The 144,179-nt window shown below is 47.3% G+C and overlaps 2 protein-coding genes and 1 long non-coding RNA gene across 6 annotated transcripts; 1 reads left to right on the top strand and 2 right to left on the bottom strand.

Moving 5' to 3' along the window:
• Positions 1–55,886: 55,886 nt before the first annotated feature.
• Positions 55,887–114,506, bottom strand: LOC119845066. 2 transcript variants are annotated; one of them, XR_006276865.1, is made up of 4 exons: positions 114,297–114,506; positions 107,296–107,420; positions 56,622–56,912; positions 55,887–56,469 (listed from the first exon to the last, which is right to left on the bottom strand). It is a non-coding gene; the product is annotated as an uncharacterized LOC119845066 (long non-coding RNA). The 2 variants fall into 2 exon arrangements; XR_006276866.1 differs by lacking the exon at positions 114,297–114,506 and adding an exon at positions 111,717–111,760.
• RPS19BP1 (ribosomal protein S19 binding protein 1) lies at positions 114,384–126,515 on the top strand. 3 transcript variants are annotated; one of them, XM_043501929.1, is made up of 5 exons: positions 114,384–114,463; positions 114,581–114,658; positions 114,751–114,876; positions 115,407–115,504; positions 119,322–122,935. In XM_043501929.1, the coding sequence occupies exons 2-5, from the start codon at positions 114,607–114,609 to the stop codon at positions 119,460–119,462; spliced, it is 417 nt and encodes a 138-aa protein (XP_043357864.1). In that variant the 5' UTR covers positions 114,384–114,463; positions 114,581–114,606; the 3' UTR covers positions 119,463–122,935. The 3 variants fall into 3 exon arrangements, with proteins under 3 accessions (XP_043357864.1, XP_043357859.1, XP_038240072.1); XM_043501924.1 differs by having other exon boundaries at positions 114,385–114,463; positions 114,581–114,669; positions 114,747–114,876; XM_038384144.2 differs by lacking the exon at positions 114,384–114,463 and having other exon boundaries at positions 114,486–114,658; positions 119,322–126,515.
• Positions 126,516–136,142: 9,627 nt separating this feature from the next.
• On the bottom strand, positions 136,143–140,783 carry ATF4 (activating transcription factor 4). Its single transcript, XM_038382646.2, has 3 exons — positions 140,632–140,783; positions 139,108–139,419; positions 136,143–137,076 (listed from the first exon to the last, which is right to left on the bottom strand). Exons 2-3 carry the CDS (start codon positions 139,322–139,324, stop codon positions 136,229–136,231), a joined length of 1,065 nt encoding a protein of 354 aa, XP_038238574.1. The 5' UTR covers positions 139,325–139,419; positions 140,632–140,783; the 3' UTR covers positions 136,143–136,228.
• Between the last annotated feature and the right edge of the window lie 3,396 nt (positions 140,784–144,179).

Here is a 144,179-nt window from a genome sequence, read left to right as displayed (position 1 = left end):
TTATTGAAACATCCTGTATTTCTAATTTAGACTGAACCACTGAAGACCAAAAATAATACCTTGTCAGAAACAGCCAGTTCTCATTATATTTGCATCCTTCATTTCCAAACCAAAAATGAGCATCTAGGTCCCTTTTCTGGTCTCAATTAAGCCAACTGGAACTCTGCCAGGCGGCATCAGTGGGACCAGAATTTGGCCCCAGGACTTTTGTCTGAGCTGAACAAATAAAACTGGAGAGGATCACCCAACATTAGTAGAAGACCAAGTGTCATTGGGTTCCCATAACTTCAGGTAACTGAGTTGGTTTCAAGGCATGAACAACATTAGAAGAAAAATGCAGAAACAGATGCTTCTCCTTTAAAAAAAAAAAAAAAGTACTTGTGGCACCTTAGAGACTAACAAATTTATTTGAGCATATGCTTTCATGAGCTACAGCTCACTTCATCGGATACCTTCCACTCTATACGGCTAAATTTATTGCCTTGCATAATGACAGGTTCAGAGTAGCAGCCGTGTTAGTCTGTATTCGCAAAAAGAAAAGGAGTACTTGTGGCACCTTAGAGACTAACACATTTATTTGAGCATAAGCTTTCGTGAGCTACAGCTCACTTGATCTGATGAGCTGTAGCTCACGAAAGCTTATGCTCAAATAAATGTGTTAGTCTCTAAGGTGCCACAAGTACTCCTTTTCTTTTTGCGAAAACAGACTAAACACAGCTGCTACTCTGAAACTTCTCCTTTAAAGTCAAGCAGCAAGTGTTATTAGGATAAAGTTGAGTAAAGTTGTAGGTATAACTATTCACCAAGGAGAACATAAAATTAGAAGGAAGGTGCCAAGAACAGGCAATGTGCCTTGGACTGAAGGCAAAAAACATCTTTATGTAATAGGATCCAGTGTGTCTAGCACTGTAAACTGCAAGGAAAATTTGAAATATACACAAAACTGAAACATTTCCAATTTCCTTTTCAGTTTTACAAGCCCTGAACATGCTGGAACTCCTCTCTCTGCCACAGTGAAGAGTAGAGGGGATTGAGGTGGAGGAAAGGCAGCCACAGAAAAAACTGGGGGGGAAAAGAGTGCTAAAGAAAGCCCGTCACACCTCAAATGTCTAAGGAGCAATGGTGTGGGCGCACATCCAAATATCACTTCATCAACAGCACCATCACCTGCTGACAGGTTGCCCTAGAGAAACTCCCAACCTAAGGCTATAAAATGTACGCCTCTATCCAGGGAGCTGAAGGAGTATCACTGTTAGCTCTCAGTAACAGCAGTACAGCCAGCCACCGGAGAGCAAGACTACAACAAACTGATAAAGACATTCAGTAATGGGCAGCAGTGTACGTAACCCACACACACATGCTAAATCAGTCTAATACTTACTTAGCTCAGCTCTCTGAGCTCAGCTATCTGAGCAATGGAGACGTACATACATAGATTAATCTAACATCTAGTATGAGACATTGATTGGAAGGGCGGGGAGCTCACCATAAGAGAAAAAGAAATGGTGCCACCAAAATGGAACATTAATGAATCATCCCTCAAACATACACTCTCGCCGTGAAGAACTCAGGCTCCCAGAGGAGTGATTTACATCTGATCATTCCGTATTATTGTGCATCCCCAAAGCCAGGAGCCACTTTGCCACACTGTGGGATGGAGGTCAGTTCATCAATACTATGAGGCCCAATCAGCAAGCGTACCAATGCTCCTCTCCATGGCAGGGACTAGGGTCTCAGCGGATCACAGCAGCTTTTCAAAACAGATTGGTTTTATTAATAGTCATCCTGGCTTCATGTACCCAGAGCTCCCCAAAACATTGTTCAGACTGTACATTCTGGCTGCTCTGTACCCCCTGGGTGAAGCAAAGCAGCCACAAACCCAGCTTAGCTGGCCAATTAGCCAGATCTATGCTACTGTGTGTCACTGAAGTGCCACACACTATTCAGAGCATGGCAATAAGAGACCCCTTCCAGTTCCCTGACCTCCTACAAATCTTTCTGCCCCTGGACAGTGTTTCTCACACCCCTCTGTCATAGAATCATAGAATACCAGGATTGGAAGGGACCTCAGGAGGTCATCTAGTCCAACCCCCTGCTCAAAGCAGGACCAATCCCCAAATAAATTATCCCAGCCACGGCTTTGTCAAGCCTGACCTTAAAAACTTCTAAGGAAGGAGATTCCACCACCTCCCTAGGTAACGCATTCCAGTGCTTCACCACCCTCCTAGTGAAAAAGTTTTTCCTAATATCCAACCTAAACCTCCCCCACTGCAACTTGAGACCATTACTCCTCGTTCTGTCATCTGCTACCACTGAGAACAGTCTAGATCCACCCTCTTTGGAACCCCCTTTCAGGTAATTCTTCTCTTCCGCAGACTAAACAATCCCAGTTCCCTCAGCCTCTCCTCATAAGTCATGTGTTCCAGTCCCCTAATCATTTTTGTTGCCTTCTGCTGGATGTTTTCCAATTTTTTCACATCCTTCTTGTAGTGTGGGGCCCAAAACTGGACACAGTACTCCAGATGAGGCCTCACCAATGTCGAATAGAGGGGAATGATCACGTCCCTTGATCTGCTGGCAATGCTAGCCATTCAGTCCCTAGTCTGTAGTGGTGCACGGGATTCTTCCGTCCTAAGTGCAGGACTCTGCAATTGTCCTTGTTGTACCTCATCAGATTTCTTTTGGCCCAATCCTCTAATTTGTCTAGGGCCCTCTGTATCCTATCCCTACCCTCCAGTGTATCTACCTCTCCTCCCAGTTTAGTGTCATCTGCAAACTTGCTGAGGATGCAATCCACGCCATCCTCCAGATCATTAATGAAGATATTGAACAAAACCGGCCCCAGGACCGACCCTTGGGGCACTCCACTTGATACCGGCTGCCAACTAGACATGGAGCCATTGATCACTACCCGTTGAGCCCGACAATCTAGCCAGCTTTCTATCTACCTTATAGTCCATTCATCCAGCCCATACTACTATAACTTGCTGGCAAGAATACTGTGGGAGACCGTGTCAAAAGCTTTGCTAAAGTCAAGGAATAACATGTCCACCGCTTTCCCCTCAACCACAGAGCCAGTTATCTCGTCATAGAAGGCAATTAGATTAGTCAGGCATGACTTGCCCTTGGTGAATCCATGCTGACGGTTCCTGATCACTTTCCTCTCCTCTAAGTGCTTCAGAATTGATTCCTTGAGGACCTACTCCATGATTTTTTCAGGGACTCAGGTGAGGCTGACAGGCCTCTAGTTCCCCAGATCCTCCTCCTTCCCTTTTTTAAAGACGGGCACTACATTAGCCTTTTTCCAGTAATCTGGGACCTCCCCCAATCGCCATGAGTTTTCAAAGATAATGGCCAATGGCTTTGCAATCACATCCGCCAGCTCCTTTAGCACTCTCGGATGCAGTGCATCCAGCCTCATGGACTTGTACTCGTCCACCTTTTCTAAATAGTCCTGAACCACTTCTTTCTCCACAGAGGGCTGGTCACCTGCTCCCCATGCTGTGCTGCTCAGTGCAGTAGTCTGGGAGCTGACCTTTTTCGTGAAGACAGAGGCAAAAAAAGCATTGAGTACATTAGCTTTTTCCGCATCCTCTGTCACTAGGTTGCCTCCCTCATTCAGTAAGGAGCCCACACTTTCCTTGACTTTCTTCAGGTATGTTAGCAACAAGAAGAAACCCTTTTTGTTACTCTTAACATCTCTTGCTAGCTGCAATTCCAGGTGTGATTTGGCCTTCCTGATTTCACTCCTGCATGCCTGAGCAATATTTTTATACTCTTCCCTGGTCATTTGTCCAATCTTCCACTTCTTGTAAGCTTCTTTTTTGTGTTTAAGATCAGCAAGGATTTCACTATAAAGCCAAGCTGGTTGCCTGCCATATTTACTATTCTTTCTACACATTGGGATGGTTTGTCCCTATAACCTTATATAACCTATAACAATAAGGATTCTTTAAAATACAGCCAGCTCTCCTGGACTCCTTTTTCTCTTATGCTAGGGGGGAATCTCAGTAGGACAGAAAATGAAGCAGAGCATGTCCATCTCACCTTCTTCCCATGCCATGATGCTCAAGTGGCGGGGGATGGGGGAAGAAGGCAACTTTAACCATGATTCCAGGGGCTACTTAGGTACCTGAAAACTCTAGGGTTTTTTCAGATAATGTAGAAATTAGCTGAGAGGAGCACTGTATCTAGTTCCTATATAAAGAAAGAAAAGTAAATAAATATTAGACCCACTCAGCTCTAAGACCAACATCTTCTGACATCTTGTGTCAATTCACTTAAGAGACACTGATTAGGTTTAAAATTTAATTCTTACATTGTTACTAACACTTGAATACAATAAGTGAAACAATTGTAGAAAAATCTACATTACTTCCTATCACTTTTTTGCAATTCAACAAGCTTGGAATAGATCATTTAATTTTTGGAAACATCCTACTAGGGCAGGGCCCCATGAGTTTATACTGCGCCTGCCTGGGGCTCTTCAAAATGTTACCCCGCTACAAATAAGAGACTAGAAACTGTCTTTAAACAGGAGTGAAACTGAAACTTTCAAGTCACTTTTACAGTATTGTCAACCCCAAATGTTGAAAAATCATGATTCAGGCTCACCAAAAATCATGAGATTATTTTTACAAATTGCATGATTTTAAAGCCAATGGATTTGGTGTTCTTTTTATTCATCTTCTGCTTTTTGAGCCTTTACAGTGTACTGGGGTCACCTTTTGAAGCTTTCTCCACAGCCACAAGGGCTAGAAACTTCATTTTTAAGAATGCAGGCTGAAATCATCACATGTTCACTTGACTTCAGGAGCTGGGGCTTTAAGAAAAACAATAATTATCATGAGACTCATGACAAAATCATGAGAGTTGTTAACATTGCTTTCACTTCTGTTTAAAGGCTAGGTACTTTCCAGAAGGCTTTTAAACATAACACTACAGTGACTGAGTTGCAGTTCTCACTGGAGAATATTTAAAACCAAACACCAAGAAAATTACAGATTTCAAAGTTGAGAAAAGAATTGACACTTCTGAGGTATTTCAGGGCCACTGCAGGTATCAAAGGCAAATAAACAGGCACAAAAGCTCTGGGCAGCTCTTCCTCTTGAAAAAAAGTTGGAAGATCAAATCTTCTAGTCCTTAATCCAGTAAAACTTCTATCGCCATCAGCATCTCCACTCACAGATATTAACATGTGCTCAATAACTATTCACTTCATACTTAAATATGTGAACCATCTTATATGCATTGGCTCAGGGACTATATTTTCTGGCATATTCTGAACAGTGCTGAGCACACAGATGGTGCCCAGTGAATAATACAAATCATGACAATAACTGTCAACTTTATGGACTCTTTGGATGCAATTTCTGTTTTGGAGTTGGCCTGAATACATCTGAAACCCTAGGAATTTGAGGCATAAACACATCTGATACTCATATGACACTTTCTCCTTCCTTCCTTTTCTCAAGTTCAGAACAAAAAATTACAAAACAAAATGGTTTTCAGTAAAATGTAAAATTGAACAGCAACCATTGCTCTATAACCCAGTCTGGGGCAGAACCCACCGCCCCTTGGGGATTAAGTGATCCCCTCTCATCTGACTCTCATTCTCTCTCTTTCTTCATCCTTCCTGATCCTTTGAGCTGCTTTTCATGCTATCAAACATGACATCCTTCCCAAGCGTTTGGGACTGTTTGTTGGAGTCTCAGAGAACTGGCTTTCTTGGCTTTGCTCCCTCTATCAGAGCTCTCTTTTTTTGCAGCACACAGCAGAGAAAGAGGCTGGTTCAGTGGATAGGGAGCTAGCCCTGAGAAACCTGGGTTCTACTCCCCCCAGGGACTTCCTGTATGACCTCAGGCCAGTGCCTTCGGCACAGAGATTCAAAGGTTTTTAGGCACCCAAAGATTTAGCTAGGCATTTATTGGCATTTACAAAACACTTAACCTTCTAGGCATTTCTGAAAATCCCACCAGGTGGCTAAATATCTTTGAAAATCTGGCCTTTACTCTGTGTGTGCCTCAGTGCCCCCTCTGTACAGTGGGGATAACAGCACTTCTCTACCTCACCAACAGGCTGTGAGAAGAAATAGACATTGTGAGGTGCTCAGATACAATAGTGATGGGGCCACAAAAGACAGGTAAAGTGGGAACTTTTCGATTCCACTGCTATCCCTTCCCTGGGGTTTGGCCCCTTCTTTTCATCTATGCTCCTCACATCTCCCTCTTTTCTGAATGTAACCTTGGCTCAGAGGGTTTTGCTGTATTTCTTCTGAGTCCCCTGCATTCTCTCTTCAAACACCCCCACCTCCTGAAGAGCAATTTCTGTTTTACAAAAAGAAAAGGAGTACTTGTGGCACCTTAGAGACTAACAAATTTATTAGAGCATAAGCTTTCGTGAGCTACAGCTCACTTCATCGGATGCATTCTGTTTTACAGGCTCATTAACGACTTCCAAATCCTTGATTTAATTACCAGCCCTTTCTTACCTTAATCACTCTGCCTCTGTTTGTAAACAAAATACTGACTCCCTGCCCCAGGGGCACAAGCTGGGAGCAGCCCCCCTCCTCAGAACTTAACTGCAGCACAGTATGTGTGTGGAATGTAAGAGTGCCACCTGCGAGCACACCTTCCTTACGAAACTCAGGGAGGGTGCCCCCCTAAATGCCACCTCTGTCAAATGGCAGCTGGGTCTGTGTTAGAACCCATTCCTGCATGTTTATCTAAGCACCAGCCCCAGTGCCTGCACAGAGATCATCCCCAAATGACATGAGTGTGGCATAATTACAGCCAGTATCACAGATTAAGAAAAGGAGTACTTGTGGCACTTTAGAGACTAACAAATTTATTTGAGCATAAGCTTTCGTGAGCTACAGCTCACAAGCTTATGCTCAGATAAATTTGTTAGTCTCTAAAGTGCCACAAGTACTCCTTTTCTTTTTGCGAATACAGACTAACACGGCTGCTACTCTGAAACCTATCACAGATTAGTGATGGAAAAGGCCAATTAGGTGAGGTCACATCTCATCCCACCAACCTCTGGCCAATGCAGATTTTTTATTTTATAGTGTACTCTCCACTGTTTTGTCCAGTCCACCTTTAATAGACTCTCAAGTGGAGGCATCCACCCCTTGAGAGACTATTCCACAGACCCATAGACCCCACCTTAAGGAAATGTTTCAGCCTACATTTGCTCCTTGGTTAATTTCATCTCACACTATTTGGGGTCACATTGAACAATCCCCATCCCTCCCTGGTATTTACACCTTTCGGGTACTGGAGAATGGTTATCATATCCCTTTTCATCATCATTTAGCCAAGATACACATTTCATTATTTTAATCTCTCTAGTCCCTTAATCATTTTGGTTCCCCTTCTATGAATTCCTGCCAAGACTTGTTGACATCTTTCTGTGATGCTGTTATGTTGCACTGTATGAATCATATTGTCATTTCACAAATTTTCCTTCTTACCTTCCTGGCTGTACTTCTGCTTTCATTGATGGGTGCAGGGAAGGTGAAGAATGTTCACCGGTGATGTTTTCCTCCTTATTCTTAGTTATCCCTTTATCTTGTAATGTTGCATTATTGTTATTGCTCTTTTAGTGCTTGCAAGGGAGCCACAGATATAGTGTTGGTTAGAGGCAGACCTAGGCTCTGCAAACTTCCCCCACATAGCTGTGATGATTCAAATCACTTCAGATCAGCAGCACCATTCCACCACCTGTTTCATTCCCGGAATCTCCAAGCAGCTCTGCGAATGCTCCTCAATCCCCACCAGTATCACTCGTTGGAGACCCATGCATTGCTCTGCCCATCCCCCTCAGACCTGCCTTTAGAACCTCCACTATTCTAATCTTCACCCCAGGATTTCCAATCCATTTAATTCTTGCAGCATTTATTTTAGTGCAGTCTTGGTAACTAACTATGGCCCTAGGGTGACCAGATGTCCCAATTTTATAGGGACAGTCCCGAAATTTGGGGCTCTCTCTTATATAGGCACCTATTACCCTCCACCCCCATCCCTATTTTTCATATTTGCTATCTGGTCACCCTATATGGCCCTGGAAAATCAACTAATAGGTCCTAAAACCATAAACTGCAGTAGGTCTAAGAGAAACAGGCATAAAACACATAATAAACCAGTAACTTGGTGAAAAAGAAGTTGGTGAGGGAAGGAACTTTTAGAAGAAAATAACAGCAACAACAGCAATGACCCAATTCCCTTTCTTAGTTATGATTTGACAACCAAAGTGAGAAGAACTAAGCAGCACCATATACTCAATGGAGAGAGGTTAATTCAAAAGCAGTTCTCTTTCAAGCACCAGATACTAGAAGAGCCTGGACTTGTGACTAGATGAGAAACTCTTGACCTCAATGAGTCTGAGGTATTTTGAGAGTTAAAAGAAAACACTGAGAATGCCATGAACGATTGGAATTCACTAGCTCTGGAACACATCAGAGCAGAGATTACTCTTGAGATAGTCCTAAACCTAGGAGTTGGCTCAAGGAGTTGAGCCACTAACATATTAGAGACAATACAGTTAAACTCAACATCTTTGTGGGAGGGAATGTACCAGAATCTAAAGACAAAAGTTCATCAGTTTAAACCACAGGTGGGCAAACTTTTTGGCCCGAGGGCCACATCTGGGAATTGAAATTGTATGGCGGGCTATGAATGCTCACAAAATTGGGGTTGGGGTGCAGAAGGGGGTGAGGGTTCTGGTTGGGGGTGCAGGCTCCAGGGTGGGGCCAGAAATGATGAATTCAGGGTGTGGAAGGGAACACCAGGCTAGAGTGGGAGAGTGGGGTACAGGGATTGGGGGGCGAGGGCTCCATCTGTGGGCTCTGGGGTGGGGGTGGGGCTGGGGATGAGAGATTTGGGGTGCAGAAGGGTGCTCCGGACTGGGATCGAGGGGTTTGGAGGGCAGAAGTGGGATCAGGGCTGGGATGGGGATTGGGGCATGAAAGGCTCAGGGGTGCAGGCTCACAGGGGTGCTTATCTCAAGCGGCTCCCAGAAGCTGCAGCATGTCCCTTCTCTGGCTCCTACACGGAGGCATGGCCAGGCGGCTCTGCACACTACCCCATCCGCAGGAACTGCCCCTGCAGCTCCCATTGGAGCGGGCCCACTGGAGTGCATAGGAGCCAGAGCAGAGCCATGCTGCGTCTTCTGGAGCTGTGTGGTGTGGATCCCGACCCTGCACCCTGGCTGGAGTGCCAGAGCAGGGCAAGCCCCAGACTATGCTCGCCAGTGGGAGCTTGAGGGCCATGGTATAAACCAGGGGTGGGCAAACTCTTAGATTCAGCAGAGCATATAAGAGAAAGAGGGGGCCTACATGCCCCTAAACAAACAATAAAAGACATAACGTGGATAATGGCAATGTCCATGAAGGTACCCTTCAAAAAGTGGAAATTCAACCCAACTGATGCCAAGGGAAAGGAGCAAATGCTACAGCAGGTAAAATGTAATATGAAAATCAGGAGGGCTAAGAGGAAATATAAAGAGAAAATAGCCAATAAAAATTCTTTAAGAATACTAGAAGTAGAAAGTCTGCGAGAGAGAGAGAGAGAGAGAGTGTCAATGGGAGCAATCAAGGAGGATAAGGACATTGCAGGGACGCTACAGAAATTCTTTTATGTCAGTCTTCCTGCATGATGATGGAAAGACACCCAATAGCACTGAGACATAGCAACTGCCATGTTTTATCTGCTAAGATTTGTCCTGCATGCTATTTTTTCAGAATACAGAGATATTGCGGCCCTTATAACTTCTGAAGAAACTGCATGGCATGGAGCTCTTTTGTACCATGAAAGCTAAACTGACATCCTTAACTAATTCTTATGCTATTTGTGATTCTGTTACAAAAATGATGGAACAACGTGTGACTTTCTGGCTGTTCAAATACTACTGCTGGAATTTTCAAGGGGGGGAGCTGCATTGAAAATTCTGGCCTAGATTACTCTGAAGCCCTCACGCCTAATGAAGAACACTACTTCATTGTAAGAGTATTGTTTTGTCTTCTAATGTGATGCAACTTTTGCTTTTTTTTATTTCTATTTCCTTATTTCAATTAACTTATGCTCATAGCTTTCACATTTTTCCTGCATATATACATCAGACGTTCTCCTTAAATCCAATAAAACTTCTCAATTCAACATGAGTTTGTGTTGTTGCTGACAAGCCACATTCTACTGATGTCAGACAGACAGACAAGTCAGTACAAGAAGCTACAGACTGGTGACCCAGGATCCATTGCTCTATGAACCATTTCAAATACACTCTAAGTTCTCCCAAAAAATCTTCTGACCTTCCACCTGCAGCTCTCAAATGAGTTAACAGGAAGAACAGACAATTCCATCCCCTTAGCATGAGAAAAGATCAAGAGTGGTTTGAGAGTATATTTGTGAATGCTGGGGTGAGAAACATTGCACACAAAAAGAATGTCACAAAAGCAAGAGCAAGATGCACTATTCATCACCTGTAAGCAGAGTGTCAGTTTGTGAATTATGCTGAAATAAAGCTGTGTTGGTTTGGGTTTCAGTACATTAAACACATCCAGTGACTTTTGCTATAAGAGCAAAGAGTTTTGTCTAGCTAGGGACTAATTTAAAATACTCTTAATTTTAACAATTACTAAATGTTTGGAGATCATACTTATTTATCTGTAATTAAACACAATTTGATAAGCCTTTGTTCACAATCGCACTGGGTTAGAGAGAAGAGAGGTTCACGGGGAATCCAATCCCCAATGGTGCCGCAAGAGAAGGACAGTCAACATTTGCACTATCACCCTTTGCTAGAAGAGGGAGGTTTTACTTTCATCCAGGGCTGAGAGGACTGCAGCTGGCAGAGGCTGTCGTGGGATGCACCTCGGAATGTCTACACTGGAGCCGGAGGTATAATTTCTGTCTCAGGTAGACATACCATGCTTGGTCCGATCAAGTGTAGCTGCAGCAGCATGAGCAGTGGGAGGGGATAGCAGCCAAGCAGGATCCTGTCTGAGATCCTAGATACATACTTGGGTGGTTGGCCTCTTCTATTTGTAGCATGCTAGCTTGATCAGAACTAGTGAGCGTACATGCCCCTGAGCTCCAAATTACATCCCCAGCAGCAACGGAGACATACCCTAAGTAAGCACATCCTCTGGGTGACCTGGCCACAGCCCCTCCGAGGTCAGCACCACCCACTTTCACAGTTGCATCAACTTGCCTAAGGTCTCCTGGTGGGTGACATACTACTGCAGGCATGTTCTAGGTGGGCTTTCTACCACCACAGGTTTACACTAGAGTCTGCACTGGCATAGCATTTTGGTGAACCTAACCCAAAATTGATTCCCAGACTAGAGCTCCAGAGAGCTTTGCCTCCAGCAGACAGGGCAGGTTAGGGTTAGGAGAAAAATTCCTTCAGTTACGATTACTTCATTGTATTACAGTCGCACCTAAAGGCGTCAAACCTAGATCAGGATCCCATTGTGCTGGGAATTGGACAAACATAGTGGGGAGAATGTCCCTGCTCCTTATGATCTAAACAGACAAGACACAGGTTGGGAGGAAAGGAAGCAGACAGGGGCAGTGATGCTCTGTGTGGAAGAACAGCGAGCAAGAAAGAAAATGTACAAAAGGAAAGGAGAGGCCCTATCCCAGCAGTAGGAAGGGAGAGTGAAGGCCTGAGACACCCAAAGTTTATGACAGTAAAATGGATGCTATGCATTAGGAGGAGGGAAGGGTAAAGGAAAGAGATGAGGGAAATAAAGTAGGCAAAGAGAATTCACAGCAGTCGAAGAAATCTATCTTTCATGTTTGGCATAATTGGATTATCCCCACATCAGCCTCCCTCTCCACCCCACCCAGTCCCACTAAAAGCAGCTGGTAGTCTCTGGTGAGGAGAAAACAAGAGGCAAGAAGACTGACTGAGGGCTTATCTACACTGGCACTTTACAGCACTGAAACTTTCTCGCTCAGGAGTGTGAAAAAACACCCCCCAAGCACTGAGAGTTTCAGTGCTGTAAAGTGCTAGTGTAGACTGTGCCCCCAGCGCTGGGACCTGTGTGCCCCTCGTGGAGGTAGTGTTTTTTTTTTTGTTTGTTTGTTTGTTTGTTTTTAAGAGCACAGGGAGAGCTCTCTCCCAGCGCTGGTGCTGCGACTACACAAGCTACGTTAAAGCACTGCCCTGGCAGCACTTTAACATTGCCAGTGAAGACATGCCCTTAGACCTGATCTACATTAGAAAATTAGGTCGGCAGGGGTCTGAAAAATCCATGCCTCTGAGTGGCCTAGTTAAGCCAACTTAAATCCCTGTGTAGATAGCCCTAGGTCAATGGAAGAATTCTTCCATCAACCTACCACCTCTCAGGAAGATGAAGTACCTATGCTGACAGGAGAACCCCTCCCATCGGCATAGGTAGCGTCTACATTTAACCACTGCAGTGGTGTAGCTGTACTGCTGTAGAGTTTTACATGTAGACAAGCCCTGAGAGACAGGGTGATTAGAGCCACTTTCCCCCCCCCCCAGATGTCAAAATACATCGGTTCTATTTCCTTTTCATTCTGCACCTCACTGCTGCTGAGACACCATTTTGATGGAGCATCTTAAGTATTACATGTAGCCTATTGACTCATGGCCCCCCTTACGCACACTCCCATGCCCTGCTGGCACATCAACAGATACATGCCCCTTCCTGCGGAAAGCGCTGCACCTGCTGAGCCTTGTTATGCAGCAGTCAGAGAAATCTCACCTGCCTGGCTCACTTTGTTGGCACATGGCAGATGCCCTGGAGTGATGGGTAGACTCATTTGCTTAAGCAAGCATGGAAATAGACAGCCCGTCATTTGTTGTACTGTCAGATGTGCAGGGAGGAAGAGAAGCTTGAGAGGAGAGTGGAGATTCAGGCTTGGAGAGAGGCAGGAAACGGTGTCAACAAAGATGGCACCTCACAGTCAGTCGCAGGAAGGCCAGGTAACGGGTTGCCCACCCAGCCCCTTTCATAGGCACCGACTCCATGGGTGCTCCGGGGCTGGAGCACCCACAGGGAAAAATTGGTTCAGCTCAGACAAAAGTCCTGGGGCCAAATTCTGGTCCCACTGATGCCGCCTGGGTTAATTCCTGGCTTAATTGAGACCAGGGGAAAGGGACCTAGATACTCATTTTTGGTTTGGAAATGAAGGCTGCAAATATAATGAGAACTGGCTGTTTATGACAAGGTATTATTTCTGGTGCAGTTAAGCTCCCCTCCCTGCTCCCCCTCCCCACCCCACTTCACCTCCGCCTCCTCCCCTGAGCACGCCGCATCCCTGCTTCTCCTCTCAGCGCTTGCTGCTGCAAAACAGCTGTTTCACGGCGAAACAAGCTCCAGGGGGGAGGAGCGGGAATATGGCGCGCTCAGGAGAGGAGGTAGGGAAGAGGCAGGGCCAGGGCAGGGATTTGGGGAAGGGCTTAGAATAGGGGTGGGGGGGGCGGAGTTGGGGCGGGCACTTTGGGGAAGGGGTTGGAATGGGGTCAGGGCAGGGATGGGAGGGGGCGGGGTAGGGGTGAAGTCAGGGTGGGGCAGGGGGCAGAAGGGGGTCGAGCACCCACCGGCACTAGCAGAAGTTCATGCCTCAGGCCCCTTTGCCAGCATAACAACACTTATTAGCACCACTTAGTGCTCTGCAAGGCTGTTGACAGCTGGTGATACACACCGGGGTTTTGCTGACAGCAAAAATGTAACACTGTTATACTGCACCGGGTGGGAATCCCACTGGACAAGTCTCTCCACTGCCCCTTTCCTCCTCCTCGATTTCCAATGTACCAACCTTCTCTCATGCTATTTCCTTTCTCTCTCATTTCCTCTATCCCTCACCCCTCTCTCTCCCCAATGGAGAAATCCTGCCCTGGAAGAAGTGGGAACAATCCTCAAGATTGAATTTCTCCCCCTTCCTCTATTTCATCTCCATTCTCTCCCTCCCATCTTTTCTTTCTCCAGTCCCTGTCTCCCTTTTGTTCTGCCTCTTCTTAATCGACTCTCTTCCTCCCCTTTCTCTATGTCCATACTTTCCTCTATGAAGTCCCCCCCCTTTTTTTTAAAAAAAAAAGAAAATGAGGCCTGATGTCTGGATTAATAGGTCTCATTGCTCACACTTGTTAATTCATTTGGGTGATAGTATCAGGCAGGATTTGAACCCCAGGCTCCTTAGGTGAAAGGCTATTGGGCTAATTTAAATGCTCTCACCTTTTAGGGAAGAAAGGGGAAGTTATTCCAAGTCAACTCCTGTTCAAATCAATGGGAGTCTTTCCACTGCCTGTAATGGAAGTGGGATGGGGCCTGTGGATGCCCCTGGTTTGCTTTCTTGTAACCAAATAAGTGAAACAAGACCTCACTTGGAACAAGTGGAGACTCAGCTCATCCTCTTCAGAGAATTAGGGTTGCATTACATGACCCTGGAAGGCTCCTGACTTTAAAGGGATTGCACTGCTGCAAGCAGTGGGAGAATTTAACCCACCCCCCTTTATCTCAATCTTCCTCCTCTGTTCTCGCCCTCATTTGTTATTACTCTCCCCTCTGGTCTCCTAGTGCATCTCCTCTCTCTCCTCATCTACTTTCCTTATTGGGAAGGGGCTAGGGGGAGGGGATTGTAAAGGGAGAGAGGAGATTGTAGCTAGGGAGTGAGCAATAGCTAGATGGGCACCCTGTGGCAATGCTGATGGAGTTGCTCTGGTGTAGTGCTCGGTGGTGATTCATTCTGGGCATGCAGGAACTCCTTAGTCACACAGAGAGCTACATCCACAGAGAAATGGTGGAAAGGTGGGGGAGTGAGACAGAGCCAAGACTGGAGCAGTGGCACGAGCAGGCCTTAGGAGAAAGTGGCCATGAGGTCAAAGAGGTCTGATGGAGTGAGTCCAGGGAGTTTAGAAAACAAAGAGACCAGTTTTTTAGGGAATTGGGAGCTGAGTCAGAAGCCAGTAAAGATGTCCAAGGAGAGGGGGATCAGAGTGCCAGTCATGGTGACAGATGGGAAGGACACTGAGAAAGCCAGAGAAGTGAGCATCATGAGAGGCAAGTTTAAGATCTCATTTTATTTCTCTCCCTCATTTCTAGTCTCTCTAGTCCCTTTGCCCGCCCAACATCTCACAATTCAGTAGCTTTGGAAATTTTCCGTTACTATCCTGTTATCTTCCCTTTTCTAGATCATTGACGAAGATGTTAAAGAAGGCCAGACGAACCACTGGCCCAGTTTTGCTTCCATTGAAACCTGTGGGAGTTATGCCTTTAATTTCAACAGGAGCAGAATCAGCCCCTATCTTTCACAAAGTTATGTTCCTTCTCCCTCTTTCCGCCCATTTTTATCTAAGCTGAAGCTGTGGTGGATAGAGAAACCCTCCTACAACAGCACCTCGAGGAAGGGCACACATACGTTAGGTGAGGTACCCTTGCTACCCAACCTGTGGAGTACTGGAGAGTGAGCCATGCAGACATCCAGACTGCGTGGGGGCATGTGCCATCGGAGGCAAGCCACAGCAGGGAATGGAGTGGGTTCATTCTGCTTTGTTTTTAATCTCCTCTCCATTCTTCTTTGCCTGAATGGGATTACAGAAGCGACAAGGGAGCTCATTGCCAGACACACACTCTGGCAAGGCATCAGGTTTTAAAGACACACCAACTCAGAGCAGTGCTAATATGCTGTCTCTTCTTATTACATGGACTCAGTTCCTGCTCCTCAGCTCTCTCCATATCCCGCTCTAGTTACCACCATCTCTGGCAGTCCTGTTTAACATGCTGCGATTCTCCCTCCAATGGAGAGAGATGCATCTGAGCTGGGAGCTTCCATGCAGCATTGACCCCACCAGTGACTCCAGCAGTGTGAGCTTCCTCACAACAGTGCCCTGACAGTGCAAGCAGCAGCCCCTACCTAAGCATAAAGTGCTAGTGGAATTAATATGCCAATTCACTACCAAAGGAGAAGGAAGATGAGCTACTCCGCTTTATACCCTCTTCCTGATAGTCTCATAGAATCATAGGGCTGGAAGGTACCTTGAGAAGTCACCAAGGCCAGCCTCCCTGCACTGAGACAGGACCAAGGAAACCCAGACCATCCCTGGCAGGCATTCATCCAGCCTGTTTTTAAAAACCTTCAGTGACAGGGATTCCATAACCTCCCTTGGAAGCCTGTTGCAGAGCTTAACTATCCTAACAGTTAGATATTAGGGAAACCTTTCTAACCTAAATTGCCCTTGCTGAAGATTAAGCCCATTCCATCTTGTACTATTTGCAGTGAACTTGGAGAACATTTGAGCCCCTGTCCTCTTTATAACAGCCCTTGACATATTTGAAGACATATCAGGTCCCTCCTCAAGCTGTCTTTTCTCAAGACTTAAACATGCCCAGTTTTTTTAACCCTTCCTCCTAGGTCAGGTTTTCTAAACCTTTTATCACTTTTGTTGCTCTCCTCTGGACCCTCTCCAGTTTGTCCACATCTTTCCTGAAGTGTGGTGCCCAGAACTGGATACAGTACTCCACTGAGGTTTCACCAGCACTGACTAAAGCAGGACAATTACCTCCTGTGTCTTACATACAACACTCCTGTTAATGCACCTAGTAAAGCACTCACCATAGGGGTGCCTCCTTGAGGCTAGGTCTGGGAATTAGCTCTCCCCATATCTGGTGCCCCCTTCTGTCGGTTGCTTGTGCTGTGGCCCCTCTCCTTCTTCATGACCCAGGGTGTTCTCTCTTTATGACTCAGCCCTCCGGCTAGGTAACTATGCAGTGTACCCCACTTCTGGGATAACAAAGTCCCACCGCACAAGCTATCTGTGTGCAGTCGCAGGCAGTCTTCCGTTCCAAATCCTGGTCCTGTGCCACTTTGCCACTGGGGGAATGCAGGCCCACCTGCGACTCCTGGTTCCAGCCCAGGGACCCTGTGACTACCAAACCGGCTCCACTCAGTCTCAGACCCTGTTACTGTTTCCCTGAACTCCTTCCTACCCCACTTCTCTATCTTCTTGCCCATCTCTGGTTTACCATTGGAGATTCTGCTGCCCATGGCTTCTTCAACTTTCTAAGCCTCTTCTAAGACTCTCTAGTCCAGGGCAGAACCCTGGGGTTTACTCTCCTGCTGAATCTCCTCCTTATCGCTGGCCAACTCCCTTTCCCTCTAGGGAGGGACTGCAAACCTCCTCCCTGAAGCCCTTTTCTGCTCTTGCTCCTGGCCTTATAATGCTATCCCATTATCCCAAGCTCCTCCCCAAACTGGGCTTCATCTGCCATAAAGAACTATCAATCCCTGGTTCCCCTCCAGGTGCAGCATCTCAGATTAATTGAACCCCCCGGCACACATTAACTCACTTAGGGCTGATGTGGGGTGGACACCCCAGCATAATACCCCAGAATATTAGCTTTTTTTCCCACAACTGCATGAAATTGTTGACTCATTTAATTTGTGAAACATTATAATCCCCAGATCCTTTTTAGCAATACTACTGCCTAGCCAGTTACTCCCCATTTTGCAATTTTACATTTGATTTTTACTTCCTAAGTGAAGTACTTTGTACTTGTCTTTTTTCTATGCCATGTTGAATTCAACCAATTCTCCAATTTGTCAAGGGCGTTCTGAATTTGAATTTGCAAATTTTATAAGTGTATTCTCCATTCCAATAGCCAAATCATTAATGAAAATATTGACTAGTACTGGATCCAGGACTGACCCCTGTGGGACTCCACTAGATATGCTGTCAATGTTCCTTCCCTACTCTGAACTCTAGGGTACAGATGAGGAGACCTGCATGAAAACTTCCTAAGCTTACTTTTACCAGATTAGGTTAAAACTTCCAAGGTACAGACTATTTTATCTTTTGCCCTTGGACTTTCACTGCCACCAACAAACATCTAACCAGGTTTATTATTGGGAAAGAGTCATTTGGAAACTTCTTTTCCCCCAAAATCCTCACCAAAACCTTGAACCCCACTTCCTGGGGAAGGTTTGATAAAAATCCTCATCAATTTGCATAGGTGACCACAGACCCAAACCCTTGGATCTTAAGAACAATGAAAAAGCTTTCAGTTTCTTAAAAAAAGAATTTTAATAGAAGAAAAAGTAAAAAAGAATCACCTCTATAAAATCAGGATGGTAAATAAAACTTACAGGATAATGAGATTCAAAACATAGAGAATCCCTCTAGGCAAAACCTTAAGTTACAAAAAGACACAAAAACAGGAATATCCATTCCATTCAGCACAACTTATTTTCTCAGCCATTTAAAGAAATCATAATCTAACGCATATCTAGCTAGATTACTTACTAAGTTCTAAGACTCCATTCCTGTTCTGTCCCAGGCAAAAGCATCACCCAGACAGATCCAGACCCTTTGTTTCTCCCCTCCTCCAGCCTTGAAAGTATCTTGTCTCCTCATTGGTCATTTTGGTCAGGTGCCAGTGAGGTTAACCTAGCTTTTTAACCCTTTACAGATGAAAGGGCTTTTCATCTGGCCAGGTGGGATTTTAAAGGTGTTTACCCTTCCCTTTATATTTATGACACACACCCCAAATCACAGATAGGGTGAAACGCTGGCTGGGATTTCTTCCTGGAGATCTCGGAGAAAACAGAGTTATAAGACACATACACCTCTAAATATATTACCAAGTATATAAAGACTAACAATATTTTCCACATCTCAAGGACAATTTTAACCAGTTGATTCTGGGAAAAACTTTCACGGGAGAGTACATCAGCCACTTTGTTAGAAGCTCCTGAGATGTATTGGATGTCAAAATCAAAATCTTGGAGAGCTAAACTCCACCAAATAAGTTTTTTGTTATTTCTAGTGACGGTATGAAGCCACCGTAGCACAGCATGGTCGGTTTGCAAGTGCAAACGCCATCCCCAACATATGGACGTAGCTTTTCCAGAGCGTAGACAATGACATAACATTCTTTTTCAGTGACTGACCAGTTGCTTTCCCTCTCAGACAGTTTTTTGCTGAGAAACACTACAGGGTGGAATTCTTGATCCGGTCCTTCCTGCATTAAAACTGCTCCAACACCACGCTCGGACACATCTGTAGTTACTAGGAACGGTTTGTCAAAGTCTGGGGCCCTTACTACAGGGTCAGACATGAGTGTCGCTTTAAGCTGGTTAAAGGCCTTCTGACACTGTTCGGTCCACTGAACGGCATTTGGCCGTTTCTTTTTGGTTAGGTCTGTCAGTGGGGCGGCGATTTGGCTGTATTGCGGTACAAATAGTCTGCAATAACCGGCCAAGCCTAAGAAGGATTGAACCTGTTTCTTTGACTTTGGGACAGGCCACTTTTGGATAGCATCTACTTTGGCCTGTAGGGGGTTGACAGGCCCTTGATCCACCTGGTGTCCAAGGTAAGTCACTCTGTTTAGGCCTATTTGACACTTCTTAGCCTTAACAGTTAGTCCTGCCTCCCTTATGCGTTTGAAGACTTTTTGTAGATGTTCCAGGTGTTCTGCCCAGGAAACCGAAAATATGGCCACATCGTCAAGGTAGGCGACTGCATATTCCCCTAATCCCGCTAGGAGACCATCTACAAGTCTTTGGAAGGTGGCGGGTGCATTCCGCAGCCCGAAAGGGAGTACGTTAAATTCATACAGCCCGACATGTGTGGTGAAGGCTGACCTTTCCTTGGCGGATTCATCTAGCGGTACCTGCCAGTACCCCTTGGTTAAGTCCAAGGTAGAGATGAACTGGCCCGTCCCAGTTTCTCTAATAGTTCATCTGTGTGTGGCATTGGATAGTTGTCTGGGTGAGTTACAGCATTTAGCTTACGGTAGTTCATGCAAAAACCTATCTCCCCATCTAGTTTGGGAACTAGAACCACTGGAGATGCCCATGCATTGCTAGAGGGGTGGATTACACCCATCTGTAACATATCCTGGATCTCCCGTTCTATAGCAGTTTTAACTTCAGGAGACACCCGGTAAGGTTGGACTTTAATTGGGTGAGCATTACTTGTGTCAATGGAGTAGTATGCCCGTTCAGTCAGTCCTGGGGTGGCTGAGAACGTCGGCGCGTAGCTAGTGCACAGCCTGGATCTGCTGTCGCTGCATACGCCCAAGGGTCATGGAGAGGTTCACCTCTTCCACGCCACCAGCACCTTTCCCTTCATAGTAGACACCTTCAGGCCACTCAGCGTCATCTCCTCCCTGGGCTGTAAACTGACAAACCCTTTAATTCTCTGGAATAAAGGGCTTAGAGAATTAATATGGTACACCTTAGGCTTTCAGTTGGAGGTGGGGAATGCTATGAGATAATTAACAGCTCCCAGGCGCTCCTGGACCGTGAATGGCCCTTCCCACAATGCTTCCATTTTATAGGCCTGGAGCACCTTTAAGACCATGACCTGGTCCCCTACTCTGAAGGAACGCTCTCTGGCATGTTTATCATACCAGGCTTTTTGTTCTTTTTGAGCATCCTGTAGGTTTTCTTTAGCAAGGGCTAGAGAGGTTCAGAGGGTGTTTTGTAGGTTGGTTACAAAGTCCAGAATGTTAGTTCCTGGAGAAGGTGTAAATCCCTCCCATTGCTGCTTCACAAACTGTAATGGCCCCTTAACCTCATGGCCATATACAAGTTCAAATGGTGAAAACCCCAAACTGGGATGCGGTACAGCTCTGTAGGCAAAGAGCAACTGCTGCAACACTAGGTCCCAATCACTGAAGTGCTCATTTACAAATTTACGTATCATGGCCCCCAAAGTTCCATTAAACGTCTCCACCATGCCATTTGTTTGATGGTGGTAAGGAGTGGCAACCAAGTGATTTACCCCATGAGCTTCCCAAAGGCTTTCTATAGTTCCTGCCAGGAAATTAGTTCCTGCATCTGTGAGGATGTCGGAGGGCCAACCTACCCTGGCAAAAATGTCTGCTAGTGCCTGGCACACACTTTTAGCCCTGGTGTTGCTTACTGCTTCCGGCCATCGGGTGGCAAAATCCATGAAAGTCAGTATGTACTGCTTTCCTCTGGGTGTCTTTCGGAAAAGGACCTAGAATATCCACAGCTACTCGCTGAAATGGAACTTCAATGATGGGGAGTGGCTGGAGAGGGGCTTTGACCTGATCTTGGGGTTTTCCCACTTTTTGGCATACCTCACAAGACTGGACATAGGTAGAAACATCCTTTCCCATTCCCTCCCAGTGGAATGACTTCCCCAACCGGTCTTTGGTCCTGTTCACCCCAGCATGGCCACTAGGATGATCGTGGGCTAAGCTCAAGAGCTTGACCCAGTACTTAGCTGGAACTACCAACTGTCTCTGAGGATGCCAGTCTTCCTGGTGTCCACCAGAAAGAGTTTCCTTGTATAAAAGTCCTCTTTCTACAACAAACCGGGATCGATTAGAAGAGCTGAGAGGCGTTGGGTTCCTCCGTGCTGCCGTCTAAGCTCTCTGGAGGCTTTCATCTGCTTCCTGTTCGGTCTGGAACTGTTCCCTTGATGCTGGAGACATCAGTTCCTCATTGGATTGTGGACCTATGCTTGGTCCCTCTGGAAGTGATGTAGGGGATGGGCTGTTTCCGTTGACTGTGAACTGCTCTCTACTGGTGCACTATGTTGGGGTTCAGGCTCCAGCTGAGCCTCTTGTGTAGGGTTATCGGTTGCTGCCAGTTCAGGTTTAGTGGGGCCCTTTGGTGTTGGGGTTGCAAGTACTGGATTCAGTGCGGGCAATGGGTCTGGTGCTGGTTGTTCCGCCGATTCTGGTTCTGGGACTGGATCCACTACTGCTTTTGCAGACATTGGCCTGGGTCCGGGTCCATCACCTCTGACCGGGTCCTGGCAGAAGTTTCTGGAACAGAGCTAGGCATGACAGCTTGTTTAGCCTGGCTGCGGGTGACCATTCCCACCCTCTTGGCTCGCTTCACATGATTGGCCAAGTCTTCCCCCAACAGCATGGGGATGGGATAATCATCATAGACTGCAAAAGTCCACGTTCCTGACCAGCCCTTGTACTGGACAGGCAACTTGGCTGTAGGCAAATTGAAAGAGTTTGACTTGAAGGGTTAAATCATCACTTGGATCTCTGGGTTGATTAAATTGGTGTCCATAAGGAAGCATGGATAGCAGACACTTGTGCTCCGGTGTCCCTCCATGCGGTGACCTTCTTCCCGTCCACACTCACAGTTTCCCTCTGCTCTGAGGGTATCTGGGAGGTATCTGGGCCTGAAGACCTCTGGGGTGATTCCGGTGCAATGAACTGTAATCTGTTGGAGTCTTGGGGCAGTTGGCCTTTACATGCCCTGGCTCATTACATTTAAAACATCATCCAGCTGACGGGTCACTGGGGTGAGGTGGGTTGCTGGAGAATGGTGTGGCAGGATGACAAGGTGCCTGGAGGGTTCCTTTGGGGGTAGGTGGGGCCTTGGGCTGCCCCCGGTAGTAGGGGGTGGTCTGAGGTTGTCCCTTCTGGCATCCGCTCCAACTGTGACCAGTTTTTTTCTTTTCTGCCACCTCCACCCATTTGGCTCCAATCTCCCCCAAATCGATTACAGTTTTGGGCTTCCCATCTAGGATGTATCTTTCTATTTCCCCAGGAACCCCTCTAAGAACTGTTCCATTTGCATAAGGAAGGGCAAATCTGCTGGAGATTTAACACTTGCTCCTGATATCCAGGCATCCCAGTGTTTCACAATGTGGTAGTCATGTCGGGTAAATGACATGTCTGGTTTCCACCTTAGGGCTCTGAACCGCCGACAGGAATGCTCGGGGGTTAGCCCCATTCTGACTCTCGCCTTGGTTTTAAACAGTTCATACTGGTTCATTTGTTCCTCGGGCATTTCAGCTGCCACCTCAGCTAAGAGTCTACTGAGCTATGGCCTCAGCTCTACCATGTATTGGTCTGTAGAGATGCTGTACCCAAAGCAGGCCCTTTTGAAGTTTTCTAAGAAGGCCTCAGGATCATCGCCTGCCTTGTAGGTGGGGAACTTTCTGGGATGGGAAGTGGTACCTGGAGAAGGATTGCTAGGGTTTGTTGGTATATTCTGCTGAGCCTTTGCCTTCTCCTCCATTTCTTTGGCCCTTGCCTCCATTTCCCTCCTGTGGGCAGCCTCCATTTCTTTTTCCCTGGCTGCATGTGCATCCATCTCCAGCCGCATGAGTTCTGACCATCTTTCATATTCCTTTTGTTTTTCCTCAGCCTCAAATCTGGCTAATTCCAGCTTTTGTTGAACCGTGGAGTCTGTCATCCTAACCTTTCTGTTTTTAATTAACTTTACACCCAAGAGTTAGAAAGAAAAAAAAAAAACCTTGGCTTGTAAAATTTTGCTGTGCTGTCTGGATAGCTATGTTCTCTGATAGTGATTGTAAGCCTACAGAGAAATCCTTTTAAAAAAAAAAAAAAAAAAAAAAAAAAAAAAAAATGACACCTTTGTCTCCAGGCAAATAGGCAGAAAACCCCTCTAGTTGCTCTTAGGAGAAGAAAAAAAAAAAAAAAAAAAAAGCAAAAATCTTCAGGTCTGTGAAGACTTGTGAATTTCCCTGCAAGAGGTTAACTACCCTGCCTTTAGGTAGAGAAAACTCCAGCTCACAAAAGGTAATTCCCTTTTGTCTCTGCTCTGGCCCCAAAGCAGAGAAAAAAACTCCAACTGCTTCCAGTTGGAAACCTGCTTTCCAGCAGCCCAAAGGAAAAAAAAATCCCTTTTAAAATCTGTCTTTCTGGTTCAAAAAATCTCAAATTGATCTCAAAATGATTTCAAGTTAATCCCACCACTCTGCCACCATATCAAGGTTCCTTCCCCATTCTGAACTCTAGGGTACAGATGAGGGGACCTGCATGAAAACCTCCTAAGCTTACTTTTATCAGCTTAGGTTAAAACTTCCCCAAGGTACAAACTATTTTACCTTTTGCCCTTGGACTTTCACTGCCACCAACAAACATCTAACTGGGTTTATTATTGGGAAAGAGTCATTTGGAAACGTCTTTCCCACCAAAACCTTGCACCCCCCCTTCCTGGGGAAGGTTTGATAAAAATCCTCACCAATTTGCATAGGTTACCACAGACCCAAACCCTTGGATCTTAAGAACAATGAAAAAAGCATTCAGTTTCTTACAAGAAGAATTTTAATAGAAGAAAAAGTAAAAAAGAATCACCTCTATAAAATCAGGATGGCAAATACCTTACAGGGTAAACAGATTCAAAACATAGAGAATCCCTCTAGGCAAAACCTTAAGTTACCAAAAGACAGGAATATCCATTCCATTCAGCACAGCTTATTTTCTCAGCCATTTAAAGAAATCATAATCCAACGCATATCTAGCTAGATTACTTACTAAATTCTAAGACTCCATTCCTGTTCTGTCCCAGGCAAAAGCATCACCCAGACAGATCCAGACCCTTTGTTTCTCCCCCCCCTCCAGCTTTGAAAGTATCTTGTCTCCTCATTGGTCATTTTGGTCAGGTGCCAGCGAGTTTAATCTAGCTTCTTAACCCTTTACAGGTGAAAGGGCTTTTCCTCTGGGCAGGAGGGATTTTAAAGGTGTTTACCCTTCCCTTTATATTTATGACATATGTCTTCCCAGTTTGAGAGTGAACCATTGATAACTACTCTGGGTACAGTCTTTCAACCAGTTGTGCACCTACTTATAGTAATTTCATCTAGACCACATTTCCCTAGTTTGTTGATGAAAATGTTGAGTGGCACTGTGCCAAAAGTCTTACTGAAATCAAGATATATCATATCTACCGCTTCACCCCATCCACTTGGTCAGTAACCCTGCCAGAGAAGGACATTAGGCTAGTTTGGCGTGATTTGTTCTTGACAAATCCATGCTCGCTATTTCTCATTAACCCTATTTTTTCCAGGTGCTTACAAACTGGATTGTTTAATAATTTGTTCCAGTATCTTTCCATGTACCGAAGTTAGGCTGACTGGTCTATAATTCCCCGGTCCTCTTTTTTAAAGGCAGATGCTATGTTTACTCATCTCTAGTGCTCTGGGACCTCACCCATCTCCATGAGTGCAGGCATATTGAATGCAGAGAAAAGGCATGACTCACCAGCTGCTCCCCCTTCAGGTATATAATACTAGAGGGGAGGAAAAGGAGGATACATACCCATTGGGGATTGGAAAATCGATCTGGATAGAGTACAAATTGAGCCAAACTAAAACAAACCCAAATTGCAGGACATTCTTTAAATGCCTGATTCCAAAGCAGAAGTGTCAAAACACCATGATAAAAGGCTGTTCTCATGGTATTTCTGGCCTAATTGAAATCAAGAGGTACCAGAAATCTTGCAAGAAAATATTTGTTTTCTCTTATGAGATTTGTAACTCAGTTTGACAGACCCAAGAGGTTTGACAAAACATAAAGAACCAGGCTGAGATTAATCAGCATAGGTTTGTTGAAGTTAATGGACCTATGTGGATTGACATCAGCTGAGGAGCTGGCTCAAGCTTTTGAGAACTTACCTAAACTGAACCTCCCAATCTTTTGAAGTTCAACCCATCACTGATTGCCAGTCAGACAATCCTGGATAGCAAAATAATTCCTGTTGCGTGTTCTTCCCACCACCTCCTGCATCTGTGAAAATGGAGCACTCCAATCATTAAACTAGTAAGTCAGTTCTTAGCCAAATTGGCCAAGGTCTCCAGCACCTGCCTTCAGCAATGTAGATGTTACTTTTACACTGACTTGCCTCTCTTGTCCCTTGGTGGCTGACTAGCTAAGTCAAGTCACTATGCATTTGGTAATACCTCAGCAGAGTTATGACAATGTAACCATTTCACTGGCTACAACACTTCGTCCCTGGCCTTGCAATTTCACCTTTGGATTACAGCACTATTGAGGCCTGGTCATCTGCTAAACTCCCACTGATTTCAGTGGTAGTGGTGGATGCCCAACCATCTCTCTCAATCAGGCTACTCGAGTCTTTTAGCGGATCATCCTGCCATTTGTGTGTAGCTGACACAAAATGCAGCAGCATGTTTAAATTTCCTCCATTCTTGTAATGATCATGTGACACCCTCCTTTTTAGACTTCTTGCACTGATTACCCATTAGCTTTAGCACCTGGTTTAAATTACTACTTGTATTTAAAGTTCTTCACTCTACATAGGAATTTCCATACCAGGTAAAACCAGCGTTCCATCTAATCCAAGGAAAGTCTCTGACAGAAAGTAGTGCTATATACTTCAGAGGGAAGGTGCAGTGAACCCCCTTGTGGACAATTACAGATTAACATGCCTACAGGGCAAGTTTTCGCCTACCCTCATCAATTAGTGGTTGGCTTATGTCCTGAAGTAGGAGTGTTTATACACAAGGATTGTTGAGTTTTTTCCTGTCTAATATAATTGTAGGTGTTTCCATTAGCCATATAACCATCTCATCCTGTTTTGTATCTAAGTTCTTGGCCTCAAAGATATCTTGGTGGCAGTGAATTCCAAATTAACTGTGTGCTAAGAAAGTAAGTGTTTCCGTTTTGTCTGTTTTAAATGTGTTGCCTTTCACATGGATTGAATGTCCCTTATTCTTTTATTAAGAGAGAAGGTAAATTGGAGCAACCTACCTATCTTTTCTCTACCATCCATTATTTTCTTTACTTCTGTCATGTCCCCTCTTATTAATTCTTCTCTAAACTAAACAGTCCCCATTTTTTCAATCTCACATATAAATTTTCCCCAGTCTCTGTTCATTTTTGTCACTCATATCTGAGCTCCCTCTATTCCTGGTGTACCTTTTCTGAAATGGGGAGGATCAGAACTAAGAGCAGACCATTGATTTAAATAACAGCAAAATATTTGCTTTATTATTCTCCATCCCATTCTTTATGGACATTTTGCCTGCTTTTTTGACCACCGCTGCATACTGAGCAGAGGTTTTCATTGAGCTGTCCATAGTGATGTCCAGCTCCATTATACTTGTCCATTTTAATCTCAGTTCGATTTATGCTGGGGGTGTGCCCCCAAGTGGGACTTGTGATCTAGAAATGATGATCTGATTCGGATGCCTTTGAGGCCCATGTGCATTTCCAAATATAGGGCAGTATCCCCGGTGCTCTTAGACTCTCCAATACAATAATACAGTGATGTGAGCAATAGAAAAGCCTACACATAAAATAAATACATTTAGCTACTATTTGGTAGAAAGACCCACTAGTTCAAAGTAATTCATTCAAGGGGCCAAATTAATCCTTGGTGTAACTCCACTGAAGTCAACTAGTTACACCTAGCATGAATTTGGCCTAAGACTTTTTCCAGTCATTTTTAATTGTGCATTTTATTCTTGTTCTCCATCTTCCTATAAAGTTCCCTGATACTCGTGAAAGGCTTTCAATACATCAACCAATAGTAATCAAATCACTGGGGGTCCGAATTACCAATGTCTGTAACCACAGTGAGAAATGGTGGCGCCCTAAAGAAATTTCAAAGGTGTGACATTAATCTGTTAGTCCCACTTGAGGGGCACTCAAATGGATTGAGTAGTCAGGGGAAGTTACAATTGATGGCTACCACACATACACACAACCCTGTCTGCCCTTTACGATGAGCAAAGGGGTGGGACCACACATGTCCCTGGGGACAAACATAAACCAATCAACTGCCCATTTCACTGGCTCCATGTTGCATCAGATATCTCATCCCACACTCCCCTTTAATCCTGGCTAATTTTGTAAAACAACAACAAGATACCTTGGCACCATCTGCTTATCTCACCACGCTACGAAGGACAAGCCTGGCACAGTGCTCCATCCTTTTGCCCCCTAGGAAATGCTGCCAATAGAACTGTCTGAATGGCAGCATGCGCCAGCTCTTGCACAGCACTATCACATATTGACACAGCAAGACACGCACACTCGATGCCATGAGGCCTGAAATAAATCCAGGGCCAGCGAACTGCCCTTTGACTTAGAGACTCTTGGCCCCACCCCCTTGGCGGAGGGATAGGTAAGCGGTTTGAGCATTGGCCTGCTAAACCCAGGGTATAGAGTTCAATCCTTGAGGGGGCCATTTAGGGATCTAGAGCAAAAATTGGGGATTGGTCCTGTTTTGAGCAGGGGTTGGACTAGATGACCTCCTGAGGGCCCTTCCAACCCTGATATTCTATGACCCATGGGGAAAAACAAACAATCATGGACCATCTCATGAATTTGGGGCTGGGAAGATTCCCAACCAACACCACGCAGGGAAACTGTGACAATCACCTTCTGTAATTACAGTTTCTGAAATATCTGGTATTTATCTCCACTGCATTCGTTACAGCAAAGGGGAGATATTTGCATGGAGACAGAGTTCTCACCTGCTCTGCGTGCTGCTTCCATTCCCCTGATGTCACAAACAAAGTGGATGGAAGTTGCTTTCTCTGAATGGTCTATTTCAGCCACCTCATTATATTAGACAGAGGCAAAGCCAAGAAAGAAAGAACCCAGCAAAGGGCCGTGGAAATGATTGCAATCACCAAGGTGTCAGGAAGCACAAAGCCTCCGTAAGAGAGGACTGAAGCCGAAGACCATTTCATTCTCTGGAAAGGAAAAAAGAGTAAGAGGCGGCAGCATGGACACACATGAAATAACGGCTGCTATTGGGAAGGAGAACTCCGCTTCCTTTCTCTTTGCATCATGCCCAGGGCTCCCCCTGGTGTAATGAAGGCCTGGGGAGTCAAAGAGGGTGAGAAAAGGACTGGAGCACTAACCCATTTGGAAGCCAGTCATGCACTCATTTGAGGACACAGACCTCCAGCTCCACAGCCCAGTTCCCAGCTCCAGCAGTCAGGCGATGCACTCAGAGTTCTTAAAGGCTGGGGAGAAAGGAATCCTGCCCCCACTCCTACCTGTGGAACAGCAGCAGAGCCGCTCTAGCTACCCTAAGCTAGCGTTGGAGAGGGAGTAGCTATGAGCTGCCACATCCCTCTCTGAGGGGACTTGTCAGTAGGGCATGTAGACCCACTGGCTAGGCCTCCATATCTCTACTGCAGAACAGAAAAAAAAATCCCATGGAGCTGGGATGCAGGGAGCACAGTTCCTCAGGGTGAGTTTCCCACATCCTGTCCCTTCCCTACACAGCAGAATTGTACACGTTCTACTGCAGGCAGGGTCCCTATGCACTCAGAAAAATAGGGCACGGGCTATTTGCTTGCTGTGGCCTACTGGCATAGCACTCCCCACCCGTGGTCCAGAGTCATGTCTCAGCCCCAGGTGGAGAATCCCCAGGGTGATACCGCAGAAAATTGAACAGTGTGCTGAACCCGATTTTATTTTTTGGTAAAATCATCCATATGGAAGAAAATATACAATTTCTCCAGACATCTGCTGCGCGATCCAGAAAATGCATTATTAGAGGCATGCTGCAAAGTGTGAAATAGATTTCAGAAGTTAGAAAGCGACTGGATATTTAAAGGATGGGCAACCCATCACAGTACGTTGGAAATACATGTTAATAAATAAACAGCTCCTCATAGACTTTGCAAAGGGTTACCATTAAATTTTGTACCTGTGAAAAGTCCTGGCTCATGAACCCCTGCTGAAGGAAGTACTTTTATAGGTGCCATTTATTAATTATTATTATTGTTGTTGTTTGTGTGGCTCTGGGCCCCAGTGTGCGAGGCTCTGTCTGTGTGGTTTTATTTTTTATATATATATATAAATAAATAAATAAATGGCAAGACCACTGCCACAAAAGAGCTTTTAATTAGGGATATCAAGCAATTAAAAAAATTAACTGTGATTAATCACACGATTTAAAAATTAATCTCGATTAATTGTGCTGTTAAACAATACAATTTATTTAAATATTTTTGGATTTTTCTACATTTTGAAATATATTGATTTCAATTACAACATAGAATACACAGTGTACAGTGCTCACTTAAATTTATTTTTATTACAAATATTTCAACTGTAAAAAAGAAATTTTTCAATTCACTTAAGTACTGTAATGCAATCTCTTTATCATGAAAGTTGAACTTACAAATGCAGAATTATGTACCAAAAAATAAACTACTCAAAAATAAAACAATGTAAAACTTTAGAGCCTACAAGTCCACTCAGTCCTACTTCAGCCAATCACTCAGACAACCAAGTTTTTTACATGTGCAGGAGATAATGCTCCCTGCTTCTTGTTTATAATGTCACCTGAAAGTGAGGCATTCACGTGGCACTATCGTAGCTGGCGTCGCAAGATGTTTATGTGCCAGATGTGCTAAAGATTCAGATGTCCCTTCATGCTTCAACCACCATTCCAGAGGACATGCATCCATGCTGATGACTGGTTCTGCTCGATAACAATCCAAAGCAGAGTGGACCGACACACGTTCATTTTCATCGAGTAAGATACCACCAGCAGAAGGTTGATTTTCTTTTTTGGTGGTTCAGGTTCTGTAGCTTCTGCATCAGAGTGTTGCTCTGTTAAGACTTCTGAAAATGTGCTCCACACCTCATCCCTCTCAGATTTTGGAAGGCACTTCAGATTCTTAAATCTTGGGTCAAGTGCTGTAGCTATTTTTAGAAATCTCACATTGATACCTTCTTTGTGTTTTGTCAAATCTGCTGTGAAAAGTGTTCTTAAAACAAACATGTACTGAGTCATCATCCAAGATTGCTATAACATGATATATAAGGCAGAATGCAGGTAAAACAGAGCAGGAAACATACAATTCTCCCCCAAGGAGTTCAGTCACAAGTTTACTTAACGCATTATTTTTTTAAATGAGCGCCATGAGCATAGAAGCATGTCCTCTGGAATGGTGGCCAAAGCATGAAGGGGCATATGAATGTTTAGCACATCTGGCACGTAAATACCCTGCAATGCCAGCTACAAAAGTGCTATGCGAACACCTGTTCTCACTTTCAGGTGACATTGTAAATAAGAAGCAGGCAGCATTGTCCCATAAATGTAAACAAACTTGTTTGTCTTAGCAATTGGCTGAACAAGAAGTAGGACTGAGTGGACTTGTAATCTCTAAAGTTTTACATTGTTTTATTTTTGAGTGCAGTTATGTACCAAAACAAAACAAAACAAAAATCTACATTTGTAAGTTACACTTTCACTATAAAAAAAGATTGCACTACAGTACTTGTATGCAGTGATGAGCTACCAAAATCTTAACAGCTTCCCTCCTCACCCCATGAAGAGGTCGTTGCCCACCCCCGCCCCCCGGGACTCCTGCCCCACCCAACCCCCACGTTCCTTGACACCCCCCCAGGACCCCTGCCCCATCCACCCCCCTCCCCTGTCTCCTGACTGCCCCCAGAACCGGGCAGAAGGGTCTTGTGGGCCACCATAGTGGGTGCCCATCCCTAAGAGCCAGAGGGACCTGCCGGGGGGTGAGGTGGGGAGTCCCGGCGGTGCTTACCTGGGGCAGCTCCCAGGAAGCGTCCAGCAAGTCCCTCTGACTCCTAGGGGCGGGGTAGCATAGCTAGGGGGCAGCAGGGGAAGCGGCCGCTCCCCCCACTGATCACATCAAAAGTGGTGCCTTAGGTGTCGACTCCATGGGTGCTCTGGGGCTGGAGCACCCACGGGGAAAATTTGGTGGGTGCAAAGCACCCACTGGCAGCTCCCCACCCCGCCCCCGCCCCTGAACACACTGCCTTGCCCTGCTTCTCAGCACCCCCTGCAAATCAGCTGTTCGGCGGGGAGCCTGGGAGGGCTGAGAAGCAGGCAGCGGCTTTGCACTCAGGCCGAGGTTGGCGGAGGTGAGCTGGGGCGGGGAGCAGTTCCCCTGCACCCCCCCGGGTTACCTGCTGCGGTGCGGGCAGCCCTCCTCGCGCCCCCCCCCGCCCCAGCTCACCTCTGCCTCCCTGGGCCTGAGTGCAAAGCCGCCGCCTGCTTCTCAGCCCACCCCGGCTTCCCGCATGATCAGCTGATTCATGGGAAGTCTCAGGGGGCGGAGAAGCAGAGGTGGGCGGTACATTCAGGGGAGAAGGCGGTGGTGAGCTGGGGCTGGGGCGGGGAGCTGCCGGTGGGTGCTCTGCACTGACCAAATTTTCCCCTTGGGTGCACCAGGGCTGGAGCACCCATGGAGTCGGCATCTAAGGCGCCACTTTTGGCCGGTTAAATTTAGAAGCCCTTTTAGAACCGGTTGTCCCTCGCGGAACCACCGGTTCTAAAAGGGCTTCTAAATTTAACAATCGGTTCTAGCAAACTGGTGCAAACCTGCTCCAGCTCACCACTGCTTGTATGAGGTGAATTGAAAAATACTATTTCTTTTGTTTATCATTTTTAGAGTGCAAATATTTGTAATCAAAAATAATAATATAAAGTGAGCACTGTGCACTTTATATTCTGTGTTGTAATATAAATCAATAGATTTCGAAATGTAGAAAAACATCCAAAATATTTAATAAATTTCAATTGGTATTCTACTGTTTAACATTGCGATTAATCATGATTAATTTTTTTTAGTTAATCGCATAAATTAACTGCAATTAATCGACAGCCCTACTTTTAATCTAATGATAAGATGAGAGACAACAGGAGGATACAACTAACAGAGGAAATACAAGGTACAGAAAAGGTTTGCATGGCCAGCGGCACTGCAAGCTTCTTGCATGTTGCCCTCTGTCAATGTGCATAGGCCTCCAAAGAGACAACACCTACGAGTCAGAGGGGAGTTTAGTCTCTAAGACCCATTCAGACCAGGTCCCTTCTGCTAAGAATATAACAGTCCAACTCTTGCCAATCCCCAGTCTCCCCCAGCTCCAGAGCTCCTTGCTCAGCCAGTCCCAGTCTCACCCTGATCCAGGTCCCCTTGCCTAGCCAGCCTCAGTCTCCCCCATCTCCCAGTCCCTGTCTCCTTTCTCAGCCAGTCTCAGTCTCCCACACAACTCTCAATTCCAGTTTCTCTCTCTGCTCCCTGACCAGTCTCCAGTGCCAGTCCCTCCCTCCCAGCCTCTTCCTCCCAATCTACTCCCGCATACAACCCATCCTTCATGATGCCTGGGCCCAATAAAGCAGTTACTGAGAGTTCAGGAGAGAAGGCTTTCTTGCTCTCTGTTCTGGTGCCCAGCCCTGGCCTGGCCCGGCCCAGACATGCAATTGCATGGAAAGTTCAGCTCAGCCCCCACAGAAGCCCCCACTAGAGCACTCCATGCAAACAGAAACTTCAGGGAATTTAGCAGCTAAAATCTGAAGACGACTCAACTGAGCATGTGCAAATTGAGATATTTCAACAGCTTATAACTTGATCATATTGGGGCAGAATTTCGCAGAGATGGCAAAAGGCCTGTCCCTGACACAAAGGCCACGCCCCTGCAAAATTTTACATCTCTGCTCCAAAGCATGGGGATGCTAAAGCTTTTCAAATAAAAAGTCACCATAACTTTTAACATGGGAGAAACATATTTTCCCTTGCTTTGTTCTAATAAACGGCTGAGCCATTTTGGCTGAAATTTTCCCAAGAAATTAAGTCCGAGACAGACACCAAGCCTGGAAACTTTCAGCCCAAATGGTTAAAGTTTGGCACAGTTATAAGCAATTGAAAAAAGGGTCTTATAATTGGCAGTGTCAGGCAAGCTTAACAACAGGCAGTGCTATCAGCCTCTCCTACAATATCATGAAAATGAGATAGTGTTATGCCATTTTTTTAATATATATTGATTTATTAACCTGGGGGATTTCACCACAGATCCCACTGGTTAATATGTGGTCTTATGACCACTTGTCGCTATGTACCACTGCCCTCACAAGAAGGAAAAAGTACATATCAGGAGATCAACAGTGTATGGTGGGGAGAGAGAAGACTTGTGCAATGCTGGAAAAACACTAGAGCCAGGAGCAGAGAAGAGTGTGAGTGAGTGGAATAAAATGCAAAGGGACAGGGGGAATGAAAGACCACAATGACTGTTCCTATTGGATAGAGTGAGCCGTACAGTTTGTGCCCCTGCCTTAGCTAAATGCATGCCCATCTTCAGAGACGGCTCAAGAGCCCAACCTATTCCCTGGAAAGGTCACTCCTGCTGCCAGGAAAGACGACACTGGAACCTTCCCCACAGCAGGTAAAAAGGGCACACTTCGGGGGAGAAATATCCTGTTACATTAATCAGATGAGTAGCAATTGGCTCTGAAGACTATGGCAAGCAAAATAAATCACCTTGAAGTAAAAAAGAGCATCCTTCACTCTGAAACAGTGCATTCAGCCTTCGGCTTTGGGCAACATGCAGTATGACAATGGCTTCTTCCTGTAGGCAATATTTTACTGCTGTTCTTGTAGCTAGTACAAATTATACGCACACAAGCAAAGTAAAACCTTGCTGATGGCCGGGAGACCTACTGAGAGTGAATTCATGTTGCAAATAAGTAAACAAAGACAATCAAATTAGAAAAAAGGATAATACACAGCACAATATACTTTGTACATTTATTTAACAAGTGTGGTTTGGCTTTAATTATTGATAACAATGCTTCCTAACAGACTGGTAAATGATAGTTGTATTCATCCGAGATCTTGTCACAGCACTTGAGTATTAAATTATTTCCTACGAAGCAGGGTGTGGGGTGCAGGGAAGATGAGCGCACGCGTGCGTGCAAGAGAGACTATCACGGACAGTGGAGATTAGTGAAGAGTGCAGTATGAGGTTGTAGGGTATTCACACACAAGAGGCAGGAAGGAGGAGAGAAATTTTGGATCTTAGAGTTTGCAGGGACTTTAGAGTCTCTCAAAAAGAAAAAGGAGTACTTGTGGCACCTTAGAGACTAACAAATTTATTTGAGCATAAGCTTTCATGAGCTACAGCTCACTTCATCGGATGCATTTGGTGGAAAATACAGTGAGGAGATTTATATACACACACAGAGAACATGAAACAATGGGTTTTATCGTACACACTGTAAGGAGAGTGATCACTTAAGATGAGCCATCACCCCAGCCCCATGTTATTTCTCCCCCCCACCTCACCTCCCACCGTTCCTCAGATGTTCTTGTTAACTGCTGGAAATGGCCTACCTTGCTTGTCACCATGAAAGGTTTTCCTCCTTCCCCCTCCCCTCCCCCCCCCCGCTGCTGGTGATGGCTCATCTTAAGTGATCACTCTCCTTACAGTGTGTATGATAAAACCCATTGTTTCATGTTCTCTGTGTGTGTATATAAATCTCCCCACTGTATTTTCCACCAAATGCATCCGATGAAGTGAGCTGTAGCTCACGAAAGCTTATGCTCAAATAAATTTGTTAGTCTCTAAGGTGCCACAAGTACTCCTTTTCTTTTTGTGAATACAGACTAACACGGCTGCTATTCTGAAATAGAGTCTCTCAGTATTGGATTTTTAAAAAAAGAAAACTATTTCCCCACCCCGAAATATTGAACTCCCCTGCCTCCTCCAAGCCATGAAACTGAACAGCTGCTGTTTGTTATGAGCTGCCTATTTAAACAGGGAGGTTAATATTTTACAATGTGTTTTTCTTTTCATCTCCTCTCTCTCCTTTCCGTGCTTTGCACACAGGCAATTTCATTGCCAGTGTAACTCAACTGAACTCAGCAGGCTTACACCAAGGATGACCTTGTCCCACTGTGGTTTGGCCCCACTTAGTCGTTGAAGCTCTGTGGGAGTGGAAGTCCCACGAGACCAGGCTCTCTCCCAAGTTGTCCAGTAACTCCTCGTTACAAGTGAGCTGGAAGTGCGTGTGGTATCTCAGTATATATGCTTCCAGCTCCTACTGGGAAGCACAGAGCTACAGAAAGCTGTGGTGTTTTAAAAAATAGAATGGCAGTTAAGAAAATGTACCCCCCCACATACACCCAAAAAAAGTTTGTACAAGTATTAGGCAAAGGGTGGGTGCATGGTTCAAATTTTATTCAAACCATTTAATGCATTGTACATGGAATTTCACCAGCTTCCTATTCATCTTGCCCCTCCCTCCATAATGCTTCCTATCCATTACCCCTCATCCTTTCCCCTTCCCCACTTACCTTTCCTCCTGATCTTCTTCCCCATCCATCCTCCCACCCCAACCTTCCAATACCCTCTACCCACAGCTGGGGGGCATAGGCTGCCACTCGTTCACTTCAGCTCCGTCATCTCTCGGAACTCTCCCCCCTTTCTGTCCCTCTGTGCCAATGAGTCATATCCTCTGCTTAAATCCTGCCTTACAATCTTCCCTTTTCTCTTCAGCTCATGACTGACTCTCCCCAGGAAGTGTTTTTGTTCCTGTTGGTGTACTGGATATGAAGGGTGCGTTATAGAAAGATGGACTATTAGTGTATGAACTTGCCTCCTAGGGTGCCTGTGCTGAGAGATTTCAGAGCAGCAGCTGTGTTAGTCTGTATTCGCAAAAAGAAAAGGAGGACTTGTGGCACCTTAGAGACTAACAAATGTTAGTGTCACAAGTCCTCCTTTTCTTTGTGCTGAGAGAGACAGACAGAAGGCAGTAAAAGCCGAGAGAGAGACAAGAGGGAGAGGAAATTAAAGGAGACAGAAAACGACAGACTCAGACAGAGAAAGAGTGAGCTAGCAAGATGGGGGTGGGAGTGGGGAAGCTGCTCCAGAGATGGGCCGAGTTCTGATGCCAATGGGAACCGTAGGTTCAGAGTCAAACCCCGACAGTCAAACAAAGGGGGAAAGCAATAATAATACTTAGCCCTTACACATTCAAACAAGCAAGGCAGAGAGGATGGAAAGAGACTGGAGGCGAGACAGACAGAGAACTGGAGGATGACAGAAAGCTAAAGGAAGAGAGAATGGGGATGAACAGCTTATTATTAAAAAAGAAAAAGTACTTGTGGCACCTTAGAGACTAAAATTTATTTGATCATAAGCTTTCGTGAGCTTCAGCTCACTTCATCGGATGCATCCAATGAAGTGAGCTGTAGCTCACGAAAGCTTATGCTCAAATAAATTTGTTAGTCTCTAAGGTGCCACAAGTACTCCTTTTCTTTTTTGCGAATACAGACTAACACGGCTGCTACTCTGAAAACAGCTTATTATTGTACCACAAATGAAGACGGATTTTTTTTTCCCCTGGATGAATTCCTGCATATAAATGTAAATGGCACTATTTTCTCTGGGGACAGATGGCAACCCACATTACTGCACTGAATAGCCTCTCCATTGCCCCAGAGGAATCATTTTACTTGCTTAATCCAGATTGTTTGACTCAATGGTTGGGTGAGAAGTTTAGGGAGAGGGAATAGGGAACATGATCCTTAGGGTAGGAGGGTTGGGGTGGGTTCTTGTTTAGATTGGCCTAAGATCCAATCCATGCTGTGTTTCAGAGTAGCAGCCATGTTAGTCTGTATTCGCAAAGAGAAAAGGAGTACTTGTGGCACCTTAGAGACTAACAAATTTATTTGAGCATAAGCTTTCGTGAGCTACAGCTCACTTCATCGGATGCATCAATGCATCAGATGAAGTGAGCTGTAGCTCACGAAAGCTTATGCTCAAATAAATTTGTTAGTCTCTAAGGTGCCACAAGTACTCCTTTTCTCTTTGCGAATCCATGCTGTGTTCACCCTGGACCTCCATCTGGACTCAAGCCCTTACCCAGGCACGTGAAAGACAACTACTATTGCCACAATCACATGCTCAGTAAGGCCCCTGCCACCAACTATCACGCTGGCCAAATTCCCATCCATGAAACCGGTGAGGGAAGAGAAGAGCAAACAGAGTGGACGGGGAACCCTCCACTAAAAGAGGCTGGGTAAAGAGAGATAAGGATGAGCGACAACACTGCAGGCTGCAGTCCATGAACCAGCTGGGGACACAGCCCAGCCGCACAGTGCTGCCTGCTCTAGATCAAACCAGCCTGGGCCCCATCCCACATCAAACATCCTGAACTGCTAGTGTTATTAATAGTCAATGTCATTAAAATTAGATGAAGGAAATGCAGAAGATCTAACCTACCTAGATTTTAGGGAAGACATTTGATACAGTTCCTCCTGGGAAATTAGTAGTTAAATTTGAGATGGAGATTAATATGAGAACTGAAAGGTGGATAAGGAACTGATTAAAGGGGAGACTACAGTGGGTCATACTGAAAGGTGACCTGTCAGGCTGGAAGGATGTTACTAGTGGAGTGCCTCAGGGATCGGTCTTGGGACCAAATCTTATTTATTAATGACCTTGGCGCAAAAAGAGGGAGCATGCTAATAAAATTTGTGGATGACAAAGTCAGGAGCTATTGTCAATATGGAGGAGGACCAAAATATCATACAAGAAGATCTGGGTGACCTTGAAAACTGGAATAATAGAAATGGGATGAAATCTAATAGTGCAAAGTGCAAGGTCATGCACTTAGGGACTAACAACAAGAATGTTTGCTCTAAGCTGGGGACATATCAGTTGGAAGTGACAGAGAAGGAGAAAGATCTGAATGAACTGGTTGATCACAGGATGACTATGAGCTGCCAATGCAATGTGGTCATGAAAAAACGTTAATTCAGTGCTAGGATGCATCAGACGAGGTATTTCCAAGTAGAGAGAGGGAAGTGTTACTGCCATTATACAAGGCACTGGTGAGACCTCATCTGGAATACTGTCTGCAATTCTGGTCCCCCATGTTTAAGAAAGATTAATTCAAACTGGAACAGGTGCACAGAAGAGCTATTAGCATGACCCAAGAAATGGAAAACCTACCTTATGAGAGGAAACTCAAAGAGCTTAACTTGTTTAGCCTAAACAAAAGGAGGCTGAGTGGAGATATGAATGCTCTCTATAAATACATAAGAGGGATAAACATCAGGGAAGGAGAGGAGTTATTTAAGTTAAGCACCAATGTTGACACAAGAACAAATGGATAGAAACTGGCCATCAACAAATTTAGGCTTGAAATTAGACAAAGATTTCTAACCATCAGTGGAGTGACGTTCTGGAACAGCCTTTAAAGGGGAGCAGTGGGGGCAAAAACCTAACTTGTTTCAAGACTGAGCTTGATAAATTTATGGAGGGGCTGGTATGATGAAACTGCCTTCAATGGCATGTAGCCAGCCTGCAACTGCTAGCAGCAAATATCTCCAACAGCCAGTGATGGGACACTAGATGGGGAGGACTCTGAGTTACTACAGAGAATTCTTTCCCAGGTATCTGGCTGGTGGGTTAGAGCTCAGGGTCTAACTGATTGCCATATTTGGGATCAAGAAGGAATTTTTCCCTGGGTCAGTCAGACAGAGACCTGGGGAGTTTTCACCTTCCTCTACAGCATGAGTCACTTGCAGGTTTAAAGTAGTGTAAAGGGCGGATTCTCTGTAACTTAAAGTCTTTAAATCATGATTTGAGGACTTCAGTAACTCAGTCAGAGTTTAGGGATCTATTACAGGATTGGGTGGGTGAGGTTCTGTGGCCTGTGATGTGCAGAAGATCAGACTAGATGATCATGATGGTCTCTTCTAGCCTTACAGTCTCAGAGTGACAATTATCCAGCCTCTTGATGATCTTCTGAGGCAGTGAGTTCTATGGGATGGCTGAACATACAGCTGGCTGACTATGGCAACAGATAATGATCAAGAGTCCATGCTGATTCTTTTAGATCAGCTGCCTTTGATACCATTGATCACAAGGGTTTGACGACATGCCTACTAAGCCTGGCAGGCAATGACAAAATGGTGGCTGAGAGGTCTGGTTCTTTCTGCTTCAAGAACACCCTTCCTTGCTTCTACAACTCCCCTGTCTCCCCCCTCCGCTCCTCTCCATTGGCTTCAGGTCTCCTGTGACATCATACTCAAGCTTCATCTACAACCCCTATATAAAACTCCTAAATCCCACCCCCTCTGCTCAGCCCGGTCATCTCATTTTACTTCTCTATCTCCTTTTCCCACTTGTGGTTCGTGCCATCTACCATGCTGCCCCCTCTATCTGGAAAACTCTCCCTGACCCCATCCACCACACAAGCTCCCTCCCTTCCTTTGAATCCACCTCTTACACAATCCCTCCTCTCTCCTCATCAATAATCCCCACACTCTCCTCATGCAGAAGAGATGCTGACTGGCTGAGTGGAACAAACAGAGAAGATGATGGAGTTGATGTCTGCCCTCTTGAGAGGGGGAATTTGGCTGCTTTGGGTTAGCATAGCATGCATCTGAGGGGTGGCATTACTTTAGAGACTGCCTTTGCATGGCCAAGTAGCAGCATTGGCCAAGAGTGAATTTATCTCACCTGTTCTTGGCCAGGAGATTGCAACAATCAGAAGATGCAGAGCTCATTGGTTATCTATGCCTCCTTCTCCTCCAGATTCAATTACTGTAGTGCACTCTACTGGAGCTATTCTTATAGATCACTTGGAAACCTCTCACATGGACCATATTACATGAAATGCATTACACTGCTCTGGACCCTACACTGGGTTTCAGTTAGCCTCCTAGTAATTAATTACTTATGTAGGAGGACTATATGTCCTGTTTTGGCTGGGACAGTCCCCTTTTTAAGCCCTATCCCGGACATCCCAACTTTTTTTGGCAAAGATGGGCATTTAAGAGCATATGGGACAAATGACCAGGTTTGCCAAAAAAAGAAAAAAAAATCGGGACATCCAGGACAGGGCTTAAAAAGGAGACCATCCCAGCCAGAATAGGACATATAGTCCTCCTACATAGGTAATTCATTACCAGGAGGCTAACTGAAACCCAGTGGGGTGTGCCACACACACACACCCCCCCAAGGGAGCGCAGAGGAACATTCTGGGGGGCAAGCAGCAGCATCAGGTGCTGGGGCTCAGGCTGTCAGCCCCGGGTGGTGGGGCTTGGGCTGTCAGCCCCAGCTCTGGGCAGCAGGGTTCGGGCCAGCCCCACACACTATCCAATTTTCCCTTTAGGAAATATGGTCACCCTATGGCTGCAAAGTGCTTTCTGGGCTGGTACTTTGTAGACACTCACTCTTTTCCTGCTCTATCTCTGGATTTGAAGTCAGATGAGGTGCTCAAACAGCCCCTCATTTTAAGGGTCTTGGGACTGGACCCTTTTTTCTATGGAAGGCACTCGACTCTGCTAGTCACTCCCCATTTGGTTTGACAGAGCCCAGGTTTTTATGTCCAGGATACATAGCAAAGGGACTCGTATATTTACACATGCTTTTACGTGTGTTTGGAACTTTGGTTGGGTGTAGGAGGGGGGTGAATCTGGAGTCCCTTAATGGACAGTTGGTCAATTTGCTAGTTGGGCATTACATTATTTAATTCATGTTGTTAATACCATACATGTAATTACAGTCTCTAATCAGCGTGTTTTCTACATCCTGAAAACTTAAAATGAATACATGTATTGCCCTCTAGGTTTCCTTTAGAGCTCTCTTCCCTGCTCTCACGCAAACCCTGCCTTATGTTATAGGAGAGTTTTTAAAAAGGGGAACTATTTTTCACTAGACCTAACACAGATGAAGTGACTCTCAACTCTGCAGCAAAAATATGTTCCAGTGAGTGTACACAATATGCTCCAGAAGGGTTTTCAGTGTTCATTTTGTTTTAATAACTTATATTGCTAATGGAAAAAGGGAAGGGATCCCAGTCTCCAAAATCCCACTGCCCCTGGTAGGTAATCAGAAGCAGGCTGCATTAACTTCCTTTCATCCCTTGTGTGTGTGGGGGGGTTCTGTCCCTTTCCCCTACCCAGCCAGCTTTGGGCTTCCCCTTTGGCCTGCCACTAAGGATGCTGTATCCATTGGCTAACATGTGACCCAGAACAAACCCAGCAGCCGCTCCATGATGGCCTGAAGAGTGAAGGCCAGATTCTCAGCTGGTGTACAAGGTGTAGCTCCATTAACTTAAACAGAGCTGCGCTGATTTACACCAGCTGACAATCTGGCCCCAAGACTCCCTGTTCTCTCTGTCCCTCTCTCTCCTCGCCTGCCTTCCCCAGTCCTCCATGCTTTTGTACCTCAGCCAGCAACAGAGGGACCTGTACTGCAGGACTGAGTGAAAGACATGTCCTTGTGAGAGTTCCATCTTCAATTTCCTAAAGCAAAAGAAGTTGGGTTCCGTTTCTAGACCTATTGTTATTAATTTGTATTAAGGTATCGATCGAGATGAGGTGCCAGGCCCTGCCCACACACAGTGAACAGTACCTGCCCCGACAAGTTTATATTCTAAAGTGAACGCATCTCTGAACACTTTGAGATTAGCTCATCATTAAGAGCCTAATTCTGCCACTCTCACTCATGACATGTAGGTACCTTGTCATGGGCTGCTAATAAAGTAAGGTGCTACTCGCCACGAATAAGGATGACAGAATCATACCCTTAGGCAGCATGGCTCAGCCTAGTGGTTACAGTACAGAACGGCAAGTCAAGAGATCCATGTGCCATTTCCCGCTCTGCCACCAACTCACTTGTGAGCAGGGTCAAGTCACTCAAACTCTGTGCCTCAGATTCCCCCAGAGAAACACGGAGATGCTACCAGCTCCAAAATTAGGAGGCTTAATTCACTTATGTCTGGACAGTGCTTTGAAGCCCTTGGATGGAAGGCAGGATAAATGTGCAAAAACTTATTTCTGTTTTCACTGTGGCCTTGTCAACCACGCAAGACCTCAAATTCAGGGAGCTAGAAATCGTCAGTGCTGACTTCATTTCCTCAGTAGCATTGTTTCATTTCAGAATTATGGTCTTGGGCTTCTCACTATGTAAGCCAACAGAACAAGCAAGGGGTCAGAAGGAGGCAAACACCACACGTTTCAGCATTCACACGTGGGCCCACAGTGCCAACCTGCAAACCAGCCAGATTTACATCTCCGTCCTTTATGTCTGCACATTTTCCTGGGACTATATGCATCTCACATAGACATATATACAATCCAAACAGACCATTTCTTATGGCTAACTAGCATGCAAATTCCCTTCAAACATGCAACATCTCAATCCCTTGCATGCTACTAACCACAGTATATGAATTCCACTTGATTTCCACTTACACTGCATCTGCCTTCACAAACAATCCCTCTAAACTTCCCACTGTAAACTAGCCCATCAGCCAGCCCACACAAACACTCTCTCTTCTCTGGAGTCACAGAGCAAGCTTCCTTCCCATCTAGTTGAGTATGTCCTAGAAGGCACAGTACTCCTCAGGACACTGGCATGTTTTCCTACTGACTAGAGTTGGCTGGGAAAAAAAATTGCCAGCCCACCAAAAAAAAAAAAAAAAAAAATCAAGTTTTTGGAAATTTTTTCATCCTGATTTGGGATGAAAAGCCAAAAATCCCAATATCTAAACGGAACTGAAATTCCACAGTATTTCTTTTCAAAGACACTGAAACATTCCCACAATGGGAACATTTCAGTGTTTCCAAAACAAAACATGCTCAGGCCAGAGAGCCGGGAAGCCCACCAGGCGGGCTGCCGGGGACTCAGAGATCCCATGGAGCCCTGACAGCCCACATGGGCTGGGGAGCGATGGGGATCTTGGGAGATGGTTGGGCTGGCAGGAAACCAGGCTGGCCGGCCAGTTTCCATCAAAAGTTTTGATGGAACTGACACATTCCCACAAAACTTTTTCCAATAGAAAACCGTTCAGACAGAATTTTTGACAGCTCTCTGACTGCTGCAACAAAATGATTATGAAATTGTGATTTAGCACATTATGAAAAGCAGGACATAGCTCACATAACTTCTTATCGCAAAGATTTTGTCTGACACTTGCTGATTCTGCGGCAAACGGATATCTGCTCTGCTCAGTGATTAGAGATCATCCATAGAACTCTCTAAGCAACAGGAAGTTACACTTTTAGCCGACAGTTCACTGAGACAATCAGTTCCTAAAGGCACAGTCATAATACACAGACAGTTACCTAAAACTCTACAGAGGCATACTATTATAAGGCCTCCCCAAAATGTCAGATTCTTTACCCATCTTGCAAGTTAGATTTACAGGAAGAGATGGGACAGATCTGTGAAAAACCAGATCATAATACTGCACATTTCTTTAGGCTTCTCCACCCCGAAGTTCTTTACATGCTGTGGATACAGGAGTCAGTATTGTCAACCCCAAGTTGACACGAGTCTGGTCCCAAAAAAATACAAGATTGGCTTAAAACCCGTGAGACTTCGGGGTTTTGAGCAGTGAAGGTACCCTCCTGTCATATTTTCAACCTGTCCTTCACAATCAAGTGTGCTAGAAACTTACTCTTTTTAAATGAACACTGAGGTTTGTACATAATCAGAGGATTCCAAGAACTGGGGCTTTTAGAAAGATACCCAGTATTTCAAGCCCCACAATAAAATTGCAAGTTGTTCACTCACTAACGAAACACACCCAGCTTTGGTGTGGAAGACAGCAGCTGTTTGACTGTGCACAGGACGACGCTTTAAGGAAGTGAAAAATACAATCTGCTACCGACATGGCAGAGAGAATTTTAGGGACACAGATATAATTGCCCAAGTTGGAACTTGACCAGGGAAGGTACCTGGTAGAATACCTCTATTCTGGTGAAAAATGACAGAGGCATTGGTTGGACCTCAATTTACACCTCATCTGAAAGATAGCATGACCTCCAGCAGCACAGTGCCCCAGTACAGCATGCTAGAATATTAGTTCAATACTGACGCAGAGAGAAAATTGCCAGCTACTGAATCACGCCTGCCACTTTCTTTTGCTCCCTGGATGACTGATTCTCCACTGCCTTGCACCTTTTGTAGTCACACATGAGCAACCTGCATGTAAAACACTACCACTCTGGTCTATTAACATTTTACACTGACTCGGCCCACATGTAAATGACTACATATAGCACAAGGCAGCACAGAATAAATCCATAGGTTCTCCTTTGAGTTTCCCACCCTAATACTGACCAGGCCCAACCCTGCTTATCTTGTGAATCTGCCCAGGTCTCAGCCCAAGCTAGTACAGCTCTAAGTACAGGCTATATAAACAATAATATTTATATAGCAGCAATAGTGTACTGGGAACTTTACACACACAAAACAAAAAGGTCCTTACCCTGGGAATCCTAAAATCTGATGTCTAAAGGGCAGGTGCTCAGCACAGTAGATAAAAATGGATGCATTTCTCTTTTTAAAAATATGGATATTTTTAAATTTAAAATAAATACCAATTTATGAATCTATTGAAAATTTATGTTAAGACCTAAACTTATTACAATCATTTAAATTAAATATAAAAAATAATATTAAGCAGTACATATTTGCTGCTGCTTTCTAAAGCAAGTCAAACCACAGAACTGGCAGAAGTTACTGGCAAAACATCTGGAACTAGAGCTGACATGCTAAAACAGCTTTTGACAGCCGTTGCCTCTTCTGGAGGTTTCAGTTTATTCACCTAATTCAGTTCAATGATGGGTTGGTTCATTCAAAGTTAAGAAGTCAGTCGGAAGTTGAAAAAAATGGAAAACATTGGCGCAGACTCCATGGGTGCTCCAGCCCTGGAGCACCCAGGGAAAAAAGTTAGTGGGTGCTTAGCACTCACCAGCAGCCAACTCCCACCATCCTCCTCAGCACTGACCACCCACCAAGGGCCCGGTCAATCAACTCCTCCCCCTCCCTCCTAGTGCCACCTACCCACCTCGATCAGCCGTTTCACAGGGTGCAGGAGGCACGGGGGGGGGGCGGAACTGGGAGGGAAGAGGGGGAGTGGAGCAGAGGCGGGGAAGAGATGGGGGTTTGAGGGATGGGGTCAGGTGGGGCACGGCCTGGGGCAGAGCAGGGGTTTAAGCACTCCCCGGAGCCCAAAGGAAGCCGGCATCTGTGGCAAGAAAACTTGTTTTCTTCTTCTTCTTCTTCGTTTTTCTATTCTATGAATAAAAACTAGGTGCGAGAGGATGAGATCTACTAGTGCTAAAATCTTGAAGTACGTGGTGATCAGTTTCATTCATTAACTACACATCATAATTCTTTTGTTTAGTGAATCAGTTTTAAATGCAAAACATATTTTGACAAACTATTTATAAACTTTTTTCCTATATATTCACCAGTTAGTTTTAAAGTTAGTTTTATTTAATTAAAAAAATTAAAATGCTATTTTAGTGCATTTGTAATTGAATTCAAATTTCCATCCAAATAGATTTTGGCACAAATAACCAGTAAGAAATTAATCATCTAGTAAATAAGAAATGCATCATTCACCATTTTCTAACATAATAAAAATGTAAAAATTAAGAATCAGAACAAACATTTGTTAAGCTATATAGTTGCTTAAATAAATGTGTACATGTGACACTATGCCCCATATTCTTAATAGAAATATTGTTAAAATACTATTATAGCATATGTAAAATATATTTTATGCAAGATGGGTCTTGGGAGATATTAGAAATGTTATGATTTGCTGAATATAATTATCCTATTTGTATGCATGTATCATTATTTTATCTAAAATTAGGAATATGCACTATGTATCTGTACTACAAAAGTGTTTACACCTCTAGAACGCCCACCAGACAGAAAGCAATCAGTCTGGATGGGCCATTAGGGAGAACAATAGGTCTCCCACCTTCCGGAGAAGCTACAAATGACTTTTGGCTCATGGCTCCTTTGACACTGCAGGGTCATGTGATCATGTCACCTGGACTGGACTCCATCACAGAATGCCAGTATTTTTCCACCGAGGAGGGTGGGAATCACACTGAAAGACAAAAGGATTCCTTCCACATGTAAATCTTATTCAAGGCAGGGAAGTGAGTTAATCAAGGTTCATACTCTTCACTGAATCCCCGCCCAGAACGACTGCTGGAAACATCTAAGAAACAAAAGACAAAAGGAGGGGGGGGAAGGAGCTGCGCCCAGGCTGGAAAAAGTGTCTGGCCTGTGAAAGAAATGCCTAAAACAACATTTAGGGTGAGAAATTACAACTTGTAGCCAACTTCTTTAGTGTCTTAAGCTTACATTGCATTTTTTGTTTTATTGGCTGGGTAATCTGCTTTGATCTGTTTGTTAACCCTTTTAATCACTTAAATCTATCTTTTGTAGTTAATAAACTTGTTTTTGTTTTCTCTACACTCAGTCTGTGGAATTCATAACTGGGGGGCGGGGGGGCAAAAAGCTGTGTATATCTTCCTCCACACTGAGAAGAGGCAAATTTCAATAAGCTTCTGCTGTACAGTTCTCTGTGCAGCGCAAGACGATACAGTTTTGGGTTTACACCCCGGGGGGGGGGGGTGTACTGGACAATTCCCTAGCCTTCCCATGCTGTGCCAATTTCAGTGTCTGTGTCTTTCTGCAGCTGGCTCTCTCACAACCTGTGTGTGCGCTCAGCAGGACAGTGCAAGGGAGCACAGGCTGGTGGAATAAGTGGGCTCAGTGGTACCACAGTACATCAGGTGACACCCTGGAGTTGGGGGTAACCCATTGCAGTACAGATATAGTATATCCTCTCGGTTAGCAAAAAAGCACCACCAAATTTAGCGTAAAGGCTACATCTAGTTGCAAAGCAACATGTTTTAATGGATACCAACCAATGAGAATCAATCTTTTTTCATGAAAACAACTAAAAAGTACAAATGCAAAACCGAATTAAAATGGATTATTTAAATCAAGGTTTTTGGCTTACTGATTTAAATTTTGATTAAAATCGTAAATTAAATAGCACTGATGTAAATCAAATCCACTCCAGTCTCCAGCAAGTGTAAGTGATCATAGCTAAAGGTACGTTTTAGTCATGGGTATTTTTAGTAAGAGTCATGGACAGGTCATGGGTAGTAAACAAAAATGCATGGCCCTTGACCTGTCCATGACTTGTGATATAGTCCCCTGACTAAAACTTACCAGGGGTGCTCTGTGCTGGGGCAGTCCAGGGGTGCTGTGGGTGGCTAGGGACCCTGTTGGTGCTGCGGGGGGGGCGGGGGTTGGAGGGGCTGGTAGTCTCCCTATCCGGCTCCATGCAGCTCCCTGGAAGCAGCAGCCATGTCCCTGCAGCTCCTAGAGGGAGGGAAGGCCAGGGGTGCTCTGCGCACTGCCCCCATCATGAGGTCTGGATCTGCAGCACCCATTGGACAGGAACCGCTGCCAATGGGAGCTGTGGGGCAGTGCCTGCAAGCAGGAACAGTGTACAGAGTCCCTTGGCCCCTCCGCCTAGGAGCTAAAGGGACAGGTCACCTGTCTCCCCCCCTCGCCCCGCAGGTAAGTGCCATCCCACACCCCAACCCCTGCTCCAGCTCTGAGCCCCCTCCCACACTCAAACTGCTGCTCCTGTTGGCCCAGGGGCAGCCCAAGTCAGCTGCACCAGCCACCGCAAAAGTCACAGAAGTCACCGAAAGTCGTGGAATCCGTGACTTCCCTGACCTCTGTGACAGACACACAGCTTTAATCATAACTCCATTGGCTTCAATACAAAGTACAATACAATACAAAAAAACAGGGGTCACCTGCTCAAATTAATAGACAGCAGGAAATACTTTTTCACATAACGCACAATTCACCTGTAGAACTCATTGACATGGGACGTTGTGACGGTCAAAAGTGTAACTGGGTTCAAAAAGAACTAATAAGTTCCTGGAGAACAGGTTCTACCAATGGCTATTAGCCAAGCTGGTCAGGAATGTAATCCATGTTCAGGATGACTCTAAAACTCTGGCTACCAGAAGCCAGCAGGGGAAGGCTGGGTGGATCTCTCCAAACTTGCCCTGTTCTGTGCACTCCCCCTGAATTTCTGGTACTGACCACTGTGAGACACAGGCCTAGATGGACCATTGGTCTGACCCACTATGGCCATTCTTACGTTCCTAATGCATCTACATCACTTTATACCAGCTGAGAATCTGGCTTTATAAAGTTACACACAGATGTCAAAAAGAAAAGGAATACTTGTGGCACCTTAGAGACTAACAAATTTATTAGAGCATAAGCTTTCGTGAGCTACAGCTCACTTCATCGGATGAGCTGTAGCTCACGAAAGCTTATGCTCTAATAAATTTGTTAGTCTCTAAGGTGCCACAAGTATTCCTTTTCTTTTTGCGAATACAGACTAACACGGCTGCTACTCTGAAACACAGATGTCAGTTTTTGCACCGCTGTGGCCTGACTGCCTGATCCTGCACCACTGATATCAACGGTTGACTGCAGCCCAAATGGCAAAGTTTACAGATGAAGAAAGGGGACTAGTAAATATGAAAAAAAAGGCTGGAGCAGTGAACTGCAGAACGTATTTTGTTACCAAAATGTGGAAGTATTGATTTTTTTGAATGGCACACTCATACTTGCTCTTGCTGTCTCATCTATAATATCGACACTTGAGCAAGAGGAGGTCTAGGGTTTATAGACCTCCTGGAAGGAGTTTCTTTTAAGGAGGGACTCAAAGGACAAATTAAATATATAGGTCCTGATCCTGCACTTAGATCCATGGGCATGGACCCTAATGCCTTCACAGAGCCCTCCTGAAGTCACTGAGGCCTCATACAGGTGCAAAGGTCCACCAACGTGATCCTATGACGAGATGCAGGCCACACAGTTTATAAAGGGCATTGGAATTCTTCTGTTACTAATTAGTCTCAGAGACTTTAGGCGTTTTAGCTTATGATGAAAACCATACACTTGATTTAGAAACATTTTTCACTCTCTCTTCCTTATTTTTTAAGTTTAACTTTGACCTTTCTTAAGTCAAATTTGGCTCAGAATTTAGGTTTTGTACAAGAAAGCATTTAAAATTTTTATGGATTTTTTTTTTAATTCCAAGGGAAGCAGGATTTTAAAATAAATAAGCAATTTCCTATAGTGTCTCATCACATCTGCAATCCAAAAATGAAATTGATTAAACACACAATCGTGAAACTGACTAGTCTGTTTACTTTGCCCAACCCAAGAGGATGCAAAAAGTACCACAAATAGCAGAAACAGTGAGAAAAGTTCTCAAATTACTTCAATTTTAATAATCCAAGGTTTCAGAGTAGCAGCCGTGTTAGTCTGTATTCGCAAAAAGAAAAGGAGTACTTGTGGCACCTTAGAGACTAACAAATTTATTAGAGCATAAGCTTTCGTGAGCTACAGCTCACTTCATCGGATGCATTTGGTGGAAAAAACAGAGGAGAGATTTATATACACACACACAGAGAACATGAAACAATGGGTTTATCATACACACTGTAAGGAGAGTGATCACTTAAGATAAGCCATCACCAACAGCAGGGGGGGGAAAGGAGGAAAACCTTTCATGGTGACAAGCAGGTAGGCTAATTCCAGCAGTTAACAAGAATATCAGAGGAACAGTGGGGGGTGGGGTGGGAGGGAGAAATACCATGGGGAAACAGTTTTACTTTGTGTAATGACTCATCCATTCCCAGTCTCTATTCAAGCCTAGAGTTAATTGTATCCAGTTTGCAAATTAATTCCAATTCAGCAGTCTCTCGTTGGAGTCTGTTTTTGAAGCTTTTTTGTTGAAGGATAGCCACTCTTAGGTCTGTAATCGAGTGACCAGAGAGATTGGAGTGTTCTCCAACTGGTTTTTGAATGTTATAATTCTTGACGTCTGATTTGTGTCCATTCATTCTTTTACGTAGAGACTGTCCAGTTTGGCCAAGGTACATGGCAGAGGGGCATTGCTGGCACATGATGGCATATATCACATTGGTAGATGCTCAGGTGAACGAGCCTCTGATAGTGTGGCTGATGTGATTAGGCCCTATGATGGTATCCCCTGAATAGATATGTGGACAGAGTTGGCAACGGGCTTTGTTGCAAGGATAGGTTCCTGGGTTAGTGGTTCTGTTGTGTGGTGTGTGGTTGCTGGTGAGTATTTGCTTCAGATTGGGGGGCTGTCTGTAAGCAAGGACTGGCCTGTCTCCCAAGATCTGAGAGAGCGATGGCTCATCCTTCAGGATAGGTTGTAGATCCTTGATGATGCGTTGGAGAGGTTTTAGTTGGGGGCTGAAGGTGATGGCTAGTGGCGTTCTGTTGTTTTCTTTGTTGGGCCTGTCCTGTAGTAGGTGACTTCTGGGTACTCTTCTGGCTCTGTCAATCTGTTTCTTCACTTCAGCAGGTGGGTATTGTAGTTGTAGGAATGCATGATAGAGATCTTGTAGGTGTTTGTCTCTGTCTGAGGGGTTGGAGCAAATGCGGTTATATCGTAGCGCTTGGCTGTAGACAATGGATCGAGTGGTATGATCTGGATGAAAGCTAGAGGCATGTAGGTAGGAATAGCGGTCAGTAGGTTTCCGATATAGGGTGGTGTTTATGTGACCATCGCTTATTAGCACCGTAGTGTCCAGGAAGTGGATCTCTTGTGTGGACTGGTCCAGGCTGAGGTTGATGGTGGGATGGAAATTGTTGAAATCATGGTGGAATTCCTCAAGAGCTTCTTTTCCATGGGTCCAGATGATGAAGATGTCATCAATGTAGCGCAAGTAGAGTAGGGGCATTAGGGGACGAGAGCTGAGGAAGCGTTGTTCTAAGTCAGCCATAAAAATGTTGGCATACTGTGGGGCCATGCGGGTACCCATCGCAGTGCCGCTGATTTGAAGGTATACATTGTCACCAAATGTGAAATAGTTATGGGTCAGGACAAAGTCACAAAGTTCTGCCACCAGGTTAGCCGTGACAGTATCGGGGATACTGTTCCTGACGGCTTGTAGTCCATCTTTGTGTGGAATGTTGGTGTAGAGGGCTTCTACATCCATAGTGGCTAGGATGGTGTTTTTAGGAAAATCACCAATGGACTGTAGTTTCCTCAGGAAATCGGTGGTGTCTCGAAGATAGCTGGGAGTGCTGGTAACGAAGGGCCTGAGGAGGGAGTCTACATAGCCAGACAATCCTGCTGTCAGGGTGCCAATGCCTGAGATGATGGGGCGTCCAGGATTTCCAGGTTTATGCATCTTGGGTAGCAGATAGAATACCCCAGGTCGGGGCTCCAGGGGTGTGTCTGTGCGGATTTGTTCTTGTGCTTTTTCAGGGAGTTTCTTGAGCAAATGCTGTAGTTTCTTTTGGTAACTCTCAGTGGGATCAGAGGGTAATGGCTTGTAGAAAGTGGTGTTGGAGAGCTGCCTAGTAGCCTCTTGTTCATACTCCGACCTATTCATGATGACGACAGCACCTCCTTTGTCAGCCTTTTTGATTATGATGTCAGAGTTGTTTCTGAGGCTGTGGATGGCACTGTGTTCTGCATGGCTGAGGTTATGGGGTAAGCGATGCTGCTTTTCCACAATTTCAGCTCGTGCACGTCGGCGGAAGCAGTCTATGTAGAAATCCAGGCTGCTGTTTCGACCTTCAGGAGGAGTCCACCCAGAATCCTTCTTTTTGTAGTGTTGGCAGGAAGGTCTCTGTGGGTTAATATGTTGGTCAGAGGTGTGTTGGAAATATTCCTTGAGTCTGAGACGTCGAAAATAGGATTCTAGGTCACCACAGAACTGTATCATGTTCGTGGGGGTGGAGGGGCAAAAGGAGAGGCCCCGAGATAGGACAGATTCTTCCGCTGGGCTAAGAGTATAGTTGGATAGATTAACAATATTGCTGGGTGGGTTACGGGAACCATTGTTGTGGCCCCTTGTGGCATATAGTAGTTTAGATAGCTTAGAAAACAACAGAACGCCACTAGCCATCACCTTCAGCCCCCAACTAAAACCTCTCCAATGCATCATCAAGGATCTACAACCTATCCTGAAGGACGAGCCATCGCTCTCTCAGATCTTGGGAGACAGATCAGTCCTTGCTTACAGACAGCCCCCCAATCTGAAGCAAATACTCACCAGCAACCACACACCACACAACAGAACCACTAACCCAGGAACCTATCCTTGCAACAAAGCCCGTTGCCAACTCTGTCCACATATCTATTCAGGGGATACCATCATAGGGCCTAATCACATCAGCCACACTATCAGAGGCTCGTTCACCTGAGCATCTACCAATGTGATATATGCCATCATGTGCCAGCAATGCCCCTCTGCCATGTACATTGGCCAAACTGGACAGTCTCTACGTAAAAGAATGAATGGACACAAATCAGACGTCAAGAATTATAACATTCAAAAACCAGTTGGAGAACACTCCAATCTCTCTGGTCACTCGATCACAGACCTAAGAATGGCTATCCTTCAACAAAAAAGCTTCAAAAACAGACTCCAACGAGAGACTGCTGAATTGGAATTAATTTGCAAACTGGATACAATTAACTTAGGCTTGAATAGAGACTGGGAATGGATGAGTCATTACACAAAGTAAAACTATTTCCCCATGGTATTTCTCCCTCCCACCCCACTGTTCCTCTGATATTCTTGTTAACTGCTGGAATTAGCCTACCTGCTTGTCTCCATGAAAGGTTTTCCTCCTTTCCCCCCCCCTGCTGTTGGTGATGGCTTATCTTAAGTGATCACTCTCCTTACAGTGTGTATGATAAACCCATTGTTTCATGTTCTCTGTGTGTGTGTATATAAATCTCTCCTCTGTTTTTTCCACCAAATGCATCCGATGAAGTGAGCTGTAGCTCACGAAAGCTTATGCTCTAATAAATTTGTTAGTCTCTAAGGTGCCACAAGTACTCCTTTTCTTTTTGCGAATAATCCAAGGTGTTATTTGTAAAGAATTTGGACAAAGATTTTTTTTTTTAGAAATATATGATTAAGCTTTTATTGTGCCTTTGCTTAAAATTTCAATTATACATAAGCTCTGTCATTCTCAAAGTCAATTCAAAATTATTAATCCCGTTCACCTATTACTGGTGCCTACAGGTTGCAGCAGCAGTGTGGGAATGCTAGAGACATACTGGCCATATGAGGATGCACTGCATGGGCCTGATCCAAACTCCCATGAAGTCAAACAACTAGAGTCTTTCCCCTAACTTCAGTTGGGGTTGGATTGGGCCCCACGTACATTTTATGTGTTGAACCCAGCTGATTACCCTGCAGTTACCTGTATCTAACAAGCTTCATTAAAATAAAAAGCATATTTGCTCCACCAACAACCCAGCACGATTCAGACACTAGTTCTGACTGTATGCAAAACTGCCCTGGGAATGTTTGATCAGCTCCTAGTCTTAAAGCAACAGGCTCCTTTTCAACACGTAATATAAATGAAAAGGAGAGCAGTTTACATTCCACTTTTGAGCAAAGGAGGTGATCGATATTCTCTTTGGGGGTTTATGGCTACAAACTTTTATGTTTAGCAATTTAATCCACTTTTTTAAAGGGGAAATAGAGTAAACAACTTTTGCAATAATAACATCTCACATTTACGTAGTGCCTTACACCCAGAAATTCATTAAAACTGTGTGTGCGTATATACACAAGTTACTTCTCCCATTGCTGAACTGCAGCAATAGAATGTGAGTGCTGTTTAACAGTTCACTGGAATACTGCAGCACTATTCAGGGTAGGAGGAATATTCTGCAGGGGGAATTTTTTAATAAATGGAATGCGATTACCCAAATTAGAATCTGGGTAAGGCTCCCGAGCTTGCCAAAAGTGTCATATGATCTAATGGCCAGGACCTTGATTTTAAGTTCAATCTGACAGTAATTCCATAGCACAGCTTCCTTCCTTAACTATGGTACAGTATTGGGCAAACAGAAAGTCAGACAGAAGAGCATCTCCCATTTAATCAGTGCCCCTAATTTTGGAGCACCTGGGCTTTCCTTAGCTTCTCCCACCCAGACAAAGACCAGGCCTCTCCCTGCTTGGCCTGGGAGAGCTGATGAGACAACAGGTGATATAGTTCCACTCTTAACCTCAGGTTGGGAAGCAGCAGTCAAGCATGGGAGCTCTGAAGAAGTCATGATCCAATTTCCATACAAACAACCCTTAGCAGTCAAGAATGTAGAGCAGGGAAATACAAAAAATGAGCACAATATTTTCAAAACAATGTTTGCAAACTCTTCCCTAACATTAGGGAATTCATTTAGCTGAAAAAGTTGCACTGAAATATTCCTTTTTAAAAAACCCAATATTGTTTCCAAACATAGCAAGACTACCCATCCATTGCCACATACATATCACATGGTAACTGGGAGGGTGGAGAGCCATCACAGCCAATCCAAGGGAGTTTCCCCTTTCCTCCTCAGCCCCCAATGTTGCACAGGCCATTTTCTGTATGTGATGGTAGGATATACTCTCTCAGCATTTAACCATAGTAAATTCAAATGTGAAAGATGGACAAACTGATGCCCAAATTTAAACCTGAATATCATAACTCAAGCATCTTAAAGCCACCAACAGTCATCAAATTCAAACTTGCACAGAAAACTCCGATAACTTGGGTCTGAACCTCTGCCCCAAAATCAATGCGAACCTTCCCTCCGCCCCCGCGCAATACAAACAAATCAAACCGCATCTTCAGAAACTGAAACAGAAACCTTCATCTCAGACTTAAGCCTGGTTCATAATTTCTCCTATACCATGAATCAAACTTTTAGACAACAAATACATCTCTCTCTCTATAATTTTACTCTGAGCCCACTGTAGGCTGAGACAGGGTGTCAGGAGTTTAGTGAGTGCTGGGGGACACATGAGGAAGAAAACTGAAACGTATATATTCCAACATCAAGACTCAATGCCTTAAGGAACTTCCAATATAATGGGACATCTCAACCCTAAATCTCAACTGTTACCCAGAATTTGAAAATCAGAACCTTCCTAAGAACTTCTGGCTCTCCCTGAACCATCATCATAGAGAACTCAACTTGGAACCACAACTATTTCCCTAAATTTCAAACAAAACCCAACTTCCTAATTCTTTATTATTGGTAGCACCTAGAGGTTTCATTCAGGATCAGGTTATTGAAAATCTCTCAGTAATATTTTTGTAAGCTTCTGCAGCATCCCTTAGCTTTCCAATTTAACCTGGAAGCAAATCCATCAAAATATCATAATAATAAATGGGTATTTCCCACCCAGCCACAAACCAGGGAAGCTTTGGAAATCTTCAGGAGAAACTCCAATCTCATTGAGATTTCCAGCTAGAAGAGTTCTGAATAAAGCTTCAGCTTTTTCTATGCTGTTTCATCTCCTCAAATTCCTGGATCTTTCAAAGTTCCCCATATCTAATAAACCCCCTTTTACATACTGTGCCCATATGGAAAGTCAGGGGAAAGGTCAATCACTCCACAACGGAGAAAGTTATTTCCTGGGGAAGTTAATTGTGACCAGCTGTTGCTTATTGTTCTGTTAGTATCAGCTCCTTAAATCAAGGCTGTGAGATTCAGTAGTGAGGGGTGTGATGATGAGATTTGCTGATCATATCTACATTACAGAAGTATCCTCACAACACTCACTAAACTCCCAAATTCCTGTCCCAGAATCAAACCTGAAATGGATTCTCTGGAGTAGGCTCATCTTTGATCCTGGTGGAATCTAGAGAGGAGTATCCCCAGGAGAAGACACTCAGCAGCTAGTTTATGCTCACTAGCTAGCAGTATGAGAGTTATTCTAATGGCCCCGCAACCGAGAAGCAGGAACTTCAGCTCTGTCTCCAAGCAGAGGCTGAGTTCATGGTATGTACAGTACTGTTAGATGAATAAATATCCCTCATTGAACTAAAGACCTAGTGAGAAGCCAGCAGGAGCTGGGAGTACCCCTTTCCCTGCAACTTCAAACCATCCCACTGTCACTGACTCAGTAACACGAAGGTGTGGAAATACATTTTGAAAAGTCTGTCTTCTCTCTTCTCCTTCCCTCCCGTCCCTATCTGTGTCATTCCGGCCGACACTCGCTTTCTCTGAAGTTCTCCCTTTGGTAAAGCAGCTCCTTTTGATCACACATTGCAACAGCTGAGCTGCTCTGTAAACGTAAGCGAGGAACAAAGCGATTTGTTAAATATGTACGAAATTTCCTCTCTTACCTGTCAGGCACCCTGCGAGCGTGGGGGGAGGGGAAGGGCAGAGTGGACCGAAGAGAGAACAGGCAGCTCAAAAAGGATATGGATTACACACCATTTTGATGCACCAGTTGCGGGGACTGGTGGTCTGTTTCAAGCAAAAGAACACCACAGGCGCCAAGTCAGGATAGGGCACGTCAGGATCCAGCGGCGAGTCGATATCCTCCTCGTCGCCCAGATCCTGGGATGGTGGAGGCTGCTCCAATGGTGGCGCCTGCTCAGTAACTCCCAGATCCATGAGCTCCAAAGGGCAGAGGGCAGAGGTGTGAGGGGGCTGCCTGCCTGCGTGCCAGGCCGAGGAGAGGTGGGCGACATATTCTGCCATGCTGGCACAAAATGAGAACTCCTGGGGAGGGAAACGACACCTGTGAAGGGAAAAATCGGCAACCAGACGCACAGCACAACTTTGGTTTTAAAGGGAATGTAGGATGGGTGACAGGCACTGGATTGGCAGGCCTGCATACTAACGGTCTCACATCAGGCCACTGTGGCCACATGGATTTTAACCAGCACTCCCCCTCTTCAGTACATTAAAGTTGGATGGTGTGATGCAGCCTTTTCTCCCCAGGACAGGTGCAGCTCGAGCAATGGCAGCACTACCTTCCCATACCCTCCGCCAACCTGCCTCCACCCTTGACAGGCTGCCGCTAGCTAGTCCTGGTCTCCTGACAGCTTTTTCTTTTGGAGCTTCAGATATTATGGCTTCCCCTCCCACACACCCAACAGTCTGACCAAAATCAGCTTTCCCACCTGCCACTCAAGTGTGTTGCCCTAGCACTTAAGTCACTGCACCGGCTCCACCCTACACTTCAGGCCAAGTTCAAGTTCATCTTCTCGGCCCCACATCATGTTGCCTACACCTCAGGCCTGGTATCCTGACACATTTCTCCCCAGTGTCCCCTGCCTTTCTGCTCAGTCAGCAATACCCCTTCCATCGCCTCCTCTCTCTGGTGTCTCCAGACCTTCTTCTACACTGCCACATGGGATTAAAGCCTCTTCTCTAAGTCACCTCCCTACTCACATTCAAATCCACCCGAAAACACTCTTTAGCCTCCCCCACAAGACGTGAAGGGAGAAGAGAAAGGAAAGGGAATAAGGACAACAAAGAAGGCAGCAGAACTATCAAGATGGGTACGTGCCTCACTGGGTTAAAATGAAGCTTCCTTAAGGTCACCCTATCTTGCCTCTCCCCTTCTCCACCATCTGTCACACGTGCTGTTGTAACGAACTCAGATTGCCCCCTCCTGAGGGCAGGGACAGTGCTTTACCTGTTTCTGTGAGATACTCCAGCACATAAGAACGGCCATACTAGGTAAGACCAATGGTTCATCTAGCCCAGTATCCTGTCTTCCAACAGTGGCAAATGCTGGTTTTTCACTTGATTATCTGTTCTGTTCATTCCCTCTGATCTATCCCCGGTCACCCACAATTTTGGGTGCTCAAAAACTAAGAGCGGTAAATAACCTAGGCGAGATAGGGATGTTCCGAATGTCCAATGCATTCAGCCCTTAGCCTCTCTACTCCCAGATGCTTGGATGCTATGGTGATGAAGGCCAAATAGATTAAATAAATTCCTCTGGAAACCTGTATGAAGGCAAGTCCTAAATGAATGATATAATTCATCTCCCTTAGACTGTAGGCTCTTTGGGGCAGGGACTGGTTTTTTTGCTCTGTGTATGTCAGTTTCTAGTGCATTGGGCCCAGATCCTTGCTTGGGGTACCACAATACAAATAATAAATGGAAGCTAAATATTAAGTACTCATGGCTGTAGCACCTGGGGCACTCGTATACTACAGCAGTAAAAGCATTACCAAATACATAATAATTATGACGATAAAAGGAAAGGGAGTATGGATGGGCCTAGGAAACGCAGACTATTCTATATCACTCCACAGCAGGTGGAGGTGGGGTGACAGAGCAGTAAAGAATACTGTGCATTTAACAAAGAACACCCCTCTGCTGGTGGAAGTGCTTAAAAGTGGCCTCACAATGGGAAATCATAGTGTCAGATTTTTATATATTATTTTGGCCAGCAATGGGGGAGGCTTGGGAGGGCGAGGGGAATTAAATGACCTTGGTTTAAGAGTTTATTATGTTTACAGTGTTAGGAAAAGTGCATGGTCTGAAGGCTTGCACTGGCTGCTCTGTGAGGGAATGTAGCACATCTTTTAGCCTGTTATACTCAGTGACTCTTGAATATGCATGTTTCAGAGTAGCAGCCATGTTCGTCTGTATTCACAAAAAAGAAAAGGAGTATTTGTGGCACCTTAGAGACTAAAATTTATTTGAGCATAAGCTTTCGTGAGCTACAGCTCTTCTGGCTCTGTACCCAGAAGTCACCTACTACAGGACAGGCCCAACAAAGGAAATAACAGAACGCCACTAGCCATCACCTTCAGCCCCCAACTAAAACCTCTCCAACGCATCATCAAGGATCTACAACCTATCCTGAAGGACAACCCATCACTCTCACAGATCTTGGGAGACAGGCCAGTCCTTGCTTACAGACAGCCCCACAACCTGAGGCAAATACTCACCAGCAACCACACACCACACAACAGAACCACTAACCCAGGAACCTATCCTTGCAACAAAGCCCATTACCAACTCTGTCCACATATCTATTCAGGGGACACCATCATAGGGCCTAATCACATCAGCCACACTATCAGAGGCTCGTTCACCTGCACATCTACCAATGTGATATATGCCATCATGTGCCAGCAATGCCCCTCTGCCATGTACATTGGTCAAACTGGACAGTCTCTATGTAAAAGAATAAATGGACACAAATCAGACGTCAAGAATTATAACATTCAAAAACCAGTCGGAGAACACTTCAATCTCTCCGGTCACATGATTACAGACCAGAGCGTGGCTATGCTTCAACAAACAAAATTTCAAAAACAGACTCCAATGAGAGACTGCTGAACTGGAATTAAATTTGCAAACTGGATACAATTAACATAGGCTTGAATAGAGACTGGGAGTGGATGGGTCATTACATAAAGTAAAACTATTTCCCCATGTTATTTCTCCCTCCACTGTTCCTCAGACGTTCTTGTTAACTGCTGGAAATGGCCTACCTTGATTATCACCACAAAAGGTTTTCCTCCTTCCCCCCCTCCTTCCTACTGGTAATAGCTCATCTTAAGTGATCACTCTCCTTACAGTGTGTATGATAAAACCCATTGTTTCATGTTCTCTGTGTGTGTATATCAATCTCCCCGCTGTATTTTCCACCGAATGCATCCGATGAAGTGAGCTGTAGCCCACAAAAGCTTATGCTCAAATAAATTTGTTAGTCTAAGGTGCCACAAGTACTCCTTTTCTTTTTTGAATAGGCATGTTACATATCCTTGTTTATACCAATAAAGTAGCATTAAAAAACCCCAACCTTCGAGAAATATCCAGTTGTCAACAGCACAGGACTTATCTGTCACCCAGATCCAAAACATGGAGTTTATCTCCTCTTATTCTTCTGTCTTCCCTCTAAGGCTGTATGTTATCTTTTGAAGACTTGCCCGTTCACTGATTTCTCTCCCCTCTTGAGCAGCTCCTTGTTCTACCAATGCAGCTCAATCTTGACCTGCAGCACCCCCTGCTGTATCAGTCCAGGAACCCCCCTTACACAAACAGCTCTGCCCATATTCTTCAGTACTGACCTTCAGCACCCAATTATTCCAGTCCTGAGCTTTGCCTATGCACCTCAGTCCTGTCCTGCAGCACCCGTGCTATCCCAATCCTAAACCCAGCCCCTCCCCACCACTTTGACAGTGCACCCCTCAACCCTTATCCACAATACTCTCCGCTATTTCAGTCGTGGGGTCTCTTCTGAGCAGAGAATAGCAAACACAAAAGACATATAAAGCAGACACAACATCCACTAAGGACATGGCTGAGACCCCTCAAATTCAATACACTCAATATCTGCAGCCACTAGAAAAAAAAATCCTGCCTCCTGCCAATCCACTGGTTTTGGGAATATTTTTAAAAATCCCAATAGCAAAAGCAGCAGAATGCTCCTCCCATTCCTCCTCCAGGCCCCATGACCAAGCAACTACATTTTCACTTCTACCAGTTACTTAATGCTGAATGCTCTGGTGATACCCCACACTCCCTCACCCACCTCCATTTTTTCCCCTTGTCCATTCCTCATTGCCCACTCTCATCTGGGTTCCCCCCACAGCCTATTAACATGCTGGGCCTGAGCACAACTTCTATCCCATTAATGACACAGAGGAGAAAGGCGAGTGAGACCAGCCAGGAGGAATGACTTATTACGATGTTCAGTGGCTGGACTGAGGAGGGCATGACAATTCCAAAATGCAACGTACAATGCCTCAAAATTAACAATGCAACCCAACAAAGGAAGAGGGAAACAATCTCATCAGCATGTCCCTGTATGGTCTCCGATTAAATGTCCAGGGTGTCTCTGCCTCCCCACTGCCACCGGACACAGTTGGGGTATGTTGCAATGAGGACTGGCACTCTGGGAAATAGTTCTCCCTATAGTACTTAGATAACCAGCCCATGCCTCAGAGTGCTGGCTGCCAGGGGCAGGACATGGTCTGGCAATTCACTGCAGATTCAACAAAAACCAGGGGAATAGCCGCATCATGAGTGGATTATCTGCTTCAATTTGTGCAGCCTGGAATGACTCATTAGAAGTGATATGGATGCAGCACCAGATTTGCCCTTTTGGGAGCTCAGAAGCTAAATGCATCCCCCTTGTTTGACAGCTGCCCTGCTGGTGGTCTTAGGAACACTCCCTCCCTTGTTCAGATAAAATCCTTCCCTTCCACCCCAGCCACCCCTAGGGCTGTGATCACAGCACATCTTGTTAAGCAGGGTCGGGCTTAGCACACTTTGTGGGGAGACTGACATGGGAAACCGAAGTAGTGCAAGCGAGTCGGGAAGTTATGCTTTTTACTCAGAGCCAACCCTGATACTCCAGCATAGTGCGGATGGAAGGGGTCTATAGCTGGAGATAGCTTTCAGTTGAATCCGTGGGGGTGACCACTTTTGTTTCGGCTTGGCAGGATTCGAGTTAAATCGACAAATGTTGGGTAAATGTCAATTTCAGCAGACAAGAAAAATTGATGAAAACAATATTGATCGGTAACAGTCTGTGGGAGTCCAGCCTCACCCCCACCTCCATTGCGCCTGCAGGGATTGGGGGTCACCCACAGGTGCTGGAACAAGGGGTGCTGCAGTGCTGCCACACCCGCTGGCTTGAAGTGGTTTCCATCATATCCAGGCTTTACAGTTCGGTTCAATGGCTTGGAGCACCCCCACTGTACAAATTGTTCCAGCACCCCTGGTGTCACTGGCCCTGTGGCAGTGCCCGGAGCCCTCTGCAGCCCTGCCACCACGGGACTGAGGGAGCACGGCTGCAGGGCTGGCACAACCCTATCCCTGCAGGTGCAAGATGCAGGGAAGGCTGCAGTCCTGGCAGGGCAGAGCAGAGACCCCACCAACCATGCCTACGAGGAGGAGAACAGTCCCCCATCTGTGGGGGAGGCCACCCCGGTGCTGAATGGCTGCTTCCCCGGGCAGGAACTGTTCAGCAGCACCCCTTGGCCAGGCCTTTGTCCTCCTCCTCCTCACAGTATGGAAGTGCTGGAGTATCAGGGTTGGTTCTGAGTAAAAAGCATAACTTCCCGACTCGCTTGCACTACTTCGGTTTCCCCTGTCAGTCTCTCCATAAAGTGTGCTAGCCAGGGTCTCTGTTCCATTGGGCCAAGATCACTGTCTCCACCACACCTTGTGACGAGGTGTCTTGGGCCCCTCGGCCATGCAGAGGGCCCCCTGCATCTTTGGTGTCAGTGCTGGGAGCCCCCTGAAGCCCTACAGAAGTACCAGCCATGAGTAACTAAGCCAAGCCCCTTCAGCAGGGAACCAGAAATAGGGAATGAAAGCAGAGTTAGTGCCTCTCTGAAAAACTGCTGGCAACCTCCCTGCACCCTTAGGTTGAAAACCAGTGTTTTAGAAAGTCCTGACACATTCCTCTGCTGAAGGATCAGTACCAGGCAAATGGCACATGGAGGGACAGAGTGGTTCTTCGCTAAACGTCTCTCCTTTGCTACCAAGTGTCAGAAATGTATGAAATGGTCCTTTTAAAAAAAAAAAAAAAAAAAATGATAAGTCACTCATGCATGTGAGGAGCAATGCTGACAATCCATCCAAGGGGAGGAAGGACACTCATGGTCTCAAAGGGGACTGCCGACCCCTACACAGTTTGCACACAAAACCCTTCTTGTAGCCAGGTCTCAGAATTGTTACCTCTGTCCCCAGCATGCATGTCCCCTGTGAGCAAGGAAGTTCAAGCCCACAGCTTCGCGCTCTCGCTCTCGCACTCTCTCACTCACACACACACACACACACACACACACACACACACACACACACACACACACAAAGCTCATTAGCTCGCCTGCCAGGAGTAACTGCTGGCCTTTGGCTCATCCCATTCCCATTTCAAAAGCACCTGGTTTTGCTGTGAGAAGGCTGGAGGGTGAATTTTGATTCCTCCGGGGGAAGCCGATCTCAAATGGCAAGAAAAGCTGCAAGCTTAATGAGCAGAAGGAAGCACCTGGAGAAGAGGAGGAGGGATTGAAATTCAGGAGAAGCAGGGACTCAGGGGGTGTCTTTATCACAAAGGCCTGTATCATTTCATGGCCTCCACTGAGACATACTATCCCCCAGTACTGCACAACACGGGGGCAGGAGGGAGATTAAGATTTCAGGATTGCTAATGCTGGGGCCTTGACACACATGTAACAACAGACCAAGATGCTGTGAGGCAGCAAATACGTGGTAGACACTGGTCACCCACCTCCCTGCCCCTTCCCTACCCCAATGAAAAGTATTTGGTGAGCGATGACTCCTTCTAAGTGTTGGCCACAGAGATGAAAGGCCAGTGGAGGAGACCAGATCACCTCACCAGAGCCTGGATTCTTCAAAAGCTGGTGGGAAGCAAAGAGGATACAGGTGGCTACAGTGATCTAATTGGAGAGGGGCCCTTTAATGCCAGAGGAGAAAGGGAAAGTACCCGAGGACAGCTGGAGAGCTCGGTCTTTCCTCGCTCTCCTTCCTCCCAGCACATTATAACCTCTTTCACCCTCACTGACTAGAGAAAGGTCCAACAAGGAAGTGGTGCTGCACCCAGAGTCCATCCTAGGGGACTAAAGGAACCAGTATGCGATTATGTGCTTCCATTTTGCCACCCGTCTGGGGTGTCTGCTTGGTTGATTATACATGTCTGCCTGTCTGAGTGTGTCCACGTGGGCAGTTGTGCACGCGTCTGCTCCTTTGTCTGTGTACTTCGCTTTCTCCCTGCATATATGGTAGCTCACAACTATCCCCATCTCAGCTCCAGACTCCCCTCCCTCCCCTACAGCCCAGATGTTCTCCCTACCCACCTCATTGTAAACTGCTCATAATCAAAACTCAGTCATGAGACTGAGATAAGGGGGAAAATTAAATTTCTTCCAGTTCCATTAAACAGCTTTACATTTTTATAGCACCTTTCCTAGGGAGGGGATGCACATTCTTTGTCGAGCATCTATCAGGTTCGCTCACCTGCTGCTAACACGCAGCCATCTCTGGCGTGAAATGCAGCAGTCATTCTGTACCTGTAACACTGTGCAACACTGTGATGAGATGGGGGAAGAGAAGGATAACTTCTCCCACTGAAATTGCAGGGGGCAATTCTTAGGCAGACAGAATTAAATTAATCCATTATTTGTGGCATGCGGGCCCCTGAAGAACTTTTGTGCCTTTGTACGTATGTCTGCGTTTGAGTTCATGTGCATACCTGTAAGAGTATGTCTGTGTGTCACTCTGTAAATATTGTCACTGGGTACTCATGAACATGAATATGCATAAGTACGTGTGGTATATTTATGAACGTGTGTGAGTGAATCCATTTAGTGATTTTGTGTATGTGCACCTTCTAGTGTGTCTGTTGCACATGATGGAGTCTGTGTTTGTTTGTTTCTATACACAGGTATGTGTCAGTTGTGCGTTATCTTTGATGCATTCATGTGTGTGTGTGACCTTTTATTCAATTTCAGTAGCACAATATCATCAGTTGTACGCGGCTCTGTGTTTATATTAATCTTATGTGTGTGTGTTCTCCTGTCAGACAATGTCTGTGTGCATGTGTGCGCACAGATCTGCATGCACACATAGATCTATAGTGTGCATGGAGATCTGTAAGGGAGAGATCTGTAAGCCTGTTTAGGTTGCCCACACCTGGCTAGCCATCTGACCCAAATCTCTTCAACTGGAGTACACCTCAAGAAACTAGGGAAGTGCAGACAAGGAGTTAATACAACACAAACGGGGCAAGAACCTTGAGGTCTCCTCCATCCTCATAGTCCTTCGTGGGGTACTTTCCACTGTGAGAAGGGGGGAGGGGAGGGGATGGGAGGGTATGTAGGACTCAGCAGAAATTAATTCACTGTTTGTACCTGAAACAAATACCAGAGTACTGGGAAAGGAGAGGAGTGTCTCTGTGCTCCAACAGATCATCAGTGGACTACACAAGGTCTAGGATCCTCCGTGTGGTCAGGCTGTTTAAATGCCTACTGATCATTTCCCTTCAGATGAACAGCTGGTTAATTGAATCGTCTTATTATCCTGGGCCAATTCACTCAGGGCTTGACAGCCTCTTCCTTCTCACCCTTGCTGTTTTGGACACTCACTTGCACAGAACTCTGAGCAGAAAAGATTTCACCAGCTTCAGGGAAAGGAGAGGGGATGCAGCATAGGCTGATCTATGCTCCATAGAAGACTCCTGCTCTCACACAATCTAACTGTTTCACCAGGAGGTACTAGGCAGGATAACCTGAGTCAGTCCAAGAACAGGAGATGGGGGTGCAAAGTGTGAAAAAGATGCCATGGAAATCAATAGGCAGTGAAGGACAATGCTGCCCTTTGCTAGTGGGATGGAGAAATTATGATGGATTCTTTACAAAAAGCAAGGGGAAAAAAGAGAGTGTGAACAAGGAGTCATCATCAGATCCACCGAGTCATGTTTGGGCTTGGGAGATCTCGGGGAAGGGTGGGTCCCTATGGCAAAGTCTTCACCCTGCAGTGCTCAGAATGAAAATCTGAGTGTGATAGAAATGAGAGATGGAGAAGACCTAGCAGGTCTCATTTAGTCCATCCCCAGATAACACACAATTGTTTTCTACAGAATATTGTTAGCGCTCTGCCCAGTCTAGTTTGAAGTGTCCCCTAATGACGAGGGTTCCAAGACGTCCTTTTGGAGATTACTCTACATTCTCATAGACCTCTCTAGCACTAAGCTCTTCCTGAGAGTCAGCCTATAGTTTTTCTCTCAATTTCATTCCATTACTCTCAGTTTCATCCCCTGGTACAACCCACAATAATTCCTCCCCCTCCTTGAGTTTTACACCTTTCACATTAGTAGAGCCTCATCATGTCCTTTCACTTAAATCACCCACTTAGCCAAGCTGCACATATTTAACTTTTTATCCTGCCTCATAAATTACTCTCTCCAGCCCCCATGTCATCTGCATTGTTCATCACTGCTATAATTTACCTACATCTTTCTGATAATGAAGTGCCAAGAACTGAATACACTGTTATGGGGGGGAAAATCACACCACAGCCACATAGAATAACTGCAATGGTGTCTGCAGCCCAAAATTTGACTTGTCTATTTTGCTGCCTTATCGCAGTGCAAGCTCACATCGAATTTGCCGTCTGTCAAACCTCAGTCTCGTTTCCCATTTCTTCCCAGGTGCACCCCTCCACTGACTCTCTGTGCTCTCTCTATCTAAGCATTTGTACCACATGGTTCAGATTACATTCCCCCCCGATGCATTAGCTTGCATTTTTCTAAGATGAATCTCATTATGTTATTTTCTGCCCGTGTTTCCAATCTCTCTGGTTCTCTTTGTATTACTGCTCCGTCCTCGCTAGCACATGAAAAATCTCCCACTTTATTATCATTGGAAGATGTCATTAACATGCCGTTTACTCCCTCTTCAAGATCATCAATGAAGTCGTTATGAAGTCGGATGATGAAGAAAGCAATCCTGTGAGCTCCCAGGAAGGGAGCGGTTGGAGCTTTCCTCCCATATGCTCTAGACCAGGATGTTTAGTGCTGGAAGGCGAGTGGAAGCTGAATGTTAGAAGCCTGAGCTTTTCCTGTAGCCTTTATAATACACTACTCAACAAAGGATTGCACACAAAGAGGGGAAGGCAGTTAAGTTTTTCAAACTGTGAGGGAGGTCATGGAGCTTAGTCACATGACCCCCATTATCTCAATTCCTGTTTTTCTGACCTCCAACCTCAGCTGTCACTGATGGTAACGTTCTTTCCATTTCTTGGGGTCTGGTGGAGAGATGTGGATGCTGGGAGGGTGGGGAGGAAGCCTGGACTGCCACTGCCCTTGATGTACCTGCTCTGTAGGTAAATAGGAGGTGTCAGTCCCCAGGGCAGATGCCAATCTAGTGGTTTGCCCCCAGCACTAAGTTAGAACTAGAAAGCCCTGGTAGTATCACCCACCATTCCTGGAATGACTGGTACATCTGTGTCCTCTAACACCCCCTACTCTACTCCCCCCCAAGAGCTCGGTTTTTAACAAGGGTCATATTCATCCCTGGTATGACCCCACTGAAGTCAGTGGAGTTACCCCAGAGATCATTTTGCCCCAAGGATTCTCCCACATGGGAAGTCCATTCCAAGAGCAAGTTCCTATGGGGAAAACCACCAGTCCTACCCTCCATACCCCCACACCCACTCTTGCTCCTTTCCTGCATGGATCCACCATAAAGGGCTAACGTGCTCCGCCCCCACAAGGGGGCATGTTGCAGCTTGTCAGCATCCACTCCCAAGCCGTAATGGCAACAGCCAAAAGTTCTACTTGTGCCAGACCTGTTGCTGAGGTAGACCATACAGCCCCACCTTCATGGTACTCACCGCACCTTCAGGCAGGGCAGCTGGGGCCTCCGCCAAAGGCACCACCCCCACAGCTCAGCTAGTTTCTTTGGACAATATTTCACAGCCTGACTGGGAATCACCAAGAATGGGCAGGGCAGGGCAGGGCGAGGTGATGGTGGCCCCCTGGAGATTTAGGAACTCTCCAAAAAAAAAAAAAAAAATCTTAACATCCCATAGGATTCAATTAGATTAAATAATATTGGGCTTGAGCCTGTAAACACTTACTCAGGTTAGTAATCCTTATTTGTGAGTGTGCCAGAAACACTGGGACTACTCATATCAGTAAACACTACTTGTAAGTAGAGTTTTGCAGGGTTGGGCCCATTCAGAGAAGCCAGGGCTGCTGCCTCAGTGGGCCGAGTAACTGAGGTAACTGTGATGGGGGGAACCCTTCGGATGCTAATGCTCAGCAGAGGGACCAGGCTCCCGCCACCACCCACTCTTCCTTCACAAGCTCCCCACATAGCCTCAACTCTTCCTGCCTTTCCCAAGTCCCCTCTAGCCCCCTCATGCCTCCAAACTTCCACTGACACCCCCACCCTGATAGCCCTGCTCTCTCATCCCTCACCCCCATCACTCTCCCATGGCACTGCTGCCTGGTGCCCCAGGAAGTCGAGGCAGCAGCACTGAGCTCTGTTTTCCCCCTCTTCCCCCCATGCCCCTCATGGTCCCCCAACCCTTCCAATACCCTATCAGAGCTGCAGCCTCTCCCTGTTTCTCCCCAGGGACCCATCCCTTCCCCAATCCTGTCCCAGACCCTTCCCCTGATATCCAGCCAGCTCCCCTAGCACCCCAGAACCTCTGTGCTAAGCAGAATTGGTGAGTCAGGGAAGGAGCTTAGCAGTGCTGGAGATCAGAAGTGGACAGAAAACCCACCTCAAACCACCACCCCACTGCAAACATTCTGACTCAATTCCTCTCCTCACATCCCCACTACTCACCATACCTCCCCACTGTCCAACCTGGGGCCAGCCCTGTGTGGGGTGCCTGAAGGAAGTAAAGCAGTGAGTGGGTAGGGATGGGAGGGCTAGCAGGGTTGTAGAGGGATGAGTGAGGATTTGGGGGGCAGTAGGAGTCATCCATGCCTCACATCCAAACCCTACAATCAGTGACAGCCCCAATCCACCACCTGGCTCCAGGAGAGGTCTCCGGACAACCACTGCTCTCTGGTGGCGCACAGGAGGATCCCCAGAAGGACAAGCTGCCTCAGGAACAAAGCTAGTAGCTCCGCTCCTGAGCCACCTTCAGCCGCAAGTCCCCCTTTCCTTGCCCCGTGATGGTGGGAGAGATAGGGAGACTGCTCTCCTTACGAACCACACACCGCCTCAGTTCTCCCATTCCTCCTCCCCCATCCCCCACTCAACCCCAATCCCGGCCTGTCCCCTGTCAGCCCCACTCCCCACTATCCCTACCACAGTCACCGGGTAAACACCGCTGGATATAAATACAGATACACATTAAGGAGTGGGCTGCACCATGGGCAGAATAAGTTCAGGGCTGTAACTGTGTTAGGTAGGAGAACAATGTTAGTGGGATCATTGTGGGGGGAGCAGGGACCAGGTCACTGCAGGGGGATATGGGAGAGGAGTGCTGTGCAGAAGGACCAGTAGGGAGACAGCAGTAGGGGACAAGAAGGCATGATGGAAGTCCAGGGAGGATAACACTGATGGCTAGGCCTGGATGAAATTAACCTCTCTGCAAAGGCCTATGTACCACCTAAATCCCTCCCACATAGGGAGTAAGTGGGGATAGGCCATGTGCTGGCTCTCTGCCCTGGGGCAGATTTCACCCCAACAAATAACTCTCAATGTTGCTATGTACTTATTTAAACCTGGGAAATCCACCCAAGCAAAAAAACTTCCTTTGCCAAGACCAACAGGTGCTTGACTACAACTCTCACCAGTGCAATCAATGAAAAAAAAATCAAGAAAACTGCCAGCAAAGGCAGCCTTCGTATACTTTGTATTCATAACGCCCCTATATCGCACCATACAAACGTACTCACAGGTTCCTGACCTCAGCAACAAACTCCCCTGCAATTCCTGCATAGCCAACCTGCTGCATTGCACGTGCTCAGTTCCTCTACATTACACCCAAACCTGCCACTTGATTTGCCCGGGGAAAGAACAGATGGGTGGAGTTAACTCTCTGCAGTCTTTGCCAGGACACAGCAGCCTGTGCGGGAGGTGTGTTCCCTTAGCAGTGGTCGGAGTTAAGGTTGCATGATGGGACGGGATTTGGTGTGTGCCCTGTGGGTCTGGCTGCATGTTTGACAGGTGAGAGTCTGGTGACAATCAAGTAGCAACTGTTGCCAAGACTGCCTTTTTCACCTGGGCTTGAAAAGAAGGGTGTGACCTTTCCTTAGGAAGGCAGCCCCTCGTTCTCGGGATCCATGCCTTTGTCTTATGGAGATGAGGCTGCTGCAATGCACGGGACTCCATCTCAAGACCCTTCGGAACAGGAAGCTGGTGCAGAATGCAGCTGCTCGCTTCGAGAGCACACTCGTTCACCAGAAGCTTTGGAGAGGTGTTGGAGGGGCTGGGTTTGACCCATATAGACCTGAATGGTTTGAGACCTGCCTACCTGCAAGACTTCCTCTCTTCCCACCTGACACTACTGCAGCACTATCAGCCCCCCAGTCTGGCAGCAGGGCTTTTTCTGGGAGACGTCCTGACCCTAAATAGTCCCAAATTGCTCTTCAGGGCATGCTGCAGTGCTTATGAGGTAGTGAGTTGAAGGGTACAGGGAGGACAGGGGAGTACATTACCAAGATGGCTGGTTAATTTATACTTTCTGGGTTATGGATGGATTGGTTAGTCATATTTTCAATTGGTCTGAGGTATTTTTATACACCAGTGTGAGTGCTGAGAGCTTTAGGATAGGCATTTTAAAGATGTTTGAATAAATTTAATTAGTTGACTATGATAGGGCTTATAAAAAGTGAAGAAACCTTCAATCTTGATGCTAAGAATACAGCTGTTTTCATCTGTAGACCACAAAGAAAGTAAGTTTATCCCCATTTTACAGATGGGAAACCAAGGCACAGAATTACTATGGCCCTGATTCTGCAATCTAATCCAGACTGTCCCTATTCACAGAGCCACTGATTGCAGTAGGGCTCTGGGCAGGTGCAGATGTTGTCCACCTGTGTGGATTAGACTGCAGGATCAGGGCTATCCCTCAGACCGTAGGCTAGCTGTTTTAAAGAACCCTTCCAATCACATGTCCATTTCACACTGTTTTTGTTTCCTTTATGTGAGAAAAATGAACAAAAAGCAACGTAAAGATTTCGTTGGAAGCAGATGAAGCTTATTTGCACTGGAAACTGGAATTCCAATCCTTCCCCAAAGGGACACAGGCTCAGCCCAATCCATCCTAGTCTTGTTTGTCTGCACTGCAGAAGTTGCTATGATTGGACTGGATAGGAGAGGGCTGTAAAAGCAGGGAGAGCTGTAGATCGGAATTGAGTTGCATTGGGCAGAGATGCATAGTATCTCCAAAACAGGATTAGCAGGGGATAATGCAGTCAGGCTTGAAAGTACATTGGTAGAGCTGTGGGGAGGGTGAAAGGCCAGAACTGGAATGGCAGGGAAGCTGCAGGTCAGGACTGAAGTGCATTGGCAGAGCTGTAGGAAGGCCCAGGGCTGGAATAGCAGGGGATGCTATTGATGAGGAGGTACAGCGACAGAACTGCATGGAAGAAGCTAGCCCAGCCACTGCTAGGCTCTGGGCAGCCTGACTAGCCTTTCTTGTTTCACAAGTGCTGAGATCCACCACGCTTACCCATCCAAGCAAGCAAGCAAACAACTAACAATTACTTCCCAAGCCAGCATCAGCCCATGCTTCCCCAGTTTCACACCCTGCCTGGTGCACACTATGGTGTCACTGCTGGGGATGCACCCAAAGTAGCTGGAGGCAAAATTTTAGAAAAGAGGAGAAGGCTAGTGTGCACACGGCTGTATGTTTTTTAAGCATTTTCAGAAAGAGCCACACTCCAGCAATTAGAAATGGGACCTGGAAAGCGCCGGGAGGGGAAGCCCTCTCCTCGCTTCTCACACCCCTGAAACCTCACAGCATGAGAGGTGTTTCTCTACTCGTGTGTTGAGCTGGCAAGTGCTCATGCACACCCTTGCCAGGGACAAGCCCTTCCCAGTCTTTCCAACACACACATGCACATGCAGCGCCAGAGCTCCCTGGATAACTGCTGCCCCTGTCCCCAAGTGGGGTGGGGTGACAGTTTTTTCCAAGCCAGCCAAGTGCAGGCACGTGTGGGTGGCATGAGCATGTACCTGCACCCCCGCCCCCAGGAAGGGAATGTGACGACATAACAGATTTACCTAGATGGGAGAGAAAGGGGGTTGTATTTAGCTAACAATGTATATTTGATAGGAATGCCATGAAATCATAGTATTTAATGAAGAAAAAGGAACCCACAAGCCCATGCACAATCCCCTGCCAGCTTATCTTAAAGCCGGCCCTTGCCTGAATCAGGGTTCCTACCAAGACTCAAGATACATGGAGATGCTTGTGGGGGGTGCCAAGATGACTTAGGGAACCTGAAAAATCGCTGTTTCCCTCCTCCGCTCTCTATGTGTTGCAGATTAAGTTTCTTTAGAGATGGGGGGGGGTCATGAAGACTATTGGTTTGTGAATTTCTTGCCCCAGGTTAAGACAGAGTTAAAACATTAATGTGGGGGTGCGAGTAGGAGACACCTCCCCCACCCAAGATATCAAACAAATCTTTGACCACCAGCCAGAATTGAAAGAGACCAACAACCCTGCAATAGCACATAGAAACAACAATTAATGCAGCATTATGCAAGGTGACAGTGATACAGATCCGCTAACAGACCCCCAGATCAACAAGAAATTGTTCCCTTCTGGACTGAGAGAAGACGCAAGGCAAGTTCTGTTTTCCGATGTTTTCCATTTTCTCAGAAATAATTTGCACTGAAGTGATTTTTTTTTTAAAAGCCCGATACTTTTCACCCAGCTGCTGTTACCACGAAGCAAACGGAATACCCTTCAGTATTACAAAAAAATAATAACGGGGTGCGGGGGGACATGCCAAATATTTGCCAGTCGTCAATGTCTAACAATATCCCTGGGTCTCTTTTTTTTAAATTTTCTCTCTCCTCCAAATGCACAGAAGATGACAGATTTTATGTGTGAAGTGCATCCTATCCTGCAATCCCTCCAAAACACTTTTAAGAGCTGCACACACTATTTCAACGCAATAACAATAAGTAAAAATGAAGAAAGATTTATTTATTTTTTTAAACCCAAACCCAAGACCCAGCTCTTGCTTTGCAAATGGAAAAAAAGCTGAGAAACCCCTAAATCCACCTTTGCCAGTTTAACAAAAGTTAAATATATACAGGTTCAGACAATCAGCTCTCCAGAGGGGAGATGTTCTAAACCCCACACTCCCAATATCCCCCTCTCCCCCAAAAAATCCATGATTAATACTAAATTCCCTCTGATTATTCATACACCCATTGTATAGTATTTATAGACATATATAAATAGAGAGATTGCATATGCGTGTGACAAATGCATTCTTTATAACAATTGCCCATATATACTACTGGACTCATATTTCCTCCCCAGACAATATAAATTATTACTACTTGTTGGGTGAATAGTGGCAGTGACACACACACAAACAACTTTCCTTTTTGGCAAGATGAAATAGCTAGCATTACAGATGCATCTATCCTACACCTTTACTCATTTCAAAAAGGAAACAGGTACTAAAGAGAACAGACATGCTAAAGGTGGAGAGGGGTGGGGGTACAAGTTTTCTTTTAAGAGAGCCGGACATTAGGTTAGCCAGATGTGCCTATTTCCCACCTACCTTTGCATGGAACAGTGATCTCCAAAAGGGAACGTCCAGGTCAAAGAAATTTAGAAAAGGAAGCTTTGAAAAATTCCCAACAAACTCTCTCCCCAAGCACACACACACCCTCCCCCCCCACCCCAAAAGAAGATGATCAGGATCAGCTGAGCAACTGGGAGCAGAGAACCAGCTGGCAAGAATCAGGGAATTGTGTTAGATCCATAGCTGCGAGCATCGAGCGTGTGCAGGAAGGAGGTGGTGTAAAAGGAAAATACATGTTAAGAAAAGGTGTCTGTTCAGGCTGGAGTCTGAGGCTTCAGAGTTGGAGCTAAAACGATCTCTCCCTTGGAGGGAGGGAGCTGGGGTGGTTTGTTTTTCTTTTCCCCCAGGCAGATGAGGATAGAGAGGCAAGGAGTAAAAGGAAGCTTCCTTTAAAAAAAAAAAAAAACCACGACACGACCAGAGGGGCAAGATAATCACAAAGGGGTGGAAGGTGATGAGGGAAGTTTAGCTACTCCATGGTGGGAAAGCTAGGAGGAGAGATGTGTGTGTGGTTTCTATCGGTCTCTCTCTCTCTCTCTCATGGCATGTTCACCAAAAGGCTTACAGAGTGAGTGGCACAGAGAGAGAGACAGAATAACTGTACAGGCAGAGAGAGAGAGAGAAATGCTATCCTTACAGTGACACCAAATGTCTTTAGGGGAAACCTACAATTACAGACACACACAGCAGAAATTTTAGAAGCATCAGAGAAAACACAATGTGGGGCTCAGGACAGCAGGTCTCCCCCCTGCCTTTAGCCAGCCTTTCTCCTCTCTACTCTAACACTAGCTTCAGACTGCTAGCACCTTTTCCTCTACTTCATGTGTGTGTCCCCCGCCACAGGTCACAAAACGAGCAGGTAAGGCATATACCATTCTCACAGAGAGGTGTAAAACAAGGAGTCCTAAAAGCCCCCCCCCTCAAATTCAGGTCACCCCTTCCCCCTCCCTTCCTCCCCCACCCCGCTGCACACACAACCTGTTACCATAACTGCAGAGATGGAAACAACTCACTGTAAATTAATTCCCCACTGTGTTTGTGAAGCTGGGGGGGAAATGATGTTGAAAAATAATTGACAGGTATTGCTGGACCCGATCCTCAGCTGGAGTAAAGTAGCATTGCTCAGCGGGAGGCAATGCAGCTAGGTCGGTTCATACCAGCTGAGGATCTGCTCTGTTATTTCTAGAGTAGGACCTGGTCCCCTACCTGCAGAGGCTGCCTAGGAGTTAGAAAATAACTTAACCTGACTTTGTGACCAGTCTCTCATGCGGTAAGATAAATAGGTCCTACTATATGTACGTTTTGTCTCCTTTTAAGTTTCTGTTGGGTTTTCATTGCAGATAGGGACAACACCTGGCACTGAATGGAATTAGCCCTTTAATTACGGCAGGTGAGAGGTTACATTTCTAGTATATGGTTTGTCTTTGCCAAGTGCCTGTGTGGGGACTATGGCCCCAATTGGATCTGTGCAGGGAAGCCCTGGTGCTTACTGGGGCTCTGGATAGGCATGGATCCAATTGGGGGGGGAGGGGATCAGGGCGTCTGACTCACTCCCCCCATGTCAGTGGTTCTCCAACTGGAGGGTGCTTGCAGTTGTTCAGGGGGCTGGAAGTCGCACTCATGTCCCGTCTTTGGTAGCATTTGTCCTTGCAGTAGATTCCCCTTCCACCACACATATGGCCATGTGAATTCCCAATGGTGCATCCTAGGAATTGTAGTAGGACAGGACTCTGGGGTGCATCTGGGGAGGATCAACAGTTGCGAGTGGCTAAATGAGAGATCACGGTATGAAAACTGTTGCTATGGAGTGCTGTGGTGCCCTCTTATCTATGTGAAGACAAAAGGTCCTGACCATTTGTGATCATTAAAGAACCCCCGGAGTTTCTCACAAGGGTAGGGGCACTAACCCTAGAATCCTGAGCAATTTCCAATTTGGAAAATTACATTCCGCTTCCTTAAAATCCTCTCTGCGATTTCAACATTGAATAGAATCTTTTTTCTTCCTGCTCTTAGCTGTTGCTATGCCCTGTCAAACAGCTGCCAAATTCCACTTCAGAGCAGACTGCACTTTAGTGGTGGGTAAGGTGACCCTGAATGCAAGTGCTAAGTATTTAGTAATAATATAGTTGCAGCTTTGGCCTGAGTAGTTAGCCAAGATCATAGCCTTGCAGGGTTGTTTACATTAGGATGAGATCACAGGAGAGTCTGGTATATTCTTGTCTTTTTGTCTTGTTTGTTTGTGAACAAAAATGCATACACAAAGTCCTGTTTCCCTGTACATAGTGGAAGCAAATAGTAGGCAGTTTCCTTGTTCAGAAATCCCCACGTCTGCCATCCCAGCAAGCTCTGTGCCCAAGAAGCTCTGTCCATCTGCTTCTTCCAAGGGGCACTCAATTCCATCTCCTGGCTTTCTGCTTCCAACGCAGACAGCCTGCAACCAGGGAAACCCTTCAGTCCACACACAGAGCTCTGACCTCCCAGGTGGCCTCGTGCTTTGGGCCATAGCCCCCCAGTCAGTTTCACTACATAAAGGGGCATGATTGCTCCTTCTGTTGAGCCTGAAGGACAGTGTTTGGCACAGCCATTGGCTGTAATGAGGTCTGCAATTTCCTTTGGATCCAAGATTCCCCTGATGGCACCCATCAGCATAACATTATTGTATTATATAAAGGGCCTGATCTTTCATTCTCCCACTGAAGACAAATCCAGTTCTCACACTGAAGTCAATGAGTGTTTAGGGTGAGCAAGAAATGCAGAACTGGAAGAAAGTTAGTTAAGAGCTCTGGATGACTGGTACTACATAAAAATGTCCTGTTATTAATAATGCTCTTAGACAAAAAAGCCCTCTCTCTTATGACGCCTAGCTCTTTCCTTCCAGACCATCCAGTCCGTACCACGATCATGTCCTGGATCCTTGCATGTTCCTTTTGAAATAAATTAGATCTTTTATTTCAGGCTAAATATGCATAACTTTGAGTCGCTCCTTGTTAGACAGCCTGTCTGGTCTGTAAATTTACCATGTTGCTTTCTCTGGACTCTCTCCAGCACCAGGAAAGAGTTTTGATTTTTTAAGCTACTGCATACAATATTCCAGGGGAGGAGCCTGTCCAGAGCTGTGTGCGCGTGTGCGTGTTGTAAACGCTGGTGAGCATCTCAAAATGTGGACTGATTTTCGGAAATGCCAATCTCGACATCTTAGTACAACTCTGGATGTGGCTCCAGCCATGTCCCAAGATGCAGTTGAAATTTCAGCGTAGTACAAGCCTGACTATGTCAAAGGCCAAGTTAGATGCTGAAGCATATCTACAGATGAAGGGTTTGAGTCTTTGGAATGCCAGGCTGCTGGCAATCCACTCAGCTCCAGTTTTAACCAATGTATAGATGTCCCACAATATACGTCACACTTCTAAACCGACTGCCGGTCCTATGCAGTAACCGCAAGAGCTTTCTTCCTTCCCTATATACAAGCATATACACACCAGGGTACCATATACATAACAGACCTTACACACTATATGAACAGACATGGGGCAGGCCCCTGCTCTTTCCCTACCCCCAGCCCAGACACACACACTTCATATAGGTTTCAGAGTAGCAGCCGTGTTAGTCTGTATTCGCAAAAAGAAAAGGAGTACTTGTGGCACCTTAGAGACTAACAAATTTATTAGAGCATAAGCTTTCATGAGCTACAGCTCACTAATGCATCCGATGAAGTGAGCTGTAGCTCACGAAAGCTTATGCTCTAATAAATTTGTTAGTCTCTAAGGTGCCACAAGTACTCCTACACTTCATATAAACAGGCATGTCCTCAAGACACCACAGACACATCCCACCTCTCGATACAGCCCCGTACACACACGTGCCACTCCTAGATACAAAGGAAAGGCTGGCTGACCCTCCATGCCCTCATAACTGTATGGTCCCTTTGACTCACCTGCTCGATCCCCTGGCCCCCTGGGCTCCTCATCATGAGTCACCTCTCCCCCCTTCACCAAAAGCTTCTCCGCTCATTCCTTACTGGAGGGAGAAGGGTTCCAATCCCATCCCACAAATGAGACGCAGGAGCACTCTATGATTTCAAATGTCTCCAATTCACCAATAAGCCCCTTCAGGGGAAAAAGGGAAAATGCAATTGAATTTATTCATACATGAATATCAATGAGAGAGAGAGAGAGAGGGGAGGAGGAGGAGGGCAGAGGGAGAAGGCGAGACGGAGAGAAGAAAGGGGGTTGCAGGGAGAGAGAGATTAAAGAAAGAACTGTGAGAGAAGACAGACGGGACCCAGGAAAGGGAGGAGGGACAGACACACAGAGAGGCTGAGCAGGTGGCTAAGTTGATGTGGCTTCCCAAAGATCCACACCGTGAAGGTCAGGCTGCCATTTTGAACTCTGATTTTCAAACAAGCCCTCTAAACCAGAAAAAAGTCCATCCACAAAGGTCTGGGGGAGAAGGGGCAGAGTGAGGAAACGGAGGGGTCGGATTCATCCCCTCACAATGCGGAGCTGGTGACAAGCACAAACGAAAGCCAGTTTTGCTCCTTCTCAGCCACAAATCCAGCCTGGAATCCTCAGGGATTGCACAATTGGAGGAGGATTTCTGCATGCTTGTCAGTCACACCAAGTACAGCAGGTGACATGAGCCACCAGACAGCTGTAGCCAAGTGCTTGGGGAGAGGGGAGTTTTCATGGTGTGATTACGCCCTCCACAACCACTGGAGCAAACAACTTAAGAGAGGCAGTTCCCTGTCTCACGGGCCGGAGTAACAGGCCTTCTTCAACTGCTGGACCTCTTTCAAAGAGGTTTGACCTTCTGTCACAAGAGGGACCGGGGTTCCTTCTTGAGCTACTAGGTGTGGGGGGGAGGAGTTAATCTGGGCTCCAGCACTCAGGTCAGATTAGAAGTGGGTCTGATGCTACACACATATCTGGAGCATTCTCTGTGGGTCCCTCCTCCCTCTCACTGGCTCTTTTGCTTTTGAGAGGAATAATAGAGGCAGTGTCTTCCCTTTCATCACCTGAGCCAGCCGCGCTTGCTGACAAAGGCACAGGTCTATATTTCAGCTCTAAAGAGCCCCGAGAGCGCTGGAAACCTTCCTGGAAATGGACTTCAATGGCTGCTATTGATTTCATTTAAAGGGGGCAATTACCAGCCATGGTGATTTGACTGCAAACAGCTTCTGAGCGGGGCCCAGGTGGTGGGGGACGGCATGCAGGGAAGGAAGAGTCTAAAAGAAGTGAAGAGGCCTCAGGTCAATAGTGTCCCCCTGGCAAACCTGTGAGCTGCCCCCTCTTCCTCACAGAGTGCCCTGAACTGGCGATTTGCATACCAAGCGTCCGCATGCCCAGGGCAAGCAGCGTCTCAGTTTTCAGCAGCCAGACAGGAGCCAGTGCAGGATCTTAATGTGTTCTCTGGCCAACTCACATAAACTCAACAGGTGGCTGGGACCTGGCCAATAGTGAAGTGAAAGGCTAAGCCACATGGGGAGCCAAGCAAAGCTAGGAGGTGCTCTATGCATATCCCCATCTCTGACATGAGGACAAGTTCTCAGTTAGGCCAAGTCCCCTTCTCGCCTCCGGGTCAAACCCTAGCCAAGCTCGCCCCCGACCCAAGGGGCAGACTCTGTTATTCCCAGAGCAAGAGAGCCCCCCCACCCCCCTTGTCTGAAGCTGGTGGCACACGTACCATTAGCAAACACCAGTCACTACAAAAACCGAGACTCCACTCTTGTGCCTAGCAGGGACAGTCCACCCTGCCCACTTGGTGGTGACACAGCTGTGCAAAGCACATCAGCCCCTCTGAGTCACATCTCCTGTCTGGACAGACCGCTCTCAACTACTAACGGTCAGGGCGCAGCATAGACCCACGCACGGGTAGCTGGTGCGTATGGCACCCTGTTGGGGACTGGCCGAGCTGCTAATGCCACCATAGTTTGTGTTTGCTGCTTCCAGTAGGCAGGGCTCAGTTTTTCCCCACACCCTTCAAAATAGAAAAGGGAAAAATAAAATGGGAGAGCGAGTGTAAGCTGTGATGTGAACCTAACTTTAGCTCTAAGGGCCGATGACTCACTCCACTGGGGGGAAGTGACTGAGCTGGCTGCAGGTTTCTGTTTATACACCTCACTGAACTAAATATATAGACTGAGAAGTTCTTCTGTTCTGGTCTGACAACTTCAATCTGCATTTTATTTCTTTCAATCTCAGCGTTCCCCTCTCCTTCTAAATCCCTCTCTCTTCCCCCAGCATTGCCATCTTAATCCCCTTTATACTTGCTTTGTCCTGGGAAATTGAAGGAACACATGTCCCCCCTCCCCCTCCCCCACCCCGGTTTACAGTCAAACAAGCAGAGGAATTTGCAGAGAATGGTTCAGTGCTGCTGTTCTAACCTGGACTCCCCACACAGCTGTGCCAATGCAACTCAAGGCATAGGGGTCTGCATACCCCTCACTATTGATCTGCAGTAGCCCCTGCTAGTTTAGGCATGAATCTCCACACAGCTCTAGTGATGCATTTCACTGTTTATATGCTTCTGACCTGAAGCACCCCTACTATTCCTGCCTGTGCACCTCTGTCCTCACACGAAACACCTCCTGCTTTTCAAGTCTAGTGCCTGCATAACCTGCAACATCACCTACTATTCAACCACTGGGGGACTCCCCAAGCGGGGATTGCCCACCATAACAAATTATTTGTAGGCTTTGTGAGGTGAACAAATTCAACTAGGGATGATGATGAGACCTCAACAATTCATTTCACTTGTGATCTGTTGTAGACTCCATTTTGTAAAGAGATGTCCAGGGTAAAAGGCTGGGTATCTACCAGGTTTAGAAATTCAGCCATTTCTGCATCAACATCAACCTCTAACTCTCAGTCCTGGTAAAATGACAGCAGGGCACCCCCAGCTAATCTATTACACCATCTAGCCCTTGCTTTTCCCAGCCACAGCCAAGAGCCTTTCGCTACAACTGTGTCTTGGAAGGCAGGAATTCCAGATGCCCCAACTACGACCCTAAATTGGGTTAGCATGGGTTGTTCCAGGTCAGGGCTGAGGAGCACTGGCAGAGCTCTGTGTGTGGGGGGCAGTGGCAGGGCAAGTTTGGCATAGCGAGCAGGACATAGGCCAGTACTGAAGTGCATGTCTGAGTACTGAGGGCCTGATTCGGACTGCTCTTACACCAGGCTGAATCTGCAATATCTTCAGGTAGTGGGACCCTCCCCAAGGTGAGTGGAAAGGGGGAGGGTAAAAGGGAACAGTCCCTCACACCCCAGCCCAGACGGAAGCATGACCAAGAACATAAATGAATCCATCTAGCAAAAGGCGGGGGGGAGGGGGGAAAAGGGGGAGAGGGGCTCAGCAAGAGGGGAACTCCAGACCCCAAAGGGGAGGTCATAGCCCAAAGCAGCCAGTTCTCCAGCCAGGAGACACAGACCATTTATGAAAAGGGAGTGTGTTATGAAGACAGAAGCGAGGAAAGGAAGAGAGGAAGAGTAATGAGTGCTCCGGGGGAAGACGTCTCCAAGGAGTGGAATTCAATTTAGCCCACAGCTCACGCTCTTGAAGAAGGGCCAGGATTTCAGTGTTTACAAAGGGAAGGGGATAGGAAGGGAAACTCTGTCCACAGGAACCCATGATCAGCCCATCCCTAGAAATAATCCTAAATGGCACAGGCGGAATCTGGCCCCATCCATCTCCCAAGGTTCAGCAGTGTTTGGATCCAGGACTTTGAGCCAGGCCCATCTCCAATTATCCCCTCCTCTTTTTCCCTGCATATTCTCGGGATGCTTTTGCAGACCCATCAGCCCTGACCCACAGGAGAGGAGGCCACAGGGGTGTGTCCATGTAATCGATATCCCCCTCCCCTCCCTGGAGTGTCTCAGCTCTCAAAGAGACTCCAGTGATGGAGTCCCTGCCTGTGGGCCATGCACATGTTCGTGGATGTACACTGGACCAGGAGCAGACAGGTGATAACACCATCAGTACCAAGGAGGAGATATTTTGGCTAAGGCACATTCGTGGAACTAAGGGGACTGACCATCCTCCATTAGGGTTGCCAACTTTCTAATAGCAAAAAAGGAACACACTTGCTCCATCCCTTCTCTGAGGCCCTGCCTCTTCTCACTCCACCCCCACATCTCCCCAACCCTCACTCATTTTCATTGGGCTGTGGCAGGGGGTTGGGGTGGTGCTACGGCTGGGGGGTGTGGGCTCTGGGGTGGGGCCAGGGATGAGGGGTTTGGGGCACAGGAGGGGGCTCTGGGCTGGGGCCAAGGGGTTTGGAGTGAGCTCAGGGATGGGGCAGGGGCTTGGGGTGATGGCTCTGGGAGGGAGTTAGGATGTGGGAAGGGGTTCCAACCTGGGGAAAGGGGTTAGGGTGTGGGAGGGGCTTCAGGCTCCAGCCAGGTGGCACTTACCTCAGGTAGCTCCCGATCAGCAGCGCGGCGGGACTAAGGCAGGTTCCCTGCCTGCCTTCCGGCCTCCCGGAAGTGGCCAGCATGTCCGGTTCCTAGGCTCAGGGGCGGCCAGGCAGCTCTGCACACTGCCTCTGCCCACAGGTGCCGCCCCCGTAGCTCCCAATGGCCACAGTTCCTGACCAATGGGAACTGGGGAGCCGGCACTCTGGGCAGTGGCAGCGTGTAGAGCTTCCCTGATTGCACCTGCGCCTAGGGGCCATAGGGACATGCCGGCCACTTCCGGGAGCCGCAGGGAGCCTGCCTTAGCCCTGCTGCACCAACCAGAATTTTAACAGCCCGATCGTAAGTGCTGACCGAAGCTGCAAAGGTCCCTTTTTGACTGGGTGTTCCTGTCAAAAACCGGATGCCTGGCAACTCTATCCCCCACCCCTCCACCAGTCTCATTGCCTGTTTCTTTCCTCCATGTGCAATTGGGTCAAAACCTTCCATCCTCTCACTGTCTGACCTGTCTACTCCCCAAATCCAATGCAATGCAGGGTCACACACATCTGCACAGGCAAGTGCCATAGTTAGCCTAGATACCTATATATCACGCTGCCCAAAATCCATCCCCTCTTACCTCCCCCTCCAACCTCCCCCCATGCACACACACACACACACACACACCCTGGTTGCACACTCCTCTCCCCACAATTTCCAGTAGCATCAGAGAAATTGGCAAGCACAGAAATCAAGCAGTCCTTATTTCAAAACACTGCTGCTCATGACCCTTCACCTCTGCACACACACAAGGAAAAGGTGGGGGCACTGGCTATGGCATCCTAATCATCTCTCTGCAGAAGTACCGGTGCTTCATTTAGAGAGGGTCTATCTCAGCTGACCTCAGCTCTTTATGTATTTCCAAAGTGCCCAGGACTGTAGCGCACTCCATCTGGACTAGGGTCAGCAGCCCTGAGGTGAATCACCATCCTCTCAGTCTAGCTCGGCTATCCTGGTTCTGTCGGGCAGCCTCAGCCTGCCCCTATGGAGTTGGGGTAGATAAGAGGGAAGGCCAGGGGGGAGATGGTTGATTTGCTCATCATCAGCGGTGCTGGAGAATGGAGTAGAAGGAAGCTCTAGGCCGCCGGGGCACCTCATAGAGTGACTGCATCGGTGTATCTGATCAGGTGTGTTTACTCCTAAAGAGGAGCAAGCGCGAGCCTACTCGACACACAGAGCTCAGCCTACTCTGGGCCTGTGACTAACATTTAGGGGACTCCCTTAGCCATGTTCCGTGCTACTGCTTGATCCCAGCCACCCCAGCCCCAGTGCCTTCACTGGCTTTGAATCCACAGGATCTATGGAAGAAATGGAGCCAAGTATCACCCTGGACAACTCAGTGAAGATGTGTGCACAGAGTCCAGCAGCTATTCGGAAAGCAAGCTGAAAGCAAGGGGGCTAAAACCCCACAGCACTGAAAGTCTTATTGCGCCATCACGTGGTATCACCCTGACCTGATCCAGAGAGCACAGGGTCAAATTTTGCTTCAGGAAAGACAGAAAAGAGATTGGAAAAGTCCGGAGAATGGACGCAGAGATGGCTAGAGGTTTGTGGGGACCCATGTACTAGAACAAGAGATAGAAAACCATAGGATTATTTAGCTCAGAAAAGAGAATTTAGAGTTAAACTAAGCTCGTTTACATCAGAGCAACCCCACGAAGACAACAGAATTGCACCTGCATAACAGATACCAGAATTTGGCCCCCAGAGAGGATTTTATTTGGGCATCTGAAGACATTACACCCTCCTGCTCACCCCGCTCCGTAACAGAAGTAGTGTGGATGCTCATGAAGTTCAGAAGCAGTAAAATTTAGCAGTGATTAATAGGAAATGCAGTGGCAGCAGGGTCACAGAGAAGGAACCTGCAGCTCTATTTACTAAAAACAGGCAGAAAACACAGAGGCTTGAGGCCACTTGTTCCCTGCAGTCACTGGATTACGTGGGAGGACCTCTGCTCCGTGTAAGAGGGAGGCAGGAGAGGGGGAAGGGCAGAACATTTCAGTGAGGCAATTCTTGCCCCCCCCCGCCAGTGTTTCATCTACAGCAAACAATGCAACATGTCGATCCCCCTCCAAGGGGGAACGCCCCTTGGTGGGTTCAGTCCAAGTTCTGAGGAGCAGTTTTGGTTCCATCTATTTTTCTTACGCTGATTTGTTCACACAGATCCTCACTCAAGTCCTTCTGATATTTTAACAGGGCAAGCAGCTCTGTCTATCCCAGTTCTGATACAGCACTTTGCACCAGTACATCCCAAAGCACTTTATAAAGGGGGGGGAAGATCATTATCCCCATTTTACAGGTGGAGAAATGGAGGCACAGCGAAGAGAAGCTTGGCCAAAGACTCCTAGAGGCAGAGCTGGGACTAGAACCTAAGTCTCCAGAGTCCCACGCCAGTGCTCTATCCACTAGGCCACACCACTTCCCCCGTAACAGTCCCTATCACCACAGCTTCCCCCTGTATCCATCTCAGGGCCATTGATAGTATAGATAGTTACGCTGCCTAAGATTAGGCTGATCAGATGTCCCGTTTTTAAAGGGACAGTCCTGGTTTTTGGGACTCTCTTATATAGGCACCTATTACCCTCCACCCCATCCTGTTTTTTCCACAGTTGCTATCTGGTAACCCTACCTAAGGTAATACAGATAAATCTAATCTCAGGATGTAAAATGATCACTCGGAGGCTAGGAAGGAGTTTCCCGCCATGTACAGCATTGCACAATTGGCCAGGTGCTTTTGCCTCCTGCAGAAGCAACAAGTACTGTTTGATGCCAGAGGTAAAGAGACTGGATTAGATTGACTGCTCCAATGTAGCAGCCCCTTCACTCCTAAATTCTCCTATGTCCCACAGTCCCCTTGGGCAGGTTATCCAGGCACGAAGGCACCGAGAAAAAGCAGGAAGATATAAATATTGGAGACTAAACTTGAGCTACAGCAGCCTGAGGGGGATATTTTTCTGAAATTAAAACAAAACAAAAAACACAGAGCCATTGATAAAATACAAGGTGAGAGAGGGCTTAGTGTTAAGACAACATTTGTGCTGTTTATAGTCCCAGTTTCTGTCTCTCCTCCCCTTGCACTGCCATCGCTCCGATTCAGCCTCTCTTTCCCTCCCCGCCGCTCACTCTTTCTGCTCCATCGTGCTGCATCAGCCTGTGGACTTGATGCAAAGTGCCTGCCTTGCACCAGTTCACACTGATGACCCAAGACTCCCAAGGACAGCAGAGAGTACGCGCAACTCCCGGCCAAGGCCCAGGCAGAGTGGATCCTACCGGCTGGGGCGAAGCTGGAGTTAAACAGGATTGAAACAGGAGGGGGAGCTCTCCCCACAACAGCCGAAGGGGTGGGCATTGGGCTGCTCAGCCCAGCCAGAAAGAGGAGGGGAGAGCTCGCTCCGCTTGTAGCAAGACAGAGAGCTGTGCTAAATCCCCCACCTGTGCCCCATCCTTTGACCCTTCCACTTCACCTGGATGGAACCTAGCTGAGGTGTCTCCGTTCGAGACTCACAGTAACATGCAGGACATGCACCCATTACTGGATTGAGGGGGAAGGAGAGGCCCCATTGATTATGCCTGGATGCAGAGGAGACCCCCCCATTCATAATAGCCACCACTAATGACATCCCTGCCTGAACCCCTCTCCCACTCAGGAGGCCCCCAAAATTGTTACGTGCTGCCCATGAGAAGGAGGGAAAGTACTGGAGAGGGTGGGGGTCCACCATGTTCTTCCTCCATCATAATACTCCTCCCACCTTTGTTTGCCACTGGAAGAGCCCCCAGAAGGAGGAGGGGAGCATAATACAGACACCTCCCTCGCCCCACTGCTCCCCTGGGACAACCATAATCCTCCAGCATATACAAATTAGATCATCAAGCCTTTTTCTTCCCTCTGCACCCCTGGCAGCAAGGAAGCTGCGTGAAGGGTGGGCATGGCTAGGTGTTTGAGGCATATGGCTATATGGGGGCTGGTCAGGAGGCACTCAATGTCCAAATTCCAGAGCTGTCCATGTGTGGCAAGGAGCTGGAAGAGCTGATGCTGGCGTGCCAGCTGCGTGGAACACAGCCTCCATCTCTGGAGTATGGTAGCACCACCCTCCAGTCACCCTCCTGCTCCCCTCCCCCAAGCTGCCATGTGGATGCCCCCCGAGTGTGAAATGCAGCCAGGCAGCAAGAACAGCTGCTATGAAACCTGCTAGGACCAGAGAGAGAGCGTGCACGGATGTCTTCCCTTCTCTCTCACACACACACACACAGCCGCCTGTATGCGCACACACACACACACACACACACACACACACACACACTGCACAACACTTTTCATGCATATGACGCACCAGAGATCGGCAACATGGGCGAGCGAATAGGGTACTGGACGGGACTCAAGAGACTGGGCTCCAGGAAGCTTAGGGAAGGTGCATTCTGTAGCTAGCTGCAAAGCTCACTGCACTGCATGGCTGAAGCCATTTCTTGATCCTCAATGTGATGCTGGCACACCAGGTGCCAGTTCACGCCAAGATCCCTAGGTCTCAACTGAACACTGACAAATACATAGCTGGAATCGGTCTGGATCACCTGTGTGTTAGTACTGTTAAAATAGAGATTAAAATTATAAAACAGTGTTTAAAATTTATGGAATGCTTGTAAGTTGCTGCATGCATTCAGCTCACTTATAACATCTGTACCCCATATTATAAGGTAATATTTGAGCGTTTGCTTTGTAAGCCTCTGTAACTGTGTCACCAGACTGGAGAGCCATTAATTAACTAGCATATTGTGCTGATCTCCAACAGAAGGTGTGATGTCCTGACCTAGACGACAAGGAAGGCCCATCAACACCAGGCAGAGTAGAGTGGAACATTAAAGAGGACAAAAGGCTTTGTTGTTTATTCCCTCAGCCCCGAAGCTCAGTCTCTCAAACGAGTTCCTCAGATCAGCCGAGTTTGCAGCTCAGAACAGAAGAGGGAAAGGAAAGAAAAACCCCTAACAAGGAGGAACTGTATCTTATGCTGCTTGCAGTCTAGGGGACAAGGATTACTAGGCATAAGCTAAAGATCCCCAGTGCTTAGCCTGGGTTAGCCCTAAAGGACATATAGCGCTTGCTTATCATAGAAGTTTGTTACTTTGGAAACTTAAGATTGTAATTCATTTGTGCGTATATGTTTACTTGCTTTAGCCTTGTAGATAACTCCTTTAGGCTTCGGCGTAACATGAATACTGCTGTGATCTTAGTGTAAGGGACCATCTATCAAAGGCAAGCTAGCCTAGGTGGCAAGACAGAGTACCCAAGGGAACTATCTGGTACTCCATGTTAAGTGCCCAGTGAGTTTACACTTGATAATTGGTTGGTGAAATCTCAGTATAGAGCTGCCCTAAGGTCAGTACTCATGCTCTTGAGCCACTCCAGACAGCTTGACACTTAACAGCTGAGAACATATTATTTTAATACAAAACATATTAAGTTCCAGAGGGCGGTGGAGACCTCTGTTCTCAGCTGACAAGGGAGCAGAGATGGAGGGGTCTCTCTCTATTTGCAGCTGTCAGAGGAGCAGAAGCCTCTTTGCAGTTGCAAGGGGACTGGAAGGGATGGGGACTTTGTGTTTGCACCTGCTAGAGAGAGGGAGGGAGCAGGGGTCTTTGCCTACAGCTGCAAGCTTTCTGCGGCCAGTTGGAGTGCAATGCTCAAGTAACGCAAGAGTGGCAGTTGCCCCTATGCTAAATGGTTCAAAAAAAAGCTTCATAATCCATTTGGATCAAGAGCTCAGAGACATTCCAAAGAGACAAAGAGTTCAGGTCCTTTGCAGACCCATTTTGGTTTAAGCTAAAGCCAAGATTCAGCTATAATTAATTGTCTTACAGAACTTAACCCACTCGGCTCCACATTTCATGAAGGAAACCTACTGAATGACTCTGCCCACCTAATGAATGACACGGATCCAGAATTACACTACAGGAGCAAGAACAGGACATGTCGGGTTGTGATGGTTGGGACGATGACCAAAAAAAGAAAATTAAAAAAAAAAATGCTGTACCATTGATGTGATGCAATCCAAAACACACCACAAGACCTACAGCATATGCCAAGCGAACCCTGAGCAGATTCTCATCTACCTTCCCAAACGAGTGGAGCCACCTCCAAATGTAAAAGCAGACCTCAAGAGACTGGCTTACAAGAAGCAGCGACAGTCTCCTCCCTGACACGCCTTCCCCTGCAAGGCACATTTTGTTTTCCTTGATGTATTGTAGAGCCCTGTGTACATTTACAGCACTCTATAAATAAAAATAATAGCAGGGCACATTTATCTCTAATTAAAATCCTGAGTCAACTCGTAAATTTAGATGCAAATGAGGGGTAGCCCTTCGGCTTGCCAATAATTCCGTCAGTGCTGCAGAAATCCTACGTTGTTAGTGTAGTGGAGCCAATCCTGAGAGGTTGTGAAGCAGGGTAATTTTCTGCCGGGCAGGGTGAAACGGTGCAGTGTCGTCCAATGTAACTAGTCAGGCATCCCTGTAGTTAAATCATGAATAAGATAGGCCAGAAGGGTGGGAGGTTGCTAATGCTAAGATCCAGGGTATAGAGAGCTAAGGGTATAGGTGGGAGAGATAAAATGAACACCACTATGGCCAAGTCTACACTAAAAAGCTTACAGCAGCACCACTGTACCAATGCAGCGGTACTGCTGTAAGATCTCCTGTATAGTCACTCTATGCCAGCGGAGGAGAGCTCTCCTGTCGACATAAGTAAACCACCTCCACTAGTGGCCATAGCTATGTCATCAGGAGAGCGTCTCCCACTGACATAGCGCTGCCCACACCAGCGCTTCTGTTGATGTAACTTACGTCACTTAAGGGTGTGTTTTTTTCCACACCCCTGAGCGTCACAAATTATACCAACCAAAGTGCTAGCGTAGACATAGCCAATGGAATCAGAGGTGAAGGGGAAGCTGGGGTGGGGGGAAAGAATCATCAGCACTGGGAAAGGAAAGAGAGTCCAAGCTCTGAGGCGGGGAGCACAGAAACTCTGCGACTGGAAGTGGCATGTGAGCTGTTAAGGAGAAAAGCAAGGTTCAGAAGAGAGATATAAAAATCAGTCTTGGTATGACTCAGCCCCCACTACCAGGACCCCGGCAAATGGGGCTGTTCAAGGAGAGGGTGTCAGAGGGGGTAGGTCCTCAACAGGCCTGAAGGAACGTGCCAAGCCTCAGCCAGGTGCAGGATTTCAATGGACCAGACTGTGTGAGGGTCATGGAGAAGAAGCGATTTTTTGCTGAGGGACAAATTCAGCAAGAGGTGCCTGTGAAAGGTGGGAGAGGTCTCCGAAGGGATGGGGATGAAAGTGGGAAGGTTTGCGGGCAGGGATGAGGACGAAAATGGGGGACTGTTTGGGTCATTTACTGGGAACTGACTGTGGAGTGGGAATAGAGAGAGCTTTTGGGGTGGGAAAGAGAAGTGACTGAAGTCTGAGGTCCAGCTGAGGGAGAGATGCAGGCAGGACAAATGGAGGGAAGAATGAGAAGATGGGACGGCATCCTGGCAGCACGGAAGACTGTAGCGGTGGGGAAGGTGGATGAATGGATCATGGAAGCACCTGAAATGGAGCCTAGCCAAAGCTGGAAATGCAGTGAGGGAGACAAGAGGTCTGGAGGGGTGGGGAAGAAGAGGATGGGTATTGCGGCTAGCAGCACAGTGCAGTCTGAGACCAGCATAGAAAAGCAGTCGATGGATCAAATAAAGGGGAGGTTTGCTGCTCTCAAAGTGACAGAATCGAATTTTTCTGGGATACCACAAAGCCACATGTCTACACTGAGCTTTTCTACACCCAGCCTCAGCCATGCATGCCCAGGCACCCATGAGTCTCACACCGTCTCTGACACAAATGCATATACACAACAGTTCAGATGCAAAGCCTCTGGCACACACAAAGCACAGTTCAGGGGTCCATGCAGACACGCAGTGCCTCAGAATTGGAAGCACACATGCACACTTCCCGCACAGCCTTAGAGGCGCGCATGACCGTACAGTCTCACATATGAACACACACATACACACACAGTCTTGCATGCAGCGCAAGGGCTCCCAAAGAGCTGTGCAAGAGGAGTAACTCAGTGACAGGATCCAGAGAGATCATGGTGGTCTTTTCCCTGTGAGGATCAGCTTCTCTGCAAGCACAGAGAGATGTCCTTGAAGCAAGCTATGCACAGTTTGATCTGCCTTCTTCCCTACCTCTTCCTGGCAACTCACATAAAACCAATCAGATTAATACAGTTGTTTGGTGCATTTCAGTCTCAGCACATTTATCAAAGTACCCTTCATGTACAGCATCAATATTCGCTGCCCAGGAAGCACCCATCAAAAGCTACAGAGAAAAAAAAATAACTTAAGAACGGCCCTACAAAGTCAGACCACTGGTCCATCTAGTCCCGTATGTCTTCCCACAGTAGCCAATGCCAAGTGCTTCTGAGGGAATGAACAGAACAGGCAATCACTTAGTGATCCATCCCCTGTCATCCTGTTCCAGCTTCTGAAAATCAGAGGCTAGGGACACCCAGAGCACGGGGTTGCATCCCTGAGGCTGTGAGATGAGATTCACAGAGGGGACCCGACTCAAGAGCTAAAAGGAGGAACGTGAATGGGGGGGATTGTGCAGCATGGGAGGGGAAAGGGGGGTTCTTGGGAGAGATGCATCCCACATATGAGCCGTGTGAGCTTTATTCTCCCAGTTGTGACTGCTCTCTTGCAAATTCTACTACTTCTGCCCCCCCCTTCTTCATTCCCATTATCCATCTTTTCTTCATTTAATAACCCCAGTCACTCCCTCCTCCCACTCACTAACAAAGAAATCTGATCTGGGTTAGGGTTCAGGAACAGATGAAGAAGCCAGTTAGCTGTCAGCAAGGGGATCTCTGCTGTGCTTGCTGCCTGATGGATCAATGTTGGAGGCCACCGATGAGTGGAGTCTTCTCTCCAGCCAGCCAGCTCACACTCACACACCTAGTATGCAAACAAAGCTTCTAGTTTGCTGAACTCCTGACTGGAACCAGCCCTTTTGCTTAATCTGTAGGTGTCAGCAGCACCAGGTGAGCCAAAAAGGAGTGCACGCCCCTTATTCCTGGGCCACCCGGGTAGGAGTTGCACTGAATTGGTCTCCAATGGGAATTTCTTCTGCCATACTTTACAATGGCTCTGTAGGTCTGACCAGTTGGGGTCCATGAACATAGGAGCCCCTGTGCTATCCCAGCACAGACACATGTCCTGCCCATCAAGGTACAGATCCTACAAGCAGAGAGGACTGCCTAGAGAAAGCCACGCTCCCTCAATCATCCCAGATCACCACAAGGAAATGGGCTGAGGCCACTGCCCCCACCCCAGTGAGTGAAGGGGAGACGCGGCAGAAAGCAATTGCCAATTCTAATGCGTCCAGTGATAATCAGCCTGGCAAGGATGCATGGAGCACAAAATCAGGCGGCAGGAGTATTCAGGCAGGGAGCCAGAAATAATTACCATGATACTGTAACCAGAAAACACAAGGCCAGGCTACTTACCATACTAATTACTGTTTATCCCTGTTTATGGATCCACATGGCAGAGGGACTGACTGACAGATTGGAGGTGTAAATTCTTAAAGGCATAAACTCTGGGTAGTCAGGACTGTGCACCAACTGCATAAGGAGTCTTTGTAAAGCTGTGGCAGGACAAGCACATGGCACCCTCTCTGGTGAAGGGTTGACCCTGGGGTAAGGAAGCCCTCAGCACAAATCCCAGCTTGGACTGACAGGGTGCTGCAGAGTCTCCGTTATACACATCTGATATTGTGCCTCTGCATTTCTGTCTCCCATGGCCCTTTATCTCTAAAAGAAACTCCCTTGGACTCCGAGACCGGATTAAAGATTTTCCACAAGCATTCCTTAATGATCTCTCCTAACCTACACCCATTCCACCAAGTTACATTTTCAAGGCAGTTCACAAACATCAGGGGACCCTCGCTATACCCTTCCAAGGCAGGAAAAGCACACAGACCCAATTCACAGATGGAGAGAGAGAGAGAGAGGCACATAGGAAGTGACCTGCCCGAGGTTACAGAGTCAATCAATGGTTGAGCAGTTCCTAGCTCCTAATTCTATGCTTAGTCCACTAGACCAGTGGTTCCTAACTGTGGTGCACAGAGTACTTGCTGGCATTCCACAAAGAGTTGCTAAGTCACATGCTGCCGGCTCTCCTCCTTGCCACCAGCTGTTGCATTGCATTGCAAGAAGCTACAGATACAGTAAATAATTACACAAAGTAAAGCTATTTCCCCATGTTTATTCCCCCATCCCACCCCACCCCCCACTGTTCCTCAGACGTTCTTGTCAACTGCTGGAAATGGCCCACCTTGATAATCACTACAAAAGGCTTTCCCTTCCCCCCTCTCCTCACTCCCGCTGGTAATAGCTCACCTTACCTGATCACTCTCATTACAGTGTGTATGGTACCCATTGTTTCATGTTCTCTGTGTATATAAATCTCCCCACTGTATTTTCCACTGAATGCATCCGATGAAGTGAGCTGTAGCTCACGAAAGCTTACGCTCAAATAAATTTGTTAGTCTCTAAGGTGCCACAAGTACTCCTTTTCTTTTTGTAGATACAGACTAACACAGCTGCTGCTCTGAAACCTTTCCTTATCTTAGTTTCCCATGTTAGCAATTGCTAGATGTTATTGTACATTGCCAATGGGAGGGGAGGTGCCCTATCCAACCACAGATGGGAAGGGTGGTGACCACCAGGCCATGTCTATTTAGACGTAGTCCACGCTAGGGAAGAGTCTGAGAACCCCTGCACTCAACCAGGATGCCTCTTTTAAGCCCCCTCTGTTAGAGTCTGTAGGGTTGTCTCTCTCCCTTTTACTCAGGGTTGATTCACTGCTTTTTTTCTTTCGCTCCAGGTTCATGGCCTAACCGCTCTCCCTCTCAGAAGCCATTCAGCTGTGGGATCCTTGTGTCTGTCTCTTGCACTTCGCTCTCAGGCCTGGCAGTGCAAATCAGGGGACTAAAATGAGTCCTATCCTCCACAAAATCTTCTCTAAAAATAAGAGAGAAGATGCTGCCCAGTAACCATGGCTGTCCCTGCAGCCTCCTGTCACTTCCCCATGCCAGTGTCTCTCGCCTCTCTCCCAGGGATACCCATCCATCACTGCTCACATTAAGCATATTGCACTGGCATTGATTTAGGCAGGGACTGTCCATTTCCATCAAGGTTGTGGTATCTTTTGAAACCCCTTGGGAGATGGAAGCTTTCCACCCTGGAGGTCTGGCTCACCCACTCCATCAGAGGTGTCAGGGAAGTATTTCGCTGGTCATTTTCTGCCCTTTTACCTGTCTCATTATTAATTAGAAAGATTAGCCTGCTCCAGGGAAGGAGAAGGACAGACTTACTCGCAAAGTCAAACAAGTCATAGTCAGGAGAGAACCAAACTGAGCGACGAAGGGGTCAGGGAGACCCAGCAATTCCAGGGGTGGATTAAGACACCAACATTTCAGGGCACCAAGAATTTTACACACTCCCCTAGCCTCTCACACAAACATGGGGAGAGGTCACACACACACACACACCCCAGTACCCCTCTCTCACACAGGAAGGGTGACCGACCCAACCCTCCCTGCCCGGCACTCTCCGCCCTGCATGCCTGGCTGGGCCCCCAGGATGGACCTGCCTCTCCCGGTAACTGGCACCGCATCTTCCCGAGGCAACATGTAGGGGGGCATGCAGGGTCACCAGATTTCTGCCAGGATTCACACCACAATGTGGCCAGCAGCAGCCTTTCCGCACTGTGCAGGAGGGAAGGGGCAGGAGCTGTTTCCAGCTGCAGGGGAGGGAGGAAGGGATAGCCTGGCCCATGTCTTTGCAGAGCTCATCTCTCCCCTGTGGCTGGAAGCAGCTTGTCCCTTCCTGCCCCACAGTGTTGAAAGGCAGCTAACACCTTCAGGATGCAGCTGGCCACTGACATAACCCAGTCGCCTCCTATCCCCGGCTACAGCACAGACAGGAAGGGGTTAAGCCCTAAGGATGTACTGTGCACCAGGACCCAGGGAACCTGACTGCAAGGGCTTCAGCAAACCCAGCCAGAGAGGTGGTTTAGCAGGGAGGGTGCCTAGGGGACAGAGCAGCACTGCGCTCCCTGGGGGCAGGACCTGGAGCACGGAGGGGTGAAGAGGGTGCTAAGCCCCTGCCTAAGGAGCTGCTGTGAAGTCTGCAGGGTTGGGGTGCAAACAGGGGGAAAGTGATTTCCAGCCTAGCCACTCCAGAGCTTACCTGGGGGGTGGCGAGGATTCCCCGTGCCAGTGCTGTGCAGGGCTTTTGGAACACGCAGGGCTCTGCTCCTCCTGGCAGCGCCCCGGGCCAGAGGATCTTGGGCTTTTCCGGGTCACTGGCCCAGCCAGAGGCAGTGGGGGAAGGAAGGGGCCTGCCGGCCAGGCTGTTGGTGAGCTGAGTGCTCCGACCAGGGGCTGGTTCTCCACACAGCGCTGGGAGAGGGATGCATCCTGCCGGGGTGGATATGGAAGAACAGCGAGATTGGGGGGGAGTGAAGGGCAAAGAGGAAGAGGACAGCGAGAGGGGGAGCACGTCAAGGGCTGATAGGTTGGCAGCAGAGGCAACATGTAACTGGCTGCCGCCTGGCACCTGCCTGCACTCACCAGGCACCACAGCTCGCAGCCAGCACCGGCTGGAAACAGGGTGGGGGCAGGGCCCTGCTGGCCAAGAGCCGGATGCACCGGGGACTGCACTGATGGACCCCCGCACAGAGCCAGATAGACCGACAGCATGAGCACCTGCAATGGCAACATCAGCAAGTGGTGCCTTCTTGGAGCCCAGTCCTCCATGTTCTCAAATTCTGAGGCCTCCTCCATATTCAAGGTCCAGATCCGGATAACCACAGGTTCCTGCCTTAATCTGACACTGCTTTTACCAGTATCAAACTGCTGGAACAATGCCCCCTTTGTACGGAGCATCCCAGCACAGTGTCTGCAACCAAGTCATTGTGTGAGACTCTGGGCAAGCCACTTGAGTCGCCACAGTTAAAAAAAAAAAAAAAAAAAACACAGTCAGCTATTCCATTGCTCCATGGATAAGCTGGCCCTCTCCTAAATGCACTCCTCTAATAACCTAGCCTCACCTAGCCTGCTCCAACACTCCCCCTATCAAGAACATGGCCTTCACACCACTCACCTCATCGATAACCATTGCACTAATATTGCTGTTAACTGGACTCGCCCCAGCACATGCCCTCCCAATAACCTGGATGTTCAAGGCTTTGTATTACAGGAAAAGTGCTATCATGCAAATAAATAGATCTTCAAAAACTGCACATCAAATGTTGGCTGTAGTCCTTCCCTCCAGGATAGGTTGGGACGGTCTCTGGGGAGCTGTCCAAAGGGATAGTGCTGAAAAGGAAACACTGCCTGGGATCCCAGGTTGCAATGTGCTCTGTGAATCAGCTTTCCATAGCCTTGGTGTTGAAATAAGGGTGCTGCTTTGGATCTGCCCAAATGCTGGTAGTCTCCAAAGCCAATGTCAGCAGTTTCCCAGCCCAGTGGCCCTTACCTTATCCTACCGAAAGCAAGAAGCACTTCTGATTCTAAAAAGAAAAGGAGTACTTGTGGCACCTTAGAGACTAAAATTTATTAGAGCATAAGCTTTCGTGAGCTACAGCTCACTTCATCGGATGCATCTGTAGCTCACGAAAGCTTATGCTCTAATAAATTTGTTAGTCTCTAAGGTGCCACAAGTACTCCTTTTCTTTTTGCGAATACAGACTAACACGGCTGCTACTCTGACTTCTGATTCTAGTTACCCTCATCTGCCAGAGGTCACACGAGTCAGTAACTGGAATTAGAAACCAGAACATTCCTAAGTCCCAGTTCCTTAGCTCTAACCATGTGACCACATCACTTCCGGTTAGAATGACCCCTTGGAAAGGGGGTCATCAGTCACATGTTCAGAACCTAGCTCGCTTGAGAACAATTTCTTGTGCTACATACTCCAGTGATGGGTCTGTTAGAAATCGGATAGATCAGATTAGGTCAAATTCATCACAGCTGTGATTTACTCCCCACATTTCCAAACCTCCTCTGCCAGCTTCCCAAGTCACTGTGACTCTCTCTCTCGGACCTCCAATCCTGCAACCTGTTTCCAAGGGTACTTCTGCAACTCTAAGGAGGCAACAGGCTACCTGGCATTCCTTGGAAGAAGCAGAAGTCTGGTAGAGGTTAGAGCAGCGGAATGGCACAAGTAGCCACGTGCAATGGCACTCCATCCTTGTATGTGGGTTCAAATTTAGATTTTGGTCCCAGGTGCAAGGAGTTTGGCATTCTCAGAACAATCCTTATATTAGGGACAGATTGTCCCCCAGGTTCTTGAGCAGATTGATGGGGTAGCAGGGAGCCTCACCCACCCTGAGCACCCGTGTATAAGCCACATTAACCCAGTGTCTCAAGAGACCGGTGAGGCTGCTTTTGCCCCCAATGGAACAGAGATGTTCCTTCAGCTCAGGCAATAGAGGCTTACTGTTTTTAGGTCTAGAGTTCAAACCTCACAGAAAGCCCCAGGATGTGCCATGTCACAGAGGCAAGGGCCAAGGATAATCCCAGCCCTGGCATTTGGGTGAGCACAGGGATTGCTCCTTCTATGTCCCCTGGAGCACCTGCTCCCATGCACACCAGGCAAAGGAGAGCAGACTACACCATTCTTTGCCATAATGCAGCCCACACACTCCCCCTACACTCTAAGGGGCTTGGACAGGGATTGTGCCAATTGTCCCCAACCTGGACCAGTGTCTACATGGCATAATTTGATCCTTAATATCTGACTGCATCCCCAAAACACACTGTAGTTGAGCCTTCTCATAGCAGATACTGGCTGAGGACCAAAGAAGGAGAGGAGGGGGAAAAAGAAGAGTGAAGGGGAGAAGAGCGAGAGAGAGAGATGAATAGTAACCTGCAGAATAAAAACAACATTGCCAGGCAGTGCAGGATCTGAATTGCCTGTGACAGGCAGACCCTCTCTGCACCTGGAATTCAGACGCAAGCTTATTTTCCTGGTTTCTTAGAGAGAGACAATGAGTCCTGACTACCTGTCAGAACGTACCCAAGATATGTCACCAGCAGACGGGGGCCCCAGGTGTTCCTGCCCCGTGCAGCTGACACAGGTATGATGGCTGAGGTCATGGGCAGCATTTCCCAGAGACAGGCAGCAAGGCACAGAGGGAAAAGTACCGAGCACAGAGGCAATGCTGTGCCAGGATTCCTGTTTGATAGAAAGCAGGACAGGTTTGTGGCTGGAATGACCTAGTCCTGCTAGTTTGAGGGAAGGGAAATTTTGGAATGTCTTTGAGGAGACACACCTCTTCTCCAAGACCTGGCAGAGCCACCATCAAAGATAGTCACAGTACGGTTCTCTCTCTAGCCAATTTTTCATAGGCCTCCTGTGCACGCCCCATGGGGTCAGGCTACTTCTGTGCCCCAAAAAGTAGCCCCAGCCTTAGCAGAGTAACACACTGCAGCCCCATCACGTTACTCACTTCCAGAAGTCCTAACAGTGTCCTTTGCCATGTCCCACTAAGCCAGAGACACAAGATCCTCCCAGCCAAGGTCCAGGTGGGAGTGAAATTCTCCCTGGATGCAAAGGTTTCTCTGAAAGCCCACACTCCTCCTTTTATCCCCTCCCTTATCAGGTCCAGCTGTCTGCTCCTCCCACTATGACCGACAGCTTGCACCCAACTCCCGGGGTGTGGCAGGACATTTGCCAGGAAGGGGCAGGATAGATCACACCTGGCACCCAAGGGAACTGCCCAGGTAGGAAACCACCTATCATGCCCTCACAGCCACCAGCAGCTGCCAGCCTGTTCAACATCACAGACAGGGTCAGCTGGGTCCCTCTTCCCCCTTGCCAGCGGTCTTAACCAGTGCTCGCTCAGAATGCTTCGCGTTTGCCTCATTACCGTAACACTGGAAATAATTGCTGTCAATTAAACTGCACTATTTTTGCTGATTTAAAAAATAATCGAAATTTAATTTACACTAATGATTTAGTTACACAGGAGACTCGGCATGGAAACGAGACAGCGTCAATCAAGGCTCAATTAGAAAAGCCGGAAATAGGCTGCTTGAGAGATTGCGAGGGTGGATGGGTTTATTTCGGGACTTCTCTAGGTTCTGTCCAATCTTCTTCAGACCATAGTCAAGGGGGAGCAGAGTCATGGAAACTTTTGCAACACTCTGCACAGCCTGGTGTTCACTCCCTTTATCATCCAGGCATGCCAGGGCAGCTCTCGCTGCACACCCCTCTCCCGCAGCCTGAAGACTGTACAGAGCTCTGACCCTGCTCTCCCAATCACACTGCCTGCAACCAGGGCAGGGGACGGGCCAAATACTAAGTGACCTGCTTCTCCTCTACCACTCCCTGCCTTCGCAATCACCCCCCGCCAACAGCCTTGCTGTGTCTCTGGAATCAAAGCATTCTGAGCATCAGCAGCAGAGAACGTGCCCTGACAGGGAGTGGGAGGCAGTCTAGGGGTCTGAAAACCAGGAGGGGGCCTAGTGAGTCATTCCCTCTGCTGCATGCAAACACACAAGCACACGTGTGCATGCACGCGTCCCGTGCTGAGCTCCAAGGTGGTGCTGAATATTCTCCTTTTTAGAACCACTGAAAATGACACAGGAAGCTCCAGCCTCAAAGTCTGCATCTCCCCAAAGGAGCCTGTCTTACAACTTTCCCAAGGACAAGGTGAAGGAGTGTCGGCAAAGCAGCCTGCGAGTGACTTGTTTCCGACAGCAAGGAGGGGAGCAAGCAGGCACTCCTCGGCATCAGCGAGCATATGCTGCACTAGGTTAAGACTATGTTGATCAGCCATCCACACCGTTGCTATCTCCACATGGCAAAGTGGGTGGGCAGGTCACAGGTCAACACATGCTGTCACTCATGCCCCTGGCAATCAGGCCAGCTCAGATTCAACGCACCCCAAGAGACATGTCTAAGTATGTCCAAGAGGTGGGGTATGGGCAAAACCCTATACCTCCACACACAGAAAGCCAGCAAGGTAGATCTGCCCTGGGAAGGTAACAACTCGCAGCATCTGAGGGGAGAAGGTGTAAAGGGAATGCCATGATGGTGGAGGGTGGCTCGCGGCCCTGGTCTGAGAGAGTCACCGTCAGGGAGATGATGGGAGCTGGGGTCCAAACCAGTTCAGTTCTTGGCCTGTCTGCTAAGGTGGACGGCAAAGGGGCTCCCTCCAACGAGATCCTCTCATAAGGGTGCATTTTGTGAGGCAAGCTTCTGCCTAGCAGGAACTGCAGAGACCCACCAACTCATTTCACTGGGAATTAGTGGCCTCAAGGTGAACGCTCCTGAGCCCCCCATTCCCAATCTCTCCTCTGCTTCTGTTTCACCACTTAGGGGATGCCTACATTGCATTCCAATGTGTGATTGAAGCACATGTGGACGTACTCAATCTAGCTTTGATCTAGCCAGCACGAGTACCAATAGCAGTAAAGCCATAGCACCATGGGCTAGCTACCCATACACATACCCCAGGTCCCTGGTGGGCTTGTACAGCCCCTGCTGCAGTCCATGCTGCTGCAGCTTCACTGCTCTTGGTATGCGAGCTAGCTAGACTACATCTACACATGCTGCAATCACACCTCTGATTGGAGTGCAGACATACCCTTAGTCTGGGATTATTCAAAGTGGGACCGTGGGGCTTATTCCTTAGATTACAACTCTGTTGTTTCGAGAGGCAAATGTTTACTCTTCACTCTCAGGGAAACCTCAGCCAGGTTTCTGTTACCCCTCTGTGTGATGCAGAGAAAAGAATGTCCCAAACGCTCTCCCTTAAAGAGAGGGTGGGGAGAGAGAGAGAGAGAGACAGAAATCATGAGCTATAATGCCAGGCAGAGATTCCGTGCTAGAGATGCCTGGCTCATCACTAGAGTAAAAAGAGTGTCAGTGGAATAATGCATGGGGAATAGGAATGTCTGTCTGAGAGGCTACTTTTCCCTGTTCTGCCTCTCACTTTCCTTTCTTCCTCTCGCTCTTTCCCTTTCCCCTTCACTCCTGTTTTGTCCACATTCTCTCCATCCCTGAGCCCTCCTCTCCTGCTTTCAAGCATTCATTGGCGCATTCCCTCTAGAATGTCATTTATTTTAAACACCTGAACAGAGCCCTTCCTCTATCACAAATCGGTGAGCCTTTTCTTTTCCTTTTGTATGGCCTTACCTGCTACTGAACTCATCAAACCCATTAGAACAGTGATGAACCTGGCGAGATGCCACCTCTCCCACCATGGCTGATGCAGGCATTTCCCTTGTCACTGCCCTGCCTTTGTTTGCTTTTAGGTGTCTCTCCCTGCCATGCCAGCCTCAGCCATTCATGTGCCACGGTGCTAGTACCTCGCAGATCTTTCCCCACTGTTCCTCCCCCACCTGCTTTCCATCTTCTCCTGGAGGGAGCTAGGATGCTAAGGGCCTTTCCTTCTCCCATGCCCCAATTCCAACCAGGGTTCACATTTTGGGGTTACTATCTCCCCAATGCAATGACTTGGCTGATCAGAGGGTAGCAGAGCTCACATCCCTGACTCCTTGGGTTCCAGGCCCTTGCTCACCCTACCCATATGACCCGGGAGACACTTTGTATAAACATGACCCTCTCAAGGCAGAGGGGGAGAGGCCTCCATAGTGGGTCCAAGCGAACAAGCCAGCAAATCAGTCATGCCACCACTCACTTAGGAGACAGAGAAGTGTCAGCTCTTCACTTCTGTAGGCAGCACATGTATCTGCCCACACTGGAAATCTATGCACTGGGGCAGCTAGGGAGGGAAACAGGGACACAGCTTTTAAGTGCACTGCAGTGTAGGAGAGCAGGACAGCGTTTCAGAGGCATGGAGCGGGAAGGAGACTGTCTCTCCTAAACAGAGAAGCCGGCATGCATGGCAATGTTTGAGTCCAGATCTGCCCCTCCTGAATCTGGGGTCTCCCCTGGCAGAGCTACAAGTCCACGGGGAATATTTAACTCTGTGCCCCTTCCGCGAAGGACTCTGTAGACAATAACCCACCGGTCAATGAGCCTGGCTACCACAACGCAAACTCTCACCGGATCATCTACTACACTTTATTTTTGTATTTACACATTTGTGAGCAGATTTCTTGGGTCACAGAAGAAAACAAACAGAGATCAAATCCCAACCGCAGAGGAAGCAGCCAGAAGGCCTTCTAAACCCCTTAACTGGGAGGGGCAGGGGAGACATCACATGGGCATCTGCAGTGGCACAGGGGATCTATATGTGACTCAACCCTTCACGCGTCATTGGCCATCAAAGTTATTAGATTTTCAGTCAACAACCAATGCAGAGATGCACAATTTCTTCTTTTACAGTACAGTGCTCTACTCCCGTCTCACCTCCTTCAGCATTCCCTGCCCCTGCCCCCAGCTCCCTCAACGATCACAACTTTCAAACAGTGTATGGGTTCGTTGTGAAGATGGAAGGGGGACAAGCTCAAGGGGACCCAACCGCAGTGTTTGACAGGGTGAGGGCCCCACTGAGAACAAGTCAGCAGTGCCTTCCCCCCCCCCCATCACGCAAGCACAAAAGGAGAGCACGAGGCACTGAGAAATGATCAAAGGAAACACTGTACTCACTTTATGCAGAGTACTGCCAGCACATGGAACTCACTACTGCAGGAGGCCACTGGGGCAGGCAGTCTGGCCGAGAGTTTATAAGGGGATGTAATGCTCTGTAATAGTATCTACTCCCTCTGGTAAGGGTGCTGGAACCTAGCACTTGAGGGTGGAAGCCTGTGGGGCTCAGGAAGGATTTTCCCCTGGCTACATTAGTGGGAAGTGGGGGGGGGAATAGTGGGAGGGGTTCACTGTCCTTTGAAGGACCAGAGCTGTTTCTTGCTAGACTTGGTCCTCTGGACTACATGGGTCAGTGGCTTGCTCCAAGACGGTGACTCCACTATTACAGAACTTCAGCACTACCCCAGCATCCGCTGGCAGGGACTGTTCAGATCTGAGGGTTTCAGGTACCTGGACTTACTCGACAGGGCTTCTGAGGAGAGCTGCACAGTACCACCTCTTCCAATTCCCCACCCTCAAACTCCAGTTGCTATGGCAACGTTACTGACAATTTCAATGCATAAACCCAAATTTGCATTTTAATGGGACACAATTAGAATGCTAAGATAAACGAGTCTTCCTTTCTAAAAGGTAACACACACACACACACAACTCAGATCACAGAAATATGCCATCCAACTGAGCATCACACACACACACACACATCCATCTTTGGGTCACCTAAGTTTGGAAGTTGCTTCCCGTTCAGTTCCCCCTCACTGAAAGTTGTATGCCTTCCCGATAGTAAGAGATAGCACCATAACACAGTTCTGCAGTGCGCCCAGGGCAAGCTGTATGGGTCTTGTCATGCTGTGCTCTCAGGGTCTTGCCATGCTGTGCACTTCCTTGCCCCCACTATCCATCATGGTCCGGCCACTCCGTGAGCTTCCTCACTCCAATGCTGCAGCTCGGTTCAGCCATGGCATGTACTTCCTCTCCTGCTACCCCACCACAGCTCACCATGGCATGGATTTCCTCCTCACGGCTCCCATCATGGCTTAGCCATGGCGTGAGCCTCCTCACCTCCCCGGTGGCATGGCATGGCATGGCTCAGCCACAGCATGAGCTTCCTTCCCCAGGGACATCCAAATGGTCTAATCATGGTGCACTTTATCACCCACGTACCCATCATGGCTCCGACACAGCATAAAGTTCCTCATCCACCCAGCACCCAGCTCACAGCATGAGCTCCCCCACCCCCAGAACATGCCCCAGCTCAGCCAGCTTCCAGCCCAGCATCAAATCCACACCAGGAGATCCCCCACCTCTGCGCCCCACGAGGAGCTAGACATGTGGGATGATCCTCTGCAAACTGTGAGCTTCCTAACGCTACCACTCTCTGCTCTGACACTCGGTGGCCCAATTTATTGTCACTGGGTTCCCCTGAACTGCTAGGACGAGGAAGAGACACTGGGTAGTGATTGCCAGATGTTTTCAGCAGCGGGGCAAGTAGTTAAGAAAGAGCAGGATGAGGTGAGAGAAAGTACACATCTCCACAGCACCTCCATTTACTTCTGCAGGCAGAAACAAAAAAACAAAACCACTGTATAAAACACTGTACAAAATAGAAAAGCGGAAAATGAATTTCTCCTGCCCTTGGTGCAAACTAAATTCAAAGCATGCAGGTGGCTGGAGTGAAAGACAGAGAGAGAGAGAAATAAATTAAAAATAAAAAAAATGGGAGAGAGAGACAGAAAGGGAGGAAAAACAAACAAGTTAATCATAAAGGCTGCAAACTGCCTGGAAATTTCATTTGGCTTTTCAATTGGATAGTGACAGGATGCCTAGGTGGGCGGGGGAGACTGAATCGGAGAGAAGAGAGAATGCCCAGGCTAAGACAGGAATGGCCCAGAACAGAAATGCAGCCTCATCCACCCCCATGGTGAACCCCATCATCTGCAAAGCCTCCTCCCCACCTCACCCCCAAGGGACGGCAGGGAGGAGGAAGGTGGATGGTAACCAGTGTGCAAGCTGGCTATTCGTGCCTGGCTGGGATGTCCCAGCAAAGCCCTCGACGCTAGCTGACCCATTAACTATTCCCCTGAGAGGCAAGTGCCACAGCCAGGCAATGCTGGAAGCAGACAGCTTGTTTAGTGGGCACAAGGAAGGAGCAGAACAACCCCGCAGGGGAGGAGGCTGGGGCTCCACAAGAGTGAAATATTCAGGATTTTATTAGCCCAAATCTATAGCCAAGCAAGGCAAGACACCCACAACAGGCATGGGGGGCACTGTGTCAATGGGTTGTTAAACAAGGGTGCCTGGGTGGCCCAGACAAGGCCCTGCTGTGAGGAAGCTCACGCTGCTCAGCTGGAACTGATGGGGCATTGCTGCAAGGAGCAGTTTCTGTTTATATGTCGCATGCACGCACACGCTAAGTAGATGAAGCATTCGCAGCTCCCCAGCCCAGGACACTTTCCCTCTGGATCCGTGCCCTCTCCCTTATTCCTACAGAACTCTTCCCAAAAGGCTCAAACCATTTCAACCACTGTCCTACCAGTTGCAGCTCCCTGTCTGCCCAAGGCGCCTGACCGTTTGCCAAACAGTAATGCCTGCTCTGCCAATTAGCTCTGCATTGTCGGCTCTAGACGGCCCCGCAGGGCTCATCCCACCGCCGGCTCCTCTGCCGGCTGCTCTCCCCTTCCTCTTGACACTCATTATAATCCCCAAAGCGATGCTGTCATGTCCCCCCCCCTTCCCCAGCCCCTCAACTCAGGCCCACTTGGAAGGGGTGAGAGGCTCTGGACCCTGTCCCCAGAGCAGTCCAGTCTCGGGTTTGTTTGTGTCAACAAAGCACTAGTGCAGACCATTTAGGGACGTTTCCATGGCAGCACGGCTTACCGAGGGGAGAGTCTTAAGCAGCTGCAGGTTCCCCCTAGGTAAGGTTTCAAGTGTTACCCATCTGGGCTGTGCAGAGACAGCCTCCCTCCACCACCTGCCCAGCTGCTGACCCCATTCAACCCCTCTGCCCTCCTTCATTTGCTGGAATCCGGCATTAACTGTGCCGCACCGTGACAGAGCGAACGTTAATATGCCCTGGCACTTGATCAAGCAGAGTCGTATTCTGTCTCCCACCTGGCACTCTCCCGGAACTGCGCAGCCCAGCACAAGTGACAGGAGCAGCCACAACCCTGGGATCTGTAGGGCACAGGAACTTTGACTCTGTCCTTCCCCAATCACGTGGGCTGGCCAAGACACAAGTGGCCACCACAGAGTGCTGGAGGTTCACTTCCCACCCCTTCCATACCTCTCTCCTTCCTTCATGTACACACATGCACAAACATACAGCCACATGCAAACAGATACGTGTACACACAAGACACATGCACACCCTCAGATATACATATGGACACCAACAACCCCTCAAACTCCACCCAGGGCCATGTACAAAGTCAACACTGACGCACACTGAGGTCCATACAAAACCATACATTCTGATCCACACCCTTATCAAGACCAGACCCTGCTCCTAAGCAAGCAAGTTCGTTCACACACAGGCTAGGTCTATACTGTCTATGATCTGGGGTGAGACTGCAGCTCAAGCAGACATACTGGAGCAAGCTTTCATCTAGCTTGGGTATTGAAGCAAGGAAGCCACTGCAACATGCACTTCAGCTTGGGCTAGCCCTGCGAGTAATTACCCAGGGCCTTGCAGGGACTCGTAGAGCCCAGGCTGAAAGGTACACTGCTGTAGCTCCACTGCTCTGGTACATGAGCTAGATAGATTATAGCTAGCTCAGGTATGTCTCCTCAAGCTGGGACTGTGGTATAGACCTAGCCACACTGGAGCTTGCTTACACTGCTGTAAATCAGGACAAAGGCAACCGAGATGGATGGAGTTACACTTAGTGAGATAAGAACCAGGGCTCATGATCCCTCGCTGGGTTGGTGGTTTTGTGAACATCTCTCTCCTTCCTTTGTTCCTGGCTTCCAAGGGAACAAACCAGCGAGGGAATCACATTACCCCCCACGGGACCACTTTCATTCTCCAAATCTCCTGCCAGAACAGCATATTGCTGATTCACAGCTTTTTGGTCATCCTATTTCCGCCCCTAGAGCGTAGCCAACAGGCTCTTGGAGCTGGAGATCCCTCTGAGCAGGGGAAAGCGGCCATGGTCTGCTTGGCCTTGGTCCATTGGTCATTGGTCCATCTCCAATCTGGAGCAGAGAGAAACAAACGGGGGAGGTGTGGAGACAGGGAACTCAAGGTTAGAACAAGAGGCATCCCAGTCAGAGAGGGCAAGGGCAGAGACAGCATCTCCACTCTCCTACTTCCCTTCTGCAAAACCTATCCGTCTTTCTTTTATGTAGGAAGAGAGAAGGTCAGAGTGTGCCACAGGGCAGTAACATACTGCTAAGGATGGGGGAGGGGAAGAAAGACAGAGGGAAAGCGAGAGAAAAAGAAGCAAGGCTGGCCTTAGGATCTGTGAGGATTCCAGCTGCTGGAAGGGTAGACCAAGTGATGAATTTTCTCCCTCTCCAGTTCAGATACCAGAGGGGAAAGGTCAGGCCAGGCTGTGAGCTGCAGAATGAATGCAAGATCCCAGCTCACTCCCTTCCCCTCAAAAAAAGCAAGAGACTCCAAGCAGTTTGTGCTGAAGGCCGACCCCAGTGGAAGGAGCAAGAGGCAGAGAGATGACAGATCAGGAGAGAGGGAATCAGAAAAGGAAAACAAGGGGCAGGGGGATGTAGAGAGATGGACAGAGAGAGGGAATGAAGAATGGAGAGAATGAAAAACACAAACAGGAGGAAAAGGAATGGCAAAAACAGATGGGCAGGGAGATTACACACTATGATTGGGAACTGGGAAGTGAGACATACAGATGTGAGGTACGCCACATAACTGCACCGGCTTCTGCCCCTCGTTGCAGGCAACCCTTTGTCCGTTTAATTGGACGTCCTCCCTTGTGTGCACGCACAACAGACTCTAAATGGGTGTTTGATCTCACTAATCACACTGTTGGTTTGGTAATGGAGACAGAGCACAATACTTATGACTTGGCTCCATTTCCAGCTAATGATTCCAGAAATGCAGCGGGATAGGAGAGTAATTTGCACAGATCAGGTCCAACCCTCCCAAGCACGGACATGCCCCACTCGTCCCGCAGTTCTTCTGCTCCCGTCCCAGCACTCTGCCCTAGCACTAGGACTCCCTGGAGGTCTCACAAAGCCCGGGAGAGCGGGGCAATGCACTGTTGCTTTTTGCAATAGGTGTAGCATGCTGCATGTGTGTGTGGGAGGGGCGATCCATGCGAGTCCACTGTACAGAGATGGAGTACTTGTGGCACCTTAGAGACTAACAAATTTATTAGAGCATAAGCTTTCGTGAGCTACAGCTCACTTCATCAGATGCAACATCGGATGTACTCTGTACAGAGATGGGAGCAGTAATCCAAGGCTGAGTGCTAGCTAGGGACTCCAGGCAGGAACTGATATTGTCGTTGGTATGCAATGGACACTGCTGAGAGGAAGTTCGCACCATCGCACTCCAGGGTGGGCACTGCTGAGAGGAAGCTGGTGCGCTGGCTGGTTCAAGACCCCGCTGGCTATCAGACAATATTCTGGGGTGTTTACAAAAGGCAGGAGCTGGTCACAGGAACCCACAGGCGGACAAGATCACACACCTCCCTCCCTGCAATGCCTTATTGATGACACACGCAACACCGAGGTGGAAGGAGCAAAATCCAGAAGAGGCCAAACCTGCTCCTGCCCTCCCCCTCCATTCCCAGTAAGACTCTGGCTTGAGGTGGGCCCTCCGCTCTAACCGCAGCAGCCCGGCTCACCTGAAAATCCTGCCTCACAGTGACATCTAGTGGCGAAGGGGTAGCAGCTCCGCACACAAGTCCAGCTCAAAAGTTTCCAGCTTGGGGTTTTTCTCCCCACTTTAATCCATCATTTCTTTCTTCACCTTCAGAGAAAACAGAGGGGGGAAGTTATAGCTCCCGACAGCCAGCTTCAGCTGTCCCAAGTGAGGAGAATAAGGCAGCAGGGGGGCATTATTGGGAGGAATTAGCTCAGAGCTCTAGCATCTGAACTCTTGTCCAGGATAACGCTACCCATGGAGCCAATAGGGATCTTAACTGCCAGGGGCTGACAAATGATACTCCCTTGTTACACCCCTTGGGCAAGCCTTTCAGTGAGCCATGGGACAACCTCAGTGGGTGGGGCTGGGGTAAACATCACCCCTAAGCCCACAGCCCTGCCTCCCCCTTCAACCTTCTGACCCAGAGAGTCTCCCCAAGTGCTACTGTCTGTTGTCTTTTTGGCAGGGGGACAGTTGGTCTGCTACTCTGCCCTCCCACAGGGCTTAAAGTGTAATGGGGGGAGCTGCAAGGGGCCCCAAACCTGGCAGTAATTGAGTGGGGCCCGGGGGCTGGAACAATTTGTATAGTGAGGATGTGGAGAGCCATTGAACCAAACTGTAAACCCTAGATATGAAGGAAACCACTTCAAGCCAGAAGGGGTGCTGGGGGAGCTGCCACCCTAGTCCCAGGACCTATGGGTGGGTTGCTGCTGAGGGGTGCACTTGAAGCACTGTCTTAACAAAACTGCTGATCCCAGGTTATGCTAACACCCCACTTCTTTCAGACCACTGAAAGCACTGCCGGCCTCTCTGCAGCACATGCAGGGGAAGGCCTGTCCCCACCCTGCAGTACCTCAAGGGCCATCTTCACTGGGCTGCATGGGGACTCCCCTCCCACCCCCAAATGATTATCTCCAGGCCCCTCTCCCGAGTCCCAAGCCTGGCAGGGGGAGACATGAGCCCCCTTCAGACACTGCAGCAGCACTATGGGGAGGACAGGCCATTGCCAGCACTGCCTTAAGCAGTCAGGAGCAGCAGCACTAGCTTCACCCCACCTGTACCAGCTCTGCCCTGCACTGAAACAGCTGGGACCTCAGCAAGGAGAAGTGTCTGGGGCAGCCAGAGATGGGAGCAGTGGCTGCCTCTCTTACACCCTGCTCTGCACAGTGGCCCCTAGTGGTAGGAGAGCAGCATTGGAGCTGCAGCAGCATCACAACTGCAAACCCCTGGACTTGTTTGTAAAGGCTAGTCCAGTCCAAGCTGATGGAGCATCCAAATGGGCACAGGGGCTAGGAATTACCTACAGAGCCTGTCACTTGTTTGAAAGTGGCGCAGTTCAATAATAAATGACCTTGCATATTACTCAGCTCTAGCATAGCACTTTCCATCTCTATAGTCAAAGCACTTTCCATAGGAAGATAAGGATCATTACGTCCATTTAAGATAAAGCCATCCCTGAGTTGACCAGACTCTGGTTCTATTATCAGAAGCCAAGTAATCCCAAAGCTAAGTGCCAGGGCAGGCTTTCAGCAAATCTCTCTTGCAAAAGAATCTACCATTAAATGCAGTCAGTCCCCTCTCTGGAAGTCCCTGCTTTCATTGGCACTCATCAGCATGTCTCCAAACCAGAACATTTTCAGAGGTGAGTCTGTCTCAGACTGTGACAGCATTGTCCAGAGTCCTGAACAAGAGAATGTGGAAAGCCAGAGAAATAAAGTCAAACAAATTAAAGGAAAGAAGAAGGTTAAGTCAAAAGTCACAGATGAGAGGAAGGAAACGGGCCAAATCTAAAGCCAAAGAGACTAGTCAAAAGGGAAAAGGGAAAGGGCAAGCCTAAAGCCAGAGGGAAGAAAAGGAGAAAGGACAGTCTGAAATCCAAAGAAAAAAGGCCAAGGCCTAGAAGTTAAAGGGTAAAATCCTGACCCCACTGAAGTCAATGGCTAAACTCCCATTGACTTTAGTGGGGTCAGGATTTCACCCAAATAAAAGAAGTTCCCGGTGTTAACAGAGATCCAGACGACTGGGAGGCAGAATAATCACCTCAGCAAGATTCAAGCAGTCTGCCCAGTTACCCATTAAAGTGAAAAAAGTTAGGCCTCCTTGGGCTTTTCAATACTGATAAGTATTTCTGAAGTTCAGAGTTCGAGATGCTCTGGAAGGCACTTTCAGAGTGAAGTCTAGAGGTTCCATTACACTTGGAAGTAGTGCTGACTCTGTATCACTTCTGGGTTATTACTGACACAGCACTTAGCTCTGGTGTAACTATGCAGGACCTTTCTGTGCTTCCAGTATCTACCAACACCGCAGCACTTAGATAGAGAGAACGATCATGTGGTTTACAGCACTGGCCTTGAACTCAGGAGCACTGGATTCTGTTCCTAACTCTGTCACCAACACCCTGGATGAGTTGCTTAATCTCTGTACCTCCTCAAATGGGGATAAAAATACTTCCTTACTCCTACCCTTGCTCTGTTCAGACTGCATGCTCTTCAGGGCAGGGACTGTCTTTTATTACATGTATGTACAGCACCCGGCACAACAGGAAACCGATTTAATCTTAACCTGAGCCATAGAGATTTGTAGAAGCAATGATATTAGTGACATGCAGACTCAGTGGCTTGGTACAGAATGGGTAGCATGTAGTGCAGGTGGTATGACTTTGAAAATAGAAATGAAGTAAAACAAAAATAATCCAAACCAGAATAAAAGGTTTTCTGACCAGCAGAACTACCTCTGCACTAGACGTGTTCATGAACACGAACCAAAGAATTGACTGGCATTTGTTCATATTCAGGAGAGCAAAGCTCATTTTTCAAATACGTGTCACACAGTTAGAAGGCCAGAATGCCTGTATGCTTGGAGAACAGCAATGCAGTGATTCATAGCTCTTTGGAGGTAGAGTGACTTCAGCACAAACTGCTTCGGGTTGGCAAATACATCTAAATATTAATAAGGGCAGAGTTGGCTGTAGGCTCATAAAGCCATGTTATTCCAATAGAATGGCGTAATATTGTAGTTAATGAAATGGTGCTGCTATTTAAAGCAAAGCACATTTCATATTCTGCACATAATGTACCAGTGCAAGGGTAACTATTACATATTGATTTAAACATCCATCTCTCTCACTTCCCAAAGAACAAATGTAGATATACCCACCAGTATTGCCAACTCCATGTATTCAAAATTCATGAGTCGAGCCTTCAAAACACCATAAGATTGGCTTTAAACAATTAATTTTAAAAAATAATAAAATTGCAGGGTCTTTTTATTTGCCTTTGTTTTTTCACTTGAGCCACATATGCTTTTCTCCACAACCATGAGGGCTAGAAACTGACTTTTTTTAAAAAATGAAAGCTGAGATTCTCATGTAATCACCTAACTCCAGGAGCTGGGGCTTTAACAAAAACACCAAAATATCATGAGACCTGTTATAAAATTATGGGCGTTAGCAACATTGACGCCCTGCTATACAGTTAAAAACCTGTATAGGGTGAAAGTTACTAAAAAGATGCTTACTATAAATGGAACAGAATCACATAGAGGGCACACGCAGCATAATAGTCTCAAATGCCTTCCAAGACCTAGATTAACTGGATGGAAAGTACCACATTAAGACAGACAAATCTGAAACTTCAGCAATCTATCCAGGAAGGAAACTTTCCATTTGCCCTAAGAAATGAAGCAGAAAATTAACCTGATAACATGGAAAAGCTGGGAATTATTGGAAAGTTAGATCAACCTATCGGGTGGGACAATTCCAACCTTGCAATTGAAAGAGCCAAATAAAGTATGGATGTGCTGTCAAGGTTCCTTCCTCACTCTGAACTCTAGGGTACAGATGTGGGGACCTGCATGAAAGACCCTCTAACCTTATTCTTACCAGCTTAGGTTAAAAACTTCCCCAAGGTACATACTTTGCCTTGTCCTTGAACAGTGTGCTGCCACCACCAAGCGTTTTAAACAAAGAACAGGGAAAGAGACCACTTGGAGACATCTTCCCCCAAAATATCTCTCCCCCCCACCCACACACACAAGCCCTATACCCCCTTTCCTGGGAAAGGCTTAATAATAATCCTCACCAATTGGTACAGGTGAGCCCAGACTCAAACCCTTGGATCTTAAGAACAATGAAAAATCAAATCAGATTCTTAAAAGAAGAATTGCAATTAAAGAAAAGGTAAAAGAATTACCTCTGTAAAATCAGGATGGTAAATACCTTACAGGGTAATCAGACTCAAAACACAGAAAATCCCTCTAGGCAAAACCTTAAGTTACAAAAAGGCACAAAAACAGGAATATACATTCCATTCAGCACAACTTATTTTATCAGCCATTTAAACAAAACAGAATCTAACACATATTTAACTAGATTGCTTACTAACTCTTTACAGGAGTTCTGACCTGCATTCCTGCTCCAGTCCCGGCAAAAGCATCACACAGACAGAGAGAACCTTTGTTTCTCCCCCGCTGCCAGCTTTGAAAGTATCTTGTCCCCTCATTGGTCATTTTGGGTCAGGTGCCAGCGAGGTTATCTTAGCTTCTTAACTCTTTTCCAGGTGAAAGGGTTTTGCCTCTTGCCGAGGGATTTTATAACACTGTATACAGAAAGGTGGTTACTTTTCCCTTTATATTTATGACATGTGCATTGAGTTATTTGATTTAAATCAAGCCATAAAATGTGAACATTAGCTGATGAAAGCTGCAAAGAACATAATTAAATACTGAGCAATTTCTGCAAATACCAAGACAAAGAGCCCTAACATCACACTTTAAAAAGTAAACTGCTGGTCCAGTAGAGACTATCTATGTAGGACCTAAATTGTGCAAAGGTGACTTAACTGCTGATTTGGATAAAACAAAATAACAGTTCCAATACAGACACCACAGAAAACTAAGGCATACCTTTTTTCAGTGAGAGTGAGTAATCATCAAAACATACTCCCAAGGACAGTGGTGGATTCTCCATCTCTTGATGTCCTCAGATCAAGACTGGATGCCTTTCTGGAAGATATGTTTTAGTCAAATGCAAATTATTGGGCTCAATACAGGGGTAACTGGGTGAAATTCTATGGCCTGTGATTAGACTAGATGATCTAATGGTCCCTTGTGGTCTTAAAATCTATGACTCTATGGGTACATCTACACTGCAATAAAAAACAGTGGCACTGAGTCTTAGAGTCAGGGTCAATTGACTTGGGCTTATGAGGTTTGGGCTGCGGGGCTAAAACTTGCAGTGCAGACATTCGGGGCTTGGGCTGGAGCCCAGGCTCTGACACTCAACCTCCTAACGGGGCTTCAGACCCTAGGCTCCAGCCCAAGCCCAAATGCCTATAATGCAATGTTTAGCTCCACAGTCCGAACCCTGTGAGTCCAAGTCAGCTGATCTTGGCCAGCCGCAGCTGTGCTGCAGGCCTTTTATTGCAGTGCAGATGTACCCTATGAATGAACAGTGATTTAAGGGGATGATAAACTAGCAAAATGAATTTAAAATGTACAGCTGATCAATACACTTTTAAGCGAACTGCTGAAAAAATTACATTGCTTGGCATTTGGGAAAATAGACAAAAACTGGATTCCTCAAGGAATAGAAAAGGTCATGAGAAAATCTGTGTCAGTGAGTGCAGAAGCATGACAGGAACCATTGTAGAATCATTACAGACACCAGCATTGCTAAGGCTGTCAAGTTCAGGCACCTATGAAGGGAAGTCAGAAATAGTCAAGAGAAACAGTCATGCCTGGAGAAAAATCTCCCAGACACTAACAGGACTGAAATATACTATAATGAATTAATGACAGGACTTTGGAAAATGTTACATCTATTGACCATACTGGTAGCTTACTTCTATGTTGTTTTAGGGGGATGTAAAGATAGATCTCACATGGGGCTGACCGTGCTAATGGGAAGCCTCTCAGCATGTCCATTATGTTCTAAAAAGTTTGAGAAGTATAATGAAAGTGTTGTGCCTTCTTTTCAGCCAGGCTGACTCCTGAATGCTTTACACAAGCCTATAACAGTGGGAACAATGTTCTCAGCCCCTGGTGGTTAAGAGAAGAAAAGTGGAAGTGCTTTGCATTGCTCACTAGGGCTTTGTCTACACTAGCACTTTTGTCAGTAAAATATCTTTGCCATGAAAAATAATGGAAGCAAACTTCAAGTGTATCTTTTTTTCCCCATAGGGCCTTAAGAGCAAACTTGTTAAGGGAGCATAACATGTTCTTCTCTTCTTCTCTCATGTCATCTTGTTGCTACCGGCATTGGCTAAAATCAAATAATTTTGTGACCACCTATTCAAATGATGACTTGAACTTAGAAGACAATAACATTGTCTCTGTCAGGGGGGTTATATAAATAAGTAACATACTAATGAATAATAAATGTAATTTTTGACCAGGTTAAATTCTGGGCCTCAGGAGTCAGACTGGGATGGTTTTGGGGCTTGGTCTGGAAAATCATGATACCGGGGTATTATTTTCATTATACTTATTATTTCCCCTGTGGCAGCACCTACAGGCCTCTAGTCCCATTGTGTTGGCTATACACAAAGAAATCCGAAATGGCCCCTGCCCTGAAAAGTTTGCAATCCCAGTATGAGACTCGGGGAGTAGGAGAGACAAGGTGGGCGAGGGAATATCTTTTATTGGCCCAACTTGTGCAGGTGAGCGAGACAAGCAGAGCCGGCAGGAGAAGCGCCAGGTAAGGATGCTGGGACTGAGATCAGGGCCCACATGGGGCAGCCAGGCGCAGAGAGTTTCCCAGGGAGCCCCAATCCCGAGCAGGGTCACCCGCATGCAGCAGGCTGCTCCCCCCCACAAAGCTGGGGGCGCGGGAAGGAGAACCCAGGGTGGCATCTCATTGGCAGGAGCGGGGTTTCAAGCCCTTGGGCTTCCCCTCACGTTGCTGGGGGGGGGGGGGAGGGGGCAGCCGCTGCCCCGCCCTCTCTGCCTCCGCAGAACCACTGCGAGACCTTCCCCCTCATCCACCAGAGGCCCAGCGCGCCCTCTGCGCATGTGCGGGACGGGCGGGGCGCGGAGCGCCGATGACTTTCCCGAGCGCGTGTGCCGGAAGTGTGGCAGGGCTGCCAGCGGAAGCGGCGTGGCGGAAGACCGGAAGTGTGGCGGGGCTGAAGGAGGAGGCGGTGTATCCGCAGGCTGGAAGTGTGGCAGGGCCGCCGGCGGAAGCGGCGTGGCAGAGGACCGGAAGTGTGGCAGGGCCGCCGGCGGAAGCGGCGTGGCAGAGGACCGGAAGTGTGGCAGGGCCGAAGGAGGAGGCAGCCGGCTCCACGTGGGTAGAATGTCGGCTTCCCTGCTGAGGAAGGGGCTGGAGCTGCTGGAGACGGCGGCGGGTAAGTGGGCGGGAGGGGCTGGGGGAGGCCGGGGGCCGGCTCAGATCCATCACCTGCGCGGTCACGTAACTTCTCTCTCCCCCTCCCCGCAGGGCACCAGCCCGGGCTCAGCAGCCCCCAGCAGCGGCCGCGCAAAGCCCCGAAGAGGAGGAAGGCGGCTCGGGGGCCTGGCAGGGACAAGACCACGGTCAAGGGCAAAGTCACCAAGTCGGCGATAGGTGACTGAGACCCTCCCCGCCGCCCCTACCCCTTGCTGGTGGGAGGGGGCAGGGCACAGAAGCCGGGGACTGTCGGGAGGAGAACCAGCTGTTCTGAAAACACCCCGCCCCCAGGGCCCCGGGGAGCGAGCGTGGGGGGGCCCGCTATCACCCCAGGCCATCTTGAGTAGGAGGGCAGCTCCCTCGGGGCTGCCAGCTTTGTGGGGGGAGCAGCCTGTTGCCTGCAGGTGACCCTACCTCCTAGGCCTGCCTGCTCGTGACCGGGGCTCCATAGGAACCTCTTTGTGCCTGGCTGCAGCATGGGGGCCCTGATCACAATCATATCCCCGTTACCTTGTGTGTCTCCTGCTGGATATCCTGTCCCCATGACTCCTCAAACAAAGTTTTGATGCACAGGGACACCCCTCCCAGCAGTAGTGTCATAGCCTGGCCTGGTCGCGATACCCCCACCTGGCTCCCTGTATTCTTCATCTAGTTGTTATACAATACACACTTACAGAGATATTTTGTTGCTCTCTGCCCTTTCCCAGAGGAGTATCGGAAGCACCAGGCTGTGGATCACTTGAAGAAGAACTTGCAGTACATGACGAAGAGCCGATTCACTGCAGACAAAACCATCACGCAGCAGGCAAGGGAGTCCTGTTTTTGTTCCCTAGAATACCGCGAAAGGGGAAGTGGCTCCCACAGGTCATTCACCTTGGAGACTGGTGAACACCTGAGGCACAGGTCAATGCTAAAAATGAGTTTGGGTGGTAGCTAATGTTGGCCTTAGTATTTTTGGGTGTGTTTACAAAATAACTTGCTGCACTACCACCCCGAGGTCCCAAAATGATCTATAATGATCGCACAACTATGCCCAGGGCCAGCCTTAGGATTTCTGGGACGATCCAGCAAGATGATTTTATAGGGCCTCTTTCCCAAAACATAACTAATTGTACAGAAAAATGTGTATTTTGGGGTATCCAATAGAATCTTATGTTTTATAAGTGGAGTCAATAATTCTGGGTTATTTTCATTTTTCTCCCCTTAATGATAGAATTCAGGGTAGTTGGCAACATTAATATAATCATGTAACCTTACTCTCTTCATTAAAATTTCCCTCTCTCTGACCCATTTCTTCCCCACAGTCCTTACCCCCTTATTCAGACCTGTATTTCATTGTGTGTCTACAGTCCTCCATATCTCTCTTTAATAGAACCAATGAGTATATGTCAAGTTGACAATTTTAAAAAAGTTAATAATTCCAGTTGCTACATGTGGTGCCCCTTGTGTTTTTTTTGTTTGTTTGTTTTGATTTTGTTTTCCTGTCACTTAATGTTTCTTTCCCCTGTTGATTTTTAAAGACCCATGCAACTGGGGAAGCTGACTACTGTCTGTCAGGTGTAAAAAGTAAACTGGGGGAAAAAGGAAATATTTTGCTCTGTTTCCTTTATAGCTGCTGTTCCCATGACACGTTTGGAAAAAGTACAAACGTATTAAATAGATGGCATTTATTTAATAGCTCAGCATATATAGTGTCATATATAGAATCATAGAATAGAATCATAGAATATCAGGGTTGGAAGGGACCCCAGAAGGTCATCTAGTCCAACCCCCTGCTCAAAGCAGGACCAAGTCCCAGTTAAATCATCCCAGCCAGGGCTTTGTCAAGCCTGACCTTAAAAACCTCTAAGTAAGGAGATTCTACCACCTCCCTAGGTAACGCATTCCAGTGTTTCACCACCCTCTTAGTGAAAAAGTTTTTCCTAATATCCAATCTAAACCTCCCCCATTGCAACTTGAGACCATTACTCCTCGTTCTGTCATCTGCTACCATTGAGAACAGTCTAGAGCCATCCTCTTTGAAACCCCCTTTCAGGTAGTTGAAAGCAGCTATCAAATCCCCCCTCATTCTTCTCTTCTGCAGACTAAACAATCCCAGCTCCCTCAGCCTCTCCTCATAAGTCATGTGCTCTAGACCCCTAATCATTTTCGTTGCCCTTCGTTGTACTCTTTCCAATTTATCCACATCCTTCCTGTAGTGTGGGGCCCAAAACTGGACACAGTACTCCAGATGAGGCCTCACCAGTGTCGAATAGAGGGGAACGATCACGTCCCTCGATCTGCTCGCTATGCCCCTACTTATACATCCCAAAATGCCATTGGCCTTCTTGGCAACAAGGGCACACTGCTGACTCATATCCAGCTTCTCGTCCACTGTCACCCCTAGGTCCTTTTCCGCAGAACTGCTGCCGAGCCATTCGGTCCCTAGTCTGTAGCGGTGCATTGGATTCTTCCATCCTAAGTGCAGGACCCTGCACTTATCCTTATTGAACCTCATTAGATTTCTTTTGGCCCAATCCTCCAATTTGTCTAGGTCCTTCTGTATCCTATCCCTCCCCTCCAGCGTATCTACCACTCCTCCCAGTTTAGTATCATCCGCAAATTTGCTGAGAGTGCAATCCACACCATCCTCCAGATCATTTATGAAGATATTGAACAAAACGGGCCCCAGGACCGACCCCTGGGGCACTCCACTTGACACCGGCTGCCAACTAGACATGGAGCCATTGATCACTACCCGTTGAGCCCGACAATCTAGCCAGCTTTCTACCCACCTTATAGTGCATTCATCCAGCCCATACTTCCTTAACTTGCTGACAAGAATGCTGTGGGAGACCGTGTCAAAAGCTTTGCTAAAGTCAAGAAACAATACATCCACTGCTTTCCCTTCATCCACAGAACCAGTAATCTCATCATAAAAGGCGATTAGATTAGTCAGGCATGACCTTCCCTTTGTGAATCCATGCTGACTGTTCCTGATCACTTTCCTCTCCTCTAAGTGCTTCAGGATTGATTCTTTGAGGACCTGCTCCATGATTTTTCCAGGGACTGAGGTGAGGCTGACTGGCCTGTAGTTCCCAGGATCCTCCTTCTTCCCTTTTTTAAAGATGGGCACTACATTAGCCTTTTTCCAGTCATCCGGGACTTCCCCCGTTCGCCACGAGTTTTCAAAGATAATGGCCAAGGGCTCTGCAATCACAGCCGCCAATTCCTTCAGCACTCTCGGATGCAATTCGTCCGGCCCCATGGACTTGTGCACGTCCAGCTTTTCTAAATAGTCCCTAACCACCTCTATCTCTACAGAGGGCTGGCCATCTCTTCCCCATTTTGTGTTGCCCAGCACAGCAGTCTGGGAGCTGACCTTGTTAGTGAAAACAGAGGCAAAAAAGCATTGAGTACATTAGCTTTTTCCACATCCTCTGTCACTAGCTTGCCTCCCTCATTCAGTAAGGGGCCCACACTTTCCTTGGCTTTCTTCTTGTTGCCAACATACCTGAAGAAACCCTTCTTGTTACTCTTGACATCTCTTGCTAGCTGCAGCTCCAGGTGCGATTTGGCCCTCCTGATATCTTTCCTACATGCCCGAGCAATATTTTTATACTCTTCCCTGGTCATATGTCCAACCTTCCACTTCTTGTAAGCTTCTTTTTTATGTTTAAGATCCGCTAGGATTTCACCATTAAGCCAAGCTGGTCGCCTGCCATATTTACTATTCTTTCGACTCATCGGGATGGTTTGTCCCTGTAACCTCAACAGGGATTCCTTGAAATACAGCCAGCTCTCCTGGACTCCCTTCCCTTTCATGTTAGTCCCCCAGGGGATCCTGGCCATCTGTTCCCTGAGGGAGTCAAAGTCTGCTTTCCTGAAGTCCAGGGTCCGTATCCTGCTGCTTACCTTTCTTCCCTGCGTCAGGATCCTGAACTCAACTAGTCACACAACTCCTCTACGGAGGGAGGTGGTATCCTCATGTTCCAGAGGGGGAAACTAAGGCTTTAGCAAAGCTGTGTAGGGCATTGGTGTTGGAGCCAGGTTGAGAACACGGAACTAACTTTCTCTGTTCTGTGCATAGCTCACTAGACTATGCTTCCCCCTCTCCTTGTTGAGTTGTCCTAGACACTACAATGACTGCTCAGCAGGGAAACCTGTTCTGCTGTGAGCAGCTTGCCAGTAACTGAGAAGCAGTTCACAGCACCTTGGGTAGTACTTCCCACCTGCCTGGGAATATGTTTTGTGGTTTGTCTTCAGATAGATGCCTGTGGTTTTCACCAAAAGCAAGAGAACTAAGCAGCCAAAAGGGATGCTATAAATCGCCCATTCTTCATAACAAAATTTGTGATGAGCTTTCAACCCTAGCAGTTGGTTTTGGCTTCAAGGCCCTCAGCAGCAAAAGAGCTGAGACCATTTTTGACATTGGTCCCAAAAACCCAGTGGAGTCTGCTGCTGCCCCAAACACAAGCTTTTGTTAACCCTAGTAAACATGTCTTAATTCTCTGCATTGCCAGGACTGGAATAGCAGGGGATTACTGCAGATTGGGATGAGGATTACTGGCACAGTAGTGTATACTATGTCTGTGGCTGGATTTGCAAAGGCTGTAATAATCTTTCTTTCCTATTATTTGAAGGTTCTCAACCACAATAGGGGTAGGAAATCTAGAGACCGTCCCCCAGAGAAGCCAAAGAAGAAATCTGAAGGCACTGTCTTTACGGAGGAAGACTTCCGGAAGTTTGAGAGAGAATACTTTGGGCGAGCTGGAACAGTATGATGAGAACTCTCTTCCAGCTCCAGGCTTTCCAAAACTGAGTGTTCAGAGCATGGCACTGACCGTGTCCTCCTGTTTGGGATGGGAGATCAGGGGTGTAGGATGATACCTCTTGCCAGCATATGTTTAGATGTCGCGTCCAATGCGAGACTTCACACACATGTACAGAATTTGTTAGCATGGGATGGGATGCTGTAGACTCAAAAGCATCCAGTGAGATTATGTTGTCAGGGTGCATCATGTTTCTTCTACTGGCCACTTCCAGCCAGCACCTCGCTCTTGTTCTCCTGGAGTAGAGCAGACTCTTCATTCAAGCCAGATGCAAACTTTGCTCCTCTGAGGCAGGATCCTTCTATCCATCTGTTCTGGAAAAGACAGCTTAAGGTGTGAGGTCTCATTAGGGGAAGCACAGGAGATGATTTAGAGCTGAATTGTGGAGCAGCTGGAACAAATTATCAGAAAAAAGAAAGATGCTCTAGGAAGGAGATGTGAGTACTATTCAAACCTCTGTTTAGGTTATGATCTCTATCAGGCAAGGACCTTGTGTAATGCCATGTAGGCTTATGGTGTTTGAACAGTAGTCACTATGGCAGAGAATGTACTTGAGTACCTCTGTGGTAGAATGATTATTCCAATAGGGTGGGGTTGGCAGAGGTGAAACAGGTCATTCAAGCACAATTCGTTTTAGGCTGTTTCAGGGCTGTGTGAAAGGTCTCTGTGCTCCATGTTAATATATGAATATTTTCTACTTTCCTTCATTGGACTGCTGAGTGGAAGTGAAATACAGTCCTTCTGTACTGGACTCCTCCCAGCCTTCCCTCCCACAGATCTCCTTATACAGCTGATAGTTTACACTCAAGCCCATTAAATCAAGGTACTAAACACATGGGGGTGGTGTTGCTGCATAGTACAGCTGGCCCTAGTATTAACCCACATATCAGCTCCTGTCTCAAACCTGCTAGATGTGGCTATTTGTCACTTCCCCTGAGAATACCCACCCCTCCCTGCCTTGCAAACACCAGCTGGTGAAGGTGAAGGCAGTATGCTGTTAAGAACTTTTGGCTGGTGATTGTGATGCTGGGTCAATGGAGGCAATTCTCTCCTACCCAAAAACTAACGCTAAATGCTTTGGATGTTGCAACATGTAGTTTGGCCAGCAGGTGGGGAAGTTGTCCATTGTACTAAGCCTATACAATGTGTTTCTGGAGGGTTGATGGCTACTTTGCCATCTGTTATACTCCCCAGAAAGCAGGATCTTTGTTCTCCACTTGAAAACAAAGAGGTAAAAAGAATGAGTGCCCCCTTCCCCCCCCAAAAAAAGCAACCCAAATATCCATTATGTGAATCATTGCTTCTGTGTAAAATAGCCTGGCTGAGCTTCAGTGTTGAGCAGCCCTGTACACTCTCTTCCTTTCATTCTCATTGCAATCCCCAAATTTGTTCCTGTTGTTCCTCTTTCCTCACTGGTGTGTTCTACCACCCACTTACCTGCAATACACAGTGACCAGATGGAGAGTGGGGGAGGATTTCTCAGAAATGCAACGTGGGTGAGAATCAGGGTCTCCATTTCACAGAGGGAAAAAACTGAGGCAATGAGATGGGGGACATGATTTGTGTAAGGTGACACGGGTCACTGGAAGAATCCCAGAAGTCCCAACTCCTAGTTTCCCCCAGGTCTAAACACTAGACTGCATTGCTTTCAGAGGTGGGACTGGACTGACTCCCAAGCCCCCAGCTCCCCTGTGCTGTAAATATCCCATGCCACAACAAAGTGGTTTCTCCCTCCTTTGCAGTAAGAAAGGGGAGATTCTTCAGATCACGCAGGGGTGGTGTCACGTCTCTGTGGCCAGGAGAAAAAGAATGGCCCATGTAGCAACAGGGGCTGAAACTCGCATGCAGCTTGATGTGTCAGACCAAGTTTTGTGGGGCTAGGGGCGAGGAAGCTGGGCCTGGGGACAGGCCACTGGCATGGGCTTGCGGAGCCCTGGGTTCAATTCCTGCATGCCCTGAAGGCAGTCACTTGATCTTTCTGTGCCTCAGTTTCCCATCTGTACAACGAAAAGGATTGGGACCACTTGGGATTGCAAGGGGCTCGGACACCAGGGTGATGCGGGTGGAGAAGTACTGAGACAGAAATGTAACCAGTTAACAACTCTGCCACTCCCTGACAAGCCCGTGTGAAGACTGGCTTTGCCGCTCAGTGTCTCCTGAGTTGCAATCAGTGGTCCCTTCTGTGACTGCTCAGGCCAGGCTTCTGGGAGGTCCCATGGAGTGAGCAGGGCTGGCTGGGAGTTAGAGAGGCCCTAAGGTCTAGCTGTAAAGAATTTCCTTTTGATTCCCTTTGAAGTGAGGGCTGCTGCAGCCTCAAAGTGTTTCAGGTTCATAGCAAACAGGGGCCCTGCAAAAAAGCCTGAAACCTTGCCATGTAGACCAAGCCAGGGGCCCAGAATTGCCTAGATGCCAGGAGAAGACAAGCCACATGGACAGCCTGGATCCTGTGGGGGCCCAGATCTCACAGACAGCAGCAATTCCATGTGCCCGGTCTGCTGCTCTGGCTCAGGCAATCTGCGAGGAAGAGCTGCATAAGATGGGCTGGAAAAGGGAAATTTGTCTGCTGCCCTTCGTAATGCTGGGACTGCAGTAGCGAAATGATGGACAGATAGATGTGTACAGAGATAGACAGATACACAAAGGGGCATGTGAGGAGATGGAAGGATTGGATAGCTGGGTGTGTATGTGAATAGCGAGAAGGGTGTGGACAGGGGTAGATGACTAGATAGGGTGTGTGTGCAGAGAGATAGTGAGAAGGGTGTGTATTGAATTAGATAGAGGAGGTATATGGGGATGGCTAGCTAGCTAGCTGAGTGTGCCTGGGGACAGAGGGACAGAGGACCAGCCCACAGAGGGGTGCATATGGAGCTAGATAATGCTACGAGGTCTGTGTGGAGCTGCACAGAAGACGCCATTTGCACAGGACAATAGTTATTATCGGGTTAGCTGTGGGTTCGCAAGGACCATCATGAGCTGTGGCTTCATGAGCACCATGGGGGAGGGATAGCTCAGTGGTTTGAGCATTGGTCTGCTAAACCCAGGTTTGTGAGCTCAGTCCTTGAAGGGGCCATTTAGGGATCTGGGACAAAAATTGAGGATTGGTCCTGCTTTGAGCAGGGGGTTGGACTAGATGACCTCCTGAGGTCCCTTCTAACCCTGATATTCTATGTTTGGGAAGCCAAGATATTATTGAAACTAGTGACCAAATACAGCTAATTCTGGGCAATAGTTTTTTTTATTGTACATGTTGCTTGGAACTTCTTGTGTAAGAGGATGGAAAGGGGATTTCTCAATTACTCATTTCTCTCTTCTGCAGACAGACTAGAGCAGTGCAAAGACCAGTTCCCTTCTTTTCTTCATCCGATAAAGTGAGCTGTAGCTCACGAAAGTTTATGCTCAAATAAATTTGTTAGTTTCTAAGGTGCCACAAGTACTCCTTTTCTTTTTTTGCTTCTTTTGTGCATGTTCTTGGTGCAGAAACAGAAAAAATGTATAGGGCAATGAGTTGCTTTCCTGTTTTTTTAACTATACTTGGAATTTGTTTCAAGTTGGCTACAGTAAGTTTAGAGAGAGCCATTTTTAATTTGCCATCTTGTTTAAAATAAATGTGTCATGCATGCTGTGGTGGTGGTGGAGCTGCTCTGTAACTTACGCATATGTATGGTGCCATGGTTAATGGGGTGTCTTCTGTATGAAGATTGGTTTAATAGGGGCTGGAAGGAAAAACAAGCAGGAAGTGAAAGAACAACTTGAAATAAGCCACCCTTCCGTAGGGCTGAGTCACCTGAGGGGATGCAGCTACTCCGGGCTGGAGGCAGTGGCACTGTCTCAGGTTAGGAAGGAAGGGTTGGGTCAAGGGGGCTTAAAAATTAGGCCTGGGCAGTCCTTTACCCCTCAGCAAGCAAACCCTTAACAGCCTGTATCTGTGAGGGCTTTAGAGGATTTCCTTTCCAGCCAACTTGCAAAACCAGCTTTGTCCAGAAGGGCCCAAGTCTGAGAATGAAGAACAAGAAATTGGGCAGTTTAAAAAGGGGCTTGCTCACAAGAGAGGAGGTGGTCAGGTAGGGGCACCAGACTGACCAAGGTACCCAGAGGGGAGGCTGAAGAAGTTAGGTTTTCTTAGGCTGTTATTAGGAGATGGAAAGTGCTACGCATGGAGACTATTAGCTGGTTTTTGAAGTCCTCTAAATTATTTGTTCCTACTGTTAAAACTAAAGTATTGTTTTTAAGACGGTTATTTGGTCACTGTGTATGCTGCTGGTCACAGACTCCAGAAGGAAAGAACAATATGAGCTGAATCCAGTTGGACCTGCTGGGTAAGAACAGGTGATCCACTCCTAGACCTGGCCCTGTGTGAGAACTGTGGAATTGCTCCCCAGGAGAGGTGAAGTCATAAGGCCTGACACCTGTGGGTGTACACTCAGAGCAGGAAGAGAACAGAGGTGCAGCTAGCCCTGTAACCATGAGACATGCTAAGAACAATTTTAACACACATTTACCCATTCCTAGGAATTCTGTTTCTGCCTGTATTAACTTATCTCAATCCCACAACAAGTGTGAAGGCCTCTTCAGGCTTGCTTCTGTCCTTCAGGTGGAAGAGCATAGCTCAGCCCTGTATGATGCTTGGACTGAGCAGGCCCGTGAGTCCTCTTCCCCATCCCTACAGGCTGCTGCTCACTACATATAAGCTGAAGGAACAGCACTTTGGATAGTGGAGTGTGGAGCCACAGGAGACTTCATTATATATTAAATGTGCAAATGCTAGTGAATGACCATTATGGGGCATTGAGAAAGCAGGGTTAGAAGAGCCTCTTGCTTCACTCAGCCATCACCTACAGGCAAAGCTGTACCCCACAAGAAATAGGGAGGAAGGATTTTAGTGTGCAAGGACTGGCCTGGGTGCTTTTACTTTTAAATAGCTCCTATTTCCACTGGGCTTCCATTGACCGAAGCTCTTCAGCCTGGAATAGCTGATCCTGTCAGAGTGCATTCCCCTCTGTTTTAGGTGTGCGCTCCCACATTTGATTTCTTCCTACTGCTGTGGGGGTGAGTACTGGGTTGGATGAGCTCACTGGGGCTAGACTCCTGGCTCTGGTCCCAGATCTGCACCACTGGCTGAGTATGCTGCAACAGAAAATAAAGATTGCTACTGCTAGGGGGCTGTCATCTTATGTATAACTTTTCCCACCCACAGGGAGGAGAAAGGTGGCAGCAGCACCTTTAATATAAATGTAAATAACATGCGAGTCTGGCAATGGTCTACTTCTGGCAGAGGAATTACAGGGCAAAGCAGTCTCTGGGTGTTTAGTATTGGGCTAGCCCAGGGGTGGGCAAACTTTCTGGCCCAAGGACCACATCAGGGTTGTGAAACTGTATGGAGGACTGGGTAGGGAAGGCTGGGCCTCCCCCCCGACTGCCCCCCTCAGAACCCCTGACCCATCCAACCCCTCCCTGCACCTTGTCCCGACTGCCCCCTCCTAGGACCCCCCTGCTCCCTGTCCGATGACTGCCCTGCCCCCTATCCACACCCCTGCCCCATGACAGGCCTCCCTGGGACTCTCATGCCTATCCAACCCCTCCTGTTTTCCCCCCCAGCCTCCTCCACCCCATCCAACTGCTCCCTGTCCCCTGACTGCCTCCCAGGACCCCCTGCCCCTTCTCCAACCCACTCCCTGCCCCCTTACCATGCCGCTCAGAGCAGCAGGAGCTTGCAGCCCAGCTACAGCCAGCCATGCTGCTGTGCTGGCAGCATGGTGAAGTGAGGCTGCAGGGGAGGAGGGACAGCAGGGGAGGGGGCTGGGGGCTAGCCTCCCCAGTGGGAAGCTCGAGGGCTGGGCCAGACAGTCCCAGGGGCAGAAGTTTGCCCACCTCTGGGCTAGCCTATTATGAATCGGGTCCATAAAGCCAGGGTGTGGCTGACACTCCTCCTACAACACCAATGGAAAGCAAACTGGTAGAGTCAATGTTGACATGCACTCAGAGTTAATACAAGCTTTGTTGGTACAAAAGAGGAAGTATATACTAGATCCAAGGACCCGCCCCACACTGGAAATTGAATTTAGAGAGTGCCTCTAAGTGGTTCTCTACTGCAAGTATGATGCAGAAGGAGAGAGGAGGTCTCCAAGGTAGCCAGAACCCAGACACCTTTAATTGCTAAAAAATTGGCACAGACAGGAAATAGTTACACTGTACATATTCAGTGCAGATGTTACCATGTCTGGAGGATTAAGTGATAGGGGAAATAAAAGGAATGGGGTTTATTCTCACTGGAAAATAAATGTTGCCCCCAAAAAGGCTTTCAGAGAAGAAGAGGTTGATAATCAGTAGCAGAATTGTTACATAGGGGTTAGGAGAAAGGAGGGACAGTCTCAAAAGGAAGAAGATGAGGGGAAACCAGGAATTTAGGCAGAACCAAATCACATAGTGGAATAAGACACCAGGAAACATAAGAGAGGCAAAGGATCCGTTTGCTCAAGAGGCACCTTGACTGCTTTCTGGAGAGTAGACTGAAGGTTGTGCTGGGATGAGAGAGGGGGAAGGGGCTTGGGCTGCCAGGCTCTGGCTTTTGCCTGAAATAGTCTGACCAGAATATCCTGCCTTATCCTGCTGGTTAACGCAGTTCAGTGGCACTAAGAGAGAGTGCTCATCTCCCAAAGGGCAGCATGTCCTTGCTGCTATTTCTGGGCTTCTTGCCCAGAGATGCTAGTCGGATTTTATCACCCTTTACTTTCACTCTGCAAAGCTGCAGTGGGGGATTTAGGCTTGCAAACAAAGTACAGGAGTTCAGCTGTTTTCTCAGGACAGCAAAGGAGAAGGATGGCATCTTTAGGGGTGGTTTGCTTTTCTATTCATATTTACAGAGAACTAGTACAAGCACCTGGATCTAAAAACAGGTTGAAGAAGAAGTTATCGGCACACAACAGTAGCAGAAATAAGGTGGTGGGAAAGAGGACACACATGGTCAGAGCAGCTTTTCAGGAGACTGCAGCCTGCCTGTATTGTCACGAGTTGTCATAAAAATAAAGGGAAGGGTAACCACCTTTCTGTATACAGTGCTGTAAAATTCCTCCCAGCCAAATCCTTTCACCTGTAAAGGGTAAAGAAGCTAAGGTAACCTCGCTGGCACCTGACCCAAAATGACAAATGAGGGAACAAGATACTTTCAAATCTGGAAGGGAGAAAAAAGGCTTTTGTCTGTCTGTGTGATACCTTTGCTGGGAACAGATCAAGGATGCAAGTTCTCCAACTCCTGTAAAGTTAGTAAGTAATTTAGCTAGAAAATGCATTAGGTTTTCTTTGTTTGGTCTTGTAAATTCGCTGTGCTGGAGGAAATGTGTATTCCTCTTTTGTAACGTAAGGTTTTGCCTGGAGGGATTCTCTATGTTTTGAATCTGACTGCCTGTAAAATTATCATCCATTCTGATCTTACAGAGTTGTTCTCTTATCTTTTTTTGTTCTTCTAATAAAGTTCTGTTATTTTAAGAATCTGATTTTGGTTTTTTGGGTCCTATGCTCATCTTGTTTATTCTCAAGCCTCCCCAGGAAAGGGGGTGTAGGGCTTGGGGGGAGATATTTTGGGGGAAGACGTCTCCAAATGGGCTCTTTCCCTGGTCTTTGTGTAAGACGCTTGGTGGGGGCAGCATACAGTTCAAGGCCAAGGCAAAGTTTGTGCCTTGGGGAAGTTTTTAATCTAAGCTGGTAAGAATAAGCGTAGGGGGTCTTGCATGCAGGTCCCCACACTGGTATCCCAGAGTTCAGAGTGGGGGAGGGACCCTGACACGAGTTATGTATATGAACACATGACTTGTACTCAGCCAATGGAACAGGAGTGGAATATGCTGAGATGCATCATGCCTAGTTTGAGGTGCATGAGGAGAGTTGTGTAAAGCCTGCATCTGCCCACACTATACATCCCTTGAGTCAGCTGTGCCATTACCACCCGCCCCCCCCCCACACACACCCCTCGCTGAAACCCAGAAATACTCACAACCAGCACACACACACATCCAGAATTCAAAATGGTCTTAATTAAACTGCCAACTATATGCAGGGACTGGTAGTCTCAGAGTGCGAGAGATAAAGTGTATTTAACTTGCTCCATTTCCCTACTTCTCTCTCTTGCTGGGCAGAGGAACGGCCCTCTATGTAAACAGAGAAGAACCAATTTAAACAAGTATGGTCTGAGATAAGGCGATGAGACAAAATGTCATGAATCCTGACAAAATATAAAACAAATTAGCACATGAAGAGCTATCAGTTGTCCAGTCTGTCTCTAAGGAAGTCTAAGACTACACCTTCCTCCCCTTTTAAAAACGGTTTTCTTCCTTTGGCTCATCATAGAATGGTAGTCACTGTGCATAAAAATAGTGCAAAGAAAGGGATTAAAGGAAAGTTTCTCTAGCAGAGGGGGTATAACAATTCAATGGCTGGAAGTTGAAGCTAGATGAATTCAGACTGGAAATAAGGCATACATTTTTAACAGTGAGCGTTATTAAAGATTGGAACAATATACCCAGGGTCGTAGTAGATTCTCCATCACTGATAATTTGTAAATCAAGATTGGATATTCTTCTAAAAGATCTGCTCTAGGAATTATTTTGGGGAAGTTCTATGGCCGGTGTTATTCAAGAGGTCAGACTAGATGATCATAATATACTCCTGGGGAAATACTGCACCAAAGCTTAAAAATTCTGCACAAATTTTAAAATTCTGCATATTTTATTTGCCAAAAACAACACAATATAATCACACCAGTTTCAATTATTTTGGCAATTTATTTCAAAATACCTGTCAGCAAGTATGTCTAACAATACAGCCGACAAAAAAAGATTCAGGAAATCTGTTTTTTTTTACATTCCTTACTAGGCATATTAATACAGAACTTGATGTATCTTTGTTAACAGTTATCTTCTCTTTCAGTGAATTTAAATATTTTAAATTTAAACAAGTCATTATACAAATGTATTATAATGACCTGGCCTAAGAGGGCATTAGCATCCTTAAGTACTGTTTTGTGTGTCTGTCATATGTTGTCCAAGTTCAAGCGTGTGTGTGTGTGTGTGTGTGTGTGTGTGTGTCGTAGGGTTTTTGGATCATGCCACTAGCAGGAGTGGGGATGGCGAGTTAGCAGTAGTTTAGTCACAGGATAGTGGATGGTTAGCATGGGGGAAGGGAGACCCAGGGTAGAGTGTGTGTGTTGGGGGTGTTTATGTGGGTTGGGTCATGTACATGGTTTGCCAGCCAAGACCCCTTTGTCTCCAGAGGTGGTATGCACACCCACGTGCCAGGTGCAGGTGGGAACGCTGGGTGGCGTGTGCGCACGCAGTGATAGGTGGGAGCAGAGATGGGTGGGTTCAGGCTGGCAGGGAATATAAAAGGGAGGGTCACAAGTCACGACCAATTTAATTTAACAGTACCCTAATAAGGTTTTTACATTGAGCCCTGCTGCTCACACAGCCAAAGTGCTCATGTGTGCGCAAAGACACTACGTGTATATGTAACTAATATATCTGAAACAAGCAAAACTGGAAAAAGGAAGTATTTTGGTGGAAATCTCAAAATCTGCATGAAAAATAAAATTCTGCAGGAAACATTAATTCTGCATTGCACAGAGGTGCAGAATTCCAGCAGGAATAAAAAGAGTCCCTTCTGGCCCTGGAATTTATGAAAATTACAATGGAAGAATAAAGTTTCCAATCTACAGATACTGTTTAAAAGCATGACTAAATGACTAAGAATTATTTATTGAAAGTTACATACGTAATTGAAATATGGGCCCATGAGGCAGCCATAGCATCAGTTTGATGACTTGTTTGAAGACAAGATGATCAGAGCTGCAGTCAGACACCGAAAGCAGCAGGGTTTTTCCCCCATACCTCTTTTAAAGTAAAAGCAGTTTTCCTGAAAAAAGTGGGGGAGAAATGGAAATTACTTTAAAAGAGCTGTGGAAGTGTTGTGCTGTCCCATTTGTCTGCAGCACTGATCTCCCTAACCCTGGATGATTGTATTTCAGTGGTTGGAGATTGGGATGTTTCTATTCTATTTGGGTTCTTATATTACACTCATCCTTTTGAGTAAAACATCTAGTTTGCTCCACAAGAGCTGCTATGGGAACACAGAAAGTTTATTCACATGCCATGACAGAGTTTGACTTCCTCTCTTTGGTGCGTTTACTCTAAGGAAGATGAAACAAAAATATTTTACAGATCCACTTACCAGCTAATGTGTTTTCTGTGGCTCAGTTGAGACTGTGCAGACTTTGGATTTTGCCTTGCTCCGAGACAAGATACTGACTAGTTGGCATCCAGGATTTTCCTACTCACTGGGGCTCCTTCTGCTTTTCCAGTTTGAGTCCTTATCTGAAGAAAATTTACTAGCCTGCTCTACCTCCCAGAGGAGAGTCTCTCATCAAAGCCTGTCAGGATGGGGATCTGTGTGGTCTCCATTGAGCCATGGAAAGCAAATTAGAAGATAAAGTTGGGAGTATGATTTGTCTTTCAGTGGCTGGGCTCTGTATAGCTGTACACCCTAGAGAAAGACACCCAAGGAAGGGAGGTAAGAGTTGGCTGAACGAGAAAAGGAAGCTGCTGGCTGCCGGAGGAGGGAGAAAGAGAACCTGACCCCTTCTGAGTGCAGAGCTTTTCACATGGAAACCCTACTCTAAGCAACTGTATTCAAGGGCAGTGAACTTAGCCAATAGTGTCTAGTGAAAGAGTACAGGGAACACCAGGTGGCAGCTATGGACACTTCCCGTCTCTGGCCTAGGAGGTAACTCCGTGTCATGGACTCTAAGTCTCACTGGCAGGGAACTTTTGTGGCTTCATAAGCCTCCTGGTTATCAGACCTGATCCACTTGACCACGATGTATCTGAACATGATAAGGCCTTTCCCCAAACCCTGGAAGAGATGGAAATGGGGGATCCATTTCACCTGAAGGCTTCTGGTCTGTCTAGTTACCCTTGACGGCCCTGCTGAGGCCCAAGGTGTGTCAGGCATTTTCCTTCCTGGGTTAAGACAAGACAGATACTTTGATGCATGGATCAGATGAGAGGAGGATTGGACTTTTGGCAAAAGAACACATGCAAAGGACATCTTGGTCATTAGGAACTATCAAATAGGGAAGACTACAGGCAAGTGCAGGTAGCTCTTCCATTCTGTTCTTCTCCCCAGAGTTATTGTTACTCAGGAACTATCTTCAGGATGAGGGACTGCAGACTTGTGAAGTGGAGAGGTTTGTATAACCTGAGAAAAAGTATTAGATTCCTCAAAGACACTGGGGCAGCTAATTGAAGAGTGGACTTCAATAATACTGATACCAGATAAGAGGATCTCTTGATCCCCAAACAGACTCCTGAACACAGTGGCAAGAACCCTGAGAAGGGTCAGAGACTAGGCCTTTGATTGAAACCTTCTTCAGGAAATCAAAGATGGCTGTCACTCTGGTCCATCTAGCTAGGGGGAGTGGGGGGCAGGGGGACCCTCTTACCTGCATCATCTGGAACAGAACCATCCACACAATAGACAACAAAAGATGTAGTCATTTTTGATGTTGGTACAGCAGTGTCTGGACCAACCTATCAAAAGTGTACAACTCCTTTAAGAATGTCTTATTGCAAACCAGGCTGAGAAACGTGAGTGTCAGGGCCTGAGAACATTACTGGGCCCTGCTGACAAAGGTCTTAGCATAGGAACAGAGGACTTCTAATCCCTTGGAAAAGCATCATCAGGTCCATGTAGCAAGCCTGCCAGTCTCAGGCAACTAGGATTAAGGGAGTCCCTATGATAAGCAGGAATCCTCCATATGAGCACTGAGAAGAGGGAAAGCACATGCCAAGAGGAACATTCCAAGGAAAAACAAACATGGACTAGACTAGCATTGCTAGTCTGGGTACCGGATGCCAAAAAAGAGAACATTTGTTGGTAAGAGGGCAATTACCGCAAGGATTCCCCATTTCTTAGAATGGATAGACTAGTGGGGAATTCTGTAAAACACCTCACCAACCCATGCCCAAACAAGCATTCCAAACTTTCTTGAAAAGAAAAGGAGTACTTGTGGCACTTTAGAGACTAACAAATTTATTAGAGCATAAGCTTTCGTGAGCTACAAATGCATCCGATGAAGTGAGCTGTACCTCACGAAAGCTTATGCTCAAATAAATTTGTTAGTCTCTAAGGTGCCACAAGTCCTCCTTTTCTTTTTGCGAATACAGACTAACACAGCTGCTACTCTGAAAACTTTCTTGAGACTCTTTTAGAGGGATCTAGGGCTCAGCTCTCTAAGTGAGATTGCCTCTCCCCTCTACTGAAATGTGGCCAACTGGAAAAGTCACACAAACTTGAAGAATCACTAGCTAATCGGAGATCTTTTTACTAAGAAGGTTATGTTTGGGACCTAAATAAGTCTCTAGATCGGGGGTGGTCAAACTTTTTGGCCGGAGGGCCACATCTAGGAATAGAAATTATATTGTGGGCCATGAACACTCACAACATTGGGGTTGGGGTGCAAAAGGGGATGAGGGCTCTGGTTGGGGGTGTGGGCTCCGGGGTGGGGCCAAAAATGAGTTCAGAGTGCGGGAGGGGGCTCCAGGCTGGGGTGCAGGGGGGTTGAGGGCTCCAGCTCGGGGTGCAGATGAGGAGTCTGGGGTGTAGGAGGGTGTTCCAGGCTAGGGGTTCAGACTGAGGGGTTCAGAGGGCCAGAAGGGGATCAGGACTGGGGCAGGAGGTAGGGGTGCGGGAAGGGGTGCAGGCGCCTGCTAGGGGTGTGGGCTCTGGGGTGGGGCTGAGGAGTTTGGGGTGCAGGAAGGTGCTCTGGGCTGGGATTGAGGGATCCGGAGGGCAGGAGAGGGATCAGGGCTGGGGCAGGGTTTTGGGGTATGGGGAAAGGCTGCAGGCGGTGCTTACCTCAAGCAGCTCCTGGAAGCAGTGGCATGTCCCTTCTCCGGCTCCTACGCAGAGGCGCAGCCAGGCAGCTCTGTGCATTGCCCCGTCCGCAGGCATCGCCCTTGCAGCTTCCATTGGCTGCAGTTCCCAGCCAATGGGAGCTGTGGAGGCAGTGCTTGGGATAGGGGCAGTGTGCAGAACAGAGCCCCCTGGCTGCCCCTGCGCATAGGAGTTGGAGAAGGGCCATGGGGCTGCTTTCAGGAGCCACATGGAGTGGTCCAAGGCCCTGCTCCCCAGCTGGAGCACCAGAGCAGGGCAAGCCCCAGATCCTGCTCCTCAGTGGAAGCCCAAGGGCCGTAGTTTGCCCACCCCTGCTCTAGACAGTGAAAAAAAATCTTCAAGTAAATCCCTAGGTGGCCTTTTAAAGGCTTTTTAGGTAACTCCTGGAAGTCAAAGGCTCCTGGTAAGATAAAGCAGCCAGGGAGTACCCACTGATCCACTCACAGGACAGAGAACACAAGGGTGGTTAATGGACACATCTGCCCTGCATCAAGTTTCTTCCCTCCATGCCAAGTGGTTGTCTCAGCCTGTGATGGGGTTGGTGTCCCCGTCCCTCAAACTGTCCTTTACCTTGAGGTGGTAAGACCTAAGAACTAAAATCAAGAGGGTAACTGATTCACAGGGCAGTGGTGCCTAGTGTCCAGAGCCAATAGAATTACCCTGGTACGCAGGGAAGCGAGGCCTAGCACCCAGAGTCAATATAGTTATCCTGATCGGCAGGGCAATGAGATCTAGTGGCTGGAGTCAAAGGAGTTTACCTTGATTCGCAGGGCAGCACAGCCTAGCAGCCAGTCAATGGAGTTGCCTTGAATCGCAGGGCAGTAAAGCCTACTGGCAAGACTCGATGGGCCACCACCTAGGGAAGGTGTTGCAGCAGGTGTAGGGGGTCCCAACCCAGGACCCTAACAGTAAGCCAGCAGGGTTCCAACCAACACACACCTAACCTCCCACTGAATTGTAGTGTGTCGTTCCCCGCCCCCCTCCCAGGCCACTTCCTATCATAGCTTTTGGAGCTGTAGTTGAGGTGTCTGTGCTTTTTGGTGCATGCATTTACAAGCGACTCGGAACCCTCTTGGACATCCACGGGCACTTGGGTGTCGGTCTGGGTCTTCGTGGCTCCGGCTTCTACAGGGGTTCCAGCTGTTCCCAGGCTGGAGCCTGCAAGGAGAGTCCTTCCTCCCCAGCGATCCACCCAGACTGAGCTGAGCTGCATCTGGAGCATGCCCAGTAGAAACGTGGCTTCCTCAGCTCAGAGAGAAGTTAATCCTTCCCTGTCCAGTGCAGGGTGACTTCACCCCACCACATAGCCCTAGACACCTCAGCAGCTGCCTCTCTAGAGAAGCAAAGAGGGCTGGTTTTGTATATTAAGGGCCCCAGATAGGAAGTGATCTAGAATTAAAAGTTCCATAAGTTTTAAGTCCTCCACACACATTTTACTAATGCTTTTTCATGAACACAGATTACAGCAAAATTTTGTTCATGAAGTGGGTCACTTCTCAGTGGTCAAGAATATCATGAAGCCAAAATTAGCAGGTAGTAAATGCCTGACAAAAACGCTGTAAACTGGTTTCCTTAACCTTTCAGTCCCATCTCTCCCCCCAACCCTCCTGCCTACCCCACTCCTGTGTGGGGCTGGACAGGGGTAAGGGGACTGAGGCTGGGGATGGATCTGGGTCCAGGAGCGGAGCCACAACTGGGCCTGGGGCCAGCGCCGATAGCAGAGCCAGAGCCACGGCTGGAGTGGGGCTGGGTGGCACTCCCACTCTTCCCATGTGGGCTGGCCCAGGCCTAGGCCTGAACGTTCCTCCACATCCCTGTTTGGGGACCTCTGCTGTAGACAGGATGTTCATCACAATAAGAAACAGGAAGTAGAGAGCAAAAGCACTATCCTACTTTTTGTTACACTCTGAAGTGGATACAACTGCTTCTATGGCCACAGTACAAAAATGAGTAAGAATCCTAGTGCCAACCTAGTAAAAGTTGTACAGTAGAACCCGAGTTACAAACACTAGTTACAAACTGACCAGTCAACTATACACCTCATTTGGAACCAGAAGTTCACAATCAGGCAGCTGCAGAGACCAAAAACATCAAATACAGTACAGTCCTGTTAAATGTAAACTATTTAAAAAAAAATAAAGGGGAAGTTTAAAAGTAAGGAAACTTTCTGTGCTTGTTTCATTTAAATTAAGATGGTTGAAAGCAGCATTTTTCAGCTTTGATACTTTACTAAGTCAATGTTCAATTGTAAACTTTTGAAAGAACCCTAACGTTTTGTTCAGTTACATTCAGAGTTACAACTTCCATTCTTTAAGTATTTGTAACTCAGGTTCTACTGTTCATCAGACTCAAACCAGTATTTTCCATTTTAGCCTTTCAGTCAAGTGGGACAGAATTCATCTCCACACTCCTCCATGCCTCTATCAGGTCTTGCTTTCTAGTTTAAGCTCTTCCCCCCCAATGTAGTTTGTATCAACAGCTATATGCTAGTACAACAGGAAAGTATCAGAATAGCAGCCAAGTTGGTCTGTATTCGCAAAAAGAAAAGGAGTACTTGTGGCACCTTAGAGACTAACAACTTTATTAGACCATAAACTTTCGTGAGCTACATGCATGCGATGAAGTGAGCTGTAGCTCATGAAAGCTTATGCTCTAATAAATTTGTTAGTCTCTAAGGTGCCAACAGAAAAGTAGGTAACCACCCTTTCAGCTACTGCCAACGATTGATTCCTCAAATGCCAGTAACAAAATATGCCAAAGCTGTTCTGAATACAAGCATTTGAGTGTTTTATTTCAGTTGACTAGCATGAAGATTAACCTGTCACATCAATGACAGCCTGATGAATATGTATAAATCAACTCCACTTCTAATCAGTCTAATTTAGCGTAAAATGGGGCTCTAGAGATGTACGTCTAAAGCTATTCCCTTAAGATCCCCTTAATTCCAAAAATAAATGCATCAAGTTGTGCTGCCTATTTTAAATGGACAGCATCAATTTGGAAAAATCACTAGTTTGCAAATTTTGTAGCTAGTATACCTCTAAATAGGAGACTAAGTTGGGAGAACCACATCATTTTGTGCATTTATCTAGCCAGTTTCTGTTGCTACAAAAGCAAACATGAAAAGAAAAAGCTGTACTAGTTTCAAGAAAATGCTTTTTTCATGCTCACATTGCCCCTTTAAGGATCAGTTGATTCCTAGCAGGAACATTTTTCAGATAAAAGAAAAGGAGTACTTGTGGCACCTTAGAGTACTCCTTTTCTTTTTGCGAATACAGACCAACATGGCTGCTACTCTGAAATTTTTCAGATACTTCAACATTGCAGTTGTGTTCTAGTTCACAGGCAGCTTCCTGTATGACAGCTATTGTGTCATGTGCACTGATTCAGGACTGACCTATGTCACAAGCAAATGAATCAATAAAGTAGGTTAAGGGCCAAAGCCTGAAAACATTTGGAAATCTACAGCATTCTGGGTCTTCCTCCAAGCCCCTATCCCAGTTTGCTTGAAGTCTCTGAATTCTACACCAGTAGCAGTGACAGCTCATTTATTTTAAACACTGTCTCCATTCCTTTAGCTAGTGGAGTCTAAGAGGCTACCAAACTCTTGCTTATAAAGACAGCCAGAGATTGTAGTGAGAAAAAATGGTCTGTTCATTCAAGTGCACCCCTCCCTGACACAAAAGCCAACTCACTAGTAAATAATTTATTAGGCAATAATACACAACGTTTAGCATCAAGCTCTTATGTACATGCACACAGAACTTCTACTGACTACCCTACTCAGGGACTTTAGCTCTTTTGCCCTTGGCCTTGCGGACCTCTTCGATCAAATCTTTCAAATACTGGATTTCTTTGCTCAGGGAATCTGCCTTCTCCTTCAGTGCTTCATTCTTCTGCTCTAGCTCTTGGCACTCCCCAGACAGGGCCTCTTGCTCTGCCCTCTTCTTCTGCCGATAACGGGTGGCAGCTGTCTTATTCTGCTCCATCTTCTTCAGTTTTTTATCAGCTCTTTTTTCTCCCTTCACCTTTGCTGACACTACCTTCGCGGCAGGATGATCATATGGTTTGGTCCGCACTGAATCACAAATGGGGTCTGTGGGAAACTGACGGTCATTGAGAGATTCTACAGAGGTGGTTGGACTGTGTTGGGGGGTCCCCAGATAAGACTCTGGGCTCATGCATATTCCACTATCATCTGAGTGGGCTTCCTCCTCTTTCTCCAACTTGGGGACCACCACCACCACTGTGGTGGCTTCTGCCTTTCTGTCTCCTTCCAGTACATCAACTTCACTGCCTAGATCTAAACTAAAAGATTGGTTTGGAGTGGAAGTCAGGGACCCTGGGGAGAGGGGAAGAGACAAAAGGAGAGTGAGTGAGGCAACCTGATCTACTCCAATTGGAGATTCAGGGTGATGGACGATTGGGTCAGTTATCAGTGGAGATTCTTTGTCGTGAATTTCCTGGGTAGGAGGGTCTAATAGATCACACGTGTCTTCCAACGTGGCCATGAGCTCATCTGGAGAGACGGTGGCTTCCAAGTCATCCATTCCTAACAGGGCATCAAAGTCAAATTCCTTCAGATCCATCTTCTCCACCATCCAATCCATGCCTGAGAAGGCATCCTCTGTAACATAGGGAAACTTAATTACCATGAAAGTACAACAGTCACACTCAATCAACAAAAGCCTTCTGAAAAAATGCAGGATGCAAAATATTTTGCTTATTTTTTTCCTCCATCCAGCCCCTTGTTGCTAAATTTTTTTTCCACAGGCCAATTTATCAAATCTAATACTTGCAGCATATTCTTCTCCCATCACTTTCATATGTTCTGCACAGCAGAGAGCTGCTCTGGCCTAATTTTTAGGCCTCACCCAGACTGGACCCAAGCCCACCTGACTCTGGGAGGGTCAAATTGTTTTCTGACCTAACCCCAGTCCAGCACCACCACTGCCTCATGCCAATGGGGTCAGCTCTCCTTTATGTGCCCCTTGGGTTGGCACAAGAGTGCATGAATTGTCAGCTTCGTGGCTCTGCTCCTGCCATCCACTATCATGTGATTCAGAGTAGCAGCCGTGTTAGTCTGTATTTGCAAAAAGAAAAGGAGTACTTGTGGCACCTTAGAGACTAACAAATTTATTAGAGCATAAGCTTTCGTGAGCTACAGCTCACTTCATCGGAAGCATTTGGTGGAAAAAACAGAGGAGAGATTTACACACACACACACACACACACACACACACAAGGATAGGTTCCTGGGTTAGTGGTTCTGTTGTGTGGTTGCTGGTGAGTATTTGCTTCAGATTGGGGGGCTGTCTGTAAGCAAGCTCACCAGCAACCACACACCACACAACAGAACCATGCAACAAAGCCCGTTGCCAACTCTGTCCACATATCTATTCAGGGGATACCATCATAGGGCATAATCACATCAGCCACACTATCAGAGGCTCGTTCACCTGCGCATCTACCAATGTGATATATGCCATCATGTGCCAGCAATGCCCCTCTGCCATGTACATTGGCCAAACTGGACAGTCTCTACGTAAAAGAATGAATGGACACAAATCAGACGTCAAGAATTATAACATTCAAAAACCAGTTGGAGAACACTTCAATCTCTCTGGTCACTCGATCACAGACCTAAGAGTGGCTATCCTTCAACAAAAAAGCTTCAAAAACAGACTCCAACGAGAGACTGCTGAATTGGAATTAATTTGCAAACTGGATACAATTAACTTAGGCTTGAATAGAGACTGGGAATGGATGAGTCATTACACAAAGTAAAACCATTTCCCCATGGTATTTCTCCCTCCCACCCCACCCCCCACTGTTCCTCTGATATTCTTGTTAACTGCTGGAATTAGCCTACCTGCTTGTCACCATGAAAGGTTTTCCTCCTTCCCCCCCTGCTGTTGGCGATGGCTTATCTTAAGTGATCACTCTCCTTACAGTGTGTATGATAAACCCATTGTTTCATGTTCTCTGTGTGTGTGTATATAAATCTCTCCTCTGTTTTTTCCACCAAATGCATCCGATGAAGTGAGCTGTAGCTCACGAAAGCTTATGCTCTAATAAATTTGTTAGTCTCTAAGGTGCCACAAGTACTCCTTTTCTTTTTACTATCATGTGAGTCTCTTTGACATGTACACTCACGGTGCTGTGGACTGAGGTTTCTGGCAGGACAAGAGGCTGCACCAACCTGACTCCAAGAGGGTCTGGTTGTTTTCCCACCTGATACTTGTCATTTGTTCTGGGATGAGCTGCAGGGCTCTACTATACAGGACAAAATAACCCTGATAGTGACTTATGACATTCCATTTCTCTCTGGTTCCTCCAATCTCTACATAGAATTGAAATGTTTGGGGAGAGACTTAAGAGATAAGTGAAAGCAAATGACAGCAACATTCTCATATCTTGTGGGACCCTTCCCCAAAATATAGGCTTCTGAACCATATGTGGAACATGGAGGGAGATGCTCGATTCTAAACAGACACCGCTGTTTCATCCATTTAAACAGCTCACTGGTTAATTACAACAATGTCAGAATGTTAAGTGATATGCAAATATTTCCTGATAGGACACTTGATGGGAACACTCCCTAGTCTAAACTGATCCAAATTGATACATTTCCTGTGTGAATAAAGTAATGCATTACCCTGGCTGTTATCTGTGTTTTTGCCCAAACTATCCACAGCCAGCCAATTGGAGGAGACTGCTTTAGCCTTGTCGCTGGAGAACCCATGCGAACGGAGGGGCTTGGCCACCTCCAGGTAGTCATCTAGAAGTCCTAGGCTTTCCTCAGCCACCAAAGACGACTGGTTGAAGGGGGACGGTAAATCCCCCAACAGCATCTCGTTGTTCAAGAGGCTCATCCTGGTGAAGTTTTAATGCTTTTTTGTCAAAGAGCGTAGATGAGTAGGTGTCTTTGTCAATTACAGCAATGCTGCTGTGAGGTGCTTTGAAAAACCTGGAGCAAAGATACAAGATCATTTGTTATATAGCAGAAACTGCCATTTGTTTGATTTGACTTAAATGCTGAATGTTCTCTACCGGTGTAGAAAGGTCACTTTCAACAAAACAAAAAAAATGCCACTATCAAAACCAAGCTATGGAACACTAAGCAGACTGGGGTTGCCTCCCTTTTCAGGGTCTCACTTTTCCAGACACATTCTTTGCACTTTGACCCCTTCCCGCCGGTCTCGGAACTCTATCCCCACAGAAGCGACATCTGGTAACGCCTAAAATGGTGCCCATTAAGTCTTAACAAAAGGGCCACTCAAGTTTCCTCATGACCAAATATGGTCAGAGCCACTGCTGGAGCCCCACCCACCCTTCTGCTGTGACTCACGCCCAGCAGGACTCTCGCGCCGATGCCAAGCTGCAGCCATTTCATGTTCCTGCTCGTGGGCCTCTCCTCCCACCCTATAAAGAGGCAGCCATTTTGTGCCTCCTGCCACGTTTCCACTGGGGCTGCTCCGACAGCTGCCGGCGTCCAACAGGTTAGGGACGGCCCAGAATCCGCAAGAGCAGAGAGGCGTGGAAGAGCTCGGATCCCCAGCCCGCGGCCAGGGAAGCGGAGCGCTTAGTGCAAAGCTCGAAAGAGGACGTTTCAGGACAACGTGGGCTGCCGCCTAGGAACTCAATCAAGGCTTACAAAATAGCGGGGCAGCAGTTGGGCGAGAGGCTGAACGAGCAGCCTGCCCCATCTGTGGCTGCGGCCATAGCGCTCCTCCCGAGAGCGGCGTCCTAGGGGCTCGGCCTGGAGAGGAGGCGAGACACAGAGCTCAGGGCTCCAGACCCACGTGCCGACCCCCCCATCCATCTCCAGGGTGGACCGCTCCTGCCCTGTCTGTACGAAATGGTTGCGCCCTGGGCACCCCCCCCACACACCCCCTCTACCCCTCAATATGGTATTTCCCAGTAAGGCGCTCGCTCCCTAACAGGGAATGGGCACGCGCAATGGAACGTTCAGAACGTCTCGAGCGGACCGTTCCTCTCTCCCCCCCCCCTTCGCGAGAGACCAACTCCCTCGCTACGGACTACACCATTCTCAGCCCCCCCCCGGGGGAGAAACCATTCGCCGACATGGGGAGCCGCCTCAGCGCCTTCATCCCCTCCCCCGCTCGACCAGATCATGCCCGGTGCGGGACCAGGGCCCTGCCCCCACCCCCGTACTCACGCCATGGTTGCAGACGCCGGGGATGGGCCGAGGACGCCGCTGCTGTTGCTGCGCCCGCTGCACTGGCCGACGCCGCTGCTGGCCCTGCCGCCGTTACCAAGCCATGGCGGCGGCGGCGAGGCTCCTCCGGTTCAAGCGAGTCCCCGCTGCGCCCACAGGCACCCGGAGCCTTCAACAGACAGCCAGACAATGAGAGGGCGCGCCCCGCGCTCCCCACTTATATAGCTGCCGCTCGCTTTCCCCCACAAAGTGAGATCCGGTCACACTGTATCCTTCCGCCACGTTCACCGCGCGCTCAAAACTGCCAGGGCGATTCGAAGGGCTCTGTGCCCAGCTACCGTCCCCTGCCTAGCTAAAGGCACCACGAATCTTGGTCTCGCACATGGCAGAGGTTGGGGCTAGCGAACACTCGGCAGAAGGATCACAGGGACTATTTTATTTCACTCTAACACCGCACCTCATTGACTCGGAGTGACGTCACGCAGAGACGGGGCGGGGCCTCATAGCGCTCCAGGCTGAGCCTGGCCAAAGACGGCCTCCGAGCTCAGCGGGGCACAGGGAATAGCACGTGGTCTTGTAAGGCGCTGATTGGCTGATACCGCGCGGTCACGTATGCCTCGAGCTACCATTGGTTAGGGCGAGAGAAAGACGCAAACGGCGGGAGCCGCAGCTAGGGGAGGGACTGTGCTTCGGCGCTGAACGGCGGGGTGGGCGGAGCTAGGGGGCCTGTGTGGAGACCCCGGGGGCTGCAACGTGCGCGGCCCGGACGGTCTTGCCAGCCCCGCCCCCACTGCCCCTCCCGCCGCCCTTCCCCCCGCTGTGCCAGCCCCGCCCCCACCGCGCCTGCCCCACTGCTCCTCCCCCCGCCGTGCCAGCTCTGCCCCTCCCCTTGCTGTGCCAGCCCCCCACCATGCCAGCTCTACCCCTGCGGTGCCAACCCCCCACCATGCCAGCTCTTCCCCCTCCATTGCCCCTCCCCCTGTGGTGCCATCACTGCCCCCTGCTCTCCCACTGCCCCCCTCCCCGCTGTTTCATCAGTGCCCACCGTGCCAGCCTTGCTCAGCACCACCCCGCTTTCCCTTGATCCCTATCTCTTCAGTGCCAGCCCTGCCTCCACTTTCCCTTGCTCCCCCTGCCATGCTAGCCTTGCCCCCCAGTACCCTTGTTGCCCCTCTCCCCACTGTGCCATCCTGCCCCCCAGTGTCTCTTGCTTCCCCTTGGCTATCCCCTCCTCCTGCTGTGCCAGCCTTGCCCTCCAGTACACCGTGCTCTTCCATGGCCTCTCCCCATGCCATGCTAGCTTTGCCCCCCTCTTTCCCTTGCTCCCCCATGGCTCCTCCCCCAAGCTGTGCCAGCCCTGCTCCCCCTTCCCTTGCTGACTCAGGTGTATTCAGTTATAATTAGATGTTTTTGCATAACGCCAACCTTAGAAACTCAGCCTGGGCTCTGGCAGTCAAGCTGTTTTTTTGGCTGCTCAGGCATTATTATAAGGAATAAAGGTTTTGTAGGACAAACTTGTGGCCTCAGCTACTTCTGGCAGCAGCCATATTGTCTTCAAGTTATGGCCTTAGCAACTGGTGTGGAAGCTAATGGCCTTCATTGGGCTTGCACAGCTGTAACTCACTGAAACTTAGCAAACAATTTTACCACAAGGACAAATACAGTCCAGCTCCCACACTCAGCCCTGCAGAGCCAGCACAAGAGCAAGAAAGCAGTACAATCTAATCATCACTAAAGTCAGCATAAATTACTCTGAATGCACAATAGGAACAGCTCTGCTGAATGGATAGGGTACCATGTATACAAGGGATTTTTTTTCCTTTTAAGAGCAAAATAACATTTTGAGTCATTGGAGGGGAGAATGCACTCCATCTCAGAAAACATCACAATAACAGTTCAGTGATCCATGACGACTGTTCTGAAAAATGCGTCAAGGCGCAAACTGAGCTTCAGTGCAGAGAACTGAGGAGAGGCACTGGCTTTCAAAGAAGCCAAACGGCATTGGATGGGTAGGTGGGTGGACATCAGTGCAGCATGGGGATTGGCTGAGGGGAAGGCTTTGATATCGCCCAACCTCAACAGCCTCCCCGCCCCCTTACGCCTTTTAAGTAAAAATAAAAAGATGATTGTAAAGCTGTCATTATAGCTAAATCAATGGAAAGTAAATACTCACCGTACCCTTCCTCTTGAAAAGATAATTATGGATTTCCATGAAAGGAGTCACTGTACATCTGAGCAAAAATCATATAAGCAGACATGAAATGTGCAACAAGGAATTTCACCCAACTTCACCTTGGCCTGTTTTTTTATCTGCCTGGTCTTTTTCTCTGTGCATGAAATTTGTACTGGTGAAAGGTTCCAGAGAGAAATCTTCCATCTCTCCCCAGACAAAAAAACCCCGAAAACCTCAGTCCTTGGTTAACTTCAAGGTTATGTCCCAGTTTCCTAAACTATAATACATCATCATTTATTAGATACTTGTATAAATATCATGCAGAGTTCCATGTTAATTGTTAAACCACTCATTTACCTTTGCACAGAATTTGCTGAACATTTTTCCTTTGTGGAGATAATTCATATCAGACCAAAAAAAAATTTCCCCTTTAAGTAAAAATCCTTTGGTTGCTTTTTCATTGATGGGAGAATGAAAACAATGTTTCCTAAACTGAGAAATGCAAGAGTTTTTTCTCACCATTAACTCAAAAACCTCAGAACAGAGACTTCCTAGTAGGTATGTGGCTTGTATTCAGTGCGGGCAAGCCTGGTAAGTTTAGGAGAAATCATTTTTATGATAAAAAAGGTTTATACAATTATAAACAAATAATTGATGTGCATGGTCAGTGAACACCTGCTAAAATGTGAACAGCTGGCTGCAGTGTTCTTGACTAAGTGTTACTTGTGAAGGGTACCTTAGAAATGCAGAGATAAAACATGCACCTACAATACATGAACACCCAAGAGGATTCACAAGGCCCCAGAGTCTACTCTTTGTAGAATTCACTGCAGGACAGAGGCCATATGACCTCAGAGCAAGGAGAACTGCCCTGTCTTCTTTAGCAGCCTACCAGGGCGAGGGACTGCTGCTACATACATGAGGGAAAATGTTAAGATATGTTCACACGCTCTCTTTGCTATTTTACTAAAGCCCACAATTTTCTACAAATGCTAGGCTCTATGTTAAAGTGTTGGGTTTTTTATCTTTTTCCTAGGGATAGATTTGGGGCAGAGATTATCTTTTTGTTCTGTGTTTGCACAGCGCCGAGCACGTCAGTGACTGGAGCTCCAAGATGCTACACTAACACAAATAATAATAAATAATGACAACAATGGGAAGTGATGTGCTGCCCTTTTGATAACAACATTGCAGAAAACTCTCTGGCCAAACCATAGTAGCAGCTGGGAAATCATCTTAGAGACTAACAAATTTACAGGCTGTATATACATACAATGTCCAGGGTCTGCATGGGGTGAGGTGGTGGAAACTGGGTGTGCCACAAAGAAGGGCGGTGGGGTGCACATCTTCCTTCCTCCACCCCCCAGAAACAAAA

Source organism: Dermochelys coriacea, chromosome 1 (genome assembly GCF_009764565.3).
Source record: "Dermochelys coriacea isolate rDerCor1 chromosome 1, rDerCor1.pri.v4, whole genome shotgun sequence".
In the NCBI taxonomy this organism is placed as follows: Eukaryota; Metazoa; Chordata; order Testudines; family Dermochelyidae; genus Dermochelys; species Dermochelys coriacea.
This window is presented reverse-complemented; position numbering and strand designations above follow the sequence as displayed.

What these genes read in the sequence shown, in the direction of transcription:
- RPS19BP1 (XM_043501924.1), top strand. Translation starts at nt 114,607, where the DNA reads ATGTCGGCTTCCCTGCTGAGGAAGGGGCTGGAGCTGCTGGAGACGGCG. An exon ending in CGGCGGCGGGTAAGTGGGCG is followed by an intron (nt 114,670 to 114,746) that starts GGAGGGGCTGGG and finishes CTCCCCCTCCCC; the next exon opens with GCAGGGCACCAGCCCGGGCT. An exon ending in AGTCACCAAGTCGGCGATAG is followed by an intron (nt 114,877 to 115,406) that starts GTGACTGAGACC and finishes GCCCTTTCCCAG; the next exon opens with AGGAGTATCGGAAGCACCAG.
- ATF4 (XM_038382646.2), bottom strand. Translation starts at nt 139,324, where the DNA reads ATGAGCCTCTTGAACAACGAGATGCTGTTGGGGGATTTACCGTCCCCC. An exon ending in AAACACAGATAACAGCCAGG is followed by an intron (nt 137,077 to 139,107) that starts GTAATGCATTAC and finishes CCTATGTTACAG; the next exon opens with AGGATGCCTTCTCAGGCATG.